Source organism: Podarcis muralis, chromosome 8, assembly GCF_964188315.1.
Source record: "Podarcis muralis chromosome 8, rPodMur119.hap1.1, whole genome shotgun sequence".
Classification (NCBI taxonomy): Eukaryota; Metazoa; Chordata; class Lepidosauria; order Squamata; family Lacertidae; genus Podarcis; species Podarcis muralis.
The window spans coordinates 1779935-1916092 of record NC_135662.1 but is presented as its reverse complement, the minus strand read 5'-3'; the positions used below and the strand labels follow the sequence as shown (position 1 = coordinate 1916092).

The window sequence follows — 136158 nt, the reverse complement described above, 5'->3', positions numbered from 1 at the left end:
GAGCAAAGGGTGACTTTGAAAAAGTGGGCACCCAGCAGGATTCCACAGGTGCCCTTGGGCTCCCTCTCCTGTGTTGGGAACACACTATTAAAAGCAGCCAAACAGCTGGTGCTTTAGGAATAAGAAATTATGTCTGGTTATGACATTACGAGGAACAGTTATGCACCTGCCAATCTGCCTCTCCCTCTCCCATCATTCCAGCTTTGTTCTTCCTCCAAGCCCTCGGGGACTGAGCGCCCGGCATTCCTGCTCCGCCTAGCTTGCTCTAACCCCTAGAGGCCACAACCCTCTTTCCAGCTGCTGGGAATGAAACCCAGCCGTGCTGACACATCTCCTTGCTCTTTCGCCACACCCGTTTTGCGGTCCTAAAGAGGACCCAGGAATGTCGAGGGCCAATTTCCTTGACTTTCAGGAGCATAAACAGCACATTCCTTGGCCACCCAGGGGCATGTCCCTCCGGCTGAAGTATCCAGACAGGCAGCACAGAAGGAATAGGTAGGGTGTGAGAGAGTCAGTGCTGCCTAGTGGTTAGAGTGCTGGACTAGGACCCCGGAGAGACTGGGGTTCGACTCCCCACTTGACCATGAAGCTCACTGGGTGACCTCAGGCCAGTCGCTGCCTCTCAGGTTAGCCTACTTCACAGGGTTGTCGTGGACTTTACGTTGTTCTCCTGCTTCTCACAACAACCCTGTGAGGTAGCCTAGCCTGAGAGGCAGTGACTGGCTCAGGGATTTACCTGGTAGAAATCACAGGTGCGTGTCTTCACCTGCCTCCCTCTCCGGGGATATCAACACAGACTTCTGTGTCTCCTTAAAGACTCACGTGTTTTATCACTGCATAAGCTTTCCTGGACGGATGCTTGAAGTCTTATCCTGAGTTTCAGATATATTCGCTTTGGGAAGAGGGCATTGGGAGCAGGCAGGGAATGAAAAGCAGATAAGAGATAGAGTTAGTTGCGTAATCAACAGGGGCAATACACAAAACATGAGTTGTTGGTTACGCAGACATCCTGGCATTGGAAAGCCAATTAGCACAGGTAGTGTGATTTCTTTTATACATAAAAAAAGACCCTATTGTTCTGATCCATTGCGCAAATGGTAGCACTGAATAGGGATAATTATAGCATTTTTTTCTTAAAAAGCAAGAGTAGCTGAGCTGGTTTGCAGGGCTGGGGAGGGGAATCTCAAAAAGTAAAACCTTCATTAGGGCTCGCCAGAAAGTCAACAAAACGTGGCAAGCTTCTGAGTGCAGCAGAAGTCTTCAAGAAGGTGGTATGATAGACATGTTCAAATATCTGAAGGGCAATAATAATAATAATAATAATAAAATTTTATTTATACCTCGCCCTTCCCGGTTCAGAAAACCGGACTCGGGGCAGCTAACAACAAATTCAAAACACTTAATTGATGCAACAAAAACAACATAAAATACAGTATAAAACGTGAATAACAATAAATTCAGAATTAAAAAATCAATTTAGGGGGGAAATCCATCCACTAAACATTAGATGATCACCAGGGCTAGCTGGCTAAATTAGTCCTATTTGGACCAGCGAGGAGACCAGGGGAGAATTAGTTGTGGGATCCCAGAGCGGGGAATCTTCATAAAAAGGGGAGGGGGAGGAAAGGAAGGGGAATAAAAGTTCAAATTGAAAGCCAGGAGGAATAGCTCTGTCTTACAGGCCCTGCGGAAGGAAGTTAAATCCTGCAGGGTCTCATGGGACAGAGCATTCCACCAGGTCGGAGCCATCACTGAGAAGGCCCTGGCCCTGGTGGAGGACAATCTGACTTCCTTAGGGCCCGGGACTGACACATGGAGGATGGCAGAAAGTTGTTCCAATGGATTCATATGACAAGGAAGGAGATTCCAACTATATAAGGAAGAACTTTCCAACGGCAAGGGCTGTCAGACTTTGTAGTTAGCTCCGTTAGAAGATGGTGGACTCTCCTTCCTTGGAGATTTTTAAACAGAGGCTGGGCGGCCATCTGTCCGGAGTTCTATAGTGGTGATTCCTTCATTGCAGGGGGGGTTGGACTAGATGCCCCTTGCGGGTCCCTTCTAACTTTTTGGAGTATTGTGAGTCAATGGATCGGAACTTGAGTATGTAGAACTTCAGGGAAATTCAACAATTTTGCAGAATCTTCCTGGGTGTTACTCTATATATATATATATATATATATATATATATATATATATATTGAATTACCTGTAGCAATTGTGTTACTGGTTCCACTCCACCCCCTGCGACTCGGTGTCCCTTGAGAGAGAGAAAATGTTTCCCAAGTGCCTCCGCTTTCTGTTTATATTTCAATGTCTATTTTCTTGTTTGATAAAGGCTTGAAGCTAAAATCTTTTCAAAGCCAAGAACTGAATGAGTCAGCATGGTGTAGCGGTTGAGCAGACTAGGAAGACACGAGTTCAGGTTTCACTTCTTCCAGGAACTTGCTGGATGGCCTAAGTCATGCTCCTGAGATTTCTCAATCCCTCCCAACCCTACAGTTCTTTTATTGTCTCAGCTTTCTTGTAAATGTGACTGAGCTTGTTTATTCATTCATTTAGAATCACAGAATCGTAGAGTTGGAAGGGACCCTGAGGGTCATCTAGTCCAACCCCCTGCAATGCAGGGATCTCAGCTAAAGCAGCCATGACAGATGGCCACCCAACCTCTGCTTAAAAACCTCCAGGGAAGGAGTGTCCATCGCCTTCTCAGGGTGTTCATTCCACCGTCGAACAGCTCCTACAGTCAGAAAGTTATCTCTCTTGTAACTTGAAGCCACTGGTTCGAGTCCTACCCTCCAGAGCAAGGGAAAACAAGCTTGCTCCATGCAGCAGCCTTTGAGATATTTGGCTCTCCTAGCATCTTAAAAAGCAGAGACATCACCTTGCCAACAAAGGTCCGTATAGTTCAAGCTATGGTTTTCCCAGTAGTGATGTATGGATGTGAGAGCTGGACCATAAAGAAGGCTGATCGCCGAAGAATTGATGCTTCTGAATTATGGTGCTGGAGGAGACTCTTGAGAGTCCCATGGACTGCAAGAAGATCCAACCTCTCCATTCTGAAGGAAATCAGCCCTGAGTGCTCACTGGAAGGACAGATCCTGAAGCCGAGGCTCCAATACTTTGGCCACCTCATGAGAATAGGAGACTCCCTGGAAAAGACCCTGATGTTGGGAAAGATGGAGGGCGCAAGGAGAAGGGGACGACGGAGGACGAGATGGTGGGACTGTGTTCTCGAAGGTACCAACATGAGTTTGACCAAACTGCAGGAGGCAGTGGAAGACAGAAGTGCCTGGCGTGCTCTGGTCCAGGGGGTCACAAAGAGTCGGACACAACTAAAACGACTAAACAACAACAACATCTCCTCTCAATCTCTTCTTTTCCAGGCTAAACATACCCAGCTCCTTCAACCATTCCTCATAAGGCAGGCACACCCAACCTCCTGCCTTATGGCCTACAACTCCCATGATCCTTAGCTAACAGGACCAGTGGTCAGGGATGATGGGAATTGTAGTCCAAAACACCTGGAGGGCCAAAGGTTGGGGATGCCTGTCATAAGGCTTGGTTTCCAATTCCAGACCTTTTATCATCCTGGTTGCCCTCCTCCGCACACATCCCAGCTTTCTGCGTTTACCGGATAGTTCAGTTGGTAGAGCATGAGACCCTTGATCTCATCTCAGGGTTGTGGGTTTGAACCCCACGTCAAGCAAAAGATTCCTGCTTTGCAGGGGGTTGGAATAAATGACCCTCTTTGTTATGTACTGAGTTGAATAGGATCCAAAAGGCAGCAGTGTGATTGGTCCTAGAACAATAGGATTCAGAATGCAGCAGTGTGATTGGTCCTAGAACAATAGTGTCCAGAATGCAGCAGTGTGATTGGTCCTAGAACAATAGGATCCAGAAGGCAGCAGTCTGATTGGTCCTAGAACAATAGGATCCAGAATGCGGCAGTCTGATTGGTCCTAGAACAACAGGGTCCAGAAGGCAGCATTCTGATTGGTCCTAGAACAATAGGATCCAGAATACAGCAGTGTGATTGGTCCTAGAACAATAGTGTCCAGAATGCAGCAGTCTATGCACTTCCGGGTTAGCGCGATCGGCTAATGGCGGATTCCCTCTGAGCTCCGGAGGGAATCTGCTCGACAGGGGCTGGGTCTTCCCGTGCCGGCGACACAGGGACCCTTAAAAACCACGGGCGCGGATGCCTGTGGACGTGGTGACTCGGCGGGCACCGTTAGCGCCCTCCCGACCCGCGAAGGAGCCTTTTTAAAGGCTACGGAACAGGTGACGGGGAGCGGCGTGGTGCTGTGAGTCCTCTGCTTCCCCTGCTGAGTGAAGCCGCATGCCATTTGTCGGAGAGCGCTGACTTCTTCCTTCTAAAATTCGGACTTAAAATCAAGAACAACAACCCGTGAGTAATTTGGAACTGGACTTAAATTACTTCGTTTATGGATTTGGTACGAGCGGGGGAGGTGAAAAGAGGAAGTCCGTCTCCCCCCCACTGTAAACAGTTTAACAGCAAGGATCTGCCAACTAAGGTTGTGAGAAGAGCTGTCTGTTACTTTGTGTGATTGGATAAAAGATATTAATTCCACGGATTTAAAAAGACTAAGCTATTGTGCTGGAGGGCAAGTGTTTATTGATTTATTGGTTTTGACCTAGTACCACTTTTCTCGAGACCGGGAGTAACCCGTGAAAAGAGCCTGTTGAGGATTTACAGGAAGCTTTTGACAGCTGTCAAATTAGCTGTCAAAGTCCGGAAAAACTGAAAGCTTTAACATTAGCCGGTTATTTTGCTACAAAGTATTGAAAGTAAAGAAAGATTGATACAAACAAAGTTGACTTTTGGGTCGGAAGTGAAAGGAATATTAAGTAACTAGAATCCCTCTAGAGGGGATTCACGGACATTACAAGAATGGAAATAGGTCGGGAAATACGAGCTGAGTTGCAAGAGCTGGTCGTTCTCATGGGAAAGCTGCGAGAGATGTATGAGCAAGGTCATGTTTTGTCTATAAGTCCTACAAAGTCGAAATCAACAGAAAATATAGCTACTGAGATGGAAAAGGGCTTGATGTTCAAAACACCGGCAGCTGGACAAGAAAAGAAACCAAAGATGGAAGAGGAGGAAAAGATACCTGCTAAACAAGAGGAGCAGAAAAGTGGGGCGGCCGAAATGCTACAGAAGACAAATGAGAGCCGAAGATCTATCAAGACAATTTCAAACTCGACCAGAGTGAAAGTTGGACTACTTGGGACATATGAACTTAAGAAACAGAGCTGGAGCTCCACCTCTAAACAACTAGGCCTGGTTGAAAGAATCATCGCCAGTATTGAGAAAGTACCTTTTCGAGTTTGGGTATTTAATATAAGAGATTTCCAAAGAAGCCGTCTGAAAGGGACTGAAAGGGACTTGAGAGCCTCGGACGTAAGGTCACCAGGCTAAAAAGAAAGACTGATGATTTTTGGTTTGGGATTGAAACCGGGGAGGGAAAAGGAGGATTTGGGAGCCCAAAGGGGGCCTGATTCTAACTATGCAGTGTAAAAAAATTTTTTTTTAATGTCATTTATTATTACAAAAATGGGGAATTCGTGGATGGGAACTAGGGACAACCTTAGGAAAAGTATTTTTTCTTGTTTTCTTTCTTTTTTCTTCTTTTCCTTTTATATATGACTAAGGTATACAACTTAAATGTTAAATAATGGTTAAACTGACTATAAAAAAAGTATCAACAATATATGGTTAAGATACTAAGGTTAAAAACTTGCTGAACAAAATATTGGAATTGGAATACAAGAGGGGGAGGCATGGGGAAGTCGAGAAAAGAAGTTACTGAAAAGGAGATTTAAGAGGTGGATTTTTTTTTCTTTTTTGGTTGTGTGTGTTTTCTTTGTTTTTTGTTTTATTCTTTGTACCTTTTTGAAACGATAATAAATATTATTTTAAAAAAAAACAGAATGCAGCAGTCTGATTGGTCCTAGAACAATAAGATTCAGAATGCAGCAGTCTGATTGGTCCTAGAACAATAGGGTCCAGAATGCAGCAGTCTGATTGGTCCACAAGAGCCACCCAATCCAGCTCCAGGTGGAAGTGAATCCACAACCAGATTGGCCTACAGGTCAATCCCGGAATAAGGCAATCGCGTGCAGCCCATTGTGTAAATAATGTTTATAAAGCAGACATTCTGGGGGAACTTCCATTCCTCCTCACCACTATGAGCTGAATAAAGAGCATGAAATCCACTCTCGACTCCGAGTATATTTCACTCGTCATGGTCCCTTCCAACTTACAGTTCTATGATTCTAAAATGTGAGGATTTGGCAAGTACACTGACTTCATTTATATTCCACCTTTCAGCCAAGGGACTCATGGAAGCATTCATTAAATCAGAGAAGGAAGGGACCCAAAAGGTCATCCATTCCAACCCCCTGCAGCCCATTTCTCTTGTCCTCCATTTTATCCTCACAACAACCCTGCAAAGTAGGTTAGGACTAAGAGGTGATGACTGGTCACCATCGCTCACTGGAGATTTGAACCCTGGTCTCCCAGGACCTAGTCTGATGCTCTAACCACTACATCACATTATCTCTCCAGCATGAGAATGTTCTGAAAGTGCTGTGTAACTGCTCAGGTTATAAATAGCTCTTAACTTACAAGCACAACAAAACAGGGTGATGGAACATTAAATACGTGCAGATCTGGCAAAAGCTTTGGGGGATTACTGTAGAACCTCTTTCATCAGGTGCAAAACAAGAAACCACCATGAAAGCAGATTACACCATTATAAATCTGCGAGTCTTTAAGGAGCCACAGGAATCTCTGTAGTTTTTGCTGCTCCCCTGCACACCTTCAAACTTACAGAAGAACCTGCAAGGTTGTTGGTTTTTAATTATCATTTTGACGCAAATTATAACCCTGGAACTTTGCCGCTATGCGCTGATCTCACAGAAATCCTCCCTGACAATCTTGCTGTGTACAAAGAATGTCCTCTTTTCCTCTGTGGTTTAGGTTTGTGATGCTTAATGAGCAGCGATGTGGCCAAGACAAACAGCAAACAGAGATAGACAATCCATTCTGGTTTGGTGGCTGCAATCCTGGCTCCACACCCTTAAAGTTAATAACCGGAGGCTCATTTGGAGCAACAAGTCCTGCTCGCTCCAGGATTAGCCCACTCCTAGGGGCTCAGCTGTGCTAAGGGCTAACCAAGCAAGGCCTTAAGCCCCAGGTGGAAGGAGAATTGTCGTCCCAGCCTCCCTGCTCTGACTCTGTCGAGATGGCAAGGGGAGTCAGTCATAAAAAGCAGAGACATCACCTTGCCAACAAAGGTCCGTATAGTTCAAGCTCTGGTTTTCCCAGTAGTGATGTATGGAAGTGAGAGCTGGACCATAAAGAAGGCTGATTGCCGAAGAATGGATGCTTTTGAATTATGGTGCTGGAGGAGACTCTTGAGAGTCCCATGGACTTCAAGAAGACCAAACCTATCCATTCTTAAGGAAATCAGTCCTGAGCGCTCACTGGAAGGACAGATCCTGAAGCTGAGGATCCAAGACTTCATGAGAAGAGAAGACTCCCGAGAAAAAACCCGTTGTTGGGAAAGATGGAGGGCACAAGGAGAAGGGGACAACAGAGAACGAGATGGTGGGACAGTGTTCTTGAAGCTACCAGCATGAGTTTGACCAAACTGCGGGAGGCAGTGGAAGACAGGAGTGCCTGGCATGCTCTGGTCCAGGGGGTCACGAAGAGTCGGAAACGACTAAACAACAACAACAACAACAACAACAACAACAACCTTTCAATTTGACAGCTCAGGGAAGTTACCTAGCTTTAAAAATAATATAAAATCAACTCCTTTGCCAGTTTCCTCCATTCCAAAGCTATTTTCCCCTTGAAAAAGGACTCCAGGAAGTTCTCAGAGGTGACAATTGCTGAGCTGATTGTTGGCCAGGGAAAGCCTAATGCCATCACCAAACTTGCCAAGGGCCCAGACATGCAAAGGAAGTTCTATTGTACTTTGGGTGGTGGGACTTCAGAGGTGTTTGCCTATGCTAATCTTATACCTGAGTCTTGCCCTGCCATGCCTGCTTATGCTAATATTGTACCAAGGACTTGTCTGGACATGTTTGCCAAGGTTCAACTAGTGTAACCCCTGTCTACCCCTCCCCTTTTGTGACATGTCAGTGATGTAGCAATGATGCTGTACGAACTGTATTCTGGGATATGGTGGGAAAGTTTTAAAAGTCCTTGTCACCCCATCCTCAGGGTTCAAAATTCCTCTTTGAACCTGTTGCGCAATAAACTTTGGTCTACAGCTATTTGCTCCAGTTGGTGGCTGGACTCCATCCTTTATTCTGCAGGGACCCGTGGGCTCAGCCCGATGAGCTGAGTGACTGAGCAGCCTCACACCTAGATTTTTCTGTAACAACACAGAGGAGAGGTCTATCAATGGCCACTAGCCCCCTATGCTCTGCCACCAGAGACAGAGGTTGTATGTTTCTGAATGCCAGTCACTGGAAACGGTTGCCAGACTTTGGCACCGGTTTGGAGTGGACAGCGTTGGGTTTTGGGGCAATAGCTATGACCGTAGGTTTGAACAGCAATTGCTCAGTTTGCGGGACGCTGCGAAATGTGGAGTTTTAACAGTACCAAACAACTGCAACTGTTTGTCACTGGTTTGGAGGGGACCCCAAATTTGAGGAGTTCATAATTAACGTTAAGTACGAACCCCACATTTGATGTATCAATTGATCAGTTTTGTGGGGTGCTGCAAAACACAGGGTTTTCGCAGCAAAATGCTGCAAAAAACCAACAACACCCCACCTGCAAAACTTTGGACTGGGTTTAGAGAGGATCCCAGATTTTGGGGTTCGTAGTTAATTTTCTTGAAATGGCCTCTCTTGTGGTCGAATCACTGCCTCTCAGCCCAACCGACCTCACAGGGTTGTTGTGAGGATTGGAAAGGAGAAGTGTGGACACCAACTTCCTTAGAGGAAGGCAGGATATAAGTCATGAGAGATACTAACCCATTTCCTCAAAAGGATATATTAAAATTTTTGTGAGAGTTCAGAAACCAAAAACTCATTGACCCCCGCCCAATTTAAAAGCTAAATAAAACCAGTATTATTATTTTTCAGCTGCATGTTAAAACCTCTTTCTCTCTCTTCTGCTCTGGGTGGGGTGGGGGAATAATTTCCCCACCCAGAGCAAAATGTTCCGCTGCTGCCATGCCTCTCCTCCTCCTTTCCCCCCTACCTTCGTCACACACCTTTTAAGTTAACTTCAATATTTGCCCACTTTCTTTTCACTTGCTTCTCTGCTCCCATTCATGGAAAGAAACCTGAGCTCTTTCGACATAGGAAGGGCCCCTGGGATTGCGTCACCATGGGTGGGGGGTTCCCCAGAGACTTCACTCCCGCCAGCTTCCGCATAGCTGGGATGCCTCAGGCCATACGGACCCAGAGGAGGAAGAACAGGATGTGTACCTGGGTGTCTGTATGGTGAGTGGACAGATGGCAAAATCTGGGCACCGCTGGGTTCTCGAGGGCAGAGAGAGCCTGCCTAAAGTCTCTCTCCCTCTTTCATAACACTATGGACACACAACGAAACTGAATGCTGGAAGATTCAGGACGGGAGGCGGGGAAATGTAATTTGTTGCGCAGTGCATAGTTACAACTGTGGAACTCACTGCCAAAGGAAGCAGTGATAGCCGTCAACTTGGGATGACTTTAATAGAGAAAAGTGGCTAGAGAAAAGTTTTCCTTCCTTTCTCCTAACTCAAGAACTCATGGACATCCAATGAATTTGAATGCGGGGGACAGTTACCGGTAAACTACACGGCGCTTCGTTAACCTGTGGAACTCCTTCCCACAGGAAACAGCGATGGCCACCAATTTGAATGGCTTAAAAAGGGTTGGACAATTTCACGAACAGTAAGAGCTGTTAACAGTGGAACAGTCTCCCTCTCCTTCCTCAGAGGTTTTTAAGCAGAGGTTGGATGGCCATCTGTCAGGAATGCTTTAGCCGAGATTCCTGCATCACAGGCGGTTGGACTAGATCAGGCACCTGCAAACTCGGCCCTCCAGATGTTTTGGGACTACAATTCGCATCATCCTTGACCACTGGTCCTGTTAGCTAGGGATGATGGGAGTTGTAGTCCCAAAACATCTGGAGGGCCGAGTTTGGGGATGCCTGTTTGGGTCCCTTCCAACTCTAAGATTCGATGAGGAGAGGGCTATTGATTGCTACTAGCCAGGATGACGGGACGCGGGTGGTGCTGTGGGTTAAACCACAGAGCCTAGGACTTGCCGATCAGAAGGTCGGTGGTTTGAATCCCCGTGACAGGGTGAGCTCCCGTTGCTCGGTCCCTGCTCCTGCCAACCTAGCAGTTCAAAAGCATGTCAAAGTGCAAGTAGATAAATAGGTACCGCTCTGGCGGGAAGGTAAACGGCGTTTCCGAGCGCTGCTCTGGTTTGCCAGAAGCGGCTGAGTCCTGCTGGCCACATGACCCGGAAGCTGTACGCCCGCTCCCTTGGCCAATAAAGGGAGATGAGCGCCGCAACCCCAGAGTTGGCCACGACCGGACCTAATGGTCAGGAGTCCCTTTACCTTGACCTTTAGCCAGGATGACAATGTTTTGCCTTCATGGCTGGAGGCAGCAAGGCTTCTGAATCCCAGGTCCTGGAAGCCACAGAAAGGGAAAGGGCTCTTGTATTAAAATCCTGCTCGTTGGTTTCTCACAGATTCTGGTTGGCCACTGTGAGAACAGGATTCAGGTTTCGATGGGCCACTGGCCTGATCCAGTAATCTCTTCTGATGTTATTGCCAGTGTCAAGCATGAAGGTAAAGGTAAAGGGACCCCTGACCATTAGGTCCAGTCGCGGACGACTCTGGGGTTTTGGCGCTCATCTCTCTTTATTGGCCAAGGGAGCCGGCGTACAGCTTCCGGGTCATGTGGCCAGCATGACCAAGCCGCTTCTGGCAAACCAGAGCAGTGCATGGAAACGCCGTATACTTTCCCGTTGGAGCGGTACCTATTTATCTACTTGCACTTTTGATGTGCTTTCGAACTGCTAGGTTGGCAGGAGCAGGGACCGAGCAACGGGAGCTCACCCCATCGCAGGGATTCGAACCACCGACCTTCTGATCGGCAAGTCCTAGGCTCTGTGGTTTAACCCACAGCGCCACCCGCATCCCTGTGAGAACAGGATTCTGGTTTCAATGGGCCACTGGCCTGATCCAGCAATCTCTTCTGATGTTATTGCCAGCATCAAGCATAGGACTGGCTAAATGGCTTTCTTCAGGGATCAGCTCCATGATCAAGATCCCCACAGGGAAACTGTTCCTGATTTGGCTGCATCTCCGCCTGACCTGCAGCTGATGTTACTTACATGGGCCATCAGGTGTAAGGCCAGCAGGTGTGGTTTAGGGGAAGTGACCTTGTTGGCCAAACTGGCCCCCACGCCAAGTCAGATTTGGCCTTTGGGCTGGAGGTTCCTGGCCTCGGACACAGCACAGAGTTAATCTAAAGAATGAACAGGATGCCATCGTGGCCGCTAACTTAGAGGCATCCAAAAGAGGATTAGACAGATTCCCAGAGGATAGGTTTACCTACGAGATCGCCTTGCTCCACATCTGCCCACTCAGCCGCTTCAAATGGTGGAGGAACTGGCCCTTTTACAGCTGCCACATGATATCTGGACGGCATTTGTAAGAACCTCCTCTTTTAGTGAGGCAGCATCTTTGGAACTCCCTGTTTCTTGACCCCAGGTCACCACAGTCTTTCTGCCCCCTGCTAAAAATATTTTTGTTGAGACGAGCCTTCCCAGATGCTTAGCTGGTGCGAGTTTTAATCTGTCCCTGGCCTGCTGTTGCCTTAAGTTTTTTAAAGTTTCACATTACGGTGTATTCATCTGTATTGCTTGAACTTTTTCGTAGACTGCTTTGAGGGGTGTTGTTGTTGTTTGCAATCAAGCAGGGTATAATTTTTACAAAACGATGGAAATCCTAAGGGTGTCAGTGGCTATACTGTCAATGTCACTGTGCCCTCGATTGGCAGCTGTCCTCCTGCCTTGGTTGTGGGTCTTCCAGAGTCCTGGGAGTCCTCTGGGACCGGCTACTCTCCAAAGGAAGGAGCTGGATTCTGCGGTCTCCCTTTGGTCTGATCCAGCAGCAGCTGAGTTCTTCTGACATTCTTAATGGTGACAGAAAGTCCCTGGAAAGCTTGTTTAGAGCTGCTGGGATCAGAGTGCGGATAGGTAAACCGAAGTCTAAGACCTTGTCTTCATGCCAATTTCTCCCCTATCTTGTGTGATATATGATGAGGAAGATTGCAGGTTATATAAGGAGTTTCGGCTTGAATCAGTAGTCTCTGGCTGACCTCCAGAAGTTCTCCTTGGCTGGTGTGAGGTCAAGGAGCAAATTGTCCCTCTTCCTGCAGTGTTCCGGGATATCGCCCTTCTCCAAATTACTGGAAACGATGAAGATGTGGCCCCAGTGTGTGGCAGCCATGAAAAAGGAAAATTCCCATGCTAGGCATAATTAGGAAAGGAACTGAAAATAAAATATCATGATGCCCTTATACAAATCTAGGGTGCAGTTGGAGTACTGTGTACAATTTCATTCGCCTCGCCTCAAAAGGGATATTGCAGAGCTATAAATAAATAAATAAATAAATAAATAAATAAATAAATAAATAAATAAATTCTACCCCGCCCATCTGCCTGGGTTTCCCCAGCCACTCTGGGTGGCTTCCAACAGAACACTAAAATACAATAACCTATTAAACATTAAAAGCTTCCCTAAACAGGGCTGCCTTCAGATGTCTTCTAAAAGTCTGGTAGTTGTTGTTCTCTTTGACATCTGGTGGGAGGGCGTTCCACAGGGCGGGTGCCACTGCCGAGAAGGCCCTCTGCCTGGTCCCCTGTAACTTGGCTTCTTGCAGTGAGGGAACCACCAGAAGGTCCTCAGAACTGGACCTCAGTGTCCGGGTGGAACGATGGGGGTGGAGACACTCCTTCAGAAAAGGAAACGTTCAGAAAATGAGCACGGGGATGGAGTGACTCCCCTCTGAAGAAAGGCTGCAGCATTTGAGACTTTTTAGTTTAGAGAAAAGGCAAGCAAGAGGAAACATGGTAGACATTTATATAATTATGCGCAGCATAGGGAAAGTTGATAAAAAGTTTTTATTCCTTTTTCATAACACAAGAACTCGTGGACATCTAATGAATTTGAGTGCTGGGAAGATTTGGGACAGTTAAATTACATTGTAACTCATTAACCTGTGGAACACCCTCCCACAGGAAGCAGTCATGACTGCCAACTTGAATGGCTTTAAAAGAGGATGAGGCAAATTCATGGAGGAGGAGAGAGCTACTGATGGCTACCTACGGGACCGCCTCTCCCGGTATGCCCCACGGAGGACCTTAAGGTCCACAAATGACAACATTTTGGAGGTCCCAGGTCGCAAGGTGGTTAGATTGGTTTCAACTAGGGCCAGGGCCTTTTCGGTACTGGCCCCAACTTGGTGGAACGCTCTGTCCCAAGAGACTAGGGCCCTGTGGGACTTGACATCTTTCCGCAGGGCCTGCAAGACAGAGCTGTTCCGCCTGGCCTTTGGTTTGGACTCAGTCTGACCCTTATGTTTCCCTCCCCTTATGGTTTTGATCTATGGGCTACTATTAAAATGAGGCTGCATTTTAAATTGCATTTTAATCTGTATTTTAAATTGGGGTTTTTTTTTCGTATTATGTTTTTGCTGTAATTTTACTGGTGTTAGCCGCTCTGAACCCGGCTCTGGCCAGGGAGGGCAGGGTATAAATAAATAATAACAACTTATTACAGTGGTACCTCGGGTTACATATGCTTCAGGTTACAGACTCCGCTAACCTAGAAATAGTACCTCGGGTTAAGAACTTTGCTTCAGGATGAGAACAGAAATCGTGCTCCGGCGGGGCGGCGGCAGCAGGAGGCCCCATTAGCTAAAGTGGTGCTTCAGGTTAAGAACAGTTTCAGGTTAAGTACGGACCTCCGGAATGAATTAAGTACTTAACCCGAGGTACCACTTGAGAGTCCCATGGACTGCAAGAAGATCAAACGCATCCATTCTTAAGGAAATCAGCCCTGAGTGCTCACTGGAAGGACAGATCGTGAAGCTGAGGCTCCAGTACTTTGGACATCTCATGAGAAGAGAAGACTCCCTGGAGAAGACCCTGATGCTGGGAAAGATGGAGGGCACAAGGAGAAGGGGACGACAGAGGACGAGATGGTTGGATAGTGTTTCCGAGGTTACCAGCATGAGTTTGACCAAACTGCGGGAGGTAGTGGAGGACAGAGGTGCTCTGGTCCATGGGGTCACGAAGAGTCGGACACGACTAAACGACTAAACAACAACAACAACCACTGTATTATTATTATTATTATTATTATTATTATTATTATTAGCCAGGACGGCTCTGCTCTGCCTCCACAGCTGGGGGGCAGCAATGCTTCTGAATCCCAGTTGCTGGAGACCCCAGGAGGGGAGAATTGTTTTGAGTCCTGCTTGCAGGTTTCTCTTTGGGGGATCTGGTCAGCCCCTGTGAGAACAGGATGCTGAACGAGATGGACCACTGGCCTGATCCAGTAGCCTCTTCTGATGTTCTTACAAATCTCTTGAGAGGTTTCTGGTATCTCAGATAAGGAATTCTCAGCAGCGATTCTTGCTAAATCTTTCTCCTGCCTAAAACTTCCATGCCATTCATTTAAAGTACATGGCTTCCCCAAAAGAATCCTGGGAACTTTAGTTTATCCCTCGCAGAGCTACAGCTCCCGACACCCTTAACAACCTATAGTTCACGGTCCGGTACACGGGCGATCGAAGTCCAGGCAGGGGACATTGGGACCAGGGGCAAGATGGCGGGGTGGGAGCAGGAACGGGGGTCCAGAAGCCAGGAGTCAGGAGCCAAGAGTCCGAGGGTCAGAGAGCCGGGAGTCACGAAGCCAGGGGTCCGAGGATCAAGAAGCAGGGAGTCAAGAAGCCGAGGTTCAAGGATCAGGAAGCAAGAAGCCAAACGCAGCAAGGCAGGGAACATGTTGCTGTGGCAAAGAGCCAAAGGGAAATGCTGACCTTATATCCCTTCCCGGCTCTTGCCACCAGGTGCTGTGAGTTACCAATCAGCCTCACCTGTGAGGTTGCACCTTGCCTCTTTAGAACAAACTTAGGAAGGCCCCAGTCCTGCAGAGTCCTATTGGTCACAGGGCCTGGCTCCTGCGCACACAGCTGACACTATAGCTGCCGGGGTTCTTTGGGGGAAGCAATGTGCCTTAAATATAGGGTGCGGCTGTGGTGCCAGTCCTCAAGCGTAGATGTGGCCTGAAGGAATGGCCCCCTGTTGACCGTTCATTCTTCTCCATGCAATCTTCTTTTCCATCCATCCATTAATGCCGGCAGCCCAGCTGATTAATTGCACAGACCATCCATCACCAGGACATGTTGTTACCTCCCTGGGCTCAGCTAGGTCTGGCCTGGGTGGCAACGGGCACATGCGCCGCAGCACAGAAACACAACTCAAAGCTGCTGCCGCCACCGCCAGAAGCAGCCAGAACATTTCCCCCTTGGTGCCCACGGTCTCCAGATTACACCGTGAGATGAAGCCAACGGCTTCGGCAGCGTTGGGGAGTGGATGTGGGAGTCCTAGAGACAGTGACTTGTACTTGCGGGAAGTTTCGGGACAGATAAAAGGAAGCATTTCTTTCAGCAGCACATGTTTAAACAGACAAAAGGAAGGCCTTTGTCCCACTGCGCCCAGTTAACCTGTGGAACTCCTTCCCACAGGATGCCGGGATGGCCTCTAACCTAGATGGCTTTAAAAGCGGATGAGACAAATTCATGGAGGAGGAGAGGGCTACTGAAGGCTCCTAGCCAGGATGGTTGTGCTCTGTCTCCAAAGTTGGAAGTAGCAAGGCTTCTGAATATCAGTTGCTGGAAGCTGCAGGAGGGAAGAGGGCTCGTGTTCAAATCTTGCTTGTGGGTTTCCAGTCGCCCACTGTGAGAACAGGGTACTGGCCTGATCCAGCAGGCTCTTCTTTGCCCTGACGTGCTTCCTGCACCTTATTGCCTCTCTCCTTTTCCAGGTGGGAGCCCTTTGCCTGCCCCCCATTATCAGCTGTTGACGCCAGACTTCTGCAAGAAGCGTCGATAACACACCTCGTAAATGCAGTCATGGGGCTCAAACTTTACCAGCTGGTGGAGTTCAGCTGGCAGTCACCTGGGTGCAAAGATACCTGAAGGGTGGAATAAACAAACGGCACGGTTTGAGGGTCAGCGGGTACCTAGTGCACGAAGTTCAGCCTCTCTGAGCAGATTAGATGCACAGCAGCCCAGTGTTAAAAATCATCTATCCTTTCAGGGAGCATTCCTGCCCTCTTTCTCCAACCACAAAGCCCAGTAGGGCTTTTCAGTAGCACCACATCTGTGCAACAGCCAGGGGAGAAGGCAGAATTGGCACACAGAGATCTCTTGGCTACTGCTGGCAGATTCCACTTCTGTCCACTGATGGAAGGCCGAGAGACACCTGCAGGTCAATGCCAACTCCCACCCAGCCATCCAGCCCAAAACAAAGAAGGTTGGCTTAGTTTGCTGGTTAATTAAGTCTGCTGGTTAATTAATTAATTTCAACAGGGGCAAATGCTTATGCAGGAATAACCAGATGCTTCTTTGGCGATCACTCGTAGCCAAGTAAGATTATCTTCCATAAACACGGTTTTAACAATGAGTCTGTAAATGACTGTGGAGGCCAATTCTGGATCCACACCTCCTTCCACAGTGGGAACATTGTTTTCCGGGTGGGAGTTGATCATGGTGTGTATTTGCCAAGCGTGCCTTCCTCTTAGCACATTTCTCCCTTGCGTCCTGAATTCGAGTGTCTTCAAAGCCCATGACACCTTTGGTAAAGGCTGTTCTCCAACTGGAGCGCTCACAGGCTAGTGTTTCCCAGTTGTCAGTGTTTATACTACATTTTTAAAAGATTTGTCTTGAGACAGTCTTTAAACCTCTTTTGTGGACCACCAGCATTACGCTTTCCATTTTTAAGTTCAGAATAGAGCAGTTGCTTTGGAAGACTATAATCAGGCATCCGCACAATGTGACCAGTCCAACGAAGTTGATGTTGAAGAATCATTACTTCAGCACTGGTGATATTTGCTTTTTCCAGTACACTGGCATTAGTTTGCCTGTCTTCCCAAGTGATGTGTAAAAATTTTTGGAGACACCGTTGATGGACTCTTTGGAGGAGTTGGAGATGGTGATTTTAAGTGGTCCATGTTTCACAAGCATACAGTAAGGTTGGTAGTACAATAGATTTGTAAACAAGCATTTTGGTTTCCCTGTGAATGTCCCGGTCCTCAAACACTCTGCATTTCAATCGGGAGAAAGCCGCACTCGCAGAGTTCAGGCGATGCTGGATTTCGGCATCCATGTTGGCCCTTGTGGAAAGATACCGTAATTGCCTAGGTAGGAGAAGTGACTGATATTTTCCAACGTTACACCACTGAGTTGGATTTGTGGATCCTGCCTTGGCAGTAGTACATGTGAAAAGGATCTAGGCATCTTGGTGGACCACAAGCTAAACATGAGTCAAGAGTGTGATGCAGTGTGATGCTATTCTAGGCTGCATCAACAGAAGTGTCCAGATCAAAGGAAGTAATTGTACTGCTCTATTCTGCCTTGGTCAGACCACAGCTGGAATACTGTGTCCAGTTCTGGGTGTCACAATTTAAGAAAGATGTTGTGCAAAGGAACGTGTGCAAAGGAGGGTGACCAAAATGTCCAAGGGTCCGGAAACCAAGCCTTATGAGGAATGCTTGAGGGACATAGCTGTCAACTTTCAGATTTGAAAATAAGGGATCAGCAGCCTCGAAAATAAGGGATCAGCAGCCTCACCTGTCCTGGGGACAGTCTACGGGATAACTAACAATCCGGGATAGCAGTGGGAAGCAGCGGAAAACGGCACTGGAATAAGGGAATTTCCCGCAAAAAAAGGGAAGGTTGTCAGCTATGTTGAGGGAGTTGGGCATAGAGAAGAAGATACTGAGAGGTGATATACATTCATCCACAATTGTTTTATCCATGGGTAGGCAAACTAAGGCCCGGGGGCCGGATCCGGCCCAATCGCCTTCTAAATCCGGCCCGCGGATGGTTAAGGAATCAGAGTGTTTTTACATATGTAGAATGCGTGCTTTTATTTAAAATGCATCTCTGGGTTATTTGTGGGGCATAGGAATTCATTCATCCCCCCCAAAATATAGTCTGCCCCCCCCCAGGTCTGCAGAACAGTGGACTGGCCCCCTGCTGAATAAGTTTGCTGACCCCTGTATTATCTGTATGCCTGCCTTTCCATAGTTCAAACCATGTTCACGGTGTCTTGCGAAATGAACAAAATTACTATTTCCAAACATAACAAAAGCTGTCATGAACAATAAATAAAACATCAAGAAGTATACATGAAAGTAAATCATAAGCTCCAAAATAAAGATACAAATAAGTAATTTGTATTACTTATCCCCCGCAAACAATACTCCAGCCCAAGCAGCCTCAGCTTCTGCAGCTGGAGTCAATCAGGGACCCATTCTTCCAGCCCAAGTGGGAAATGATTGTGCTGCCTGCATGCTGAGTAGAGCCCATGGCTCTTTTAACATGCTCTTGAGAGACCAGAGCAGCTCTGCTTTCTGAGATTTCCAAATGCAAGGCAACTCCGGGCCTATATAAGTCCTAAAGAGCACCTGCACCATCTGGTGGTCACTACCTGATGTGACCACTTCGGTCGGTTTGACTAGTATTGTATTCAGAATACAGTGGTGCCCCGCAAGACAAAAAACTCGCTAGACGAAAGGGTTTTCCGTTTTTTGAGTCGTTCCGCAAGACGAATTTCCCTATGGGCTTGCTTCGCAAGACGAAACGTCTTGCGAGTTCTTGCGAGTTTGTTTCCTTTTTCTTAAAGCCGCTAAGCCGTTAATAGCCGCTAAGCCGCTAATAGCCGTGCTTCGCAAGACGAAAAAACCGCAAGACGAAGAGACTCGCGGAACGGATTAATTTCGTCTTGCAAGGCACCACTGTAGCAGTTAAAATCGAAGCAGTTAATACATTTCTGGATAGCAATGAGCAGGTCTGCTACAACGTCTGAAGCCAGAGCTCCACATTCAAAGATGCATCACACTTGCCACGTTTTGTTTCTGCTTTTCTTCTTCAGAAGAGATTTCCTCCAAAGGACCGAATCTCAAGTTCTCAGTGCAAACGCCTTACATTTTTCAACAGGTTGCCATACTTACTGCCAGGCATTGTTGATGGGAAGCTTGGCTTCTATTTTCCACCCTGTGATAAACTGCAAGAGAAAAAAGAAAGTCATCACTTGGTGCAGCTGATGCTATTAACAGGCTTACAACTAACTCCCGCTGAACAGTGAAGAGAGTGTAATAAACAAAAATCTGCCCTTATTCCCTTAAGGGGGACACAAGAGCCCTTATAGAGTCCTTTGTAGGTTCTCCATCAGTAGGAGAAAATAACAGAGGCCAACCAGAGAATATTGAGAAGCAAAGCAGCCAGTAAGCCTGATCTTTATTGGACTGTTGCAACAGGGTGCTCCCCTCACACGCAGAAGGAGGAGGAGGACCCCGAACCAAGGTGTGCCCACCCTTATATTGATATTTTAAATTGCCTTCCCTGATGCTCAAGACAACCCCCCCAAACATCATACCTACATCACAGAAAAGGCGGTCTACAACAGAAATATGAGTGCGTTATTTATCTCCTGTCTGGCAAGGTACCTGTTTGTGCTCACTTGATTGGATACCCTGGGGAGCCTGGCCAGTCTTTTGTAATGATAAATACTTCGTTCCTGAGCCAGGTCAGAGGCTCACCCTATTCATACACAGACATACCCTTAAGACAGGATTTGTGAACAAAAAGACAATAGGGCGGCTTTTCCATTTTCCGTCGACCTTGCAGAGAAATATTTGAGGTCAATTTGGGAGGGACAAAATGGTTTCAGGACTTTGTCTGTGGGGTTTCAGACATGTGGTTTATATATGCCGTTATGAACATTTATCATATATATATATATATATATATATATATATATATATATATATATGCTTTCGTAGATTTTCACGGGTACAGGAATGCAGGTTTTGGTGTCCTCGGGTATCTTCCCGTGTAAAAGTTGGGGTGTCTAGGCGACATTTCGACGAGGTCTCACTCGTCATCTTCAGGCTGGTGCTTTCGGCTTCTTGTTACTGGAACAGAGCAGGATCTCAGTGTTTGAGTTCCTATAAATACTGTAGAGGAGGTATGGTGTATAGCCTCCAATGTTCTAGGCAGAGAGGAAGTTCCCAGGCTAGTGTGCCTTTTCTTCTTTTGTTCCTTAATTGCTTGAGGGATATCTTGAGTGATTTCTTGAGTGATATCCTGAGTACCACTTAGGTGGGTCATTAGGTGTGGATTAGTTGCTAAAGCCTTTGTGTCTTGACCTCTTGAACTTTGTGAAGAGTTTTTCTGAGAAGATGGGTGTACTACATTTAGTTGTGCTCTGGCTTGGCTTCGTGTATAGGGGCGAGCTGTGGTTTTGTGGCCTGTGCCAGCCAGATCTGTGTAGGGATTGCAGGGGGGTGCAGCATCCGGAGGTGCCACCATGGTTTGGCTACTGGTGCCACCATGGTTTGGCACCATGGTTTGGCTACTAGTCGAAGCTAGCCTAACCAAAATCAACCCAGATGAAGCCAATAAAATCAGACTTGAAGTCACCAACATCCTCTGCTCCAGCAAACCACCCAGAAGCAATTTACACAAAGAAGAACAGAAAGCACTCACCAACCTGAGGAAAGACAACAACATAATCATTCTCCCAGCAGACAAAGGTAATGCCACTGTTGTGATGAACACATCGGACTACCAAGCAAAACTATCAAATCTACTCCAAGACCCTACCTACCAACCTATAAAAACAGATCCCACCACCTACCTGGAAAAAACCACCAAATCCAAAATAAAAGCCTCTCCTATCAGTGAAGAAATCCAGCTAAGAATCATCCCCAGAGAAAAATCATCCAGATGCCCCAAACTCTACGGCCTCCCCAAGATACACAAAGAAGGAACACCACTCAGACCAATAGTCAGCTCCATAGGCTCACCTCTACAAAATCTCGCTAAATTTCTCGCCAAGCAACTCCAGCCCTATGCAGAATCCATCTCTTCACACGTTCCAAACTCCTTCCAGTTCATAGAAACAATAAAGAAGCAAAACCTACATCCCAATGACCTACTTGTGAGCTTCGATGTTGTATCTCTCTTCACACAAGTGCCCATTAATGAAGCCTTGACAGCCATTCAAAACAAATACAATCCCCCCGAATACATCTTGGACCTGACCAACCACTGCCTAACCAACACGTACTTCATCCACAATGGACAAAGATACAAACAGATAGAAGGAGCACCTATGGGATCACCCCTCTCACCGGTCATCGCAAACCTGTACATGGAACACTTTGAAACCAATGCTTTAGACAAGTCAGAACACAAACCCAAACTTTGGCTCAGATATGTTGACGACACCTTTGTAATTTGGCCACACGGGAAGGAAAAACTGGACAGCTTCCTCACACATCTCAACAGCCTACACCCCAAAATACAATTCACTATGGAAATAGAAACCAACAACCAACTTCCCTTTCTTGACGTCCTAATCTACAAAAAACCTGATGGCTCCCTAGGACACACTATCTACCGAAAAAAACACACACCAACCGCTACTTACATGCACAATCACACCACCACCCTGCACAAATAAACTCCGTAGCCAAGACTCTCATCTCCAGAACCAAACGCCTGGCTGACAAAGACCACTTGACAACTGAGTTACAGAATCTCTCAAATGTGTTAATTGCCAATGGATACCAGCAAAACAGGGTTACGAAGCTAATCCAAAAAGAAACACCCCCCAAAAACCAAGACACAGAAGAAAACAATGGCATGGCCCTCCTTCCTTATATCAAGGGCACTACAGATAAAATTAGCAAAATCCTCCATAAACACAATATCAAAACAGCCTTTTGCGCCAACCAAAAAATAGCCAATATCCTCAGAAACCCCAAGGATAAAATCCAGTTGGAAAACCAAGGGGTCTATGAAATACCCTGCAAAGTCTGCCCAGCCACGTACATTGGACAAACAAACAGACGAATAAATGCACGTATCGCAGAACACAAGAATGCCGTCAAAAAAGAAGAAAAAACTTCCTCTCTCTTCCAACACATGAAAGAAACAGGACACGAAATTAATTTTGCAGATTCCAAATTGCTCTCTAACATGGAACATCACCACAAGAGAATAATCATGGAAGCCATCGAGATAGAGAAACACCCTCACAACATGAACAAGCGTGACGACACATCCCGCTTGCCAGACATCTGGAAATTAGCCCTCCCCACAAAAACTGACACCAGATCCAGAGGCACACAGAACGCCATCACCAATCAACCACACCAGACCCAAACCCAGACCCTCTCCACAGATAAATTACAGACACCATCCAGTAGCCAAACCATGGTGGCACCTCCGGATGCTGCACCCCCCTGCAATCCCTACACAGATCTGGCTGGCACAGGCCACAAAACCACAGCTCGCCCCTATACACGAAGCCAAGCCAGAGCACAACTAAGTGCAGGTACAGCCATCTTCTCAGAAAAACTCTTCACAAAGTTCAAGAGGTCAAGACACAAAGGCTTTAGCAACTAATCCATACCTAATGACCCACCTAAGTGGTACTCAGGATATCACTCAAGAAATCACTCAAGATATCCCTCAAGCAATTAAGGAACAAAAGAAGAAAAGGCACACTAGCCTGGGAACTGCCTCTCTGACCACACCTCCTCGACAGTATTTATAGGAACTCAAACACTGAGATCCTGCTCTGTTCCAGTAACAAGAAACCGAAAGCACCAGCCTGAAGATGACGAGTGAGACCTCGTCGAAACGTCGCCTAGACACCCCAACTTTTACACGGGAAGACACCCGAGGACACCAAAACCTGCATTCCTATACCCGTGAAAATCTACGAAAGCAAATATATATATATATATATATAAAATGACAATAATTTTTTTATTTCAAGAGAATAAGATCCCATTGAAGACAGCAGCATGGAGCTAAGCGGTCAGCACCCAGAGACAACCCACCCAGCCCCTAATCCTGTTCACAAGCAGTGCCAGGTTTACATATAAGCAAAACAACCTATAGCTTAGGGCCCCGTTCTCTTGGGGGCGCCCCAAAAAATTCACTATTAATATACTTCTTCTTGATTGTATTTCAGTTCCACAATTACTTTGATAAAATACATATTTTGTGATGTGCAAATGGCTTGAGATACCTATTAGGTCCATAAATGACCATATAGATGATGGACTCAAGGGCATCCTGATCAAATTTGCAGATGACACCAAACTGGGAGGGGTGGCTAACACCCCAGAGGACAGGATCACACTTCAAAACGACCTTGACAGATTAGAGAACTGGGCCAAAACAAACAAGATGAACTTTAACAGGGAGAAATGTAAAGTATTGCACTTGGGCAAAAAAAATGAGAGGCACAAATACAAGATGGGGGACACCTGGCTTGAGAGCAGTACATGTGAAAAGGATCTAGGAGTCTTGGTTGACCACAAACTTGACATGAGCCAACGGTGTGACGCGGCAGCTAAAAAAGCCAATGCAATTCTGGGCCTCATCAATAGGAGTATAGCATCTAGATCAAGGGAAGTAATAGTGCCACTGTATTCTGCTCTGGTCAGACCTCACCTGGAGTACTGTGTCCAGTTCTGGGCCCCACAGTTCAAGAAGGACACTGACAAACTGGAACGTGTCCAGAGGAGGGCAACCAAAATGGTCAAAGGCCTGGAAACGATGCCTTATGAGGAACGGCTAAGGGAGCTGGGCATGTTTAGCCTGGAGAAGAGGAGGTGAAGGGGTGATATGATAGCCATGTTCAAATATATAAAAGGATGTCACATAGAGGAGGGAGAAAGGCTGTTTTCTGCTGCTCCAGAGAAGCGGACACGGAGCAATGGATCCAAACTACAAGAAAGAAGATTCCACCTAAACATTAGGAAGAACTTCCTGACAGTAAGAGCTGTTCGACAGTGGAATTTGCTGCCAAGGAGTGTGGTGGAGTCTCCTTCTTTGGAGGTCTTTAAGCAGAGGCTTGACAACCATATGTCAGGAGTGCTCTGATGGTGTTTCCTGCTTGGCAGGGGGTTGGACTCGATGGCCCTTGTGGTCTATTCCAACTCTAGGATTCTATGATTCTATATAGCATCTATTCAACCCAAAAAACAGGGGCAATTTGCTGCTGACGAAGGACAGCTGGACATAGAAAGGGCCCCATTCCCTTCAGGCGCTGAGGACCTCGTCAAACCTCAATCCGGCCCTGCGGCTGGCCTACCTCACAGGCTTGTTGTGAGGGCAGAAATGTGCCTGCGCATGCGTGAGAGCTCCTTGGGCTCTCAACGCGCAAGCAACTAAACTGATAAATACATATGAGGAAAGGAAGAGCGGGCGGGGAGCGAGCGTCGCCGCGGGGTCGGTCTAGATGACCCTGGTCGGCGCCGGAACCCCTTTGCGCGAACGCGGCTCTGAGGCGAGGGACTACAGCGCCCACAATGCACCGCGCGCCGCGGCCGAGCCTCCCGGAGGCCCCGAGAGGCGGGCCAAGATGGCGGCGGCGCCTGCTCTGAGGCGGAGGCCCCGGCGGTGAGTCCTGCCCTGGGGGGGCGGGAGGGGAAGAAATATTAGCCTTATTATCGCTATTATCGTCATTATTATCGCTATTATTGTCATTATTGATTAAATCCCCGCCCCCTCCCTGTGAGGGAGTGCGGGGTCTGGGGTCTTTCCCTCCCCCCAAAAAAGATAGTCCTTTCCCCCCCCCCCATTCGCTTTGGGGTTGAGGGGGGGCACCCCATGGAGCTCAAAGTCCCAAGGCAGGCAGCCCCCCCCCCACCGGGACACGCTTCTCTGCCCGTGTTCACACACACACAAACCAGGGGGTGGACTAGATGTCCCTTGGGGTTCCCTTCCTAGCCCTCCTCCCCCCTCAGTTCCATTATTGTATCCTGTGAGAGGCCCCTTACCGATCAGGGGGGGTTGTGGGCGGGGAACATGTATGAGAGTTTTTCTTTTTTAATAATAATAATAATAAATTTATTATTTATTATTCATACCCCGCCCATCTGGCTGGGCTTCCCCAGCCACTCTGGGCGACTTCCAGTTTTTTTAGATCCAATTTATTAATTTTATAATAACCAAAAAACCCCAAAAAGAAGATCACAATCAAACATTTAAATCATTCGTCTCCATTGACGTCCCTCCACTCCCCCTCCTGGTTCCATTTTTTTATACTTATTCACGCGCGTCCCTCAAATCTTATATTCTTAGCAGTCCAGTTTTAAAGCCTTGTTCATGTTGTCGCAAGAGACCTTGAGAAGTTTCATGTAAAAGCCTGCACCCAAGGCTTGCAAAGTGTGCATTAAACATCTCCCCCCCTTTTTAAAAAAAGAATCAATGTCCTTTTTCTTTCTTGGGTTTCCAGTGATCTAATATGTCCTGCATATAGTTGCTATTAATTTGATTCCGAATTGATTTTAGAATGAATTGGTTTTAGAATGTATTTCGATTAATAGATTGTGATTTTATGTTAATTGTGTTGCTTTTACTGTTAGCTGCTCTGAGCCCGGCTTTGGCTGGGGAGGGCGGGATATAAATAAAATTTTATTATTATATTATTATTATAGTTCATTAATTTGTTTTGCCAATCTTCTTTTTCTTCTCTGTGAGAGTTTTTCTGATGGGGGGGGAGTGTTGAGTTTTTGTATCTGAGCCCCCCTTCCTCCTTCCCCCTATCAGCCTTTCTCTCCCCTCCACCCAGTTGGAGTGTAAACCTGCTCGCCAGTAGAACCATTGCCTCCCACCTCCCAAAATGGGGTTCCTGTTTCTTCCCAGGAAGTGTTTCTTGGCGGTTTCTAAGCCATCTGCCCTGGAGGCTTTCATTGAGATTCCTGCGAAGATGCTAGAATATTTAGAACTTGCGAAAATGACTGGGAGAATAAGAGGAGACTCAAATCAGGGAGTCAGTAAAGATAGGACAATATTCAAAGAATATCTTCAAAAGTACAGTCGAACCTCCCTCTGGTTACGTAAACTTCGGGATGCACGCGTGGCAAACCTGGAAGTATTTTGCCAGGTTTCGCCATGAGTGCGTGCATGCACAGAAGCAGTCTACGCATGCGCAGATGTGGTCCTCAGGTTGTGGAAACCTCGGGATCCGATCGGACCCCCGGAATGGATCCTGTCCGCAACTGGAGGTACCACTGTACTGTGATAATGCAAAGCTCCTGACAAATTTTGATTGAATCTTGAAATATAAGGAAATTACAAAAGTCAAAATTTTCCTGATAAGTAATGGGAAAAGAATAATGAAGTGCGTATAGAACAATAAGATGTAATAAGTGCAATGAGGTGAATCAAAAGTTACAGTGTGTGTTATGCTAAATGTGTAATGTTGTTAGTTTATGGTCTGTTTAGGTTTGGGGGTTTTTTTGGTCTATATTCGATGTAAATTGTTTTGCAAAAAAGAAAAAGAAAAGAGAGAGAGAGATTCCTGCATTGCAGGGGGTTGGGATGGATGACCCCGCGGGGTCCCTTCCGACTCCACGATTCCGTGCTTCTGCCAGCATCTGCTTGCTTTGTTTCGGTTTTAAAAGCTCCCTTGCCGCCTAACGGTTAAAAACTCCCAAGTGGCGAAGTTGGGGCACCCCTTGTCCCCCCAGGGTCTCTGCAGAGGGAAGTGTGCGCAAAGAAGGAATGCTCCAACTTCTTCTTGCCCCCCAATTCCTGCTCTCTTGTGGCAACTCAAGAGCCTGGGGCTGCCACCCTCCTCTGCTGTTAGAATGGCAGAGTTGGAAGGAAAGGGCCCCCTGAGGGCCATCTAGCCCAACCCCCTGAAGTGCAGGCAAAATATCCCTGGCAGATGACCATCCAATTTCTGCTTAAAAACACCTCGCTGCTTTCCAAAAACACAGGCTTCTGTGTCTACACTGAAGGGGTGTTTTGATATTGCTAAGGGAACCTGGTGAGCAAAACCCAGTATGGCAGAACGCCCTTGGTTGTAGGCAATGGCCTTAGTAAGGCGGGGCAAAAATCACATCTGGCTTTTCAGGATATTGCCAGAGAGAACAGCTGGCCGTGAATTACAAGAAAACCAAAGTCACGGTTTTCTCAAGAAACTATAGGGTCCCTGCATGGCGTGTGTACAACCAACTAATTGAGCAGGTCAAAGTTTTAAAATATCCTGGCCTTATTTTCCAGTCTACGGGGTCACGGGGAGCACACCAGAAATGTGCAAAAGAAAAAGCGTCCCAAAGCGCCAAAATTCTGACATGCTTTTTCCGCACAAAAGGTGGTAAACACACACCGTCAGTCCTGGAAGTGTTCCAAGCTGAACCCCTAGCACAGCTATGATATGGGGCCCAGGTTTGGACAGGCACTCACCTTGGATCTTGATTCAAAACCCTAAAATGTGTTTTTTATAATTGACTTTTTATTTCTATTCTTTGTATATCATATTGTTGTTTTATTGCTATGGCTGATGCAAAGAAAGATTCATTCAATCGCATCTCGACCAGTCTCCCACCCCTGCTCTTCCTTAAGATTTGCCAGCCTCACAAGAACTTCGTGACTTTGGCTACCTCAGCCAGCCTCGAGTTCTTGCATATCTGTGTATGAGATGGCGCCCATTTCACAGATGGCACAGTAACCTCTTCTGTTCTCTGCGTTGAATTGATTCAGACCTTGTCTTTAGGCACTAGTGAGTGAGTGGAGGGGCAGAGGGCTTCTTCTTCCATCCTCTGCGCCCCATATGGAAGCCTAAAGGGGTGCCTTCAAACAGAAGCCCCAACCTCTACACTCAGAGTAGGGCTGGTAGAGGGGCGGCTGGGCTCTCCATCCCTCCTGTGATAATCTCCCAGCTCACTAGTAACTTTGCAGACTTTTTTGTAAAGTTTTTTCATTTCATTTTATAATGTATCTCTTCCTTTTTGGCCATCCCTCGTAGCCAAGTAAGATTGTCTTCCATAAACACGGTTTTAACAATGAGTCTGTAAGTGACTGTGGAGGCCAACACGTCCTTCTACAGTGGGGACATTGGTTTCCGGGCAGGAGTTGATCACGGTGTGGATTTGCCAAGCGTGCCTTCCTCTCAGCACGTTTCTCCCTTGTGTCCTGAGTTCGAGTGTCTTCAAAGCCTGTGACACCTTTGGTAAAGGCTGTTCTCCAACTGGAGCGCTCGCAGCCCAGTGTTTCCCAGTTGTTGGCGTTTATACTACATTTTTTTAACGGAGAGAACAATTGTAACTGCAGACGGAAATTAAAAGAAGAAAAGCAAAACTCTGCAATAGGCATGCAGAATGAGTACAATTCATCTTCATTTCATTTCTATACAGCTTTATACTTTATAGAAAAAATCTCAACATGGTTTACAGCCCATTAAATCATCAAATCAAACAACCCAGAATAAAACAAATTCAGGCTTCGAGGAAAACCTTGCAGATCCTTTTCTAAGTGACATTTTGCTTTCCCCTTATTTATTTACCTGCCTCATTTATATAGTTGCCCCATAGCAGAAGTACTCTAGGAAGCCAGTGTTAAAATAATGAAGTCCAAGTAAAGACTATCAAAGTTATCAGATTATGAATATTTGTGGCCATATTGTCAAGGCTGCTGAATGGCTGAGTAAAAGCCCATCCCCTTACCTCTCTTTAGCTACCGTACTTGGATTGTTGGTGAGAGACAGCTGAGAGGCAACTAAATACCTTTATTCAGCCTTATGGAACAATTTCCTATTGTTGCTTCACTATAGAACTCTTCTCAGCCAAGACGGTTTCTTTAGGTCCTAAGGAACAGGTATTTATTGCCTATAGTCCACAATACGCTCTCAGCTTTTTAAAAAAGTGCAGCTGCCAGTATCAGTGTATCCTGGTGGAGTTTAACAGCGCATGATGTTGCTCAGGGTTTTTCTCTGGAGACTGTTCTACGATTGAAGTGACCCCAAGGGACCCCTCACCTCTGGTGCATCGCCAGGCAAGTGCTGTCGCTGCGTGTTTGTACAAGCCTGCCAAAGTGTACAAATAGGTTTTCCGCATTAAGTTTTCCGCATTATGTTATCAGTAATACACTTTTCTAAAACATTTGGGGGTCCTTTAATTGACCAAAATGGCATTTATCTCATTTCAAGGCTGTGCAACTGTTGATTGGTTGCCCAGATCCCTCGAAATGTGATCTTCATTTCTAGAATCATTTGAAATGTTCTGCCCTGAGCACAGGTAGCTCTTTAGAGGTTAAAATAGTTCTAAATTGTCGTGGTTTTTTCAACCTTCTAAACTGGAAAAATGCTCCGGGGTTTGTTGGCACTGTAATCACAGCAGAGGCAAATGACAGTTTTGCCGTGTTGCGAATGAGGCTGGCTCTAGGGCTGTGCCCTTGGCTGCATAATTCTGTGCCGTCCTTCCTCTCTGAGGAACGGCGCACTAAGATGCTGTTTGTCCTGCCAAGGTGGGTCTCTCTCTCTCTCTCTCTCTCTCTCTCTCTCTCTCTCTCTCTCTCTTTGTATCAGTGACAAGGCGTGGAAGGACAGGGGCTGCTTTGTTCTCCTTGGGGTGATTGTCAGGACTTTGGCACAGCTTTGGGTGACAGTGCGGGTACTTCGTAGCGTTGGCTGGTGGTGATTCTAGGATTTTGTGAGATAAAATGATGGCACGGAGTGACAGTTTCTCTGATGGTGTAGTGGGAAGGTCATTGCAGGATGCGGTTTTTGCCTCTAGAAAAAATTGTGCAAGGCAGGAAGGATTTTAAAAAAAATCTACCTTGAACAGTTCCAGGAAAATATCTTTTGGGAATTTCTAGCTGGGCATTTCAGAACTTTTTTCCACAAAGAAAAGAACATGTGGTTATGGAACAAAGAATAAACCATTCCTTTTTGAGCATAGTGTTGGAAACCTCTGTTACTGAAAAGGATGCAAAGATCCAAACTCAGCTTTGATGAAGAAGCATTAAAGTAAGGTATTTCCCCCCCAAACTATATTATTATTACAAGCTGTCATTAATTTTAACTTTTACAGCTCCCACAATGAATATTTTAAAGATTGCCGTTCTTTTTCTCCCTTTTCTCTATTCACATGATGTCTTGAAAAGAAAATGTATTTTGAGGATTTTCCCCCCTGAAAAGATGGCGTTGGTGCACTGTTTAAATTGGGGCATTTAAACAAAAACACATTTTTTTAATTCAGTGAAGGTTGTGATTAAAAGTCAGATAAGGCAAAAAGAAAACCATAATTGGATGGAAAGCCAGTTAAACGCATGGCTGCTATATAGGTTAAGTCACACAGATTGCTCTGTATTCTACATATGAGGTGATGCAGATGGCATGGCCTTTCCTAAAATAACATAGTTTTGTCTTGTAGCAAGTAGAGTGGAAAGTGTAGTTTTCCAGTCAGCTATCTGTCTGGGTAGATAGCAGATTGCACCTCTGTAATAATGAATATGTAGAGGTCTTTAGACAATTTTAAAACCATATTTCCCCCCCTGCTTGCTGTTAAGACAGTTTTGTAAGCCTGTTATGTAAGGTTACGGTGGCACTGGGATGAATCCTGGCCTCCAGAGTCCCAACTCCAACTGTCCATTAGTCCGTGTGATTTAGATACTCTGGGTACCGTATGATGCATCTGTGCGTTAAGGCAGTGTTTCCCAACCTTTTTTGGGCAAAGGCACACTTGTTTCATGAAAAAAATCTCGAGGCACACCACCATTACAGCCCCGTGACGTCAGCGCGCAGCGTCACGCTGGGAGGGACGCACGAAAGTGTAAGTTTCAATTTTTTCCCCTCCCCCTTGCCTTCCTTCTGTGCCAACCGCCAAAAAGCCAAGAAAAAAGCCAAGACTTTGGGGCAGCAGGTCGACACGGAAGAAGCTCCTACCTAAGGACAGGTGCGACGGCCGTGTCCTCTTCTGCCACACTTGGCAGCCCTGCCTCACGGTCGTGACTCCCACCCTGATTTCTCCCCGCAGGTCGAGCGGCACAGGCAGCCCAATGTGTCCAGCCCAGACACAAGCCCCGCTTCCCCACTCTAGATCCTGAATGCGACCATGTGCTCTGGACTCCCGAGCAGGGTGGGAAAGAGGACTCGCATCTGGTAGCCTCCGGGCACCGCGCCTGCTCGAGGGATGGCATTGCAGGCAAGCTGCCGGCCGCCGCCATCGCCGCCCCCTCATGCGAGTGGACCTGCCCGGAGTGGTGGGTCGGGGGAGGCTCGCTCTCTGTGGGGATGTGGCCCGCACGCGCGGCCCCGCTTCCTCCTGCCCAGGGCTGAGCTCCTTACCCGCAATCTCGGTCTCGTGCACGCGGATCCCACTTATTCTGAAGCTCGCGCCACTAGCCGGGGCTCTCACACCGTGCCAGGGCGAGGCGGCGCGGCCCACTGACGTCATCGCGGCTCGCCGCCGCCCTCGACTTCCCTGTTCCCTCCCCTCCCTCGGGTCGCCGTGGTTACCGAGGACTGCAAGCTGCTCAGGCGAGCGTGGGGCATTAAGTGGGAGAAGGAAAATTAAAATTAAAACTCGCCTGAAGGCCGCCTCTCCGGATACAGTGGTGCCTCGCAAGACGAAATTAATTCGTTCCGCAAGTCTCTTCGTCTTGCGAGTTTTTCGTCTTGCGATGCACGGTTTCCCATAGGAATGCATTGAAAATCAATTAATGCGTTCCTAGGGAAACCGCCTTCAGACCAGGTCCGGGGACAGTCTGTCCCCCGACCTCTTCTGAAGGCTGGGGGGGGGGACAAGGGCTTTTCTTCCCACCCCCCAGCATTTTAAAAAACCCCGGGACAGCGGAGGACTTCTCCGCTGTCCGGGGCAATCTTAAAATGCTAGCGGGCGGCATTTTAAAATCGCCCGGGACAGCGGAGGACTTCTCCGCTGTCCGGGGCGATTTAAAAGCCCCTGGGAAGGCAGGCAGGGGGGACAAAGATTTTCGCCCCCCGCCCGCCTTCAGAAGAGGTCCTGGACCTCTTCTGAAGGCGGGCGGGGTCGAAAGCCTTTGCTCCCCCCTGCCTGCCTTCCCGGGAGGGCGGAGAAAGGCAGCGCTTTTCTCCGCTGTCCCGGACGGCTTTTGAAGGCAGGCTTTTGAAAGCCGCCCGGGACAGTGGAGAAACCCAGCGCGCCCTTGCCGCTGCCCCCCGACTTGGCTGGAAGGCTGGCGGGGGGAGAAGCCTGCTCCTCCCCATCGCCAGCCCTGCAAACTCGGGGGACAGCGGGAGAGGCGCAGCGCGCCATCCCGCTGTCTCCCGACATGGTTTGGAGGCTGGCGGAGGGCTTCCTCCTCCCCCAGCCCCGCAAGCTCCCAGAGCGATGCCAAAGCTGCGCGCAGCTTCGGCATGGCTCTGGGTCCCGTTCTGGGGGAGGGGGAAGCTCGGGCTTCCCCCGCCCCAGCCCCATGCCTGGCGGTGGGGGAATATTTTTTTTCCCCTTTATCCCCCCCCCCGCCAATTTTTCCCGCGGCACACCAGGCAACGTATCGCGGCACACTAGTGTGCCGCGGAACACCGGTTGGGAAACACTGCGTTAAGGGATATGAACTGTTTGCTTCCCTTCTGACTCTTTCATTCAGTTCTTGTCTGTCACTCTGCAGTAAAAAAATAAACATATGTTGGGGTCACCAGAGCAGCAGAATCCGCACAGTTGCTACAGATTCCAACCTTTTGGTTCCAAAACTTCGTATTTAGTTGCTCTGTAAGAAACATTTGTAGACTAAAGGAGGGCAGGTGTAGCTTGAATGCAGATGTAGTTTAAATGCTCCAGAACATGAGTACAGTGGTACCTCGGGTTAAGTACTTAATTCTTTCCGGAGGTCCGTTCTTAACCTGAAACTGTTCTTAACCTGAAGCACCACTTTAGCTAATGGGGCTTTCTGCAGCCGCCGCACCGCCAGAGCACAATTTCTGTTCTCATCCTGAAGCAAAGTTCTTAACCCGAGGTATATTTCTGGGTTAGCAGAGTCTGTAACCTGAAGCGTCTCTAACCTGAAGCGTATATAACCCGAGGTACCACTGTACCTGACGAGGGAGTCTGCTGCATCGTGCCATTGTGGTGGGAAACATGAGCCGCAGGTAGTGGAGCATTTGCCTGGATTTTAGATCATCAGAACAACTGCTTGTAACATGCTCTAGTACAAGCTGCCCTATGGCCTAGATGCTGCTGAGCCATAAAATCCCTAATCTACTTCAGTCCATCTGAGTATCAGTTCTAGGATTCTCAAGCAGAAGCTCCCAGAAATTAACAGCTCAAGTTATTAGCTGTTGCGTGAATATTTAAATCTTTGAAAGGCCAGCAGTAGATGAAACACCACGAAATACTCCCCATCCGGTTTCTTTATGTCTCAGCCTAACTTACTTAACAGGGTTATTGTGAGGATAAAATTATACAATTCAGTGTACGCTGCCCTGTCAAATCCTTGGCAAAAGAGGACACGCATTTGATAATGTTATTTTGCTACTAGTAATAGAACTTGTTGTAAGGCAGGTTTTGTTTAATGCGCCTTGGTGCGTCGTCTGTCCTTCACAGTCTGCTCCGTTTCCACAATGCTCCATCCATCGTGCAAGGCAAGATGTGGCCTGAGAGATACCCAACTGCATTTTCCATTGTTTTTAACCTCTGTCAGAGCAGCAATATTTTAAAAGAAATGTTTGAACTCTGCCTTTATGTTTGGGGCAATCAGCAACAATACATGGTCAAGCTAGCTAACTCATTTTACATATGTTCATGGGGTGTTTTTTTTGGCCTTTGAGGTGTGCCAGTCATTAAGATTGAATTTTGATTATGGTATGGCCGATCACGAAGTCAGAGGCATTAATTAAAGCCATGCTGCTCATAGACAAGACGGCAGAAGTGTACCCACAAAAGCCAGGGAAGCTGTTACATAATTGACACCACCCACAGACATAGTTTCGCTTCCTCTGTTGTGTTCCTTTGCTTCTGTACACGTGCCTTCTTCCCACAGTTGTGCAAAGAGGCATTTATCTTTTCGGTTTTGCCTCAAAGGGCAAAAAAGTCATGAACGTACATAAAATGAGCTAGCTAGCTTGACCATGTGTTGTTGCTGATTGCCCCAAACATAAAGGCAGAGTTAAAACATTTCTTTAAAATACTGCTGCTCTGACAGAGGTTAAAAACAATGGAAAATGCAGGTGGGTATCTCTCAGTCCGTCCATCCCCTGCCTTCTTGAGCTCTGTACAAGATCACATTAAGAAAGGAATGTCAGAGGGGATGCATGTTGATTGTGAGGGATGCAGAAAACATAGAAAACTAAGGCATAATTCACCTCGGAGTTCTGCGCAAACTCCCCTGCGGCTATCGGGAGCTTCAGAAAAGCTGTGGTCGTGCCCTTGCTCAGCTCTTTTCCATTTCACTGGGGCTTATGCAGAGAAGGGAAGCATCCAGTTGAAGCATCCAGTTTCTCTACTTGAAAGCTTCCCCAAGGCAAGATTTAGAAAGGTTTGCACCACTGAACTCTGGTACATATGCAGTTGCTCCAAACCATACACTGAAAGGTAAAGGTAAAGGTAAAGGTACCCCTGCCCATACGGGCCAGTCTTGACAGACTCTGGGGTTGTGCGCCCATCTCACTCAAGAGGCCGGGGGCCAGCGCTGTCCGGAGACACTTCCGGGTCACGTGGCCAGCGTGACAAAGCTGCATCTGGCGAGCCAGCGCAGCACACGGAACGCCATTTACCTTCCCGCTGGTAAGCGGTCCCTATTTATCTACTTGCACCCGGGGGTGCTTTCGAACTGCTAGGTTGGCAGGCGCTGGGACCGAGCAGCGGGAGCGCACCCCGCCGCGGGGATTCGAACCGCCGACCTTTCGATTGGCAAGCCCTAGGCGCTGAGGCTTTTACCCACAGCGCCACCATTAGTAACAAAATTTAATAGTGTTAAGCTTAATAACTAACATTAGAAAGGTAAAGGGACCCCTGACCATTAGGTCCAGTCGTGGCCGACTCTGGGGTTGCGGCGCTCATCTCGCTTTACTGGCCAAGGGAGCCGGCATTTGTCCGCAGACAGCTTCCGGGTCATGTGGCCAGCATGACTAAGCCGCTTCTGGCGCACCAGAGCAGCGCACGGAAATGCCGCTTACCTTCCTGCTGGAGCGGTACCTGTTTCTCTACTTGCACTTTGATGTGCTTTCGAACTGCTAGGTTGGCAGGAGCAGGGACCGAGCAACGGGAGTTCACCCCATCACGGGGATTCGAACCGCCGACCTTCTGATTGGCAAGCCCTAGGCTCTGTGGTTTAACCCACAGCGCCACCTGCATCCCATAACTAACACTATTTGGCCTTATATCTAGGAGTTGGACGGTGGTACCCTAAACATGGGCACTTTCTCTTTTCTAATAGAGTAGAGCCTGTTTAAGACTTCTGCCGCCTGCCCTGTGATCTTGGGCATGTTTACTTGGGGAGAGAATGCTATTAAATCCAGTGGGAGTTGCTCTCATGTAATTGTGTATCAGACTCCGCCTTTCGAAAGGTCTGGAGGCACATGGCACGGCTTCGTTTAGAAGCTGAGCGGATTTGGCCCTGCGCGCAGCCTGAGTGGAAAGACAGCCTGGCAGCCCGAGGGGAGCTGCTCTGAGATCCTCCAAGACAGAAAGGAGCATCAGTGTAAGATCTGAATATTAACTCCTGGATGATCACAGAGGGCCTCTTCTCCAGGTTCCCCATCACCTTGGGGCAGTGGTTAGGTGTCTGGGAAAAGGGCCTTTTTAGCAGTGACACCCCAATTTTGAAATGCTCTCCCAATGGAGGATTTCTCCAGTGCCTACTCTGATGTCTTTCTGGAGCTGGGCAAAGGCTTTTATATTTTCCCAGGTTTTTAGCTCTTGCTAATCTGTTTTGTTTTGGCCTTCATTTTATATCTTCATGCTGCTTTGAAAGATCTGCCTTGTTTCCGAATGTGAATTCTGATTGATGTATTTTATCAAAGTAATTGTGGAACTGAAATACAATTAAGTATATTAATAGTGATTTTTTGGGGGGGCCCCCAAGAGAACGGGGCCCGAAGCTATAGCTTGTTTAGCTTTTATGTAAATCCAACACTGCTTGTGAACAGGACTAGGGGCTGGATGGGTTGTCTCTGGGTGCTGACCGCTTAGCTCCATGTCTTCAATGGGATCTTCTCTCTTCACTGTTCAGCGGGAGTTAGTTGTAAGCCTGTTAATAGCATCAGCTGCACCAAGTGACGACTTTCTTTTTTCTCTTGCAGTTTATCACATGGTGGAAAATAGAAGCCAAGCTTCCCATCAACAATGCCTGGCAGTAAGTATGGCAACCTGTTGAAAAATGTAAGACGCTTGCCCTGAGAATTTGAGATTCGGTCCTTTGGAGGAAATCTCTTCTGAAAAGGAAAAGCAGAAACAAAACCTGGCAAGTGTGATGCATCTTTGAACGTGGAGCTCTGGCTTCAGACGTTGTAGCAGACCTGCTCATTGCTATCCAGAAATTCATTTCTTCGAAATTAACTGCTATTGTGAATACTCCTAGCAGCTAGAGGGCTTGAGTCTTAAGCTGCTAGGCAAATGTAGCAGTCAAAGTGGAACTCCCTCCAGTGCAGAGCCAAAACTGGTATTTAAATACTTAGCAGAAAATAAAATGGACACTTATCTGTAAAATCTGGCTAACTTTTTTTTTTGATCAAGGCATTCATAATAGAGAGGTCAAGAAATAAATATTCCCACAATTGAAACGAAAGCTTGATGAAGGAAATAACGTGTGCAGTTAGTACTGAGGTTCAAAATCACGCAGTCTTTAGATGTGGCTGCTAAAATTAAAACATGCACAGAAATGGGAAATCCATTGTAGTAATTACTGGCCAAGATGAGCAAGTAGCTCAGCTACTTGTATTCTTGTCCTTCTTTATTTTCTTGTATGCCTGGGTATATCTCCCTTTAAAAATAATCTTTAAAAAATCAGTCTTTATCCCTGTTTAAAAAAAAACATTTTAAAATTTCTAAGTTATTCAGAAGCTCTGGTCTAGGGGTAGAAAGGGTTACCTCTCTTTAAAAGACAGACCGTTCATTTTCAAGTGTGGTGCCCCTTTTCAAAAAGTCACCTAGTTCAGTGACTTAGAAACATCAATACTTTTCTATTCAGATATTTCTAAGATGCTTTGTGTGTGAGAAGCCTTGATCCTTCTTGCAGAACTAGTGAAATACAATGGCCTTTGATTTCAATATTTTTTCATACTTTTGTGTGTGCACATGAGTACCACAACCTTTCCTTCTGTAGCTGGCATTGTGTCTTGGCTGTCTTTGACAATGGATTAGAAAGAGAGAGAGAGATCCTTTTAAAGTACGCTTTTCAAGTGTGAACAATGTATTCCTTTTATTGAGTGCAGCAGTTGATCAGCATCACTCAGGCTAGGAAGAGAAGGAGATCTTTCAACATAACAAACAGCAACATGACATTGGCTATACAGCAGATGCAACATTGCAGAAGAAATGTTCTGTACTTCTGGAGCGTTGGCGGGCTGCTAAAGTGAATGTCAAGCTTAAGGCTAATAGCATTTGGAGGTTGCTTGCATGGATGTGGTGAGCTCTTTGCTTTCGCTAAAATTATATAAAAAATGGTCTTGCCTTCCTCCAAATGGAGCCAGGGAGGCTAACAGCAATTTAAACCATTCAAAACCATTCTCTCTCCTTCTCTCTCTCTCTCTCTCTCTCTCTCTCTCTCTCTCTCACACACACACACACACACATATGTGTGTGTCTGTGTGTATAAAAATATATATAATTAAACAATTCATACACTGAGGACAGCTCCAGTTCATAAAGTACCCTCTCTTGATACACTGTACAGCTTGGCACCAAATGCTAGCAAAATTAAATGTGGCTTTAGGCGATGTCACCAATAAGGGAGAGAATCTGATCACAGCTTCATTCCATAAGAAGGGGCCTTAACTGAGAAGGCCCTGCTCGGCACCACCTCCTGGTAAACCTTGACCATTGGTGACACTGAGCAGAGCCTTCCCAGCAGATCTCAAAACCTAGGCTGGGGAACAGTAAGGGAGAACCTCCTTTAAGTACCGAGGTCATATAGGAATTAGTATCCTGGAACCAATACCTTGAATTGGTTCTGGTGGCCAATAGGCAGACAGTGCAGAATTCAGTGTATCAGCATTTTGCACGTATTGCAGCCTCTGGACCATCTTCAAGGGCAGCCCCATGTGTAGTACATTGCAGTAGTCCATTTTTTAAAAAAAGTGTAAGATGAGCATTCAGCCTAGGTCTCTTGGTTCAGGAGTATTGAAAGCCTGTGAATGCAACAAAGCAGTACATTACTGGTCTCGACTACAATAGGTTGTAGTAATAATCATGATGGAACCAGAGGAGGAGAAAGGTTGTTGTTGTTGTTTAGTCGTTTAGTCGTGTCCGACTCTTCGTGACCCCCTGGACCAGAGCACGCCAGGCACTTCTGACTTCCACTGCCTCCTCCGAGAACACTGTCCCACCATCTCGTCCTCTGTCGTCCCCTTCTCCCTGTGCCCTCCATCTTTCCCAACATCAGGGTCTTTTCCAGGGAGTCTTCTCTTCTCATGTGGTGGCCAAAGTCTTGGAGCCTCAGCTTCAGGATCTGTCCTTCCAGTGAGTACTCAGGGCTGATATCCTTAAGAATGGAGAGGTTTGATCTTCTTGCGGTCCATGGGACTCTCAAGAGTCTCCTCCAGCACCAGAATTCAAAAGCATCCATTCTTTGGAGATCAGCCTTCTTTATGGTCCAGCTCTCACTTCCATACATCACTACTGGGAAAACCATAGCATTTACTATACGGACCTTTGTTGGCAAGGTGATGTCTCTGCTTTTTAAGATGCTGTGGCCCCAACTCATGATTCTTGGTGGGTGTCTGAGGCCCGCAGTTCAAAAACATCCCCAAATGCCAGTATATTTTAATCATGTTTTTTACTGGCTGTGCTATTCTGCAAGGCTACTCAGTTGTTACAACTTTTCATAGAGTCATTGTTTTGGAAGAGACCTGGGGGTTTGTCTAGTCCAACTCCCTGCTCAAAGCTAGGTCTGCAATGCAGAATGCAGAATGACCCATGGCTGCCCAGCTTCTGTTTAAATACTGCCAGCAAAGGGGGTTGGACTAGACCCTTGGGTCCATTCGAACTCTACAATTCCATGAATCCTAAGAGCCTCACACTGCCCCATATGGTCCATTCTTCTTCTGCTATATAGGTCTTAGCATTTAAAAGTCTCTCCTAATGTTCAGCCCCCCCATAGTTTTTATTCATTGGTTCTAGGCTTGTTCTCTGGAGCAGCAGAGAGCAAGTCTGCTCCCTTCAGATACCTGAAGGTTTCTATCATGCCATCCCTTAATCTTACGTTCCTCAGGAGAGCAATCTCAGGTATCTGAAAGGTTATCATACAGAAGCTGTTGCAGCAGCAGGCTGCTATCTGGCCCGGAGCGCTATTTGATGCCTGTCCTGCTAGCAGCATTAAACAGCCAGCCCTCTGTACCAATGTGGGTGGCTGGATTACAGTGTGTACCCGTTTGAATGACATATACAGTGGTACCTCAGGTTATTCTGGAGGTCTGTTCTTAACCTGAAGCACCACTTTAGCTAACGGGGCCTCCTGCCACTGCCGCACCACCGGAGCACAATTTCTGTTCTCATCCTGAAGCAAAGTACTTAACCCAAGGTACTATTTCTGGGCTGGCGGAGTCTGTAACCTGAAGTGTATGTAACCTGAAGCGTATGTAACCCAAGGTACCACTGTATTTCTGCACAGAACTGCATTAGCTTTATTTCTGCAAATGTTAATGCGGTTTTTTATGGGTAGTATTTTGAGAGAGTTTGTTTCCTTTCTCCTTTTACCCTACACTTATTCGGCTGTAAATAATAGGCTAAGCTTCTTATTAGGACAATGTCCTTCCAAAGGACAATGGAGAAATGTCCTTTCTCCATTTGTGCGTCTCATTACAAGGTGGCCAGGCTTAGTTACATGCATGTCAGGTGCACTGACCCCGGCCGTGTGGGGCCAGGCGCTCTCTTTCATTTCCAGAGCTTGGCATTGTCGGTGCAATTGGATACGCGGCGTTCTCATGTGCAGGGTCCCTTGGCGCTTCTGTCACGTGCAGGGCTAGCTAGATAAGTGTGTGCTGCCTGTACCTGAATTTGACATTGCCGAGCCTGGGCAGGAGAGAGCCGGGTAAGTGCAGAGGGGCAGCTAAAGAAAGGTGGAACTGCAGAACTGCCAGGAGGGCACAGGATGAAGACGTATGTGGCAGTTCCTGTGGCTGAGCAAGATAAGTCCTATGACTACAATCCTGAATGGGAACCAGGCCCGTGCGTGTGCCTTGGTAGGTGAATTCTTCAGAGCGCCTTCTCTTCCCCTTCCCTCCCTCACCCCTGTTCCGTTATTTTGCTGAGAAGGAGCATTGCTTTCTCTTGAAAGTTTGAAAAACATCTGTATACTTAAACTGTCCTCTTTCTCTTCTTAATATCTTCAATGCATGCAGTTCAGTATTTGAGCAAACCCATGGATTATTTCTAAGTTGAAGGGGGGGGGGGCAGTGTGGAAAGAGATGTTAACATGAGCCTCTTGTTCCAACGTGGAGTAAACTGTGCTGTTGATTTTACTGCAGATAAAATTTCAAGCTGCTTTTTCCTTGTTTCCCTACATATGTCTCCCCAGACACATATTCTCCAGGTATATAAGTCTGTTCTTACTGTGTGGACCAGTTGCTGGCATGTACCATAACTGTATACACTTAACGTTGGCGTTGCTGCCTCCTTGCATGGTAGCATAGTGGTTTTCTTGGTTTGATCGAGTGTAACTGCTGTGTGCTGAAATCTTGGAAATTTGACCAGTTGGAAGCTAATGTTGCTTGCCCCATATTAGACCGAAGGAATTTGCAGAGGGGGAGAGGGAAGGCAACTGCATACAGGAAAGGACAAATGTTCACTTTAAAATTAGCATTTCTGAATTCTTGAGCGGGGTGTTCTAGATCAGGGAACCTCAGTCCAGAGGTGGCCCTCCTAACCTTTCTGACTGGCCCTTGGAATGCTCCCCAGTGCTTTTTCTGGGCTGGTTTGTGTCCTTGAACTCCCACAATGCCTCTCTCTTGCCGGGATGGAGAGGGGTGGGTGAGGGAGCATAGTAGAAACTTGCCTGCAGAATGGAAGTGAAACTTACATGCACTGCTGTGCCCGCTTTCGTCTCCAGCCCTGCCCATCAAAGGCACGTGGCCCCCAAAAGGTTGCTCAGAAAGGAATGTGGCCCTCAGATAGAAAATGGGTTCCCCACCCTTGTGCTAGACCCATGGAAGCAGCTACGTCTCTAGTTTGTTCCAGCTCATACCCCACTCTTTCCCATTTCCGAAAGCAATATTCAACATAGTTTACATAGCCTGCTAGTGTGCAGGAACCAAGCTCCATAACTTAGGGTCTGCCACAGAGAAGGCCCTGGCCTGCCTCCCTGCCAAATCAAACAGACCTTGAGCTTCTTTGATGGATTTTGCAAGCTGAACCTCTGCAGTCAGAAGTGAGCATGACTGAGATCAGTGCAGCCTCTTCTCAAGAATCTCTGCCTTGGGTTGCAGCCGTACTGATCCTAATGAATTGGTGTTCTGCAAGGACAACAAACAGAGTGTCCCTCCACATGTTCTTGGATTACAGCTCCTATCATCTCTCACCGTAATAATAATAATTAATAATAAATATAATAATAATAATAATAATAATAATAATAATAATAATAATAATAATAATAATTTATTTATACCCCGCCCATCTGGCTGAGTTTTCCCAGCCACTCTGGGCGGCTTCCAATCGAGTGTTAAAAACAATACAGCATTAAATATTAAAAACGTCCCTAAACAGGGCTGCCTTCAGATGTCTTTTAAAGATAAGATAGCTGCTTATTTCCTTCACATCTGAAGGGAGGGCGTTTCACAGGGCGGGCGCCACTACCGAGAAGGCCCTCTGTCTGGTTCCCTGTAATCTCGCAGGGAAGGAACCGCCAGAAGGCCCTCGGCGCTGGATCTCAGTATCCGGGCTGAACGATGGTGGTGGAGACGCTCCTTCAGATATACTGGACCGAGGCCATTTAGGGCTTTAAAGGTCAGCACCAACACTTTGAATGGTGCTCGGAAACGTCCTGGGAGCCAATGCAGATCTCTCAGCACCGGTGTAATGTGGTCCCGGCAGCCACTCCCAGTCACCAGTCTAGCTGCCGCATTCTGGATTAATTGCAGTTTCCAGGTCACCTTTAAAGGTAGCCCCACGTAGAGCGTATTGCAGTAGTCCAAGTGGGAGATAACTAGTGTTGGCTGGGGATGATGGGAACTGTAGTCCGCCACCATCAGGAAGGCACCACGCTGGGTACCTCTGCTAGATGCTGCTGCTGCTGGTCAATGTAGCTGCTATGTTTTTGGACTCTATTTGAGAATGTGGCTGTGGCCACTTCCGTGATGAGCTCCTGCACTTCAGAAGTGACCACTGTGCCATTGGTGATCAGTTCGAAGAACGCAGACGTTAGATATTAAAATGCTGTTACCTTGGGACCAAGTGTGTATCTTTGGCTGTTTTCATGCAAGTCCACCCATATATTCAAGAACCTCCACAGTCAGTTCAAGGTATCACAGACTAGAGTCTGGCTCTGTCTCCAGGCTTTGAATGTAGCTTGCCAGGGAAAGTCCCCTTTACAGATGAGTCCTGAGCAGGCTTTACGCAGATGGATTCCAACTTGGGAGAAAGGAGGGATGTGGATATATTAACATAATTAATGATGGCAGACCTGTAGAGTTTAGTAGAGCTTACTCCCAGGTGCTGCAGCCTTAAATTCAATTCAGCTGCTTTTTCTTTGTGCAGATCTTTCCCTTGCATATTCATATAAAAAGAGGAAATGAATATCTTGAATTTTTTCTGCTAGTGATTTGGATACACTTTCTACCCATCTTTCCAAACTGAGTGTGGTTTTGGGAGCATGTGAAACCACTCCTTTGATTTCAAAGGATATCCCCAAATTTCGTGTGTGCTTCAGATCTCTTTGCTGTGCTTTGATTTTGTGTTTTTATCTTCTACTTTTATGCTGTGAACCGCCCATCTACAGAGGAAGGGCAGAACGCAAATTTAATAAAAATAAATTTCAAAAATTCTGTGCACGAGCTAATAACTTCTGTATGTGGGGAGGGGGTGCGCGTGTGTGTGTGCGCACACACACGCTGCTTTTTTTACAGCAGAAACTTGATAATTGAAACATGTACATAATTATGTGTGGGCTTAAAAGTCACCACATCTATAAGCATCTTAAAAGTCCATTGTGTGCCAAGCTGTATCTTGTGATCTAAAACTGGCTTAAAGCTGCACACAAGAAAACAGGCATAGGCAAACTCGGCCCTCCAGATGTTTTGGGACTACAACTCCCATCATCCCTAGCTAACAGGGCCGGTGGTCAGGGATGATGGGAATTGTAGTCTCAAAACATCTGGAGGGCCGAGGTTGCCTATGCCTGATCTAGGATGACTCTGGAGAGGAGCCAGTTTTCACTGCTGCCCTTCATTCAGCTTGTGCATCCAGCTGCTGCTTTCCCCGCTATTAAACCCATTGTTAAAATTCTTGAACACCTACACCTGTGGGACACTTTCTCACAAAAGTGTGCATGTACCTGAACCTGCGAACTGTGGGTGTGGGTGTCATTGCGAATGGAGAGTCCATTCTGAAAAAAAGGGGCTTCACCTCCACAGAGTTTGGTTCTCATTGCAGTTGTTGTTTTTTGCAGGAGTCTGCTGCTGCTGTGCTGCTTTGCGCCCTCGTTACAAGCGCCTGGTAGATAACATATTCCCCGAAGATCCAAAAGTAAGCGAGCCCTTGCAGTCCGTGTTTTAATTTGGGGGTGGGGGGAGGGGTTGTAGGGAGTTTTGAGGTTTTCATGTTCAGGCAATTTTTTTATTTCTAGCTTTTGTTTAAAGATGTTATCTTGGTAAGGTTGGCCAGCTGGCCACTTCTGCATTGTGAAATCACCCAGGTTGTGATGCTAAGTAAGATAGCACTAGTTGTGGGTAGCTGCACACGTCGTATGAGTTTCACACAATATACCATATTTTTCGCTCTATAAGACGCACCAGACCATAAGACGCACCTAGTTTTTGGAAGAGGAAAACAAGAAAAAAAATGTTCTGAATCCCAGAAGCCAGAACAGCAAGAGGGATCGCTGCACAGCTGTTCTGGCTTCTGGGATAGCCGTGCGAAGCCTCTTCAGGGCAGTGGGATGAAGGCTCCCCCTGCCCTGAAGAGGCTTTGCGCGGCTAAGCCAGAAGCCAGAACAACAAGAGGGACCGCTACGCAGCGATCCCTCTTGCTGTTCTGGTTTCTGAGATAGCTGCGCAGCCTGCATTCGCTCCATAAGACACACACACATTTCCCCTTACTTTTTAAGAGGGAAAAAGTGCGTCTTACAGAGCGAAAAATGCGATAGTTTAAAGTGTATGCTTTGCTGAGACTAGCCTCGAAAGTCTCATAAAATCAACTGCAGTAAATATCAGCTTGTACAATACAAACCACTTAAATTTATCTTTAAAGTTGTTTCCTTGAACTCTCTCTCACCTGTGCAGGATGGCCTTGTCAAAGCAGATATGGAGAAACTGACCTTCTATGCCGTCTCTGCTCCTGAGAAGCTTGATCGGATCGGTGCCTATTTAGCAGAGAGGCTGAGCAGAGATGTTGTCAGACACCGCTGTGGGTAAGATTTCTGCTGACACCCACTTCAAATCTTGCCTCTCATTTCCCCCGCCCCGCACCCCCCTGCCAGTACTGGCCTCCTTTCCTGTGGCAAACCCCCCAAGCAAGGAGGCTGTGTGATGTTTGTGCTCACCTTTCTGCATGCAGGTATGTCTTCATTGCCATGGAAGCCCTGGACCAGCTGCTCATGGCTTGCCATTCTCAAAGCATCAAGCCGTTTGTGGAGAGCTTCCTCCACATGGTGGCCAAGCTTCTGGAGTCCGGAGAGCCGAGGCTGCAAGTCCTGGGAACCAACTCGGTGAGTGAACACTCCTTGGGTCCCCCTCTTGGTTCTCCTACTGTCTGGAGTCAGTTTAGTTGCCCTGGCATGGCCTTTGGGGAGCTGCACAGAGGATATGGCTAGGAAGAGGCAGAGAGGAATGCAGTTACTTCCAAACCCCTGGTCATGTGACCAAACTGCATACCTTCTTCCCTGGTTATGATTCTGACTAGCCACATGTCGTCCCTGAGCCTCCCCTGACTGCATACCATGAAATGGATTGTGCCCCTCTTAAAAATGAAGTGGGTGATTACCGGAGACAGAGCCTTTTCTGTGGTGGCTCCTCACTTTTGGCAGATCTCCCCTTCGAGGCCCCCTCATTTAGGCACCAGGCAAAAACATTTCTGTTTCCTGCAACTTTAAAGAACTTCTAACGTAAGCATCCTTTAATTTATAGGTGGATTGCTTTCGCCCTCAGTTTTAATCTGGCTATTTGGTTTCGTTTTGATTTGATTTGTACAGTTTGTATACGTGGTTGTTGTTGCTATTTTCAATGTTCCTTTTGGTTTCCTATTACTACTCTACTACCCAGGGAACATAAATCTGTGCTGAAGGTATGGGATATAAATTTTAAAATATTGGTGGGATATTGGCGGGCTCTTAAGCATAGAAGGGGGAATATGAAACCTCCCAAACATCAGGTGGATTAAGGCAGACCCTGATCAATGACTCCCTTCAGAGACACATGTTAGGAACCTCTGGCCATGGTTCTTGTGGAAGGTGTGAGTTGGCTACTTAGAAAGCCTGCAGGAGATGTGGGTTTCCCTTTGACTAGCCTAGCATTTAGAAGACTGAGAAGAAGACCCTTTTCTTTATGCCCATCTGATGCTCCATTAATATTCTTTGCTTGATTGTCTTTGAGATTTTTCTGTGCCACCTGACTAGAAATCCACTCTCTATATTTCTCCAGCAGATCTGTGCAAGCCTTTAAATAGAAGCTAAGCTTGCCCTTTATTTTCCAAGTGAAAGGTATTCTGTTCCCTCATCATCACTGCTGCATTAGTGATGAGCCCTGAGTGCCTTCTGCTTTTGCACTCCCGCCTGTCCCGCCTGTGATACCGTTTCACGGTAACAGAATCCAGTCTCCAAAGTGTAGAAGTGTATTGCAGCAAGCAAGGAGTAGCTGAAACGGAGTCAAGAAAGTTTTGAGAGTCGGGCCTGGTCCGAGGATAGGGACACCCAACAGCAAAGTAAACAGGACCGAGGTGAGGATAAGGGTCTTGTGAACCCAGGATGGTTCAGCTCAAGTGCTCTATCAGGGATGCTCCAGGTCTGCCTTGGGTTACTTTTACATATTTAAAATATTTACATCCTCTTTCAGTTTCAACAAAATGTACAAGGAGCTTCCAAAACAACACAAAACCCCATTTAAAATCCAATAAAACCAACATACACAGCAGAATAGAGCCTAAAACAGCAAAGGAGCTACAAACAAACCAGTTACATTTCAAGGCAGCTTTTAAAAAATTGACCACACTACTTATTAAAAGCCTGGGCGCACAGAAGTGATTTGCTTCTAAACTGTGCCCAGGGAATGTGTCTGAAGAGGTTACTTCATAGCTAGAGGTGCAACCACAGGAATTGCCCCATTGCTAAGTGCCTGAGCTCCAGAGGTGAGGCAACTAGAGAAGGGTCCCCCCCAAAAGAGAGGAACTACCGTGTAACGTTCCAACATTTGCCCTAGCATACAGTGGTACCTCTGGTTAAGAACTTAATTCATTCTGGAGGTCTGTTCTTAACCTGAAACCGTTCTTAACCTGAAGCACCACTTTAGCTAATGGGGCCTCTTGCTGCAGGAGCACGATTTCTGTTCTCATCCTGAAGCAAAGTTCTTAACCCAAGGTACTATTTCTGGGTTAGCGGAGTCTGTTACCTGAAGCGTATGTAACCTGAAGCCTATGTAACCCAAAGTACCACTGTACTAGATTCAGCAGCAGCAGGCTATCAAGTTACTAACCTGGTGGTTTTTTAGAAAGTGAAGCTTGCGAGATACACTCCCTGTTGCATACTATTTACCAGGTCCTGGAGCGTTTCTAGAGAGTTGTCCTGATGTGGTAAAAATACCAGGTCTCGCCACATTGGAAGAAAGGTTTGCCAGAGGGAAAAGACCTGGGGAATTTTAAAGGCAAGCGGCTGGCTGCCTTGCTCTGTGGGATTAAGATCTGTGCCTTTTGCTGCCGGTGCCCTGAAGGTTTGGGATGTATGAAGAGAAGATTGCCCTCCTGGAAAGCCTTGCACCCGACCTTTTTCCCCACCAAAGAAAGTGGATGATGATGATAGTGTAGGGATAGCTAGTCAGAAATGCTTTAAAAAAAGATGGATGAATAACAGAAATGATTTTGCTGTGTTTCCACCCACTGCATGCAATAAACTACGAATGGTGCTACTTTCTGGATAATTTCAACTATAGTCGGGGATTGCAGCATTTTGGCGCTAGGTGATGCCAACTTTCTGATTGCTTTGAAGCTGTGCTGAATCCTCTCCGTTTCTCCTTCCTCTTCTGCAGTTTGTCAAATTTGCAAACATTGAGGAGGACACGCCTTCCTATCACCGCCGCTATGACTTCTTTGTGTCTCGCTTCAGTGGCATGTGTCACTCCTGCCACAGTGACCCGGAAATACGGGACGAGTAAGTAATAATGTGCGGCGAAGGGATGGGAGCACTTTCCGGTATCTGCTCCCTAAATTACCAGGCTATTGAGAATATCTGCGATGGCAAAGCCCAGCATCTTCCTCCATTCATGCTTTGCCAAGCACCGTCAATGGAGTTTAATTCATATGCCCTTTTCAGAGAGTATTGAGTCTTTCTGCTGAGGCTTGCCGGGGAAGCCTCTGCCAAACCAAAAAGCTCTTGTAGCTTAAACCAAGTACCCAAGAGTCCATGAAGCTCAATGCCCAAATGATAGTCATCTGAGATGGGCTGTTACCCTAGGGGTGGTGGCAAACATAAGTAAATAATAACCTGAGCCACTTTGCTCTGGAAAATGTATTCATCGTGTTTTAATCTCTTTGAGCATTGAACTGTTGGAGAGAACATTCTGCCGGTTGGAAGCAAAAGGGGATGTGAAGAGTGCTGGTGGACTGGGTTGTTGTTGGTTTTTTTGTAAGAACAAATGCTGTTTGATTGTTTAAATGTATATTCATAAATCAGCACTTTAAAGAAGCACAGAAGGTGGCTGGGGCACTAGAAGCAGGGCAGGAAGGATAAAACTGACATAAAAAACTGCTTTCCTTGCCAGGGGCAGGTATGCCCATCATTCGTTGAATGAGTTTAGAGTGAAACTGGGCAAAAGAAAAGAAAGGGTCATGCTGGCTCCTGTCTTTATATGCTTGAGTCTGGACCTTGATGTCCTCCTCATGTGTCTTCATCAAATATATATATGCCTGCATAGAGATATTTGCTCCCTGGTCTCAGTAATCAGATTGGCTAGCCCTGCTGCCTTTGGGCTTAAGCTCTGGGCTTTCCATCTCCCACAGAACTGTAGAGTTGGAAGGGACGCTCAAAAGCTCCCTACTCAAACCCCCTGCAGTGCAGGGTTCACAGCTAAAATGCAGGGATCCTGCAGCTTTCCCTTCTATGAAAACGCCATTGTTTCTTGTGCCAGGATCCGAATTGCTGGGATCAGGGGCATCCAGGGTGTGGTTCGCAAAACCGTAAACGACGAGCTCCGAGCCACCATATGGGAGCCTCAGCATATGGACAAGATTGTTCCCTCGCTGCTTTATAATATGCAGAAGATTGAAGATGTCGACAGGTATGCCCGTCTCTCGGGGGGGGCTTTGCTGGCCCTGAGGAGGTGGAGGAGAGGGGTTGGGTGTGGGCAGGAGGTGCTGTGGCTGCATCATCTGTCATGGCAGTTAAGCACAATGTCCAAGCCTGGCAACCCTGCCCAAGTGTGTGCGTGCCTGTTTTTGCAGCCGGATTGTGCCACCCTCCTCTCCAACAGGAGGCGATAAAGAGGAGAACCCAGCTATGCTGGCTGAGAATTGCTTCAGGGAGCTGCTGGGCCGCGCCACCTATGGGAACATGAATAATGCTGTGAGACCAGTCTTTGCGTAAGCATCTGTTTACTTATATACTTCACTACATTTTTACCCTGCCCTTCCTCCCTAAGGAGCCCAGGGCAGCAATGCTAATGTTAAATGTAAAGTAATAATTTAATGTTAAAGCAATACAGCAACAATCAAAACATATTTGAAAACAATTAAAAGCAACCACATACACCTGCAGCTTGTAATTTCAAGGTTGGCAGGAACAGTATCTTTCAGCCATCAAATGCCTGAGTAAAGAGAAATGTTTTTACCTTTCCCTTGAACGTTAATGATGGGGAGGACAGGAGCACCACACCAGGGAGGAAAAATTCACAAATGAGGAACCACCACCGAGAAGGCCCTGTCATGGGTCAGTGCCAACTGGGCAAAAGCCAATGGCAGCAGCAGCAGCACCAACAGGGTCTCTCCTGCTGATCTTAGGGCCTGAGAGGGTTGTGCTGGAAATCTCCAGAATCCTCTAAGCGTTTCCTGGGGCAGGAAATGCCTTTGAAATAGTTGGCAAAACTCCCTCAAGGCTGGCTGTGGCCGCTGAAAAGTCCTGAGAACACTATGTTTCCCTCAGCTGTTCTGATCTTCCATATTGCTATATAACCAGTGCTTTTTTTTTTTTTTCTCGGGGTACGCATACCCCTAAACATTTTGTGAATCTAATAAGTTTGGCCTCATTGAAGGGCAGTATTTCAGTATGGGTAGGAAAATGAGAGCACCCCTAAACATTTTTTTTTTTTTTTTAGAAAACAAGCACTATATATAACTCTCCGTGTCCCAAGAGCCAAAAGCCAATCCTGAAGATGTACTTATCCAAAAGAACAAAAAGCAGCTTCGTGTAGTGGACAGAGTATGGACTTTGACTGTGTCCAGTCCTCATTCAGGGTGGCTCTGAGCAGGTTGCTTAACCTGCCTTCCTGGATTAATATCAGGATTAAAATAGGATGGCCTTGGACTTCCGGAGGCGGCGCGTTCGGCAATGGCTGCCTTCTCCCGTTAAGGAGAGGGAAGCTCCGTTGAATTTGGGTCGTCCGCTACGGCGAAGCGGAGACCCACTTTGGAGAACCACAGGCGGCAGAAGCCTGTGGGCTTGAGACCCGGCGGGCGCCAGAAAGCACCCCCCAAAACGTTGAAGGGACCCCGTAAGGGGCTCCGGATCGTGGAGGGGGTAGCGGCGCTGTGGGTCGTTTCGCGATCAACGGAGTGAAGCCGCGTTGCTGTTGTCTTTCAGCGCTGACCTTTCTTCCTGAGACCTCCAAAATTGAGCTGCAACCCGTGAGTAATTTGGACTTTACAATTCTGGATTTTACAAATTTTAAGGCTCTTAAGGTTTCTTAAGAGCTGGAATTCGGCTGAAAGCGGAGTGACGATAAACAGGAAGTCCGTCTTCCGCTAACACTGAACTTGAAAGCAAAGTGCAGGAGGAGTGGAGACAAAGAGAGATGTTTTAATTAAATGATCTGGCACCCTATTTAAAGTGCTTTTTGGACTGGAAAAATTTATTAAGCTGCTGATCTGTGGACTTAAAGATATCTTTCTTCTGTTAACCTAGTGGATTATAAATTAAACAAAAATCCCAGGTGCTGGAGCTGCCTGACTGTGCACCAGCTTGCAACTTTGAATACACTAAATTGAGACTTTGAAACATTCTGAGCAGGAACTTGATATTTTGAAACAGTGGCAGTCTGGCACTGCTAGAAACATTGTTTTGCCTTAAGTACACTCTGCTTGAAAAATATTACCTTGTGGAGGCGACTGGACGTGGAATTTGACTTATTAACTTGAATTGGATTAAACTTTCTCCCCAAAGACATATTAAGCTCCCTCTAGAGGATTTGGAACTTACAGCAGTGACTTTGTTTTACTTTCCCTTTCCTGGCCTCTGTTTGACTATTGTATCTGGGACTTCACTTTCTCATGGGAACAACTTGGACTGACCTTGGATTACAGATAACTTTGGAATGAGTGGCGCAAGGAGAAGAGGAAGAACCAAACAAACAACTTTGACTTTATCTGCAGCCTCACAGCGTAGATCATCTGTGCCGGCTTTGCCTTCCACTTTGCCTCCAGACATAGAGGCGGCCTCCCTAATACAGGCAGGGGAGGGTGAGACGGAGGAGCTGCACCTGGAAGATATGGCTTCAGGGACAAGTAGCTCTGTCTTGGAGAAAATCTTCGAGAAATTAGAGGCTTTGGATAAGAAGGCTGACTTGCATACAGCTAAAATTGAACAGAACACAGAAAGTTTGAATAAGCTGACTGGACAAGTTGCACAGAATGTTCAGTCTATTGGAGAATTAAAGGAGGCTGTAGGTGAAAATCGGAAACTGGCTGAAGATACTAGTCAAAGAGTAGAGGAACTTGAGAAGGAAGTAAGACCACTCAGTAAACAAGTTGGAGAACATCAGATTTACTTTTTGATGACAGAATTGCGAAACAGGGAGACCAACTTGAGGATACGCTCGATTCCAGAGGTGGAAGAAGATAATTTTATTGAATTTTTGACTAAAGAATTTGCCAAGTTTTGGAAGTTAGAGGAAAAAGACTTTAAAATAGTATCCGCTTTCAGGCTTGGCAGAGTCAGAAGGATAGAGAAGCCCAGAGACTGTTTGATAACACTGAGATCAAAGGAGGAAAGGGACAAAATTTTGGGCCTGCACTACGAAAAGTCACTTGACATTTTGGGCAAGAGAATTGAAATCTACAAGGATATCCCTAAACAGTTGCTGGACCTAAGATCTAACTACACGGAATTGGCAAGATTGCTAAGAAGCAACGCAATTATATTTAGGTGGGAGTTTCCACAAGGATTATCCTTTACCCACAGAGGGAGAAAGATCAAAATCAAAACAGTGGAAGATAGAGATAAGTTTCTGGGAGCGCACGGAGAAGACCTCCACAAAGGACTTGGACTACCAGCGCCAGAACCTCCAGGGGAGCCCACCCCCTCGGATCCCCAAGGACCGGAGAACAAGGTACCACCCCAGAAAGAATAACCAGATTTATCCAAGATGTCTCTGCAGCTTTTGAGCTGGAACATAAATGGCTGTAACAGCCCTGAAAAAAGGTCTAAAATTTTTCATATTTTAAAAAAGGAACAATTGGACATTATATGCTTACAAGAAACACATGTGATTAGGCTCCACAGAAAGGTGTTAATAAACAAAAGGCTTGGTCAAGAATTTATATCATCGGATACCGTTAAAAAGAGAGGCGTAGTGATCTATGCAAAGGAGAGCCTTTCACCAAAATTTCTCTTTAAAGACGAAAGTGGAAGAATCCTTGCAATAGAAGTACAATATCAAGGAGAAAAAATTTTGATATTAGGAATTTATGCTCCAAATGAAGGGAAATCGGACTTTTACAAGAAGCTGCATGAGACCATGCTGGATTATCTGGACTACAACAACGTCATTATGATGGGGGACATGAATGGGGTTGTATCAACAAATATGGATAAGTCACAGAACCAAAACATTACTAAAGAAGGAAGACTACCTAAGACTTTTTTTGAAATGACTGACAATATGGACTGGATTGACATTTGGAGAGTTAGAAACCCCTTGGGGAGAGAAGGAACATTCTTTTCTGAAGCCCAACTGACCTGGACACGAATCGACCAAATATGGATAACTAGAAGTCTGGCACCTAAGGTGAGGAAGGTGGAAATCTGCCCTAAAACATGCTCCGACCATAACGCTTTGAGAATGGATATGACACTGATCCCAACCGGCTCCTTTAGATGGAAGATGAATGATGGCCTGTTTAGAGACCAAAAAATCGTAAAGAAGGCCCAAAAAACTTTAAAGGACTACTTCGAGATTAATTTGAGTACCACGGTGGAAAAAAGAACTATCTGGGATGCAAGTAAAGCTGTGATGAGAGGGTTCTTGATTCAACAGAATTCTTTAAAGAAAAGATTGCAAAATGAAAAGAAAGACAAAATTCTGGAAAGAATCAAAGAGTTGGAGAAGAAGTTAAGATCTGACCCGAAATCTCAACCGATTCTGAGAGAAATCAAACTCCATCAGGCACAATATTCTAAACTGATAAATCAGGAAATAGAATGGAAGATTAAAACAATGAAACAAAAAACTTTTGAGTCGGCTAATAAATGTGGGAAACTGCTAGCTTGGCAGTTGAAAAGGAGACAAAGACTGAATACAGTAACAAACTTAGAGGTTGAAGGAAGGAACATTCAGAACCCGGGAGAGATCAGAAAGTGCTTCCAGAGGTATTTTAAAAAGTTATACACTCAAGGGCCACAAGATGAAACAGAGATCACACAATTTCTGGAGAAAAATGGATTAGCAAAGCTGTCAGAAGAAAATAGAACAACTTTGAATAGCAAAATAACACGACAAGAGATTGAGCAGGCCATCCAGAGTTTGAAACAGGGCAAATCACCAGGGCCAGATGGACTGACCTCTAACTACTACAAGATATTGAAGGACTATTTGATACAACCATTATTGGAGGTCAGCAATGAAATAATGGAGGGGAAGAAGGCGCCTGAATCGTGGAAAGAAGCATTTATCACATTGATACCAAAGTTGGAAACTGAAAAGACACAACTTAAGAACTACCGTCCCATCTCCCTTTTAAATGTGGATTACAAAATATTTGCAGATGTTTTGGCACGAAGATTTAAGAAAGTTTTAAGTGAGATAATCCATAAAGACCAGGCAGGCTTTCTCCCGGGTAGACACATGTTTGCAAACACAAGGAACATTATAGACATATTGGAACTTTTGCAAACAAACATAAACACTAAAGCAGTTCTAATTTTCATAGACGCGGAGAAGGCCTTTGACAACATATCCTGGAAATTTATGAAGGGGAATTTAAAAGAAATGGGAGTGGGACGGGGGTTTGAGAATGGGATTGAGGCAATATACTCAGAACAAAAGGCTAAACTGATAGTTAACAATGTGGTTACAGAAGGGTTCAAAATTGAAAAAGGTACACGACAAGGCTGCCCGATTTCCCCATTACTGTTTATCTCGGTTCTGGAAGTGCTCCTGAATATGATTAGGGGGGACCGGTTGGTGGAAGGGATCCAGGTCGGAGCGAAACAATATAAACTTAAAGCTTTTGCAGATGACCTAGTCTTGACATTACAGGAGCCGGATTCTAGTATGAAAAGAGTATTACAACTGATTCAAAACTTTGGTCGAGTGGCAGGATTTAAGTTGAATAAGCAAAAAACTAAGGTTTTGGGGAAGAACTTGACAGATACTGAGTTGGAACAGCTTCAGAAAGAGACAGAACTGAACATGGTTAAGAAAGTCAAATACTTGGGGGTAAACATAACAGCAAAAAATCTGAGTCTCTTTAAAGATAACTATGAAAAATGTTGGTCAGAAATTAAGAGAGACTTGGATAGTTGGTCAAGACTAAAACTTTCTTTGTTAGGCCGAATAGCTGCCATCAAGATGAATGTACTGCCAAAAATGTTATTTTTGTTTCAGACACTACAGATTGTAGACAAGACAGAGTGTTTTCGGAAGTGGCAGAAAGATATTTCTAAATTTGTCTGGCAGGGCAAAAAGCCCAGAATTAAATTCAAAATATTAACAGATGCGAAAGAAAGAGGGGGCTTTGCCCTGCCAGACCTAAAGTTGTATTATGAAGCTGCAGCGTTCTGCTGGCTAAAAGATTGGTTACTTCTTGAGGATACGGATGTCTTGGATTTGGAAGGTTTTAATAATGCGTTTGGATGGCATGCTTATTTATGGTATGACAAAGCTAAGATAAATAAGGCCTTTAAGAATCATATTGTCAGAAAATCAGTTTTTAATGTCTGGACAAAATACAAAGACTTATTGGAGAACAAAACTCCGAGGTGGCTGTCACCCCTGGAGGCCAAGGCTCGAAAAAGAGCCAATATGGAGGCCAATTGGCCAAAATATTGGGAGATAATAGAAAAGGACGGGGATAACTGGAAATTGCAGAGTTTAGAAAAGATGAGAGATAAAGTGAGAGACTGGTTACACTATGCTCAGATTAAAGAAGTGTTTAAAAATGACAAAAAGTTAGGATTCCAAGTGGAGAAGTCAAAGTTAGAAACTGAACTGCTAGAACCTAAGACTAAAGTACTTTCAAAAATGTATAACTTGCTGCTGAAATGGAACACACAAGACGAAATGGTAAAATCAACAATGATAAAATGGGCTCAGGACATTGGGCACAATATTATGTTTGAAGATTGGGAAAGGTTGTGGACCTCTGGGCTGAACTTCACTGCATGTAATGCGTTGAAGGAAAATGTGATGAAAATGATGTATAGATGGTACATGACCCCTGTTAAATTAGCTAAAATATACCATTCGTCTGATAGTAAATGTTGGAAATGTAAGGAAAATGAAGGAACATTTTTTCACCTCTGGTGGACCTGCCCTAGAGTGAAGGCCTTTTGGGAGACAATATATAATGAATTAAAAAGGGTGTTTAAATACACCTTTACTAAGAAACCAGAGGCCTTTCTCTTGGGTATCGTCGACCAGAGTGTGTTAAAAAAGGACAGAACATTCTTTATGTATGCAACAACAGCAGCAAGAATATTGATCGCCAAGAACTGGAAAACTCAGAAGCTACCCACTGTGGAAGAATGGCAGATGCAGCTGATGGACTATATGCAGTTAGCCGAGATGACCGGCAGAATCCGAGACCAGGGAGAAGAAAGGATGGAAGAAGACTGGAAGAAATTTAAGATTTACTTACAAAAATATTGTAATTTGGCTGAGTGTTGAACCGGATGTCAGAGTAGAAAACAATTGTCTATCACTAAATTAGACTTAAGGATGAATTATATGCTAATCAAACCAAGACTATGAGCAAAAAGATAATTTGTTGGAAATTAATATAATAATGATGCAAGTGTACGCGGGAGGTGTGGGGGAGTCCTATGCAACAACTGAGAGATGCTAAATTGACAATGATGAATTGTGTTATTTCTGATGTATGTTTTATGTGAAAATCTTAATAAATATATTATAAAAAAAAAAAAAATAAAATAGGATGGCCTTGTGTGTGCAGGATACAATACAATACATAAAATCCCCCCACCTTCAGCTTCAATAAGCAATGCTTTATGTCATGGGTAGGCAAACTAAGCCCCGGGGCCCGGATCCGGCCCAATCACCATCTAAATCCGGCCTGCGGACAGTCCGGGAATCAGCGTGTTTTTACATGAGTAGAATGTGTCCTTTTATTTAAAATGCATCTCTGGGTTATTTGTGGAGCATAGGAATGCGTTCATCTCCCCCCCCCCCCCCAAATATATAGTCCAGCCCTCCCACAAGGTCTAAGGGACAGTGGACCGGCCCCCTGCTGAAAAAGTTTGCTGACCCCTGCTGTATGTGATGGGATGGGATATACAGACCTGCCCGTGCTCCTCATTTGAATGCATCAAGTTTTCCTTGCTCATCATCCTTGCTGGTTGAAATTCCAGCCAGCAAGCCAGATGGTGCAGCGACATTTGGTACAGCCATTTGCTGCTTAATACTCCTTGCATCCGCACAGCGGAGGACGGAGGATGCTCTGGAACAGCCAGTGGCTGTTGCGCTTCCGTGCTTTTCTTGGGCTGAGGACTATGCGGCAGGAGCCCTTTCCTCCTGGATAGAATGGGGAAGCAACAGCAAAGAGAGGGAAGAGGGCGGAGATAATCCCTGGAAGAGAAAGCTTCGTGGTTGAAACAGGAGCCTGCCTTCCAAGTCACCAGCTTTAAAATCCCTGGCATGCAAGTAATGATCTGGAGGTTACTCATCAGCCAGGAGTCTTGACATAGTTTGACATTCAACAATCTTCTTTGCTCACATCAGTTACAAAGGGCAAATAGTTTGTGATTTGCCCCTTCTGATGTGCAGCCTCGATCCTTTCTTGGTCACTTTGTAGGAATATTTTGAAGGGGGAACCTGCAGTTTACATAATCATGCACCCCTCAAAGCTCTTACACTAAGCACATGTTTTGTATTTGGACATCTGTACAAAAATGCACCTGGAGAACCATCCCTAAAAGTTCACCCCTCATTCCAGAACGCCCCAATTCCTTTAAATGCAGTGGTTGCTTATTCAGCTGCTTCTTCTCAGAGTAATGTGACAGCCAAACTAGGATTTGACATCCGAACAAGCCCATTGTTAAATGTTGAAATTGCTACAGGTGCTTAATCATGGTTTGTTTTTAACAGACATTTAGACCATCACAGACTGTGGGACCCCAATGAATTTGCTGTCCACTGCTTCAAAATCATCATGTACTCCATACAGGTATGTTTACCCTGTTCCTATTTCATAGTCAATCAACAATAACCCATTAAGACCCATTAAGACAAAGGAGGAAGTTAGGGCTGGAACCAGCAGACACCCCTCTGGATGTTTGCAGGGTCAGGCTTCTGCAACATTGGAGGGTCCATCATAATCATTTCAGGGGTGTTCATGCTGGAGAATTTATCATTAGCTTCTGGCTACGGCCGTTTAACTCTCTTCTCTCAAGTTCCTGAGATATATTTTTTGTAGTGTTGTTGAAGGTAATATGTCTTGAGTATCTTTTCCTGGTGTGGCAGGTTGAAAAATCGTTTCTGTTCTAGCAGGGTTTTCTGTTGACTGTTTTTCCTGTCCCTCCGTCTGTATGTTTAGTTTTTATTTAACAGGATTTATATACCCCTTAATCTTCAAAATCTCTAAGCAGTTTACATAGTATTAGTTGTTGTTTAGTCATTTAGTCGTGTCCGCCTCTTCGTGACCCCCTGGACCAGATCACGCCAGGCACTCCTGTCTTCCACTGCCTCCCGCAGTTTGGTCAAACTCATGCTGGTAGCTTCGAGAACACTGTCCAACCATCTCATCCTCTTTCGTCCCCTTCTCCTTGTGTCCTCCATCTTTCCCAACATAGTATTTAAAATACATAAATTACACACCCGCACACTTCCCCTGCCCTCTCTGCTTTTTAGTGTGCTAGATATATCTGTTTTATAGGTTGATTGTGAGCTACTCTAAGTGCCTCATACTGGGGTGGAGAGCTGGGATAAAATGTATTAAATATAGACAAAACTGAACTCACTATAGGTGCCAGGTTCTAGGGAAATACTGTTCAAAAACAGAAGGATAGATGAAAACATCCTAAAGATATTTGTTCCCTGCTGGACTGGAAATTAGTAGAGTTTGCTGTGAGGAGGAACTCCTTCCATCTGTTTTGAAATTCAAGCTCCCTTTACTGTGAAATTTAATTTTGTTCTTTCTGTTACATCAAATTCGTCTTCAAAACCCACAGCGCCTTTTCTGGACCGCCAATGAATATTTTGTGTACCCTCCCCCCTTTGTGCTCTTTATTCTTCAAACTCTGCCATCTCTCACTTTTATTCAGACGCCTCTTTAGAGTGTAATACAGCCTGGCTTATCCACTGGGTTCTCTGAAGGACCCAACTCCGGTGGTGTGCGAATGTGCCTTGGTATTATCACTTAGAACGGCCAACTCTGGAGCCATAGCTGTAATTCTGAAGGGCTATAACGAGCTTTTGCTGTTTCCTTCCCCTTCCCAGGCGCAGTATTCTCATCATGTGATACAGGAAATCCTGGGGCACCTTGACTGCTGCAAACGAGACTCTCCCCGAGTTCGAGCCGGTATCATCCAGGTCCTTTTGGAGGCTGTGGCCATTGCTGCTAAAGGATCCATTGGTGAGACCAGCTAATTCAAGATGGCTTAAAAACCTGGGAGTTTTTGGAAGGGCTAGTTGGTTATGGAAATGTGGAATAGATAGTGCCATGTCTAATTCTGGTTTCCTTCCTCATATATCTACTTCCCCCCCGGTAGAAGAACAGTAGATTATTGGAGTTACTGTTTTTTTCCCTTGTTTTTATTATGTATTTTGTGTTTTTGACTTGTATTTTAATGCTGTCCACTGCCCTGATAATATGGATGAAGGATGGCATACCACCACCACTACTACTACTACTATTATTATTACTATTATTAATTTTATTATTTTATTTTATTTTTATTATTTTGTTATATTAAAAATCATATGCTCAGAATCTCCTTTTGACAGCCTTGGGGCATGTGTGCTAAAGTTAATTTATCCCTTTCAAAGAGCTGTGACCGGAAGTAGCTCCAGTAAACAGAGGTGTGACCCAGCGTGCAAGGACTAATTACTGCTAATTGGTCTGCAGATAAAATGCAGGATCTGTAGGCGCAGACAGAGAGAGAGAGAGAGAAGGCAAGTGGAAGTAGACCTGGCAGGAAGCCTCAGGCTCTCAGAGCAAAGACAGGAGTCCTAGTGCAATCGTGAAGCAGGAGGGACGAGTGGTCTTTGGGGAAGAGGGTGAGCGAATGCCAGGATATTTGTGTGTGCAATAAATGGAGTCTCAGGAAGGGAGTCCTTGCGATGGAGCCTGGTGTCAAACTCACCGCGTGGAAGACGTGGGGGCTGCGGGATACCCAGATGGTAAGGATGCCCGTGTTGCAGAAGAGGCACCCTGTGGATTCTCCTGGTTGTCTTTCCGTTGTTGACTTCTACACGTTGTTTTTTTCTCCAGTTGGCGGGTGTTTTTAATTCGGCTTTTTCCAAAACGGAAACTTGACGTGACAGATTGCTGGTTTGTTGGTCTTCTTTCGACTCTGGTCCTCGCTTGTTGCGACAAACTGCTTTTGTTATTTGATTTTTTTGTTGCTCTGGAGTCTGAACTTAATGAGGAGTAAGAGGAGCAGAGTGTCCTCGTCCTAAAGCCCTGGAACCTCTTGGCCAGACATCATGTTTCGCTCCACATGTGGACGCTGGCATCTTTATCATGGAATTTGTACTTTGAAACATGCATCGGGCGGATTTAGGGATGTGCAAGCGGTGCGCACATGCTGGGCACTGAGCCAAGTGCGCAGAATTTTGGGAAGGGGACGCGAGGCTCTGCCAGGGTCCTAAACTCCTCCCACCTCCTCCCCAAACCTTGTTAGTGCTTTCCCAGCTTTTGGGGAGGAGATGAGAGATCTCTAGGACCTCGTCAGAGCCTCGTGCCTCTTTCCCAAAGCCCCTGCAACTTGTTTACCTCGATTTGAGAGGGCGGGGGGGGGGGCGCTTGGCGGGAGAGAAGGAGTCAGATTTTGGCCTAGCACAGGACACCACATTACCCAAGTCTGCTGCTGCATGCATGCATTTTAGAAACCCTCACCAAATCTGAAGGCAGTTCCTCCTGGCAGTTGAGTTCACCTCATAGCCCCATCATAAAAGGTAAAGGGGACCCCTGACCATTAGGTCCAGTCGTGGCCGACTCTGGGGTTGCGGCGCTCATCTCACTTTACTGGCCGAGGGAGCCGGCGTACAGCTTCTGGATCATGTGGCCATCATGACTAAGCCGCTTCTGGCGAACCAGAGCAGCGCACGGAAATTCCGTTTACCTTCCCGCCGGAGTGGTACCTATTGATCTACTTGCACTTTGACGTGCTTTGGAACTGTAGGTTGGCAGGAGCAGGGACCGAGCAACAGGAGCTCACCCCATCGTGGGGATCCGAACCACCGACTGTCTGATCAGCAAGTCCTAGGCTCTGTGGTTTAACCCACAACACCACCCGCGTCCCTTTATAGCCCCATCATAGCTCAGTGGTAAAGAGGGGGGACTCTGGGTTTGCATGCAGAAGGTCCCAGGTTGAATCTTCAGCGGCATTTCCAGTTGCAAAAAGATTAGGAGAGCAGGGGGAAACACACACTTTCAGGCCACCTCTCAACCCCCCCATCTCAAAGCAAGAGCCTGGACTAGGCTGGCCAACACTGAGCTGTGTAGATAAGGAGCCTGGCCTGGTCTACAGCAGAGGGAAATGTGTTTGATGGCACCTTGAGGCTGGATACTGTTAGTGCTCCCCGATCACAACTGTTGGCATCCTGGCCCAGTTAAGAAGAGAGCGCTGGCCTCGCACATGAAGCGGAACGCTGTGGGTATACAGGCGTCCGTAGAGGGGCTCCCAGACACCTGTTAGAACATGATAAAGGGTATTTTTCAAATACTGCTGCAGACAAGATTTTATACTGATCATGGATGCTTTCATTGAGATTCCTGCATTGCAGGAATCTAGTCCAACGGGGTTGGACTATAGGACCTTCAGGGTCCCTTCCAACTCTATGATTCTATACTCTGATAGCAAACTGTATTTTTAAATTTTTTAGAGCACAATGGGGCTTTTTCGTCCCTGCGGCCCTAAAATTATACAAGGCCAAAACGTTGGCACAGCTCCTGTATGGATCCTTTCTGGGCCCGCCTTCCTGTGCTTTCTCCCCCTTTGAGAGAGTTCAATCCAAACTCCTTAGAGCTCTCCTACAAGTCCCCAGATGTGTTTCAAACGCATGGGTTAGACTAGAAATGGGGATGATGAGAGTGGAGGCTTCTATCTGCCTAACATCAATCTATAAATGGCTGACATTGAATCGCTCCCCCGAGGAATAGCCCCACTGATCCTCTGCGACCAGTTCCAATCAGGCTGGCAGACAGCAGTCCTGAACACCCTTCAGAAACTGGGTTTTGCCCCTGAAGCCCTTCTAAGTCTAAGACACCGAGAGACAACAGGACTGCTCAAGGTGCCCCAACTATAAAATTGGAGAAATTGAGAGATATATAGCGCACTGGCATCATATCTCTTCTTTCTCATATCCAAAAATGCTAGAAGGGCCTTTACACTCACCAGAAGCTCAGCTCTGCCCTCGCCAATCCTGGAAGGAGCCTTTTAAAAAGTCCCATATGCTCAGAGACTTTAAGCCTGTTCATTGGGGAGATAGGAAGCCCAGAGCACTTGTTCTTTAGATGTCCCTTTTATGAAGAGGCACGTAGTAAGACCATTGATCCCCTACTGGTGAGGCTCACTGACCTCCCGGAAAAGCAAAAATCCGACCTTTTCCTGTTAGGCAAAGGTCAGAAGACGACCCGGATGGTCGCCAGATTACAGATCTGTAGGCGCAGACCATCTCCCGACTCAAACTAGTTCGTTAAGAAAACCCCCAAACTCTGTTCCATGGGTGAGTCTGGGTCATTTCTCTGTGGTAGCTTATCTTAAAAGTTTTAAGTGTCTATACGCTTATTGCATTTATAAATTTTAAATTTATTGTTGTACATTGTTTTAAATGTTTGTTTTCCTTCTGGGATTGTACCCCCAAGTGTGTTTTATAAGCTGGTGTCCGACCATAATAAATTATTTATCTACCTACTCTGATAGGGAAGCTGCACATAGATATTGATGTCAGGAAAAACATCAAAACATTTATCTGATGTTTGGGAGCCTGTCATACAGTTCTTATATTTCACTGCAAGCGACCAAGAGTGGGCAGGGTATCATCGTCATCATCATATTCTGTATATGGACTTTATGTATTTCTCAGTTTTTATTATATTATTTGTGGTTATTTTATTGTTAACTGCCCTTGGATATTTGGATAATAACTAAATAGCCTTTGCTTCTGACTTCCAGTTTTGTGAAACCTCCCTGTCCTTGAAAAACGAGATTCCGGCTGATGTGTTTGTCGTCTTTTGCGCAGGCCCAACTGTCCTCGAGGTGTTTAACACGCTGCTGAAGCACCTGAGCTTGAGCGTGGATTTTGAACTGGGCCAAGACTCTGATGGCAAAGGCAGCCTCAACAGCCGCACGAAGGAGAGCGATGAGAAGATTGTCCAGAATGCCATCATTCAAACTATTGGTGAGTCAGTCAGATATTCCCCCTTAGGTGGGTGTATGCTAGCAAAAAATTGAAATCCTGTGTTGCATTTTATTTGGGGGGGGGGGGGACTTCATGATGGACCTGAGCTTTTGAACCCAGGTCCTCACCACAAGGACTGTAGCTACAACACCAGCCACCACACTGGTTTCATCTTGCAAAGTGCTCAGAAGGACTTTCTTCCAAGATGGGACGCAGTTCAGTGCTTCTGTTCTGTTTCGAGAAATTGGGTCATTTCACCGTGGGAATAACAGACATTTGTGGGATTCAGAATAAACCTAGCCTTTCTAAGAGACCTCTCAGAAGAAAACCACAAGGGGAGCTGGCCTGGTCTGGGTGATCTTTCTCAGCTTATTAAACCAGCTCCTCTCCTCCTCCCCAGCTGTGTGCTGGCTTCAACGCTTCATTTCTGGGGTTTTTAAGCCAGAGCTGCCTGTTACATCCAAACCAGGAAACTCAGGCCTAATGACTGTCTTAATGTCAAGATTAACTAACATTTAAAGCAGAATTTCTCAGTTTGGACATCAGGGAACACTGGAAGGAAGTGCTCTGAAGCCCACATGGGAGGGGAGAAATGCTTGGGCCAGACTCTCATTCCCAGCTTCATAAATTGGGGGAGATTGTCCAAACCAGACAGTGACTCAGATTTGTTAACACAAGGCAGCCGTTATTTCAGAAGATCTGGTGGGAGGAAGACGGTGATGTGGACCCAATTTAATCCTTGAATTCTCAGGCCTTCTCTGTTTTATGAACAGATGGCCCAGCGTTGCCTCATCCTTCCCTTTTCCGTTCCGTAGGTTTCTTTGGCAGCAACCTCCCAGATTACCAGCGCTCCGAAATAATGATGTTCGTTATGGGGAAGGTCCCTGTGTTTGGGTCAGCATCTCAGACTGTGGACACCAGCCAGTTGGGGTTTGTACTTTCCCTCTTGCCTGTTCCAGAACTCTGGTGGCAGAGCTGATGCTCTTAAAACTGTGGCCTGCCTTTTGCGCTTCCTGCTGTCTTTGCAATTCCACTGGCTTTGAGGGAAGATGATCCCTTGGCGAACCCTTAGGGATACGGTTAGCTATAAATAAAAAACAATTAAGCATCTGCAATTGATCGTTTTCCCCAGTATGCACATACTAAGTATTCAGGTGTGGGAATGAGGATTACGGTTGATCCAAAGCCCTCCCAGGAAAAAATAATTCTGAAAGCAGGGAGAGAGGTGGCACTGCGTAGCCGACAGGTCTGGGAGCTCCAGACTCAAGGGGTGGCTGCCTGCAGAAAGAGAATGTGTGAGATTGCTTAAGAGAGGAGGTGATCTGAGGGTGACAGAATCGGATGAGCATGTCTCACAAGCCCATGAGGTCTTAGTTCACTGAGGATTGTCTCTGGTCCTGCCTTTCCCTACAGGCTTCCTGCAGAATTGCCCCAAGAACCAGAACAGTCTTGCAGGAATGGTGAAGGAGGTCTTAGGGAGTTTGCAAGATGCATGCCTATAAGCCATTCTTGCCCTTACTTGTTGCCTCTGGTCATTTTCTGACTCCTTCCCACGGCATGTGTCAGCAGCAGCCCTGAGTTTGCACATGTGACTTATCAGTTGGTCCGTGTGTATCTCAGAGCTAGTATGGCAGGAATGGTCCTTCAGGGCGTTCTGTCACTCCAGGTATCAGTGGGCAGGAAGTGCTTGCCAGTAATGAATCATAGCAAGAGATTAAAAATGGGATATTACACCTGCCGTAATGAACTTAGCTGGAATGTAAGCAGAAGGCGTCTGTGACATGCCTCTCCTCTCTTGGAGGACTCCTGGAATGCCATCTGGCAGGGAATTACAAAAAACGTTGCTGCTCGCAATGTTCTTTGCCAGTCTGCTCTGTACGCATCTGGGTGTGGTGCACGTTGCTTGAGAGATGGGTCTGGTAGGGTGTTTGCCACAGAGCGATGGGGACTTGCCCAAACTAAGTAGTTGGCAGTTGTTCTGCCTGGAAACAACATCAGAGGTGCAGCTTGCACTCAAAACATGCACAGCTCTAGTGAGTGAACTGGATCACAGAGCCATATTGATCTAAAGTACAGCTCTTTTCTGCTCCCCTGCAGGGATTTGGGAACCAGGAGAATTCAGATCATGTTGCTGCGGTCTTTGCTTATGGTAAGTCTGATAATGGCTCTGCAGAGGAGTATGGTGTGTGTGTGTGTGTGTGTGTGAGAGAGAGAGAGAGAGATGTGTCTGTTTTCAGTGGGACACACAGTCTCTAGGCTTTTGTCATGGAGCAGGATGCATGGATAAGTTAAAATATTTTGATTTCATTTCAGCTGTGGGTGAGAATTTTTATTATTTATCTATTACCTGCCCTCTACCCAGAAGTCCCAGGGTGGGTTGCAGTACCGAAACACAACATTAAAAACAACTTTAAAATGAGGTGGGTCCTAAAAACGGCAGGTGGCGCTGTGGTCTAAACCACTGAGCCTCTTGGGCTTGCCGATCGGAAGGTCGGCGGTTCAAATCTCCGCAACGGGGTGAGCTCCTGTTGCTCGGTCCCAGCTCCTGCCAACCTAGCAGTTTGAAAGCATGTCAAAGTGCAGGTAGATAAATAGGTACCACTCTGGCGGGAAGGTAAATGGCGTTTCTGTGCGCTGCTCTGGTTCGCCAGAGGTGGCTTAGTCATGCTGGCCACATGACCCGGAAAAACTGTCTGCGGACAAACGCTGGCTCCCTCGGCCTGTAAAGTGAGATGAGCGCCGCAACCCCAGAGTCGTCTGTGACTGGACTGGACTGGACTGGACTGAACTGAACTGTCAGGGGTCCTTTACCTTTTTAGGTAAGAAGGAATCTCTCCCACCAACTGACCCACAGCTAAAATCACCCTCTTGTGGGCCATCTTGGGCCCACATGAGGAAGCATGTCCACATGGCCAGTCAGTCACCGAAACGGAGGGCCGGGTCACACAGGGCAGATTTCCAGGTCATGCATGGCGTTGAACAGGTGGCGAGAAGGCACCTGCTAGTTGTGCTCCCATACTCTTCCGCAAGGGCAGCTCCCCTGTGGGCCTTTTGCTCTTGTTGGAGCCCAGATCCCATCAGCCCTGACCGTGGGCCACGCTAGATGGAGCTGTTGGGAATAGGAATCCAAGAACAGTTGCAAGAGTGTCACAGGTTAGCCATCTTCCCTGCTGTTGATTGACGGATTGACGGATTATATTTCTATGCCACTTTTCGTTCACGTGAATCACAAAGCAGCTCGCAAGCAATAAATAACAATAGAAAATCATATCGAATAATTAGCAAACAATCAGTAAAGCAATTGCAATTTATAAAACACTATTAACAAAATAACAACAACAACAAGCCAACAGCGTAATTGCAACAAAAGTCATGCTATGTGTAAACAGCAAAATATGATCCAGCCTTAGGTATCTGGATTCACTGTGCAAACTGCTTAGGTATATATGAACTGCTGCTGCCATTCTGAATATTGTGGATGAGCAAGAACTGCGTCAGTAACACTTGCTGTGTCTTGAACCCCTTGGCAGGTCACCTCGGGGTACAATGCCAAAAGCATCATGACTGTTCTCTCAGCCCCGTTCCTGGATCCCCTGCTGTCCTCTTCGCTCACGGAAGACAGCGAGCTCCGGCAGCTCGTTCTAGAAATACTACACAATCTTATAGACCGGCACGACAACAGAGCAAAGCTCAGAGGAATAAGGTAGGGCAAAAATGCCACTTTGCGTTAAGCAACCTCAGGAAAATGTGGTGATGATCGGCACAGTTGCCTCAAAACTAACCTGTGAAATGCTTTTGCTGTATATAAACTAGGGCTGCAGTATTTTGACAAAAAGGTGCCTCTGAGATTGCAAATCCTACCTTGAGAGTTATTTCCCTGTTTGCATGTATCGTCAGAAGGCAAGTAATTGTCTTTAGAACTTGTTCCTTCTCATATGCAGATGTGTTCAGATTTAATCAATTAATCAGCTGATGCTTACACAGTTAATCAGTTAAGATTTCTTTTAATTAGGTGTTAGACCTAACAGGGGGTTCCCACTGCCTCACTTTCTCTTGTGCTCCTTCCAGAAAAAATATGGAGAGTCACAACAAGAGGGGCATTTCAGGAGTGCTTCCCCAGGGGAACTTGACAGGCAATTGCAATTAATATATTTTCAGCTCCTTGCAAAGACACTTGTTTTTGCTCAGGCTATTGAGCGTTGATACTTCAGCTCTTCTGCTGGAGGATTTTTCAGTTGGCTAACTTTACGGTGATTATGCTTATGATGATGTGATGTTTCTAACTTTTCCAGTAATTGCATGACTACTTTTGTGGTTCTTGTTTTAACTTCTGTGAATTTTTTTTTTTTTTTGAATTATAAGTCACTTTGGGACATTTTTGGTTTAGGGGACATATAATAATAATAATAATGGCAGCAACATAAATGCATGCAATCTCACTAAATGTCATGTTGTATTAGCAATCTGTGTTCTATTCTGTATTGCTTTTGGTAAACATAGTTTCTTCCGTCTTCTTCCTTTGAAGAGGACAAATTCTGCAGTTGTGCCAGAATTTTTCATATAGGTATTTTTTAAAATGAACACTTGAGTATGTGACAAAAGAGAGATGACCAGAGTTGTTCATGACCCACCCTATTCCCATGACTATAATTTGTTTTAAACTGTTTTTAATATTAAAATTTAAATTGCTGTAATCTGGGTCCTTATGGTTCTGAGCGGGTAAGAAATGGAAATAATAAGTTGATGATGATAAATTGTGAATTCTCTGGAATTGAACACAAACTTGGAAAAGATTGGGGGGGGGGAATTATAACTTGCATCTTCCTCTCAGCACACAATGATGATAATATGTTTTTTTGAAATTAAGAATTGTGTATTTGTTCCATATCTAGAATAATACCTGATGTGTCTGATCTGAAGATAAAGCGAGACAAAATTTCACGGCAAGATGTGAGCTTCATGAAGAAGGTAATTGCAAGAAGTAGGAATCTTTTCCTTTGCTGAGTTCCTTCTGCATCCCTTAAAACACGTTGTCGTTCTCCACTGATTTTCTCTTACCTACGAAAAATCCTCTCTACCTGCTGCGTTTCCTGAGATTTCCCTCTCCTTTGCAGCACGGCCAGCAGCTGTACAGGCACGTTTACATGGGCTGCAAAGAAGTCGACAACGTGCATAAGAACTTTGAGCTGCTCTACACGTCTCTTGCTCTGATAACGATTGAACTCGCCAACGAAGAGGTGGTGACCGACCTCATCCGCCTGGCCATTGCCTTGCAGGTATGTGCAGCAGGAAGAGATGATAACAATAATAATAATAATAATAATAATAATAATAATAATAATAATAATAATAATAATAATAATACTACAGTGGTACCTCAGGTTAAATACTTAATTCGTTCCGGAGGTCTGTACTTAACCTGAAACTGTTCTTAACCTGAAGCACCACTCTAGCTAATGGGGCCTCCTGCTGCCGCCGCACCACCGGAGCACGATTTCTATTCTCATCCTGAAGCAAAGTTCTTAACCTGAAGCACTATTTCTGGGTTAGTGGAGTCTGTAACCTGAAGCATATGTAACCTGAAGCGTGTGTAACCTGAGGTACCACTGTAATAATAATTTTAAAAATTTTTAAAAAATACCAGCTGGATGGGCGGGGTACAAATAATAAACCCAGCCAGATGGGCGGGGTACAAATAATTTGTACCCTGCCCATCTGGCTGGGTTTCTCCAGCCACTCTGGGCGGCTTCCAACAAAGATTAAAAATACATTAAAACGTCACACATTAAAAACTTCCCTGAACAAGGCTGCCTTCAGGTGTCTTCTAAAATCCCAGGGGGGTGTACTTTGACTGGAAACACGAGTTGTGCCCGATCCAGAAGTTAGCCTGAAATGTCTTCAAGCAGGTGTGTCGGTGCCTTTCAATGTTCTCCCTCTCCTTCCCCCCCACCTTAAAGGATACTGCCATCCTGAACGAGGATAACCTGCCAATGTCTCACCGCTGCAGCATCATGGCGCTGGTCGCCGCGTACCTCAACTTCCTGAGTCAGATGATCGCAGTGCCTGCTTTCTGCCAGCATATCAGCAAGGTGCGCAGTTGTGCCTTCCTTCCGTCTTCCTACCCTGGGGTGACCAGTTTTTGCATTCTTGGGGGGGCATCTTATTTCTGGGAGAAGGGGCAGCAGAAAATGTGGCTTTTCTTGTTCTTTGGAGTTTTAATTGTGTAAACTTCCCTGGAATTAATCTGAAGGACAGGAAGTATATAGATATTTTGAATGAACGAATATTAATATGCTTGCTGCATAATACAGCTGCCCTTCACAGGTGTCCAAGCTCTGTAAGAGTGTTGGCACCATCAAGTGATGATCACATTGTTGTGGATCACATTCTAGTATGGAGGCTTGCCTGCTCCCTTAGTCTCTTGCAACACTGCAAGACAATTTCCTCCGTTACTGTCAGCAGACACCTCAGCACCTTTCTGTCTTTCTCTTTAGGTTCCCACCTGATCAAACCTCCTTTTAAATCCTTCACAGGGAAGAAAGACCATCAAGCTGTTAAACGTGCAAATTGAAAATTGAACCTTGACAAATTTGCATGTTTGATGATTTTTCTGCCCCCCAAAGGATCATGTTCCTGCTTGTTGATAGTCCTGTAACCCGTGAGTCTTCCACTGCATCCAGCAAAATCAGCTTTTTGTGAACTGTTCATGATCTCCCTGCAGAGAGAAACGGATCTGCCACTTCAGTTCAGTTTTTGTTCCGTTCTGCGGATGGTTTACTTTTATTTTTTGGTACTTTTTAGGTCATTGAAACCAGAACTGTGGAAGCACCGTACTTTTTGCCAGAAACCATATTCAGAGACAAGTGCAGGTAAATGTTGCATGTTTCGTTAGTAATGCAAATTTTGCATTGTGACCAGTGACTTGTGACTTGCAAATTTAATACCTAAAGCAAACATTGAGTCTCCATGTTATTTCAATGTTTCCAATGCCTGAGTGGTATTTCTTCTCTCTTGCTACATTCAGATGAAGTGATAGCTTGAAAAGCATACTTTGACAGTGTGAACTGGTTTAAATTTTGTTGATGACATATTTGTTAAATTTGTTTATGACAATGTTGATTGATTGGAGGGGGAAGGGATGGAATATTGTGGAGAGAGGAATGGGGTTAGTTGGAGGAGGGCATGGCTGGCTGGCTGGCACTCTGAGCGTCCCCCTCCTCCCGCCCCCCTGTGCTGCACATCCCACTTGCGCCTTCTTAACTTCTTGCCTGAACTCCTGCACTTTTGCTCTCGACAGTCTCCCTAAAGCCTTAGACAAGGACGACAAGAACTTGTTTTTCCTGACTCACAAGATTGCGGAATCCTTGGGCGGCAGCGGATACAGCGTGGAGAGGCTCTCTGTGCCTTACGTGCCCCAGGTGACAGGTGAGCGGTTGCGCGGTTCTGATTGTGGCGCTCGCTCGTTCATCGTGCTTGTGTCTCACGTCCGGCTGGTCACCTGCCTCTTCCCGTGAGCATCAAATAGGGGCGCAGGCAGAGCTCCGATTTCTGGAGGAGTAAATGTGGTTTGTTTGTTTTTTTGCTTCTGGAGGTTTTCACAACCTAACGATCACAGAGTGTTGTACAGAGTCATATCTATGGTCCATAAGACTCAGTGTCCCTACACGGACTGGCAGCAGCTCTCCAGGGTTACAGGCAGGTTTCCCCCCCCCCCCCCAACTTTACCCGGAGATGCTCAGAATTGAGCCTGGGACCATCTTCTTCCAGCCCTTCCTTGAAACCTGGTGCAGCTGTCTTATCTTTTCAAAGTGATAGTTAAGAAATATGAAGTTACATCTACTGCAAGGCTGCCATGGACATTCTCCACTTGTGGGATAATGCCATGAGGAGCCAGTGTGGCGCAGAAGTGCCGGACTAGGACCTGGGAGGCCAGGGTTCGAATCCCACTCAGCCGTGAAACTCACTGGGTGGCCTTTGGGGTCAATCACTGCCTCTTAGCCCAACCTACCTCACAGGGTTACCATGAGGATTAAATGAGGAGGGGGAGAGCCATCTACATGCCACCTGAAGCTCATTGGAGGAAAAGGTGGAATAGAAATGCAATAAAACAACAACAACAATAATAAATTTATTATTTATACCATGCCCATCTGGCTGGGTTTCCCCAGCCACTCTGGGTGGCTCCCAACAGAACATTAAAAACACAATAAAAGATCAAACATTAAAAACTTCCCTAAACAGGGCTGCCTTCAGATGTCTTCTAAAAGTCTAAAAGTCAGATAGTTGTTTATTTCCTTGACATCTGATGTTCCACAGGGTGGGAGCCACCACCGAGAAGGCCCTCTGCCTGGTTCCCTGTAACTTTGCTTCTCGCAGGGAGGGAAGCGCCAGAAGGCCCTCGGCGCTGGACCTCAGTGTCCGGGCAGAATGATGGGAGTGGAGACGCTCCTTCAGGTCTACAGGACCGAGGCCGTTTAGGGCTTTCAAGGCCAGCACCAACACTTTGAATTGTGCTCGGAAACGTACCAGGAGCCATGCTGTCAGAATCCTCTCCCCCTCATCCTTCCTTGTTCCAGGGGCCTTTCCTTTCCTCTGTCCTGCACAACTTGTTCCCTTGGATTAGTCATTGCAGGTGCCCAGATTGTGATTTAGATGGGCTGCTTGACGATGGACAAGGGGGTTTGCCTCCCATCTAGGTCAGTGGCGTGAACTTTCCAAGGGGTCCCCTGAGATAGATGGGTGCGAGGTTCTCTTCCGTAGGATGCCATGCAGGCCAGAGCAGTAACTCTTTGGCCTCTTGTGACCACCACCCTTCCTGTCCCAGCCATCCGTCACATCTGTGACTGCCACTCAAATTATTTGAAAACTTGACCCTGAGATGCACCGTAACTGCCACTAAATGGTCACTAAATAAAACTACATGTTAGCTTTGTCAGAATGTAGAAAATGGCGAAGAAGTCAGTAACCTCAATGGGTTGTCTTCAATGTTAGTCCTGCCCAGAGTTGACCCATTGAAATGAATGGATTTAGCTAAAGTAGGTCCATTTATTTTAATGAGTACTCTCAGTAGAACTTAGTTGGCTACTGTCTCAGAAGGGGCCCTTCCTCCTCCTCCACAACGAAATAAAGGCTCTTTCTAAATTTTATTTTGGGTTGTCCATGTCTGCAGATGAAGACCGGCTGTCCCGAAGGAAGAGTATTGTGGATACTGTATCTATTCAAGTGGACATCCTCCCTGGCAATGGCACAGAAGACAAGGTGAGTTTATTCTCTGACAGGTCGTACGATGAGTCTTAAATGAACTTCTCCCTTGACCCTCTCATTTTAGAAAGGGGGCAGAATAATTTTGTGCTGTCCGTGATTTAGAGTCTTGCTCCTGAGGCTATGTTGACAATGCAAATGTTCTGTGGTTGGTGTCATTCTTACATTTAATTTCTTTGACCTCACAACTGTTTGAACAACCCTCTACTTCAGAATTTTAGACCCCTGACAAGTAAAACTCTTGTTCTGGTGATGTCCAGTTTTTAATTTTTAATCTCAGCTGCTCAACTTCCTATTCTCTGTCACCCCCCAACACCCAGAATTGCCACCAAATAATGACTACCTATAAACAAGCTGATCTGTTCCAAATTTTGCACACAGTCACGAGTAAATAAGAACAAAGAATTGCATCCCCCACCCCCAAATGGTTCAGTTGCTTATGTGGTTTAAACAAATATCTGATCTTTTCTCCAGGTTAACACGGAGGAAATTACCTTTGAAGCACTGAAGAAAGCTATAGGTGAGATTGCCCTCAGTTCCCTGTGAAGCTAGCTTTCTCCCTGCACTCCCCTCCAGCAGGCATTGGCCCTTACAGCCTATGATTTGAAATTAAGAAAAGATCTTCGTCCAGCATTTTGTAAGGAAGATTCTCTGATTGCAACAGCCGCCTGCTGCAATTACTTGAGTGCTTTTGGTGTTATCAGAGATTCCTGTCGAATCATGTCAGGCAACGTGAAGGTGTGAAAATATCGTTACACATTTGATACCATAAGGAGACCAAGAATGAGACCAAGGATCTCTCTAGTGCAGCATATTGTGTCCCACAGACCTTAGCCCAGCAGAGATCTCCCCACTCATGTCACCCAGAACCAGCATTCAGAGACATAGTGCCTCTGAGACTGGAGCTAGTATATACTGGCAGCCACCCCATGCTGGGTGAAGAAGTACTTTCTTTTAGAATCATAGAATTATAAGGGACAACCAGGGTCATCTAGGGACGCGGGTGGCGCTGTGGGTGAAACCACAGAGCCTAGGACTTGCCGATAAGAAGGTCAGCGGTTCGAATCCCCGCGACGGAGTGAGCTCCCGTTGCTAAGTCCCTGCTCCTGCCAACCTAGCAGTTCGAAAGCCTGAAGTGCAAGTAGATAAATACAGTGGTGCCCCGCAAGATGAACGCCTCGCAAGACGGAAAACCCGCTAGACGAAAGGGTTTTCCGTTTTGGAGGCGCTTCGCAAAACGAATTTCCCTATGGGCTTGCTTCGGAAGACGAAAAAGTCTTGCGACTTCCTTCAGGGTTTTTTCCCTCCCCCCCCTTTTCCTAAGCCGCTAAGCCGCTTAACAGCTGATTGCTAAAAGCCGCTAAACCGCTAATAGTGCTGGCGGCCCTGACAAGCGCTAATCCGCTAAGCTGTCAATGGGCTTGCTTCGCAAGACGAAAAAACCGCTATAAGAAGAGCCTCGCGGAACGAATTAATTTCGTCTTGCGAGGCACCACTGTAGGTACCGCTCCGGCGGGAAGGTAAAGGGCGTTTCCGTGCGCTGCTCTGGTTCGCCAGAAGCGGCTTAGTCATGCTGGCCACATGACCCGGAAGCTGTAGACCAGCTCCCTTGGCCAATAAAGCGAGATGAGCGCCGCAACCCCAGAGTCAGTCATGACTGGACCTAATGGTCAGGGATCCCTTTACCTTTACCAAGGTCATCTAGTTGAAACCTCTGCAATGCAGGAATCTTTTTGCCCCAACACGGGACTTGAACTCTCAACCCTAGGCTGGAGAGTCTCTCGCTCTACCGACTGAGCTACCAAGGCAGTCATGCCTGTCCTGAACCTTCAGCTTCATTAGGCAACCCTGGTGGGTTTTGTGAAATAAGACAGTATGAAATCGCTTTGGAAAGACCAATATCTTAGATTCTGACTTGGCCCACTTTCATCTCTTATAATAAACCTCTTTACTTAAAACTTTCCTAGTAAATACATGCATGCAAGTGCCTCAAAACCCCAAAATTTATTCAAAGAGTATGAAGTGCGTAGAATGGAATTCCAGGTGTCCCCTGAAGAATCTCTCACAGAATTGAACTTGAGTGACAAAAGCCTTTTGGCAGGTGCTGATAAGCTTACCCCTGAAGGAAGCCTGCACAGTTTGTTGCCCACCCTGTCAAATGCAGCCCATGACTCGCCGCACACTGTGGCCCAGCAAGGGCTTGGCAGAAGCCCTGGTTTTGCAGTCCTAGCCAAGCAGGAGAACGGGAAGGTTCAGGAATCCCTCATGGGCTGTGCTCAGCTGGATTGCTATGTATTTTGTACATATTTTCCTGTTGTGAACCACCTTGAGATCTTTGGATGAAGGGCGGTATAAAGGTAAAGGGACCCCTGACCATTAGGTCCAGTCGTGGGCGACTCTGGGGTTGCGGCGCATCATCTCGCTTTGCTGGCCGAGGGAGCCGGCGTACAGCTTCCGGGTCATGTGGCCAGCATGACTAAGCCGCTTCTGGCAAACCAGAGCAGCGCATGGAAACACTGTTTACCTTCCCGCTGGAGCGGTACCTATTTATCTACTTGCACTTTGACATGTTTTTGAACTGCTAGGTTGGCAGGAGCAAGGACCGAGCAATGGGAGCTCACCCCATCACGGGGATTTGAACCGCCAACCTTCTGATTGGCAAGTCCTAGGCTCTGTGGTTTAACTCACAGTGCCACCCGCGTCCCAAGGAAGGGTGGTTTACAAATTTAATAAACCACAATAATTGCTTGTGTGTTGTGCCAGTCTTGCCTAAAGAGTCTCTGGCAGTTACTCCATTTCTTTCTCCCTTTTTCTTTCCCTTGCCAAAGATAACACTGGTCTTGAAGAGCAAGAGAAGGAGAAGAGGCGCCTGGTGATTGAAAAGTTCCAGAAAGCTCCCTTTGAAGAGATTGCAGCCCAGTGTGAAACCAAGGTGAGCCCAGGGATCGCTGTGTGAGCCGTAAGGAAATCTGTAGAAGAGGAGCAAGAGGATTGTCTTTGAGTACGGCAACCTTATAGGAGTAAAGGGCTTGGAACAGACTTCCTACCTAAAATCTGCTAGATGACCTTGGCTATTACACCAGGTGTCAGGCTTCAGGGAATCTGATCCCTCTCACGGGGGCAGCCACAGCCAAGAAGCAGATAAACAAGAAGAGTTCTTACCAAGTGGTTTATTCAATATTCACAGAGAGAGAAGAAGGAATGTGGTCTCTCTTAGATAATGGCATTGCTCCAAGTAAAGTCCCACCCTCTCAGTCCCTCCTATTCTACGTCATCCCTGTGCCGGCTGGAAACCAAATGGTTTCCAGAGAGGGGTAGGGGATGTTTTATCCCATGTTGATGGCCTTTCAGCTGATTCCCTGGTGACCCGTTGGAATGCGGAGTTAACCAAGGCTATTGACTGTCTGGCTCCAAAGTGCCCTCTCCGATTGCGTGGAGTCCGGGACAGCCCCGTGGGTTTTCCGCGGAGCTGAGGGCGATGAAACAATCGCTGAGACGGCTAGAGCACTGGTGGAAAACTCATTCTGAATCTGACCGAACACGGGTTAGAGCTCAACGTCGAGCCTACCAAGTGGCGACAGCAACGGCGATGAGGATCTTCTTCACTGCCTCTATTGCATCTGCAGAAAACAGCAGCAGGAGAACTCTTTCATTAAGAGTTCATTAATAATAATAATAAATTTATTATTTATACCCTGCCCATCTGGCTGGGTCTCCCCAGCCACTCTGGGCGGCTCCCAACAGAACATTAAAAACACGATAAAAAAAACAAACATTAAAGTCTTTCTGCCTATTGAGCTTTCTGTTCTACTACCCTCAATGCATGCTGGGTCCTTGGGGACGGGTAGGAATACTTTCTAAAGACATTGAGTCTGTCAACTGTCTCTCCCCTGGTTCTTCTTCTTCCTGCTGCTCTCCCAATATTTCCCAGCTTCTCCCCTCTGCAGCCTCGGAACTATGACCTTCTGCAAACCACTGCTCTAAATCTATACTGTCCGCCTCTTTTCTTGGGAAGGTTCAGGCAGAGAGAGCAGCGGCCCCCACCATTCCTCCACAGTCCAGTCCCTGACACCAGGCTTTTCTGTGATGCTGTAAGATCTGGGGGAGGAGGGCTTTGAGAGGTGGCCTGGACCAAAATCCACTCTGCACCATCTCACCTGTCATTGGAACAGGGTGTCTGGTCCCTGCAAGAGAATTTGTGGCCTGCAGTACATGAGGGCAGGGTGGAGCTCTACGCTGGTGTCCTTTCTGGCTGGCTAAACTGGAAGCACCCAGAGGGCAAACTCCCCATTACAAGTTCAGCAAACGCATTGCGAGGCACTCTGGTCCCTACTTGGTCAAGTGCTTGTATGTCTGCCTGAGCTCTTTCTTTCCTGGGCTCTGTGGCCTGGAATGACACAAAACCCCGTTTTCTCCCGAAAGGGAAGCAGATGGTGCAACACTCCTGCACAGAATACTTTCCGATAAATGTCTGTTTTCTCCCTACAGGCAAACCTCCTCCACGACCGGCTTGCTCAGATCTTGGAGCTCACCATTCGGTAAGGGAAATGGCCGGGGCTGGAGATGGGGAAGCGGGTCCTATCCTGGAGACACTGGGGGGTGGTAGTGGTAGTAACCACTCTGTAGTGTTGGCCATAGTGTGGCCAGAGGTGCCAACCTGTCTCTGAGTGGTAAGGAACTAAAGCCACAGGCACACAGCAGCTTACCATAAGTGTTACATAAGCTCTGGTTATCTCCCGCTTGGACTACTGCCATGCGCTCTATGTGGGGCTACCTTTGAAGGTGACCCGGAAACTACAACTAATCCAGAATGCGGCAGCTAGACTGGGGACTGGGAGCGGCCACTGAGACCACATAACACCGGTCTTGAAAGACCTGCATTGGCTCCCAGTACATTTCCGAGCACAATTCAAAGTGTTGGTGCTGACCTTTAAAGCCCTAAACGGCCTCGGCCCAGTATACCTGAAGGACCATCTCCACCCCCATCGTTCTGACCGGACACTGAGGTCCAGCTCTGGGGGTTCCCTCCCTGCGAGAAACCAAGTTACAGGGAACCAGGCAGAGGGCCTTCTCGGTGGTGGTGCCTGCCCTGTGGAACGCCCTCCCATCAGATGTGAAGGAAATAAGCAGCTATCTTATCTTTAAAAGACAACTGAAGGCATCCCTGTTTAGGGATTTAGGGAAGCTTTTGATGTTTGATGCATTACTGTATTTTAATATTTTGTTGAAAGCTACCCAGAGTGTGGCTGGGGTATAAATAATAATAATAATAATAAATAATAATTATTATTAATAATAATAATAATAATAATAATAATAATAATAATAATTATTATTATTATTATTATTATTATTATTATTATTATTATTACTACACTTTCTTGGGTAATCAGTTCCTGCAAGGGAGGGCCTCCATGACTGGGACCCCTGATTTGTCACTAGCTGGCACACGCCAGTGCTGTCCTCCTAGGCAGCTCCTCATGTTACTCTGGTGCCAGGATTGCTGCAGGAGCACTGCGCTGCCAGAGAAATGTGGGAAGCCCAGAACCTCATGATCAAAATCTCGTCCCCATCATGGGAAACTGGGTTAACAAAGGAGTGGCTGCCCCAGCATGCCTTGGGGCTCCTTGCAGTTGAGAATTGCTCCTACCATTATGGACCAGAAAATGATTCTAATGGGTGATATGAATGGGGTAGTCTCCCTGGGTATGGACAGAACCATAAGGAGGACAGATTCAAAAGAAGTGAGACTACCATCCACCTTTTTGTAATGACACTTGTAATGTAGAATTGTTTGTGGTAATATAATACAGTTGTAGCTCTGCTTACGTATCCCTCTGGATACGTAAACTTAGGGATGCGAACACGGCAAAACCAGAAGTATTTTTCCGGGTTTTGCCGTGCGTGTATGTGCAGAAACGCTCTACGCTCTGTGCGCATGCGCAGAAATGCTAAATTGCGCCATGCGCAGAAGTGGTCCTCCAGTTGCAAATTCCTCGGGATGTGGCCAGACCTCCAGAATGGATCCCGTTCACAACCGGAGGTACCACTGTAGATGGATAATGGTAAAAGATGCAGCAAATTTAAACTTAAACATGGAATCCATGGAGGGAGAGAAGGAAGTCCAAAGGTTCAAAAGAACCTTGTATTTTAACGTTTAAAATGGTTATGTTTTATATGTATAAAATTTTATATATATATATATATATATATATATATATATATATATATATATATATATATAAAAATAAAAGAAAATGGCTCCTATAGCGCCAAGCTGACTTGACATGGAAGATTCACACTTTCCATTTACTCTACTAAAACAAAAACCATGACCAGTGAGATTTGCCCCCATCCCTTCTTCTCTCTTTATGATCTTTAGGAAGCAGGCCTGAAACTCATCTGGTTCACTCAGCTTTTGTGTAATGTCTTGAGCTAATTGGGTCCATGTTGGGTTCTTTGGGTCTGTGTCTTGCCACAGTTCCCTTACGGTCCTGTTGTGTTGCTTTGTTGAATTGCTTTATGGATTGCTAGCTGCCTTGAGGATCAGTTTGACAGAAAGGCAGGATAGGCAATTCAAAAATAAATAAGTAAGGCAAGGAGAATATCTCACAAGAGAGCCATTCTCTTGTGGTCACAAGTTGGCTGGGGTGTCCTGAGAAGGCTGTGTTCTCCACTAAACTGATTCTATTTTTTTAATTATTATGATTAGTTGCAAACACATAAATACATCAAATATACATAAATACATACATATACATAAATAAAACTAAAAAGAGAAATAGAGAATAAAAAAAGACAAAAGAAACAGAACAAAATAAAAAACAGAAAAGTAAATAATAAATTTCAAAAAAGAAAAAAATAAATATAAACATTTTCATTTCAACTTCTACATAGGGAGTTCAAGCCATTTTTTAAACAGCTTCGGCTTGGCTCCTTAATTCATATCTTGACTTCCCGCTATCGATGAACGTACTTAGTAAGTCAATTTTCCCCCAGATAACTGTATTCAAATGGTAAATCTTGGGAGAGACAGTCTGACTGACAGTCACTAAGCCGCTTCTGATTGCTGAGACGAGACAAAACGTGCTGTGAGATCTTAACCCTCTTTTAATGTCTCTTTTGCAGCCCTCCTCCCAGCCCCTCTGGGACGCTGACCATCACGGCTGGACACACCCACTATCAATCTGTTCCGGTTTATGAGATGAAGTTTCCAGATCTTTGTGTGTATTAAAGAGTCTTCTGGCCTCTGCTGGGCATTATTTACCATTCAGAGCATGTTGTGTAGAGTTCCAGATGAGCCTTGAGCTCAGCCTTGCCTCTTCCCTCTGTCACATTTTAATAGAGCTTTCAGACATAGCCCTGGACTTGGGGCCGTTGGGCTGGTGCCCACATCACAGGTTTCTTACCCTGGTCATTCTGCTCTTGAAGTTAAATCTCTCCTTTTCAGAGTATTTCACGCTCTCTCTTTTTTCTCTCTTTGGCGTAAAAAATGTTTACAAGTGTAATACGGTCTCTTTTGCCAAATCGTTTTGTGTTTCGGAGAATTTTAGACTAGGAGCTACAGGCTCTGTGGCATCCGCACTGTCTCGATGTCGTAGGATTAACTGGCAAACTCTTTGCTGGCTTGTTTACTCTTCAGCTTCTTTCAGCACAAGAACCTCGGCACCTTAAGCAATGCTGGGTAGACACGTTGCTAGTCGTAATCCCATAATACTAAACCACAGGCCTGGGGGGTGACCCCTTGCCCCTTCTCCAATCACAGCAGCAGATCTGAATGTACCATGCTTCCTTGTGGTTCTTTGCACATGTGATTTTCCCACATCACAAGCCTTGCTGTGGCAAAGAAATGCCTCTTTCTGTACAAGCACCAAAACCTTGAAATATTTTTGATGTCTTAAATGTGTCTGGTTCATGCCCTGTGCTTTTTGGGGGGAAACGTATTTTTCTGTGTTGCTTTTAGAGTTCCTAAACGAGACAATAGATACATAGATATATATATATATTTGGTATATAGCGTAAGAGATTAAGGGCATTTTCAAATGGTAAATAGTTTTTTTTTTTGTTTTTTAACTAATTCTGTTTGAAATTGTAGAAGAGAAGCTGGTTACTCCTTGAAATATTTCTGTAGTATAGTGGTGTAGCCTTTTAGTGATATTTTGTCAACTGAAAGAGAAAAAAAACACGCATGGATGGAGCTTCCTGGAGAGGTTAGAATTTTTATTGCGTGCTTCCCCCCCCTCCCCTCCATGAGAAGTCGTTGCATTTTTAAAATGCACCAACTTCCATCTGCTTCAACTTCATTGCTACGTTTTCCTCCAAGGATAAAAAGTGTGAGACATTTGGCTCCCTTGGCCTGTGTATCCCTGCATGCAGGGAGGAGCACTTAACACCCATCACAAAAGAAACAGGCCAGTTTTTCTTAGGCCCAACTCACAATTTCAGTTTTGTTGAAAAAGCTGAAAGACATCTGCGCTGCCCGATTGCGCCGCTCAGTGTGAAAACACCAGCTTGGGGCTTGGCCAGATCAGCATTTGAGCATAAAATTGTGAGGGTGTGGAGAGAGGTGAGCTTGACAGTGTACCAAACGCTCAGCCTTCTGATTTCGTTTTGCTTTAAATGAAGTAGGAGAGGGCTGGGTCTTCCCTACCAGCTTTTTTAGTTTGTCAACCTTGGGAAGCGCTCGCCGGGCTCAGGCTGGTAACCAAGCCCTTCTTTTCAGTTTGACAGCGCAATCACAGCTCTTAGCGGATGACGAAACAGCCTCTTTGGTACAGCATTCCCCTGTGATTGCAGCTGCTCCGCCCTTCCGCCCTGCTCAGACCACAGGCGCCAGCGCCCCTCATAGCACGTGGTGCCGTTTTCTTGACGCCCTTAGCTTCCACTTTTTGGTTTTGGAAGGTAAGATGTCTTGGCGTCTGATGTCATCAGAGTGGTGTCTTATTTGAAGACGAAAGTTAATCTGGCATCAGTGCGCACACTGAGATCATGCACGCTGCTGCTTTTTTTTCCTATCGTGTGACTGCTTTTGTACAATATATATAAAAATATAAAAATAAAAGAATGCTGTTTGGATTTGCACTCATGCAGTCGGTGGACCGTGGTGCTAAACACACCCAGCCGCTTCTCCTCTCAGCTCTGCATGCAACAGATGCCTTGCACTTCATGTCATATTTGCTTTGAAGCCTCACCTGAGTTGTTTTCACCTGCCTGCCTTTGGTGTGTTGCCTAGTGGGCGTCTGCATTCCCCAAAGCAATCTTGCTCTTGCTCAGCATTTCACAGGGGAGGGGGAGAAGCAAGCAAGGACATTTATCTTTTGAGGCTGGGCTAGCTGCAGATGCAGAACAGCTGCCATGCTGGGTCCAAAATGTTCATTCCACTGTGAATTGTACAGGCCTGGGAAAGCAGTGTCTTAGGCATTGTAGTGCCTTGGTCACTGAGACGGGACGGATGGTTAAGACAACTATCGCTAATTTTGTAACGGTTCCTTTTAAGTCAATGAACTTTGGAGAGTGTAAGACACGAAGGCCATGATGTGCTTGACCAGCCGTGTTTGTGGGAACAGTTTGGCGCTGTTCAGATGTTTGCCACTGCTGGGATTTCTTCGTATTCTACCTTGCGGCTTGGCATTCCAGCAGACGACGTGTAAAAGAATGTTTAGCTTTTCATAGCAATTTAGATTTAAGGCGTAAATGAAAGCTGTTATAATGGAGGAAGGTAAAGAGAACAACCGAATTGTCTATTTTACTGATGCTTGGATATATATTCTGCGCACTCTGTAATGAGCCATTTGACTAAATGTAAGAACACTGTGATAATACTGTGCAATCCACATGTAAGCAATAAAATAAACCAAGTAAGTGCAAGCAAGTCTTTATTTTTCTTTCCCAGGTGTTTAATTGGTTTGTGGATAATTGGGTTCACGTTGGGGTGCAAATATAAGTTCTTTTGCGTGTATCACAAAGTGCAATAAACTTAAGGTAAAGGTACAGGGACCCCTGACCATTAGGTCCAGTCGTGGCCGACTCTGGGGTTGCGGCGCTCATCTCGCTTTATTGGACGAGGGAGCCGGCGTACAGCTTCCGGGTCATGTGGCCAGCATGACTAAGCCGCTTCTGGCGAACCAGAGCAGCGCACGGAAACGCCGTTTACCTTCCCGCCGGAGCGGTACCTATTTATCTACTTGCACTTGATGTGCTTTCGAACTGCTAGGTTGGCAGGAGCAGGGACCGGGAGCTCTCCCCGTCATGGGGATTCGAACCGCCGACCTTCTGATCGGCAAGTTCTAGGCTCTGTGGTTTAACCCACAGCACCGCCCACGTCCCTGTCTTACATGGAGGCAATAAGGTGAAACAACTGCCTGAAAAGCATATGAGACAAAAAAAAACAAAAACAATTCTGGAAAGCTTGGAAGGACTGTAGCTGAGGGGCAGGGAACATAATAATAGCCCTCTCCTCCTCCATGAATTTGCCCAATCTTGTGGGAGGGAGTTCCAGAGTTTAATTCTGTGCTGCGTGAAGGACTTCCTTTTATCTGAAACAAAAAAAATTCCTTCCAGTAGCACCTTATAGAGACCAACTAAGTTTGTTATTGGTATGAGCTTTCATGTGCATGCACATTTCTTCCTTTTATCCATCCTGAATCTTCCAACATTCAGCCTTGTCAGTGTCCGTGAGTTGTGCTGATAGGAGAGAGGGGAACATTTTCTAGTCACTTTCTACATATCAGGCATAGTTTTAAGAACTTCTGTCATGCAGTGCCAAATGCTGCAGCCATTTTTTATGGGGCAGTCATTCCATCCCCTGGAATAGAGGCCAAAAGTTATTGAGCAGCTTTCTCTTTTTTTTGCCCAAAGTTGATGAGTTTTTTGGGCTAATGCCGTTTTTGAGCTATTTGTATGTGTTATAGGAATTCTAAGGTCTCATAAATATAAATCATATGTATGTATTTGCCTTGTAGATTTATGAACATAAGTATATAAACCACATGTCTGAAATAGTACAAGAGAACAAACCTGAAGACATTTTGACTCTTCCAGCCACCTCAAAAATTCTCTGCCGTGAGGAAGGAAAAGCTCCCCATAGTCTTCTTTGCTCACAAATCCTGTCTTAAGGGTGTATTGTGTATGAATAGGGTGAGCCTGTGACCTGGATTCTGGAAGTAAGTATTTAGCATCTCAAAAGGAATGGCCAGGCTGCCCAGGTAAAGCAATCAGTGACCATTATCAGGTATCCTGGAAGACAGGATTTCTGCTGTAGACCGCCTCTTTCAGTGATGTATGTATGATGTTTTGGGGGGTGGTCTTGAGCTACAGGGTGGGCAATTTCAAAAGTATATATAAGGGCTTGTGCACCATTGTTCAGGGCTCTCCTGCGTGTGGTGAGAGGACACTGTTGCAACAGATCAATAAAGATCAGGCTTACTAGCCGCTTTGCTTCTCAATATTCTCTGGCTGGCCTCTGTTATTTTCTCCTACCGATAGGGAACCCTCTTAAGGACTCTATACGGGCTCTGGAATACCCCATAAGCATAGCTGGCAACTTTTCCCTTTTCTTGCAAGGAATCCTATTTGGAATAAGGGAATTTCCCTTTAAAAAAGGGAAACATTGACAGCTATGCCCATATGGGAAAGGGAGTGGTATTTTTCTTATAACATGGAAAATCGATCATATCATTATCCACTTTACCGCCTGCCGACTTCCTTCCCTCCTGCCTCATGGCTTTCAAAATTAGCCTTTATATCATTGCATTTCGTACGTTCCAGTTCTAATTACACTCATTAGAAAATGGCTCAAAATTTAAATAAAAACTGGTAGAAAAATTCTCATTACAAGTCTTCAGACAAGCCTGCTAGTGATGTCCATTGCTTGCAATAATCTTTCAAATGATGTATAAATTTACTCCAGGCCTATTGGAATACTTGAGCACATTTAACAGATTTCCATCCGGGATCCTGTGTGCCCGGGAAAATCCGGACGCATGGCAACCCGCCCCCTGGGTCATTGGGGAGACCCTTTTCCCCCTTGAACCTCTTCCGCCTCTGCATTGCAACATCCCTTTAGAGCGAGGCGTTCAGAACCATACCCCCAAAAGCTGCCCTTGGCATGGAATGGGGGTTGGCGACCCGGGCAGCTTCCTTCCCCGCCATCCCTAATAATAATAATAATAATAATATAAAAATAATAATTTATTATTTATACCCTGCCCATCTGGCTGGGCTTCCCCAGCCACTTTGGGCGGCTTCCAAAAAAATATTAAAATACTGTAATACATCAAACATTAAAAGCTTCCCTAAACAGGGCTGCCTTCAGATGTCTTCTAAAAGTCTGGTAGTTGTTTTTCTCTTTGACATCTGGTGGGAGGGCGTTCTAAAGGGCGGGCGCCACCACCGAGAAGGTCCTCTGCCTGGTTCCCTGTAACTTGGCTTCTTGCAGTGAGGGAACCGCCAGAAGGCCCTCGGCGCTGGACCTCAGCGTCTGGGTAAAACGATGGAGATGGAGACGCTCCTTCAGGTATACAGGACCGAGGCCGTTAAAGGCCTTAAAGGTCAGCACCAACACTTTGAATTGTGCTCGGAAACATACTGGGAGCCAATGTCGGTCTTTCAAGACCGGTGTTATGTGGTCTCGGCGGCTGCTCCCAGTCACCAGTCTAGCTGCCGCATTCTGGATTAATTGCAGTTTCCGGGTCATCTTCAAAGGTAGCCCCACGTAGAGCGCATTGCAGTAGTCCAAGCGGGAGATAGCCAGAGCATGCACCACTCTGGCGAGACAGTCTGCAGGCAGGTAGGGTCTCAGCCTGCGTACCAGATGGAGCTGGTAGACAGCTGCCCTGGACACAGAATTGACCTGCGCCTCCATGGACAGCTGTGAGTCCAAAATGACCCCCAGGCTACGCACCTGGTCCTTCAGGGGCACAGTTGCCCCATTCAGGACCAGGGAGTGCTCCACACCTGCCCGCCCCCTGTCCCCCAAAAATAGTACTTCTGTCTTGTCAGGATTCAACCTCAATCCGTTGGCCGCCATCCATCCTCCAACCGCCTCCAGGCACTCACACAGGACCTTCCCTGGTTCTGATTTGAAAGAGAGGTAGAGCTGGGTATCATATCTCGGTGGAAGAAGACTGGGAAAAGTTTAAAGACTATTTATAGAAATATTGTAAAATCCATGAATGTTAGAAGAATGTTGGAATGAAGTGATATGGCTTCAGCAGAAATGTTATAAGGAATTAAGTATAAATAGATTAATAGAGTATTAAAGGAAAATAAGGTGAAAAGGTGTTAAGATAATTATAGGATAGAAAACAGGGGAAGATGGTAAGGAATTGCTGAAATAATTAATAGAAGTGGAATACAAAAAGGGAGGTGTGAGGAGGCCGTGGAAATATGGGAAAGAATGATAAGATATTGGAAGTTTTTTCTTTTTTCCTTCTTTCTTTTGATGTGTTTTTAATTTGTTTTGTTTTGTTAATTTCTATGTAGTGTTTTTGTATTATAATGTACTGTTTTTTCTTTGTTTTTTCTTTTGTAAGTGTTTAAATTGTTGTAAAAGCAATAAATATTATTATAAAAAAAAGAAGAAGAGCTGGGTATCATATCAATGCTAGAGACGAGCCTCGCCCGCAGCGAACCCGGAATCACCACGTGCGTGCGAGAGCTCTAAAGTCGTAGATCTATAGCCCGAGACGCGCTCTGGGGCCGCCAGGCCTGACGAAACGAGCGCCGAGCCCCGCAGGGGGAAGGGAGCGCGCCGAGCTATCGATCGGAGGCGGGGCGCCATTTTCCCGGAAGTGGGGAAAGAAAGAAAGCAGCCGGAGCCGGGTAAGGCCTTGAGCTTCTGTGGGGGGCAGCCCTTGACGGGGGGGGGGGGCCGAGGTTTGAGAGGGGGGCGCTGGGGGGGGGGCTGGTCCTCGGGGGGCCCTTGTGGGGATGCGGCCCCCGCTCGCCTTCTCCCTCTCTTATTTGGGGAGGGGGGCGCCATTGCTCTCTCAGACCTGGGGCAGCTTCCCCCACCGCCAGGACGCCCCTTGGCTCTCCGTGGGTCCGTCGCCCGTCAGTCAGGATTCCCCCCCCCCTCCATCCCTTCTCTCTCTTCTCTCCTGCCTCCCTCACAGGGTTGTTGTTGGTGCTGCTGGGGGGGGGCAGAGCTGGCCTGACCTGAATCACCTCAAATAATAATAATAATAATAATAATAATAATAATAATAATAATAATAATAATAAAATTTATTTATAGCCCGCCCTCCCTGGCCAGAGCCGGGCTCAGGTAAAATTTCAGTAAAAACATAATGGGGGGATGGGGACCCAATTTAAAATACAATTTAAAATGCAGCCTTCTTTTAAAAGTAGCCCATAGATATAATAATATATAAGATTAATAATAATAATAATAATAATAATAATAATAATAATAATAATAATATATTTATACCCCGCCCATCTGGTTGGGTTTCCCCAGCCACTGTGTTCGGCTTCCAACTGAATATTAAAAACAATACAGCACCACACATTAAAATCTTCCCTAAACAGGGCCGCCTTCAGTTGTCTTTTAAAAGTAAAGTGTTTATTGCCTTGACATCCGTGGACGCCCCCCCCCGCCACCGCCAGGACGCCCCTTGGCTCTCCGTGGGTCCATCATCTGTCCGTCAGTCAATGGGCCAGCCAGAATGCGCTCCCCCCTCCATCCCTTCTCCTCTCTCTTCCCTCCTGCCTGCCTGCCTCCCTCACAGGGTTGTTGTTGTTGCTGCTGCTGCTGCTGGGGGGGGGGGCGGAGTTGTTAACCAAAATACAAATAATGGCAAAAGAAAAAGAAGTTTCAGAATGAAAACGAAATCTCTCAAACAATATCAAATTACTTGCCATTCTTACTAAACCTTTCTAATCGATGTAGTCAAAAAGTCTTCAGGAATGCCAAATGTTTTGTCATGTTTGCTCTCTTCAAATGCAAACTTCCGTTTCACCCAAGATTTTGCTGCAAAGATATTATCAGTCCATCTGTTGGCTTTTATTTATTTATTTATTTATTTATCTGCTTGCTTGCTTGACGGATTTCTTCAACAATATCCGGATCACGTTCTTTGTATTTATCTATTTCTGCCTTTAATTGGTCTCTCTTCTGACTAAGGGCAGTAAGTTCCTTTATGAGTGCTGTGTCTTGGCGCCCAATTTTTGATTTCTCAATGGTTTCTTGTAGGCTTTTTTTTTCTTTTGGCTATATTTTGAGAACTGATTCTGCAGTTCCTCCAGTTTAGGCTTTCTTGCATGAAGAGCTTTACTTGGAAAAGCCCAAAAATAATTTGAAGTCTGAATCCTGTCCATGTCCACCATACAATCATCGACTAAGCTCTGTAAGACCTCCTTCACCGACATAGCAGTGTTTCAAAAAACATTTCCATCATCCGTATTCTCTTCTCTTCAACACTCATTTTCTTTGACATGTCTCTTCTTTCCCTCCCCGGATGGCAGGAATTTGAATTTGAGGGGGGAAAGACGTGGATGCTGCTCCGCCCCCTCCCTCCCTGGAGAGCTGGCCTGGTCTGAATCACCTCAATTAATAATAACAATAATAAATTTTATTTATACCCCACCCTCCCCGGCCAGAGCCTGGCTCAGGGTGGCTAGCACCAGTAAAATTACAGTAAAAACATAATAGGAAAAAACAACAACCCCAATTTAAAATACAGGTTAAAATGCAATTTAAAATGCAGCCTCATTTTAAAAGTAGCCCATAGATATAATAATATATACAAAATAATAATAATAATAATAATAATAATAATAATAATAATTATACCCCACCCATCTGGCTGGGTTTCCCCAGCCACTTGGAATACAAAATCAGCAAATGAACAAATGCGGAGGGAGGTTTAGCTGTGACTTCTTACCTGCTCTTATCTCAGGCACCTTGCGTGTTGGTACTTTGGATCTCAGCTGCGGACCCACGGAGGAAGAATGTTTCATGGAATCCCAGCAGCCCCTGGGATGGGAGGTGAGTCCAGTGCTGCTTTTGAGCTAATTCTGGGGTGGCCAGAGCAAATGCAGGGACTTCTTGGACTTTGAGTTCTTGATATGCAGGGTTGGTTTTTTGTGTGAAGTGTTTTTATATATTTCTTTATAAAAATATGTATCAATCGCCCCTTCACATAAAATATCAAGGCAGTGTACAGCAAAATATGTCAGTGTGATAAAATATTAAATACCATCAATACGAGATACAGTGGACGCTTGGGTTGCGAATGTGATCCGTGCGGGAGGCACGTTTGCAACCCGCAGTGCCGCGTCTGCGCATGTACAGGTTTTGATTCGGCGCTTCTGCACATGCGCAAAGCACGATTTAGCACTTCTGCGCATGTGCAACCGCCGAAACCCGGAAGTAACCCGTTCCGGTATTTCCGGGTTTCGGTGGGTCCGTAACCCAAAAAAACGCAACCTGAAGCGTTTGTAACCCAAGGTATGACTGTAATCTTAAAAGGGACTTGCGCAACCTGAAAGAATTTATAAACCGCTGAATAGGTGTGTTGGCATACGATCTTGAAGAGAAGCCTAAAAATAAATGGCAAGGATGCTGTGTATATAACCTGTGTGCTAGGCATGGTGTCTCCAAACCCCCACTGATCTTGGGCTCCACTTCCAAATTCTTTTGTGTTCTGGCGTAAGGAAAGAGGAGAGGGCAATCTGTGACTGTTAACCACGATGGTTATACAGTGGTACCTCTAGATACGAACGGGATCCGTTCCGGAGCCCCGCTGGCATGTAGAGGTAAACGTAACTAGCGACGGCACGTATGTGCACATGCGCATCGCTTTTTGCCGCTTCTGCATATGCGCGCAACGTCATTTTGAGCGCATGCGCAAGTGGCGAAACCCGCAAGTAACATGCTCTGTTACTTCCGGGTTGCCGAGGAGCGCAACTTGAATGCGCTCAACTCGAAGCGTATTTAACCCGAGGCATGACTGTACTCTGCCTCTAAAGTCAGAGGCAGTTGCTGGAAATCACAGGAGGGCAGAGGCTCAAATCCGACAAGCATCTGGAGAACATTTCTCATGTTCATGGCAGCAGTTTGGGAGCAAAGTTGGTCTCATGTATTTCCGCCTTTTTGTTTTTCAGCCCCAGCGAATAAGCCGGAACTATACGAGGCAAGTGATGCTGTTTCCCTTTGTGGCTTAGTGGCCAGGGACTCCTTTCAAATGAGGCACAGGGAGTGGCCTGGGGAGGGGGAGTTGCAGTATTGCGGGGAATTTCAGGCACTCCCCCAGATTGCAGGACTGCCAGCCAAAGCGCTCCCGATTTGGGCAGGACTCCCCTGGGGAACTACCCTCGCTGCTCCTTACAAGGGCATTTGGGGGCCTCCCATAGCCCAGACTTGAAAGTCCCCGATGCCCCAAATCCTCTTCCGTGTGGTGCAAAGATCTGGTGGATCCAATGTCACTCTCCTTTCCCTTGCAGGAAGTGAAGTTATACAAGAACGCCCGGGAGCGAGAGAAGTGAGTCCTTGCCCCAATTATACCCATCTCTAGTGTGTGTCGTTGCAAAGGGCATGCTCAGTGATGGCTCAGGCCACACCTCTGTTCAACTCCTGCTCTGATTACCCGCTCTGAGTCCCCACAGCTAATTCTCCCCTGGCCTCCTCGCTGGCCCAAGTAGGACCAATTCAGCCAGCTAGCCCTGGGGATTAGGTAAAGGGACCCCTGACCATTAGGTTCAGTAGTGACCAACTCTGGGGTTGCGGCGCTCATCTCGCTTTACTGGCTGAGGGAGCCGGCGTACAGCTTCCGGGTCATGTGGCCAGCAGGACTAAGCCGCTTCTGGCGAACCAGAGCAGCGCACGGAAACGCCGTCTACCTTCCTGCCAGAGCGGTACCTATTTATCTACTTGCACTTTGACGTGCTTTCGAATTGCTAGGTTGGCAGGAGCAGGGACCGAGCACCCTGCCTTGTTTAGTACTCTGAATAAAATAACAACCCAGAAGTCTGTGGTATAAGAGTATAAAAATATTGTTTCCCGACACAGAATCATAGAATAGAATCATAGAATCATAGAGTTGGAATAGACCACAAGTCCACCCCCTGCCAAGCAGGAAACACCATCAGAGCACTCTTGACATATGGTTGTCAAGCCTCTGCTTAAAGACCTCCAAAGAAGGAGACTCCACCACACTCCTTGGCAGCAAATTCCACTGTTGAACAGCTCTTACTGTCAGGAAGTTCTTCCTAAGGTTTAGGTGGAATCTTCTTTCTTGTAGTTTGGATCCATTGCTCCGTGTCCGCTTCTCTGGAGCAGCAGAAAACAACCTTTCTCCCTCCTCTATATGACATCCTTTTATATATTTGAACATGGCTATCATATCACCCCTTAACCTCTTCTTCTCCAGGCTAAACATGCCCAGCTCCCTTAGCCGTTCCTCATAAGGCATCGTTTCAAGGCCTTTGACCATTTTGGTTGCCCTCCTCTGGACACGTTCCAGTTTGTCAGTGTCCTTCTTGAACTGGGGTGCCCAGAACTGGACACAGTACTCCAGACATAAAGTTGCAGACTCGATTCAGGTAGAAAATAGCGGTGAAATAAGGTGGGCAAAATATACAGTGGAACCTCGGAAGTCGAACATAATCATTTCTGGAAGGCCGTTTGACTTCTGAAATTTTCGAACTCCGAGGTGCAGCTTCTGACTGGCTGACAGCTAAGCTGTTTGCAGATCAGAAGCTGCGTCAGATGTTCAAGTTTGAAAACTGGAACACTTTGACATCCGAGAGCTGAAACGTTCCAAAATGGAGGTGTTTGGGAACCAAGGTTTGACTGTACTTCAGAATTGCAAAATACCATATTTTTTGCTCCATAAAACGCACCTAGTTTTGGGAGGAGGAAAACAAGAAAAAAATATTCTGAATCCCAGAAGCCAGAACAGCAAGAGGGATCACTGCGCAGCGAAAGCAGCGATCCCTCTTGCTGTTCTGGCTTCTGGGATAGCTGCGCAGCCTGCATTCGCTCCGTAAGACGCACACACATTTCCCCTTACTTTTTAGGAGGGAAAAAGTGAGTCTTATAGAGCAAAAAATACGGTACATTGTTTAGGTCAAAGATGGGGCTTGTGCTTGGGGGAGCACAGATCCTGCATCCTTTGCCTATGGCTGCACAATGAGAGAGTTTTCCTCCAGTGGGAGGAAGTGACAAGGATTGTTTTCCTATTGTTACCCTTTCCGCCTGGGCAAGCAGAGGATGTGACCTCACACAGAGTGCCCTCTAGGACTTTACAGGGAGCGCCATGTGTCTTAACCCTTTGCTCCCCAGCAACTGTGGAATTTTATATTTTGAGTGCCGTGTCATTTCCCCACAAATGCAGGAGCCCTTGTCTGATGTGAGATGTCCACATGCCCCTATGCCTCCCCCCCATGGCTCCTGGCCTCTGTCAGAGTCTCTTTTCTCAGAGGTAAACAGGTCAGGGTGCAGCTGGACCTTCCCAATTGACTCGTTTAACTTTGCTTCAGGTACGACAACATGGCTGAGCTGTTTGCTGTGGTGAAGACGATGCAGGCTCTGGAAAAAGCCTACATCAAGGACTGTGTCACCCCCAACGAGTGAGTTGACAGGCACCTGGAGGGATCTGAGGCAATGCTACTCTGGGTTCATAGAATTGCCGGGGTGGCAGGGACACAGAGGGCCACCTGATTCAACCCCTGCAATGCAGCTCCCTCAAGAGATCTGTAAAAGGAGAGAAGAGATCTGGGTCAGCATTGCTTAACTCAGGAGTGGGGCAGGGCAGCGTCAGTCATGGGCAGATGTGGAGAAAAAGGGGGCAGAGGTGTGGGCAGCCGATTCCATGTGGCCCCCTGTCCTTCCAGGTACACTGCAGCTTGCTCCCGTCTCCTAGTCCAGTACAAGGCCGCCTTCAAGCAAGTCCAAGGCCCAGAAATCAACTCCATCGATGACTTTTGCCGTAAATTTCGGGTAAGCAGTTGGTGCTGAAGGGCAACGTCTGCATGGGCGGCGTTGAGCGGGGAGTGGTGTCCTCTGGTCCCAGCTGTGCAGCCAGATTCTCATCCCTGGGTGCAAAACCTCTGCTCCTTCACTCCAAAGTGCAGATGAAGCGGCTTTTTCCAGCTCCTTGCAGTCCTTGAGGGGATCGAGACCATGGCTGGGGGAGCCTGAGGGGATCCCTGTGGGAAAGTTGTGGCTGATCTGTGTTTCGCTCCTTTGAGCGTCCCTGTTTCCTCTTTCTCCCGTAGCTCGATTGCCCGCTGGCCATGGAGAGGATCAAGGAAGACCGGCCGATTACCATCAAGGACGACAAGGGCAACCTCAACCGCTGCATTGCGGACATCGTGTCGGTAGGTGGGCAGGGGGAGGGACGACCTGGAGCAGAAGGGCGTCTCTTGGGGGTCCTTCTGCCGGATGCTCCTTGGGCCTGAACTGAAGGTCTTTTCCTTCCTTGCAGCTTTTTATCACAGTGATGGACAAGCTGCGCTTGGAGATCCGGGCAATGGATGAGGTGAGTGAAATGAGAGGGGCGCTTCCACCCAAATAATAATAATAATAATAATAATTTATTATTTATACCCCGCCCACCTGGCTGGGCTTCCCCAACCACTCTGGGCGGCTTCCAAAAGAATATTAAAATACTATAATACATCAAACATTAAAAGCTTCCCGAAACAGGGCTGCCTTCAGATGTCTTCTAAAAGCCTGGTAGTTGTTGTTCTCTTTGACATCTGGTGACAAAGGCGCTGCCCTCCCCAGGCCAAGGTTGGTCTGGGTGATGCTATGAGCACCTTAACATCTTGGAGATCCCGGGCTACAGCGAGGTTAGAGCCAGGGCTTTTTTGCCCGTGGCCCCGATTTGGTGGAACGCTCTGTCTCATGAGACCAGGGCCCTGCGGGACTTGACATCTTTCCGCAGGGCCTGCAAGACAGAGCTGTTCCACCAGGCCTTTGGCCGAGGCACAGTCTGACCCCCCCTCTCCTTCTGTAATCCTTATAGAACTCCAGCCCAGTGGTTGCCATTAATTTGATTTTGAATTGATTTTAGAATGCATTTCAATTAATTGATTGTGATTTTATGTGAACGGTGTCACTTTTATTGTTGTTAGCCGCTCTGAGCCCGGCTTCAGCTGGGGAGGGTGGGATATAAATAAAATTATTATTATTATTATTATTATTATTATCATCATCATCATCATTGATTTGTGCATTTGTTGTGGGGTGTTAGATACTACATGCTTTTCAGCCAAACTACAGGCACAGATTTCGTTGTGAAATGGGCAAGCAGTTGATAGGATCCTGTCTCTAGGTATAATCACAATGACGGTGTCCCCAAAAGCAGCGTATACATCTTATGAAATACATGCTCCCTACCTGTTCACAGGGGGATAAATCTATCAGTGTCTGGCACCATCATCCCCCTGCCTTTGGACACTTGAGATGAGTGTTTTTAGGACCCAGCGTATTTCTGTAATTTTGTTTTAACCCGACCTTGTTTATTTACTTCATTTTGTTTATAAAAATATTTATATACCACTAAATAATAAAAATATACCCAGAGGCGGTTGACAACATTAAAAGGATAAAAACCATGCACAAAAAGTGAGTCCATGTCAGGGGAAAAGCTGGGGTATAAATATATAATGATAATAATGAAGTGGTTTGTTTTTTTTAAGCATCAATAAACCATGGTGGAAGGATGAACTCTTAATTGGCTGCATTGACCTGGCAGAATAGAACAGTTTTCAGGCGTTTAAAAGTTGGCACAGAAGGCACCTTGTGGTGTGGAGGGGAAGAAATTGTCATGATAATAATGATGCGAGGAGGCAGTTTGCAGGATCAGAAGCATTCCTGTCCCTAAGGGATGCTGGATTAGAGAGGTCTTTGGCCTGATCCAGTCGCAGGGCTCTGTCTATATCCTCTCCTTCATTGGATGGCCCTCTCTCAGCAATTCTTCAGTTTAGATTCCTGCATTGTAGTGGGCTCCACTAGATGATTCTGCCATTCTGATTTGATGATTTGAAGCACGTTTTTCACAATTTCACTATATGCTTGGTGTCCAGAGGATCAGCAGCTGCACCTGTCCGCCAAGACACTTCCTTGAGTGCTTTGTGGCTCGGGAGGGATGGCGGGAGGTTGACCAAGGAGGGCTGCCAAGTGACCTTCCCTTTCCTCCTCCTCAGATCCAGCCTGACCTCCGGGAATTGATGGAGACCATGAACCGCATGAGCCACTTGCCCCCGGACTTCGAGGGGCGGCAGAAAGTGAACCAGTGGTGAGCATTTTCCCCATAGAATTAGGAACTCTGTTTCTCTCCTCTTATCCTTTTCGATTATTCTAAAATGAAACTGTTGTCTGGGGGGGTAAAAAAGGTAAAGGGACCCCTGACCATTAGGTCCAGTCATGCCTGACTCTGGGGTTGCGGTGCTCAGCTCGCTTTACTGGCCGAGGGAGCCGGCGTACAGCTTCCAGGTCATGTGGCCAGGATGACTAAGCCGCTTCTGGCGAACCAGAGCAGCGCACGAAAACGCCGTTTACCTTCCCGCAGGAGCGGTACCTATTTATCTACTTGCACTTTGACGTGCTTTCAAACTGCTAGGTTGGCAGGAGCAGGGACTGAACAACGGGAGCTCACCCCGTCGCAGGGATTTGAACTGCCGACCTTCTGATCGGCAAGCCCTAGGCTCTGTGGTTTAACCCACAGCGCCACCCGCGTCCCGCCTGTCTGGTGGGGAGATTGCAGCAAAGAGAGCCAGTGTGGTGTAGTGGTTCAGAGCGGTAGTCTCATAATCTGGGGAACCGGGTTCGCGTCTCCGCTCCTCCACCTGCAGCTGCTGGGTGACCTTGGGCTAGTCACACTTCTTTGAAGTCTCTCAGCCCCACTCACCCCACAGAGTGTTTGTTGTGGGGGAGGAAGGGAAAGGAGAATGTTAGCCGCTTTGAGACTCCTTCGGGTAGTGATAAAGCGGGATATCAAATCCAAATCCAAGGCAGCGCCTCAAAGCTGTAGCTTTTCCATCCTAGGTGGGTTGGCGGAAACGCCCGAGACCTTTCCGTGCGGCTTCCAAACCTCCCCCAGCCTGCGCTCACTTTTCCGCTTGGAACAGGGAAGAGGCCAGAGCCATCTGCCTCTCCTATGGCCCGTCAGAGGCATTTCCCAGGAGAGGCTTCCCTTTCCTCCCCCCGGTATATTGTGGAGTCACGAGGAGGAAGGCAGGATGAGAAGGGAAGAGACAAGATGCCCCTTCTCTCCCTCTTCCTCATTCCGGTCCAGCGCTTGATGCCTCTTGCTCTCATTCCAGGCTGCAAACCCTGAGCGGCATGTCGGCTTCGGACGAACTGGACGACTCTCAAGTGCGGCAGATGCTCTTTGACTTGGAGTCCGCCTACAATGCCTTCAACCGCTTCCTGCACTCGTGAGGAGGACGGGCTTTGGGCCTCGTTGACAGCGGCCACATCATGTGGTTATAGAGCCATTGTGCCAGGAATGAAAATGTACATTCCTCCCATTGTCCCTCTGAATGCGAGGACTCAAGTTTCCCCTCCTTTGGGGGGGGGGGGGAAGAAACTCCCTCTTGTTAATGTTTAAGTTCCACGGCTCTCCTGTTTTCTCACTCATTGCATTGTATAGTATTTGTGTCCACTTCTCTAAGGGGGTGGGGTGGGGAGGGAGTCTAATAATGCACCTGGGAAGGCGGCAACAGCTAACTCTCTTTGCTACCTGAAGGGGGTCAGTGGTGGGGCAGGTAAAGTCTGTGTGGTGCTTGTATTTATTTGAGTGTTGCTTTTGCCTCAGAGAGGCAGACTCTAGCAGTCTGAAGCAAATAAAAAGTCTTTCTACCTTCACAAATGGTGGCCTTATTTCTTTGATTCAGAGGGCTCTTTTTCCACCCAGAGGTGACTCCAAGACGCCTCTAAAAATTGGTACTTATTTCCCTGGTCCCGTATCCCAAATGAGCTTTCAGAAATCAGCAGCTTCTGACTTCTTTCCGTAGGCCGAAGCTCAAAACACACAAAGCTTCCCCACCCCTGTGGCTCCACTGCCTGCCCATTCGAGACCAGCAACAAAGACACAGGACAGACAAGACGAGGGACGACACAGCATCTTTGTGTTGCGAGGCATTCAATAAATATTGGAAATCACATCACAGAACTGCTGGGCAGCGCAAGCGGGGAGAGAGCAGAAGACCCTTGGAGCAGGACAAAGGCAGCCGCTTTTTCCATACCAATATTCCCTTTTCTCAGCCACCACACCAAACTCAGAATATAATTCATAATGGCAGTATTGAGTTGGTCCTATTGGAGCTCTGAACGCACCTGTGTCTAGTCCCACCCTAAGCAGCTCAATGCCAAGCTATCTCCCTTCTTGACATCCCTTGAGAGAGAGGACAGACACCCCTTGCTTTCATCTGGTCCATCGGCGGCCCTGGATCATGCCAGCTTACAGGAGCCCAGGAGCTGTCTTTTAAGTCCACGGCCGCATTGAGCAGCGCAATCCCAGACTGCTGGAGCCTGCAAAGCATTCCAGAGGCGGCTTCATGGGTGAGGCCAACAGCACATGGAGGAGAAGCATCGCGTCCTACAGGCAGTGGCAGAAGAGTTTGTGATGCCGTGTGACTGAGTGGAGGGAGGTGCCCGGCGGGCCACGCCACAGCTCCGCCACGTCCCGCTGGTCACTCCTGCTCAGGTGGCGAGTGCAGAGCTGCAGCTGAGAGACATTCGAGGAGAGCTTTGTCCATGTCACGCTGTCCAGCGGTCCCCTCACGGAGCAGCCTAGGGAAGGAAGGAAGGAGAAGGACTGGAGGAGCCTCCTTGGTCCAGAATGCAGCAGCTAGACAGGTGACTGGGAGTGGCTGCCGAGACCATATAACCCAGTCCTACATGGGCTCCCAGTACATTTCCAGGCACAATTCAAAGTGTTAGTGCTGACCTTGAAAGGCCTAAACGGCCTCGGTCCAGTATACCCGAAGGAGCATCTCCACCCCCATCATTCTGCCCGGACACTGAGGTCCAGCTCCCAGGGCCTTCTGGCAGTTACAGGAAACCAGGGAGAAAGCCTTTTTGGTAGTGGCGCCCGCCCTGTGGAACACCCTCCCATCAGATGTCAAAGAGATAAACAACTATCTGACTTTTAGAAGACATCTGAAGGTAGCCCTGTTTAGGGAAGTTTTTAATATTTGATATTTTAATCGTGTTTTAAATAGTCTGTTGGGAGCCGCCCAAAGTGGCTGGGGAAGCCCAGCCAGATGGGCGGGGTAATAATAATAATAATAATAATAATAATAATAATAATAATAATAATAACAACAACAACAACAACAATAACAATAATAATAATATATTATTTATACCCCAATCAATACAGCATTAAATATTAAAAACTTCCCTAAACAGGGCTGCCTTCAGATGTCTTTTAAAGATAAGATAGCTACTTATTTCCTTCACATCTGGTGGGAGGGCGTTCCACAGGGCGGGTGCCACTGCTGAGAAGGCCCTCTGCCTAGTTCCCTGTAGCTTTGCTTCTCGCAATGAGGGAATCGCCAGAAGGCCCTTGGAGCTGGACCTCAGTGTCCATGCAGAACGATGGAGGTGGAGACGCTCCTTCAGGGATACTGGGCCTTTGAGGCCGTTTAGGGGTTTAAAGGTCAGCACCAACACTTTGAATTGGGATCCGAAATGTACTGGGAGCCAATGCCGATCTCTCAGGATATTATTATTATTACTTTGAAAACTGGGCTCTTAGACTACAACAGTCCAGCCACATCCCACAACTATGGCTGAGGTTCCTGAAGTTTTAGCTTTAGGATGCACTGAGGTGAAGCTCAGATTACTTAGCCTGCCCTTCATCAAAACAAAGACCCTCCTGCTTTTTCCCTGATCACACCCTAGTTTTCCGCACACTAATTCCCTTTAGACAAAATAAATTTTGCTTTTGGTTTATTGGACTGACGTCAAGAGGGGTGCATGAGAAAACCACAGGATTGCGGGCAAAACAACAGACCGAGGCTAATCCAGCTGGGCCACCCAGAATCCACTGCCCTTCAGCAGTTCTGGAGGGGAGGGGCAGTCGGGGCAACCGGTAAAAAACGGCTCCAGCACTCACCAGCCAAGCTGAGGAACTGGAGGCCCCGATTCCTTTCCTCGAGGGCAAGTAGCAGCGTCCGAAGACCAACAATGCCGATTTCAGGATTTGCTGACAAATCCAGCGAGACTAAAGGCAGGCAGGTAGGGAGGTGGCTGGAGAAAAAGAAGAAATGTCAGAATCAGGAATGGATGGATCTGGTTGCATTCTGCTCATCTACGCTGAAAATTACAGAATTGCGGAGTTGGAAGGGACCCCCAAAGCTCATCCAGTCCAATCCCCTGCAAGGCAGGAACCACTTATCTATGAGAAAAAGTGGGAGAGGAGTAGGAAGCCAAACTCTGGAACCTCCAGGGGCCACAGAATCGCAGCTAAGGAATCATAGAATCATAGAGTTGGAAGAGACCCCAAGGGCCATCGAGTCCAACCCCCTGCCAAGCAGGAAACACCATCAGAGCACTCCTGACATATGGTTGTCAAGCCTCTGCTTAAAGACCTCCAAAGACGGAGACTCCACCACACTCCTTGGCAGCAAATTCCACTGTTGAACAGCTCTTACTGTCTTTCTTGTAGTTTGGATCCATTGCTCCGTGTCCGCTTCTCTGGAGCAGCAGAAAACAACCTTTCTCCCTCCTCTATATGACATCCTTTTATATATTTGAACATGGCTATCATATCACCCCTTCACCTCCTCTTCTCCAGGCTAAACATGCCCAGCTCCCTTAGCCGTTCCTCATAAGGCATCGTTTCCAGGCCTTTGACCATTTTGGTTGCCCTCCTCTGGACACGTTCCAGTTTGTCAGTGTCCTTCTTGAACTGGGGTGCCCAGAACTGGACACAGTACTCCAGGTGAGGTCTGACCAGAGCAGAATACAGTGGCACAGTGGAATCTCTTGATAGCCGACCATCCAAGCCATTTAAAACCCACCATCTTCCAAAGTGTCAAACAGCTCTTCCCGTCAGAAACGAGAGCTTCCTCAATTAATCAAAGCATACCTGGGAAATGTTTTGCTCAGAGTACCAAAAATGGAGGTGAGGAGCCCTTTGCCGCTGTCAAGAAGGCCCAGAGATATGGCCAAAGTTGTGGAAGACACCCACCCCCTGCCAAAGGGTTCAAAAAAAGCACAGGACCCACATTCCCTCCACCCACCTAGCCAGCTCTGCAACAGCGTCATCGTTGAGGTGATTCCCAGAGAGAGCCAGGTGGTTGAGAGCACAGCCTTCCTGCACAGAGAAGAACAAAGATTCAGAATGCGGAAAATTAAGGTGTGCGAGTGTCTGGATCTTCTCCAAGACCTAGTCAGGTGGGGAAACTCAGACCGTGTCCCATCGTTTCCTCACACAGCAGAGAAGCCAGGCCAGGGGTCAGCAAACTTTTTCAGCAGGGGGCCGGTCCACTGTCCCTCAGACCTTATCAGGGGCTGGACTATATTTTGAAAAAAATAAATAAATGAACAAATTCCTGTGCCCCACAGATAGCCCAGAGGTGAATTTTAAATAAAAGCACACATTCTACTCAGGTAAAGACACGAGGCAGGCCCCACAAATAACCCAGAGATGCATTTTAAATAAAAGCACACAGTCTACTCATGTAAAAACACCAGGCAGGCCCCACAAATAACCCAGAGATGCATTTTTAAAAGCACACATTCTACTCATGTAAAAACACCAGGCAGGCCCCACAAATAACCCAGAGATGCATTTTAAATAAAAGCACACAGTCTACTCATGTAAAAACATGCTGATTCCTGGACTATCCGTGGGCCGGATTGAGAAGGCGATTGGGCCAGATCCAGCCCCCGGCCTTGGTTTGCCTACCCATGAGCCAGGCCTTCCTCCTCCCCTGTCTTTCACCAGAGCACAACGGGTCAGCTGGCTGGGCTGAAGGCCCGAGGTCCCCCAGGATGCTGCTGGCACCCAATCGACCGTACCTGCGCCAGGTACCTGGCCACGGCGTCCTGCAGAGGCTGCTGGCCCCCTGGCCTGGCGCCCACGGAGCTGATGTAAAGGTGGGTGAGATTCTCGGAGGGCAGGCTCTTCAGGAGCAGCTCAAGGGCAGAGGAGCCCAGGGCGTTGTGGGAGACGGTCAGCCGCCTGAGGTGCACAGCTCCTGAGGGAAGAGAGCGCAGGAGGAGTTGGCAGAAGTCGGGGAAAGCAATACAGGTGGAAGGGACCCGCGCGGCCATCTGGTTCGATGCGCCGTGATGCAGCTGAGCAGTTTGCTTATTTATAGAAGCGTTTCTGTCCTAGCATTTCACAGAATATTCCGACTGCTGTACAATGGTATCGTATTTTTCGCTCCATAAGACGCACCCAGTTTTTAGAGGGGGAAAGCAAAAAAAGCGAGAGCCACTTACATGGCTTCTGTCCCGCTTTGCACAGCTCTCACTTTTCTTGCCCATCCCTCCTCCCACCTCGCTGTAAGAGGAGGAGGAGACACTGGGACAGGTGCTTTGCTTGCTTTACAGCGAGGCGAGAGAAGGGATGGGCAAGCAAAGTGGGACAGAAGCCATGTAAGCAGCTCTCGCTTTGCTTGCTCCTGTCCGTGCCTCCTCCCGCTTTGCTGGGAAGCCAGCAGAACAAGAGTGATAGCTGCGCAGCGCCTCTTCTTCTGCTGGCTTCCCAGCAAAGTGGGATGAGGGACGAAAGGGAGCCCTTACACGGAGCCCCTTCCGTCCCTCGGAGGCAGCCTGTCTGCCCCTTCTACCTGCTGGGGGGAAAGCCAGCAAGAGCCACACACACGCTCCGCGCGGCTCTTTAAAGGGAGAGGCACCCACCTGCATTCGCTCCATAAGACACACACACACATTTCCCCTGACTTTTTAGGAGGAAAACAGTGCGTCTTATGGAGCGAAGAATATGGTAAAACATAAAGCGCTTAAAAAATAAAAATACAGATAAGGTGACCGGCTCATCGAAAATAAAATAAGGGCTGCAAAGGTCTTCAAGCACAAAAAGGCTCTGAGCCACATCTTGTGGGACACCCGTGTGTGTGTGCATCATATTGTTTGGGTAAGTGTAATGTTCAGTTCCCAGCAAATCTGTCTGCCCCTCCATCTCCAATAGTTATTTATTATTTATATTTGCATTTACATCCTACTTTTTTCTCCAAGGTGCTCAAAGCAGCATACGTGATTCCCTGCCCCCACCTCCATTTCACCCTCACAACAACCCTGTGAAGTAGACCAGGGCTAAGAGATCATGAATGCCCCAGGGCCCAGGGTACCAGGTGAGCTTGATGGCCAAGTGGGGATTTGCACCCTGCTCTCCCAAATGTTAACAGTCCCTAGCAGAGAGGAATGGTCAAATTAAGCTGTTGGATTACGCTGAAATTGCAAAACTGACTGGAAGACCCAGGAACCAAGGAGACCTGAACTTCAATGAAGAATGGGGAAATTTTAATTTATCTAGGAGACCACTGTAAACAGATGAAAACACTAGCAGGATTTTTATAACACTTGTAATGTAACAAATATTATGGACAAGACGGAAAGATATAAAATGTGGATTGTGGGGAAATATGCAGTTAAAAAGGTGTACAGTGGGAAGTCCAGAGATTTGTAGAAATCCTCATAGAACTCTAGCCCAATGGTTGCCATTAATTTGATTCTGAATTGATTTTAAAATGAATTGATTTTAGAATGCGGTGTTTACTTTTACTGTTGTTAGCCGCTCTGAGCCCGGCTTCGGCTGGGGAGGGCGGGATATGAATAAAATTATTTTTTTATTATTATCATCATTGTTATCATTATTATTAGTAGTAGTATTATGTAATTTGGATTGTTATGAATTAATATTTGTAAAACCAAATAAAAATTATTATGAAAAGAGTCCAACACTCTTAAGGGCTACATCCTACAGGCCAACAGAATTAACTGTGCAAAGCCAAGGCAGATCAGACTTGCTTAACTCATCCTGATCTCCCTCGTGGTCCCTTCCGACCTGACCGTTCTACGAAATCCAGCTCTACTGGACCTGATCCCTGCTGACAGCCGACGCTCTTTCCTGCTCCTCTTACCTTTCAGGGCATTGGCCAGCAGGAAGCGGTAGTGCTGCAGGAAGGCGGTGGTGAAGCCGCAGGCTTGCAGCCGGAGCGTGCTCAGGACCGGGCAGGCCTGGACCAGGGACGCAAGGGGCTGGGTGCTGCCGTCCCCCAAGGGGTTCAGGCTGAGGTCCAGCTCCTCCAGGTTCTGCAATGACAAGGGGTGTGGGTTTGAGTGAGACGGTGGCAGAGGGAGGGCCAAGCCACTCGCCATCAAATCAAGGGCAGAAAGAGGGAGTCAGAACCCCGAGATGGGATGTCTCACATAGAGCCTGAAAGGTCTGCATGAATCTCAGCTTCCTATTTTTAAAATAGCAACAACAATAGCAATAATAATAATAATAATAATAATAATAATAATAATAATAATAAAGTTGTACCTTGGATCTCAAATGCTCCCGAACAATCAAAACCAGGAAGTGAGTGTTCCCGAAATTTTTTCGGAAGCCGAGTGTCCAGCTTGGCTTCCAATTGGCTGCAGGACACTCCAAGTGGAAGCTGCGCCTTGGAATGCATTCTGTTCGAGAACCAAGGTACAACTGTACTTTTATTATTTCTATGCCCCACATCTGCCTGGGTTGCCCCAGACACTCTGGGCAGCTTCCAGCAAAATAGAAAAACACAACGAGACATCGCACGTTAAAAACTTCCCAATACAGGGCTGCCTTCAGATGTCTTCTAAAAGCCATATATTTGTTTATCTTACCAGGCTTCTAGTCCTCATGGTGCAAGCGTGGCATTTGCACATGGAGACGGCTCCTCTGCTCATCGAGCGAAGATCTGAAGCTTTGTGGAACTCCCAAGCCCGAAAACCTTTGCCCACCCTCTTCCCATCGTCGTTTGGGCTCCATCCTCAGCCACACTTCGACATCTCGCCACCCAAGAACCACAGCCCTTCCAGGTAGGACATGGCACTCTCCCGCTTCCCAGCTCCTCTGCCGCCCCTACCTGGAAAGTGACGGAGCCGGGAAGTCCTGCGGTCAGCTTGCGCAGCCCCTGGGGGCCCAGCCGGTTGGCCGAGAGGTCCAGCGCCTCCAAGCCAGGGATGGTGGCGACGGTGGCCAGCAGCTCTTCCGCCGAGTCATCGCCCAGGCCTGCCCCGGGGAGGCACAGGCGCCGGATGGAGGTCTGCAGCTTGAGGGCACGGAGGAGAGGCGTCAGGTGGAGGCGGCGCAGGGCCATTCCTGGGATGTTGAAGGATGGACCCGATTCCTGGCACTCCAGCAGCTGCAGGAGTAATCGGTGCTCCCCTGCCAGCCGGGGGGAGAGAGAGAGACACACACACAGGGCACCAGGCTTCAGTCAAGGCAAAAGACTCACAAACCAAGCCTTCAGTGTCACTGGGCCAGTCCTGCGGAATTCCCCGCCACTAGAGATTCGGCAGGCCTGCTGAAATCATTTCTATTCTGCCAGGCCTGTGAAGGCAATTCGGAATGCAGCCTTTCACAATGATTAACCGACGTCTGATTTCTTTATGGTTTTAATGTATGGTTCGGAACTGGTCTGTGACCGTAATAATAAAATGCAATTCAATTCAATGTATGGTTTTATGCTTCTATTGCTGTAAGCGGCTTTGATAGGGTTTTTTAAAAAAATGATATAGCAGTATGCAGATATTTTGACAGATGCAGAATAGCTCAGTGGGTAAAGCATGAGACTCTTAATCTGCGGGCCGTGGATTCGAGCCCCATGATGGGCAAAAGATTCCTGCCTTGCAGGGGGTTGGACTAGATGACCCTCGGGGTCCCTTCCAACGCTACAATTTTGTGGAAAAGCCAGCATAGCCGTCACAGCAACTGGCTTACGGAAAAGGGGAAGGTTCCTCTTTGAAACCCCTTTGGGAAGCAGCCCCTTCTCTGAGCCCAACAGGACAGAAGGCGCTGCATCTGAACTGGGTCAGAGCAGCATCAGCAAGATGGCCGCAGCCTCCTGAGGACACCCCCCCCCCCCGGAACCCATCTGCCAAGAGAGGCAAGCTCTGAAGGACGCGGGGGGGGGGGGGGCTCAGCGACACCAGGCCCCTCCGCAGGGGAACTTGCGCTTACCCACAGCCAGGCTCTGGCAGGCCTTGCGGTACCTCTCCACAAGGGGCGGCAGGTCCCAGGACTGCACTTCGGCCAAGACCTGCCGGGGGGGGGGGGGAGAGAGAGAGAGAGAGAGAGAGAGAGAGAGAGAGAGGGAGAGGGAGGGAGAGAGAGAGAGAGAGAGAGAGAGAGAGAGAGAGAGAGAGAGAGAGAGAGGTGTCAGCAGGGGAGGTCAGCTGGGGCCCAAGGAAGGTGGAACTCCAATGGGAACACCTTTCCATATATATATATATATATATATATATATATATATATATATGTGTGTGTGTGTAAAGGGACCCCTGACCGTTAGGTCCAGTCGTGGCAGACTCTGGGGTTGCGGCGCTCATCTCGCTTTACTGACTGAGGGAGCTGGCGTACAGCTTCCGGGTCATGTGGCCAGCAGGACTAAGCCGCTTCTGGCGAACCAGAGCAGCGCATGGAAACGCCGTTTACCTTCCCGCCAGAGCAGTACCTATTTATCTACTTGCACTTTGACGTGCTTTGGAACTGCTAGGTTGGCAGGAGCAGGGACCGAGCAACGGGAGCTCACCCCGTCATTGCGGGGATTCGAACCGCCGACCTTCTGATCGGCAAGTCCTAGGCTGTGTGGTTTAACCCACAGCGCCACCCGTGTCCCCCGTGTATGTATGTGTGTGTGTATATTATTAAATTTTATATTTTACAATTTATAGTGCTCATTTATCCTTAAGGTATCAATGACTTCCCTTCTTCTCTTTCCAACGGTTCATTTTGCATATCATAAATCCCTGCATATTTTTACAAAAACTATACCATTACGTATTCCATTATTACATCCATCAAAACTTATTTACACTGCTGAATGTATCTCAGCGCTGCCAACGTTTTCAGCTGTACACAATTATTTCCCATAATGTTTTCCAAACATTCCATTGTTGTGCCCATAACCTCGGTTTAAGGTGCCATTTAGCTCCTGGCTTTCATATCTCAGTTTCTCAGTGGAGATATTAACCTACAAACACCTCAAAACAGTCCTTAACAAGAGCACAGGAATCTGGCTCCTGCAAAATCCGACCACTGGGCCATGCCCTTCAGTGCTGCCCACACTGACAAGCAGCTGCTCCCCAGAAGTCTCCCCTCGTCCTCCGTGGAAGATTCAACTGAGGACATTGTGGCTGCAAAATGGGTGCTCTGCTCCCCTGTCACCCCCCAGACAGACTCCCCTGCCCGCAGCTGAGGAATGGGGCTTTGGGGAGAAGGGCTGCCCATTCCTCCCTCAGCTGGCAGCGACCGCTCACCTCTTCGTTGCTCTGCAAAACATCCACGATGCAGTCCTGGGGGGCCAGGAGGGCCCCCTCCTTCTTCAGGGTCAGGCGTGGCAGGAGCCCGCAGGTCTGGTAGTAGCGCTGGGAGGCCTGATCCGCCAGCCAGGACACAGGGCGACTCTCGCTGCAAGGAAGGAGGAGAGGGGCTGCAGTAGGAAGACACCCCCCCTCCCTATATTCCTGGGGGGGGGCATGCAGTGGGGGGCTCTGAAAAGCCCCACCTCCGGCAAGGATTCAGTCTCCTGCCACACAGCTCTCACCCAAACAGTGCAGAGGTTAATATTATTTGCGGGTGGTTTGAGGACAGCAGAAATATCCCGCCCACGGCCTCCCCAATGACAGATGTTTCCAGGGCCGGATTTAGGTTTGATGAGGCCCCCGGCTCTTGAAGGTAATGGGGCCCTTTATACCGTATGTCCAGCTGTCCTGTGTCAACAACAAATTGTCACTATTTTTTGTGTTGAATATATGCTATGAATATATGCTAAAGCAGTTGTTGAACTGAAATACAGTCATACCTCGGGTTACAGCTGCTTCAGGTTGCGTTTTTTTGGGTTGCGGACTGCCGAAATCCGGAAGTACTGGAACGGGTTACTTCCGGGTTTCGGAGGTCGCACATGCGCAGAAGTGCTAGATCACGCTTTGCGCATGCGCAGAAGTGCCAAATCGCAACACAGACGCAGGTTGCGGACGCTGCGAGTTGCAAATGTGCATCCCGCACAGATCACGTTCGCAAACCGAGCATCCACTGTACAATTAAGAAAAAGTATATTAATATTATTATTAATTTTTTTCATTTACTTTTTTGGGCGGTCCCCAAGAGAGTGGGGCCCTAAGCTATAGTTTGTTTAGCTTATACGTAAATCTGGCACTGGACGCTTCCCACGGTGCTTATGTGGAGAGTTTTGAAGCTGCCTCCACTAAGACAAGGTCTGGCTTAGACCCAGAGCTCCGATCAGGCAGCTCAGCGATGGAGGAAAGGGCAAAGGGGCCACGGAGCCCCGGTTCTCTCACCTGTGGGACACGGGGATGAGGAAGACGTTGTCTTGCACCCGAACTCGCACCCGGATCGGGGGTGGGAGAGCAGGGAGCTGCGAGAACAGGGGAGGAGAAAGAGGGTGAGGAGGAATGAATTATATTATTACTGTCACAGACCAGTTCCGGCTCACTTACAATATCAGGAAAATCATAAAACACAACCAGAATACATTGAATTGCAACTGGGTATAACAGAGACAATTCAGGTATAGCAGCAGTTAAAAACATATATTAAATCTTGATCACTAAAATATAACCTAAAATTGTCATTTAAAACCCTAATAATTTTGGTAGTACAGCTTGTTCCCGAAGTTTTAGGGCAGTCGCACAGAATTTGGCCACCCTGAGTGTGATCTCTAGATCCTCGTCCTCTACCAGGAGTTTTAGACATTGAAGTTCGGACCCATATGGAGATTTTTGTATAACGGGAGTGATAAATATATTTCCCCGTAGAAACGGCAGCGTAACAAGACATGAGAGACAGTTTCTACCTCCATCAAGGGGCAGACTCATTCCGCGTATTACGGTTTACCCTCGAATCTGCCCTGCAATAAGGCAGATGGCAGCACGTTGAATCTAGCGAGGGTAAACGACCGTCTGGATTTGGGTATTTGTAATTTGGACAAATGATTTGCTGGGATAAATCCTACGAGAAATGCCTGGGTGTGATGGCCTGGGATTCGGACTCAGAGGCTGAACCTGAGGAATCCCAGCCTGCACAGGATTCCCCGCCTCCAGGGCCGGCTGAGCCGGGGCTGGGGCTTGAGCCTGAAGGGTCCTCACCTGTGCTGGATCCTCAGGTGCAGGCACCAGCTGAGTCTGCTCTGGCTCCTGAGGTGAGGGAGGACCCATTGCCTGCAGGTGCTCCACTCTCAGCCCCGTCAGAGGAAGCGGAGGTTGCCTCTGGGTCCGGTAACCCTCCAGCCTCTCCTGAGCTGCAGAGGCTCAGGGCAGAGAGGCGGAGGGAACTAAGTTCCCGCAGGAGGAGTGCTCACCTCCAGGCCAGGAGAGGCGAGTCACCAGAGGATCGGGGCCGCCCTATGCCTCGGGGCAGATAAAAGCCAGCCAGCCCCAGTCACAGGTTGCGGGAGCAACGTTGTTGGTAGCCTGTTCCTGCCTGCACCCTGTTCTGCTCTTCTGGCAGAGTTCCTGACCACACCCGACTCCCTGCCCTGGACCCTGCCTTGTCTTTGACGAACAGACTCCATACTGGACCCTCGACCTCGGACTGGACTCGGACCTCGCCTCTCAGTTAGCCACCGGGACCAGCACACTGGGTTTGGTTCCCCAGACTGGATGGGCCAGGCCTGGTCCTTCTGCCACTACAGGCAACCTCTTCCTCCAGCCAGGAGGGACGTAAGCTGCGCTCCAGCCAGATCCCCTTGTCCAGCCATCTCCAGCTGTTGTTTTGGACAATGGCGTCCATCAGCCCAGCCAACATGGCCACGCAGAGCAGTGGCTGATGGGAGCTGTTGCCCACAACAGCTGGAGGGCGCCAGCTTGGAGAAGGCTGCTGAGCTGCTTCTCCCGGGCACCCGGCGTCTTCCCAATGTTTTTAAACTGTTGGGAACTTCAGTTTCAGGGAAAACTGAAGAACGTAAGAAGAGTTAGCCCTGTTCCCAGTTGCTTGTGGGAAACCCTCAAGCAGGATTTGGGCACCAGGGTTCTCTCCCTTCCTGCAGCTTCTGGCATTTAGAAGCATCCTCTTGTAAAGCCGCCTAGCTTGGAGTCGCTGCTGGCCCTTTTCCGAGCCTTTTCCAACTCCACGATATCCTGTTGAGGCGAGGCAACGAGAACCGTACAAGGTACAGTGGTACCTCTGGATGTGTACGGGATCCGTTCCGGAGCTCTGTTTGCAACATGAGCAGAACACAACCTGCGTCTGCACATGCTGCGATTCGCCGCTTCTGCGTATGACGTCATTTCCAGCATCTGTGCATGCGCGAGCAACGAAACCCGGAAGTAACCCTTTCCGGTACTTCTGGGTCACCGCGGGACGCAACCTGAAAAGATTTAACCTGAAGCAAACGTAACAAGAGGTATGACTCCAAATCCAGCCAGTCCAAAGATCTGTACACAGCGGTACCTTGGGTTGTCGAACAGCTTGGCTCCTGAACAAATTGGCTCCCAAACGCCGCAAACCTGGAAGTGCTCCAGTTTGTGAATGTTTTTTGGAAGCCGAACGTCTGACGCGGTTTCCAGTTCAGTGCAGGAAGCTCCTGCAGCCAATTGGAAGCCAGGCCTTGGTTTTCAAACATTTCCTGGACTCCTGGAATGGATTAAGTTCGACAAGCAAAGTACCACTGTACAGTCATACCTCGGGTTACAGACACTTCAGGTTGTGCATTTTCAGGCTGCGTGCCACGCCGAACCCGGAAGTACCAGAACGGGTTACTTCTGAGTTTCAGCGCTCGCGCATGCGCAGAAACACCAAATCACGGCATGCGCAGACGCGGCGCTGTGGGTTGCGAATGCTGCGGGTTGCGAACGTGCCTCCCGCACGGATCACGTTCGCAACCCAAGCGTACACTGCAATGGCATTATGACAGCGGCAGCTTTATTCTCCATTCTCAAAGGAATGGAATTGGCCTTTTCGCAGCAAATTGCAACTTCTCCCAGCAGCGGAGTCCCTCTGCTCTGCGGTGAACAATGCAGAAAGGAGCAGTTGGGAAGCCAGATTCCGTGTCAGACGCAGGAGCGGCCATAGAGAGGGAAGGAGGATGGGCCCGATCCCAGAGGAGTGCTGGCCTCTCACGGCCCAGGGAAGCCAGCCAGCTTCTCACAGTGCCACTGCAAAATGAGCATGCCAGAAAGGAACCAAGCCAGACCCGCTTCTCTCCCCAACGCTGGAAACTCACATGTGTTGGTGCCGAGGGGGGGCTCTCCCCACGCCCTGGGGTCCCCCCATTGACGTGGCTGCTGCCCCCTGCCCCCTGGAGGATGCTGGCGTCTGCCGCACACTCTGGGTTCTCCGCCGCCACCACGCCGGCCCCTCGGAGTCGTCCCAGCGGAGTCCTGTCGACAATATGGGTGAGGCGACTCTGCCGGACCCTCCTCCTCCTCTTCTTGGTGGCCTCGGGGGGCTGGCGGGGAAAGCCCCCGTCACTCTCGCCCCCCAGGCTCTCCTCCGACTCGGTCCCAGACTCGTTTACTGGGCTGTGGCGGCTCCTTTTGCGGGAGGCGAGATTCTGCCCCAGGTCGTCTTCCAGCCAGTCGTCTCCTACGTACTCCTCTGGGGGGATCAGGGCAGGCCCAGCATAAGACTTGGGGCGTTCAGGGCTGGGCAGGGGACAGGGCTTGGCACTGCCCACCCCGCGAATGGCAGCCCGGTACTCGGCCGGGGCAGCTAGCCTGGCCTCCCCCTCTAGGTCCTGGCCAAAGAGCCGCTGCCTCTTCTTGACCGGCCTCAAGGGACTGATGGCATCGTCCTCCTCGGGCTCCCTCCAGCTCCTCCGGGGACTGGGGGACTTTGGGGCATGATCCAGAGGGCAGGGGGCTTGCGGGGACTCGGATAGCTCTGCGTCAAACAGCTGGCTGGCCGGCGGCTCTTGGGGAGGCTGAGCCTTGGAGCCTGGTGAGGCAAAAGCAAAGGCGTCAAGCTCACAGCCTTCTAAGGGGAAATCTTATGAAAATGTACTATAGATGGTACTTGGCCCCTGTAAAACTAGCAAAAATAAATAAATCATATTATAACAAGTGCTGGAGATGTAAGGAACAGATAGGAACACACTACCGTATGTGGCGGTCCTGTCTAGAGATACAAAGATTTTGGAATATGATTTATGAAGAGATAAAAAGGTAAAGGGACCCCTGACCATTAGGTCCAGTCGCGGATGACTCTGGGGTTGCGGCGCTCATCTCGCTTTATTGGCGCTGTGGGTTAAACCACAGAGCATAAGGCTTGCCGATCAGAAGTTCGGCAGTTCGAATCCCCGCGACGGAGTGAGCTCCCATTGCTTGATCTCTGCTCCTGCCCACCTAGCAGTTCGAAAGCACATCAAAGTGCAAGTAGATCAATAGGAAGGCAAGGAAGGTAAACAGCGTTTCCGTGCGCTGCTCTGGTTCGCCAGAAGCGGCTTAGTCATGTTGGCCACATGACCCGGAAGCTGTACGCCAGCTCCCTCGGCCAATAAAGTGAGATGAGCGGCCAACCCAACCCCAGAGTTGGTCATGACTGGACCTAATGGTCAGGGGTCCCTTTACCTTTACCTATTTTTTTTTAATAATATTTTTAATAATATTTATTACTTTTCCAACCATTTAAACACTACAAAAAAAAAAGAACAATACAATACAACACAAAAACACTACATAACACTAACACATTAAACTAACAAAACAGAACAAAAACAAACAAAAACAGTTTAAAACACCTCAAACATTTTCAATATCTTATCTTTCATTCACTTATTTCAATGACCTACTCACACCTCCCTTTTTGTATTCCACTTCTGTTAATTGTTTCAGCAATTCCTTTCCATCTTCTTCTGTTTTCTATCCTATAATTATCTTAACACATTCTAACCTTTCCCCCCCTTTAATATTCTATTAATCTATTTATACTTAATTCCTTATAACATTTCTACTAAAGCCATATAACTTCATTCCAACATTCTTCTAGCATTCCTTAATTTTACAATATTTCTGTAAATAGTCTTTAAACTTTTTCCAGTCTTCTTCCACCGACTCTTCTCCCTGGTCTCGGATCTTGCCAGTCTTTTCTGCCAATTCCATATAGTCCATCAACTTCATCTGCCATTATCCAACACTTCAGAGTTTTCAAGAAGCAGCCATTCTCTCAGCCAGCAAAAAGCAGCTGGTTCACAACAAAGTTTAAGGTCTGGCAGGGCAAGTCCACCTCCTTCTACCTTTACCTATTATTATTATTATTACTATTATTATTAAGCAAACGGCCCCTTGAGGGTGATCCTTGAGGAGCAGGCCCCACACCCCTTGAGCCCCAGGAACGAAGCGCAGACTCACCTCGCTCTGCCAGGGCTCTCTTGAGCAGCCTCTCCATGGCCTGGCAGCGCTGGCGCGTCTCTCGGTCCAGGTCCCTGCCGTAGAGATGCACCCATGCCTGGAGAGTGCCCAGCGGGGTCAGGCCCTGACAACAGAAACGCAGGGAGGGTTGGCCCCAGCAGAAACTGGAGCCCAGCCAGAAACCTCTCGCCGCCTCTGGGCTGCACCCAAGAGGCCCGGTGGGCCTGCCACCCCCTTCCCTGTAGAGGGAGCAGACCCTGAAGCTGCCAGGATGCCAAGCGGCCAATGCAAGGCCACTGTCCCTAAGCCAAGGGGAAGGGGATCTGTGAGGAGGCAGGGGCCTGTTAGAAACGTGGGTCTGCACACTTCCTCTGGGGTTCCTCCTGGGTCCTTTGCTCAGGTGGCCTCAGTGGCCCTGAGTGCCTTCCATCGGCTTTGGCTGGTGACCCAGCTACACCTCTATCTGGACAGTGATAGCCTAACTACTGTTGTCTATGCTCTGGCGACCTCAAGGTTAGATTACTGCAATGCGTTCTACGTAGGGCTCCCTCTGAAGATGGTTCGGAAACTTCAGCTGGTGCAGAATTCAGTGGAGAAAGATGGTTTGAGCATCTCACACTGATCCTGCTCCGACTGCACTGGCTACCAATTAGTTTCTGGGCCCAATTCAAAGTGCTGGTTTTGACCTATAAAGCCTTAAACGGCTCAGGATCACAATACCTCAAGGACCGCCTCTTTCCATATGAACCTACCCAGACCCTGAGATCATCTTCTGAGGCCCTTCTTTGTGTGCCTCCTCCTTGAGAGGTCAAGAGGGTGGCAACACGAGAGCGGGGCCTTCTCTGCAGTGGCTCCCCGTCTGTGGAATGCTCTCCCCAGGGAAGTTTGCCTGGCGCCTTCATTATACACCTTTAGGCACCAGGCAAAAACATTCCTTTTTAACCAGGCCTTTGGTTGATTTGATCGACATGCTATGCCCTTTTAAAATGTGGGGTTTTTTTTGGGGGGGGGGTTGTTATTGATTGTTGTTTTTGTTCTGATTATATATATTGTGATCTTTTCTGTGAACCACCCTGAGACCTCCGGGTATAGGGTGCTATATAAATTAAATAAATAATAATAATAATAGGCTGTGCACTGCAGGTTAACCCTGTGCCCCCCAACCTACAACTTCGGGGGGGGGCACGAGATTGGGGGGGGCTGGGCTTCAAACAAGACAGTGCATGTATCCTGGATGCAGGAGGTGGCCTTTGGGCCCTCAATACCCTGACCCCCACAAGAATTAGGGTTCCCCTGAAGAGAGCTCCAGCAGGAGACAAGGAAGTGAGGAGGAGGAGGAGGAGGAGGTGGGGGGGAAGGAGGGATGGAAGCAGCTCAGGGAGGCTGCTCAGTAGGCCTTCCTGAGAAGGCAATGCCCACAATTTCAAAACTTGGGATTTGTCAAATGCTGCCCCCTTCCAAAAACTTTGAAGGCAGAAACCACGACACCAGTAGGAAAGGGCTGGAGCCCCACCCCAAACAATACCAGGAAGAGGGGCTGCAGTTCCCTTTGTGCATCGCTGGAAGAGAGGCAGTGTGAACCACATATTTATACAACATCAACCAATAAAGTTTTCTGTGGCTCTTTTAATTGTCTTTTTTTGCCACTTTTCGACCTTTTTGAGGTGACGAATCCCTTTTCTTCTTCTTCTTTTCTTTTTTGTGGTTAATTTTGTTTTACTTACCTTTACTGTATGATTGTATTTTAAACTAATAAAGATTTATTAAGGAAAAAAAGGAAGAGAGGCAGTGTGGCGCAGTGGTTAGTGATGGGTATACAGGCAATGAATAAACTGCCCCGGTGCCTCACCTTGGCATTCCGCAGCACCACGGACGCCCCCCTGTGGATCAGGAGCTCAGCCACGTCAAAGTGGCCGCAGTTGAGGGCGTCGTGCAAGGGGGTGATGCCCTCACACCCAGGGCCCCCCGGGTCGTCAATGGCGGCATTGTGGTCCAGAAGAAAACGCACGATCTCTGGAGGAAGAGGCGAGGGGGGTGGTCACGTCCAGCGCAGCTGTCAAGGGAAAGGTTCCTGGGCGCAGAGCACCCACTTTCCAGCCCCCCAGGAAGCCCCTTCCCCTGTCCCAGCACTTACCCAGATGGCCGTGGTTGCAAGCCTCGTGCAGAGGGGTCCAGCCGCAGTAATCTCGGGGGTTGATAGGGTGACCCTGAGGCAGAGCGGAGAAGCGTACGGATGCTCAGGGGGTCAGAAGTTGGCCGGGGCCTCATCCTTCTCATTGCACCTGCTCCCCGCCTCCCTCTCTCCAAAAGGGGGGGGGGAGCCTCGCATGCCCCATGTGACAAAAAGAGAGGGAAGAAGTTTCTACAGACAAAGGACCTGAACCCCATGGGCCTGAGACAGGATCTGGGGAAAGCTAGTGGCAGGGACCAGATCACAAGAGCTTGCCCTGATTCTGTCCGAAGGCATCCCGATACGATAATCTTTATTGTCATTGTCCCATACAGAACAACGAACTTGAAAAAATCTACACCAGACATTCAAAAACCATCAAGCCTACTAACCCAGCTATCCCAGCCTGGTTAGCCCCCTAAAAACTCTGATACCCCATAATTAAATACAATATACACCCCCAGAGACTACCTTAAAGGTAAAGGGACCCCTGACCATTAGGTCCAGTTGTGACCAACTCTGGGGTTGCAGCGCTCATCTCACTTTATTGGCTGAGGGAGCCGGCGTACAGCTTCTGGGTCATGTGGCCAGCAGGACTAAGCCGCTTCTGGCGAACCAGAGCAGCGCACGGAAACGCCGTTTACCATCCCGCCGGAGCGGTACCTACTTATCTACTTGCACTTTGACGTGCTTTCAAACTGCTAGGTTGGCAGGAGCAGGGACTGAGCACGGGAGCTCACTACCTTACTAAGTTTAAAACCAAAATCACATTTGGATAGAAACTGTTTCTCAGGCGGCTAGTCCTAGTGTTTATAACGCTGTACCTTCTTCCAGAAGGCAGAAGCTGAAAGAGATCATTTCCGGGGTGTGCACTATCCCACACAGCACCACCGCAGTCCCTGCCCGCTTCCCCTTTATTTTAATGTCCAGCCAACCCACCCCAGCGGCTCACCTTCTTCACACAGAACTGCACCTGGCGCAGGTTCCCGTCTATGCAGGCGCGGTGCAGCAAAGTCTCCCCACGCTCGTTCCGCTGGTTCCACTGGGAGGAGGGAGATGCAACAGAGGAATACCTGAAGGAGTAGACCTGAAGGAGCCTCTCCACCCCCATCGTTCTGCCCGGACACTGAGGTCCAGCTCCTGAGGGCCTTCTGGCAGTTCCCTCCCTGCGAGAAGTGAGGTTACAGGGAACCAGGCAGAGGGCTTTCTCGGTGGTGGCGCCCGCCCTGTGGAACACCCTCCCATCAGATATCAAGGAAATAAACAACTATCTGACTTTTAGAAGGCATCTGAAGGCAACCCTGTTCGGGGAAGTTTTTAATGTTTGATGTTTTATCGTGATTTTAATATTCTGTTGGAATCCACCCAGAGTGGCTGGGGAAACCCAGCCAGATGGGAGGGTATTAATAATAATAATAATAATAATAATAATAAGGATTCAGTAACATTCCCCCAACTACCCACCCCAATTTCCAAGACAGTGAAGCCAAAGGGAGAAGATGTACCTCTGACTGTGTTTTTATATTTTGCTGGAAGGCGCAGAATGGCTGGGGCAAGACAGTCAGATGGGCAGGAGACAAGTATTCTAATATTTCCAATAACTGGCTTGCCGACACCAGTCCTCTCGGGAGGATCACCTGCTTAGTTTATTCACTTGCTGACTACAAAGCATTTCTAAGCTTCTTCATATTTAAAAATCTCTAAGCAGCATGCAAAAATGATGAAAGCAGGTACACAGTATCTGGTGAAACAGGATTATAAAAACAAGAATCCCATAACAACAGGCTTCGATCTTAGGGGATCAGGGAAAGGAAAAAGAGGCGTCTTCACAAGACGTCTGAAGCAACTGATGGATGATGCTTCAGGTAAGGCAAGAGGGAAAGGAATCCCACAGGGAAGAGGCAATGGCAAAAAGGTCTGCTTCTAGCTTGCTGCCCTGCAATATTCTGTTTTATGATTATGACTGTTATTTATTACCTGTCCTTCACTGAGGTCCCCAAGTGGGTTACAACAATTTAAAATTATAACACTAAAAACCTTTTTTTTAAAAAAAACAAAACTAACAATTGCAAAAAAATAAAAATACAACCAATAATAGCAGTAGCTTCTAATAAAAAGGAACAGAAGTCTGTGGAATTGCTTATATCATATTTAGATTTCCAGCAACTGACATGCAGAGGCATCGCTGCTTCCAACTCCGGAGGCAGGGCAGAGGCACCTGGCCATTGCCAGCTCTCTCCTCCCCCATGAAATGGTCCAATCCTCTTTTAAAACCCACCCAAGTTGGTGGCCATCCCTGTCTTCTGTGGGAGCGAGTGCCACAGTTCAGCTATGCCTGACCTCCGGGCATCAGACTTAGCTGGCCCCATGGAGCCGAGCGGCCTGGGACCCTAGTATACCTTGTTGAGCCTGCGCCGTCCAGGGACCGTCTTGTTGTAGCCCTCCAGGTCGTCCTCTCCGCCTGGAAGAGAGGGGAGAGTCCCAGAGTCACCGTCCCTGAAGCAAACCATCCCTTCCACCAAGAAATGTACATCCCCAAAGCAATGCTGGTCTCCTGTTTGCCCTAGACAGCCAGGAGACAAAAGGTCCCCTACCCCAGCCTATCATGGCTACCAGCAACAAGTCTATCCATTTCACACACACACACACAACTTTTAACAAGCCAGTCCACTGGCAATGAATTCCACAGGCTGTGAGGTGTGTGCCAAGCACTTCCATCGATTTGCCTTGAGTCCTTCCCCATTCAAGGCATAGGTTTAGGAGAGAATGATTTTTGATTGTACAGTGAACCCTCCAAATACAGTACGAACTTAATTCTTCCTGGGGGTCCGTATTTACCCCAAAAAGTCTGTATCCAGAGGCACCGCTTCTGTGCACATGCGTGGCATAACAGAGTGCTTCTGCGCACGCGACGAAACCCGGAAGCATACACTTCCGGGTTTGCCACATTCGCAACCCAAAATTGTGTTACCCGAAGGTAACATAACCCAAAGGTAAAAGGACCCCTGACCATTAGATCCAGTCGCGGACGACTCTGGGGTTGCGGCGCTCATCTTGCTTTATTGGCCGAGGGAACCGGCGTACAGCTTCCGGGTCATGTGGCCAGCATGACTAAGCCGCTTCTGGCGAACCAGAGCAGCACACAGAAACGCCGTTTACCTTCCCGCTGGAGCGACACCTATTTATCTACTTGCACTTTGACATGCTTTCAAACTGCTAGGTTGGCAGGAGCAGGGACCGAGCAACGGGAGCTCACCCCGTCGCGGGGATTCGAAGCGCTGACCTTCTGATTGGCAAGCCCTAGGCTCTGTGGTTTAACCCACATCACCACCTGCATCCCTAACCCGAGATACCACTGTATGTATAGACTACCCTTCTCTGCAAGGAGCTCCACATGATTCTCTCTCCCGCCCCAGTTTTCTCCTCACGACAACTCTGTGAGGTAGGTTCGGCTGACAGGCAGGGACTGGCCTGATGTCACCCAGTGAGTTGCATGGCTGAGCGGGGATTTGAACCCCAGTCTCATGAGCCGTAGTCCAACACTGTAACCAACGCACGCCATTACCCACTGGTAGCTCCACCCTGAATGCACCCTGACAGAAAGGAACAGTGCTCAGCTGGGGCTCCTTCTCCAGACCCTGTGCTCTGAGGAAGGCAGGCTGGGAGCAGAAACCCAACACACCCGCAACAAACTTCCCCAGGGCTCATCGAGGGAGAGAAATGCAAGCATCACCCATAAGCCTCCTTCTCCCAGTATACCTGAAGGAGCGTCTCCACTCGCATCATTCCCTCCCTGCGAGAAGCCAAGTTACAGGGAACCAGGCAGAGGGCTTTCTCGGTAGTGGCGCCCGCCCTGTGGAACGCCCTCTGACCAGATGTCAAAGAGAACAGCAACTACCAGACTTTTAGAAGACATGCGAAGGCAGCCCTGTTCAGGGAAGTTTTTAACGTGTGACATTTTAATGTACAGTGGCACCTCTGGATGTGAACGGGATCCGTTCCGGAGCCCCGTTCGCATCATGAAGTGAACGCAACCCGCATCTGCGCTGGTTGTGATTCGCCACTTCTGCGCGTGACGTCATTTTGAGTATCTGCGCATGTGGCGAAACCCGGAAGTAACACGTCCCGTTACTTCCAGGTCGCCACGGAGCGCAACCCAAAAATGCTCAACCTTTAACCCGAGGTATGACTGTATTTTTAATCTTTGTTGGAAGCTGCCCAGAGTGGTTAGGTAAACCCAGCCAAATGGGTGGGGTACAAATAATAAATTATTATTATCATTATTCTCCCATAAGCCATGTGGACAACCCCAAGCCTTGCCCCCACTCCCTCCCAGGAAGCGCCCTTTGCTCCCATGATCTCCCCGTCTCTCACCGCTATCGGAGAGCTCCAGGTCGCTCTCTTCCAAGGGCTCACTGCCCTGCGCCTCCTCCTCTTCATCCTCTTCCTCACTGATCTCCCCATTTGAGCGCCAGCCCCGGGAGCCACAGAGGTCCTGCAGCTTGGCTTGCGTGCTCGATGCCTCGGGGCGACCGCACCTCTGCTGGCAGGCGTGGAAGTGCCACAGGACCTGGCGCTGAGAAGCATTTGTTTGGGGTTTAAAAACAAGAGTTTGATCCGGCCTTTTAGTTTTCAGGGTAAGAAGCAATGACAGGCATTCAAATGTTTGTGTCCAGGCTTGCTGATGTTGCTTGAAGTCAACCCATTTCTAACCAGCCCTCATGGACTCTCTTTGAGGCAGTGGAGAGTCAGTCTGGAAACCAAATTTACAGCTGGAAGGGACCCTGAGGGTCATCTAGTCCAACCCCCTGCAATGCAGGAATCTCAGCTCAAGAATCCATCAAATCTCTTCTTTAAAACAGCCAATGTACATCTACCAACCACCAGGGGTGTCCATTCTGCTGTCAAACAGCTGCTACCATCAAAAAGTTCTTCCTAATAGTTAGTCTGAACTTCCTTTATCAAGCTGGCTCTACCATCCGTGTGGCAAACCCTCAGATATTTGAAGATGGCTCTCCTATCTCGTCTCCTTCTCCTCTTTTCTAGGCTAAACATCCCCAGCTCCTTCAACCGTTCCTCATCAGGCTTGGTTTCCAGACCCTTGACCATCTTGGTCTCCCTCCTCTGCACACCTTCCAGCTTATCAACATCCTTCTCAAAATAGGCTGCCCAGAACTGGACACAGGGCTCTACTTTCCCAAGAACAATTGGGAACACACTTTAAGGCTCCCTCCTGTTCGTTGACATATCACATCGGGTGTGAGACAGGAGAAAGCAAGTGAGCGAGGTTTAGGGGGAAATGGTCTCTTAGGTCAAACCGGGACCTAACTAGGCTTGCACACTGAAGGCTCTTGACGAGACCAGAACTAAACACTGAGATTGTTTTCTTCTCATAGGCACCAATGGCCCACTCTGCAGAAAACTGAATTGCTGCTCCCCTGTGGAATACGTTCTGTCACTGTCCTCCCTGCCTATGATTAAATAATAATAATAATTAATATTAATAATTAATAATACTTATTTTATTATTAATAATAAATTATTATTATTATTATTGAATTTGCATACCGCCATTCATCTGTAGATCTCAGGACAGTTCACAACATAAAGATACAACATAAAAAGCACAAAATTTAGATAGCAATGAACAATAAATATTCTCTGGGTAGCTTATAAACAAGAAACCATTTTTTAAAAATAATACAGTATGTCACACTTAAAATAAATGACAAACATTTAAAAAAATTGCCAATTTCCCCCTCTTTACTAGCATAAATGGTTTAAAAGATTAAACTATGCTAGGCCTTAAGACACCCAAGATTAGCTTAAAGTGCAATTAAAAAGCCGGGTAAATACAAGGGTGCTCTTCACCCTTGTAATCTTCTCACTGGAAATAGTTTCTTGTCTTGCTACCACTCCTATAAAGTTTTGCTGACTGGTGTTTTATTTTTGCACAGTGACATCTATTTAAATCCGCCCACAAACCACATTGGAAACATAGGCTAAGCTAAATAAATAAGTATTGCCTCAATTTATGGGGAAACTGTTAAGCTGACCCAGTGCCTCTTGAAACATATGGCTGAACTTCATGTTATGCTGCTACCTTACACAAAGTTGTGATAGGAACGCCACCAGCACTCTCCTGCATTCCCAGGTTTCCGATTGGATGGGGATGCGTGGCAAAATTGTCCTTGCCACGTTGTAGGATATGATAAACTACAGTGGTACCTCGGGTTAAGTACTTAATTCGTTCCGGAGGTCCGTACTTAACCTGAAACTGTTCTTAACCTGAAGCACCACTTTAGCTAATAGGGCCTCCCGCTGCCACCGCGCCGCCACAGCACAATTTCTGTTCTCATCCTGAAGCAAAGTTCTTAACCTGAAGCACTATTTCTGGGTTAGCGGAGTCTGTAACCTGAAGCGTATGTAACCTGAAGCGTATGCAACCCGAGGTACCACTGTACTGGTTTATCACATAGTTGTTGCGTGGATGCTATTACAACTCGGTGTATGAATACTATCTAGCATCCACACTAATACCTTTAGTATTGTGCCGTCATCCAAACCCCACTGCCGGCCTCACCTGCAGCTTGGCGTCACAGGCCTCCTCTGCGTAGGAGAGAGCCGTCTGGAAACATCTCTGCAGCTCTTCATAGCTCTCTTTGGCCTCCTCCTTGGAGACAGCGATGTTCAGCCACGTCTTCCCCTCCTGGCCATGGAAAGAGCAAGCTGAGTTCCAGGAGCCGTCTGGCTTATCCGCCCACCAGTTCAGCAAGTTTATCTATTTATTTTGGAGCATTTGTACCCCGCTCTTCAGCCACAAAGGCTCCCAGAGCAGCTTAAAGTAAAGGTAAAGGGACCCCTGACCATTAGGTCTAGTCGCGGACGACTCTGGGGTTGCGGCGCTCATCTCGCTTTATTGGCCGAGGGAGCCGGCGTACAGCTTCCGGGTCATGTGGCCAGCATGACTAAGCCGCTTCTGGCGAACCAGAGCAGCGCACGGAAACTCTGTTTACCTTCCCGCCAGAGTGGTACCTATTTATCTACTTGCACTTTGACGTGCTTTCGAACTGCAAGGTTGGCAGGAGCAGGGACTGAGCAATGGGAGCTCACCCCGTCGCGGGGATTCGAACTGCCGACCTTCTGATCAGTAAGTCCTAGGCTCTGTGGTGTAACCCACAGCGCACACACCATAAAAACAAATTAGCCCCTACCCACAGGCTTACAATCTTTTTTTAAAAAAACAAAACAAAACCTCACACGACACGCAAGGAGAAAGGGACAGGGAGGGGAGAGGAAAAACGAAAGTCAAAAATTCAGGCGCCAATTTGTAAACAGCTGTTCCTACAATGCCCAGCTGGCACAGATCAGGAGCAGGGAATGTTTGTTTGGCATCCAAGTAGGAGAAGTCCTGAACAGCCTCGCTTGGCCCCATCCTCGCCCTGCTCCTAGCCTGCCCCCCTTACCTCCAGGGGGTTCCCCTTCCGCAGGGCCAGTTCGGCCTGGTAGTGGTTTATGGCCTGGGCATGGTCCTTCAGGTCTCCAAACGTGGCAGCCAAGGAAACGTGGATCACAGCCAGCTCTTGGTCTGGGCGCTTCAGAGACCGAGCGTGGCACAGCTGGGAAGGAAAAAGACAAGCCCAAACTGCCGTGGCAAAGAGGCCCAGGGCACCCCACAGCCCATCGCTGACCTTGAAAGCCCTAAACAGCTTTGGTCCAGTATACCTGAAGAAGCGTCTCCACCCCCATCGTTCTGCCCAGACACTGAGGTCCAGCTCCGAGAGCCTTCTGGCGGTTCTCTCATTGCGAGGTTACAGGGAACCAGACAGAGGGCCTTCTCGGTAGTGGTGCCCGCCCTGTGGAACACCCTCCCTTCAGATGTGAAAGAAATAAGCAGCTATCTTATCTTTAAAAGACATCTGAAGGCAGCCCTTTTAGGCAGGCTTTTAATATTTAATGCTGTGTTGTTTTTAACATTCGATTGGAAGCCGCCCAGAGTGGCTGGGGAAACTCAGCCAGATGGGCGAGGTATAAATAGGTAAAGGTAAAGGGACCCTTGACCATTAGGTCCAGTCATGACCGACTCTGGGGTTGCGGCGCTCATCTCGCTTTATTGGCCAAGGGAGCCGGCGTACAGCTTCTGGGTCATGTGGCCAGCATGACTAAGCCGCTTCTGGCGAACCAGAGCAGCGCACGGAAATGCCCTTTACCTTTCCGCTAGAGGGGTACCTATTTATCTACTTGCACTTTGATGTGCTTTTGAACTGCTAGGTTGGCAGGAGCAAGGACCGAGCAACAGGAGCTCACCCCGTCACGGGGATTCAAACTGCTGACCTTCTGATCGGCAAGTCCTAGGCTCTGTGGTTTAACCCACAGCGCCACCTGCGTCCCATAATAATAATAATTGCAAGCCTGCGCCAGAGCTCTGGGAGCCCTCAAATGCCAAGTCCGTCCATCTGGCACCTCTACAACCCCTCCTCCTCCAGGTCCTCGCCCCAAGGCCACCCTTAGCCCCAGGAGGTGCCTCACCTGCTTCTCGTAGGCCTCCAGAGACCGCCGATAATCCCCCGCCTTGGAGAACAGGTCGCCCAGCTGCTCGCAAAGCCCTAGGGCTTCTCGCAGGCTGCCGGCGGCCTCTGCTTCTTCCAGCTCCTGCTGCAGGCGGCTCACCTTTGTGGCTGCCAGAGAGAGAGAGAGAGAGAGAGAGCCATGAGCTGTGAGGTCATGTGCGCCCGGGTGCCTGGGCCCAAGGGAAGCCCCCAAGGGAGCGGCGTCGCCACTCACCGTAGCGCAGGCTGCGGCAAACGCTCTCCCGCTGCGGCGGCTGCTGGGAGCCCAGGCGATAGGCTTTCTTCAGGGAGCGCTTGGCTGCCACAAAGTCCCCCAGGCTCAGCAGCACCTGTGGGGGAAGACGGAGGGTCAAGCGGGGAAGTGATCAGATGGGATTACTATGAGGAATTATAAAATATGCACCAAGCCATTGTGTCCGCCATGAAAGCGTCGCGTTGTCTGGGTTTGATTCATTGACAATAATTTTTGATCAAATCCCACAAGCCTCTCCATCTGTGGCCATTTTCTCGGCTGTTCATTCTGAAACACAGGCCAGTTGCTGCACCGGGCATCCTCAGTACATAAAGTTAACAGGTTACTTTGATGTAGTTCGTTAATCTTTATTAAGAACTTAAGGGCCAGGAAGAGAGTTCACAAGGAGATGGTAAATACTACCCATCCTTCCTCTCCTGTTTATACTACCCGGGAATAGTATAATCCAGGAATCAGTATAGTCCGTATAGTATATATCAGGTACAGTCCGGGAATCAGCGTGTTTTTACGTGATTAGGATGTGTTCTTTTATTTAAATGCATCTCTGGGTTATTTGTGGGGCATAGGAATTCATTCACTGTTATTATTTTTCAAAATATAGTCCGGCCCCCCACAAGGTCTGAGGGAGAGTGGACCGGCCCCCTGCTGAAAAAGTTTGCTGACTCCTGGCATAAGCAATGTGGCTTCTGCACCAATAATTCACAACCCATGTTAGAAGGGCTGAGGAGAGAAGAGGCTGAGGAGATTCTGTGCTTGCAAGAAAGAAGAAATTGAGGGCATTGCTCTGCTCTAAACAGGTGCCAGGAGCAGACTGGGGACACCTCATCCCACTAACATGAGAATTAATGGAGAATGGATCTGATGCGATTCAACCAGGTCGGAGCATCTCACGCACAGAAGCTCCACACAGCCGCTTCCCCAGGCATCACACGCACCCCCGTCCCCAGGAGCTGGAAAGGCACCTGCCCCACCTCTGCCCCCCTCACCTGGGCAATGCTCGCACAACACTCGCTCTCCATGTACTTTTCCTTCATCTTGCAGGCGCATTCCCGCGCCCTCTCCAGGCAGCGCATGGCCTTCGAGTGCTCCCCCTCCCGCAGGTGGATGTTGCCCAGGTTGAAGTAGGCCCGGTAGAGGTCTTCATGCAGCTGAGTCTGCCTGAAAGAGGAAGAAAAGAAAGCCTTTGACAGCCGCCTGACAGCTGCTTTGGACTACAGCTCCCATCAGGCCCAGGCAGCACAGTCACATGATGCGGGGAGATAGCGAAAGCACAGCACACGTGCCGACGGGGGCAGGTGGGAGATTACCAGCGTGTAGCCAATCAGTTCAACTCCTCTTAGCTAGGAGGAAAGACAGCTTGTGAAATTAGCAGGGCAGATCTTTGGCAGGGAGAATGGACGTCCAATAAATATGCACACAGAGAGGAAAGTTTTCCAATTCAGCATTAGGAACATAAAGAGCCTGCTGGATCAGGCCAAAGTCCCATCTAGTCCAGCATCCTGCTCTCACAGGGGCCAACCGGACGCCTTTGGGAAACCTGCAGGCAAGATTCGAACACAAGAGCCCTCTCCCCTCCTGTGGCCGCCAGCAGCTGGTGCTCAGAAGCAATGCTGCCTCCAACTTTGGAGGCAGAGCCGACTTGATAGTTTTCTCCTCCACAAATTTGCCCATTCCTCTTTTAAAGCCATCCAACCCTCACTGTAAGAGTAAGTTCCATAGTTTAGCTACATGTTGCATGGCTCTGCAAAACGCCCACATGACAGGGCCCTACATTTTTTTGTTTTTGGGGGACAGGAGGCGGGTGGGTGTGGAGGACTCCCTGGTCCTGAATGGGGTAACTGTGCCCCTGAAGGACCAGGTGCGCAGCCTGGGAGTCATTTTGGACTCACAGCTGTCCATGGAGGTGCAGGTCAATTCTGTGTCCATGGCAGCTGCCTACCAGCTCCATCTGGTACGCAGGATGAGACCCTACCTGCCCACAGACTGTCTCTCCAGAGTGGTGCATGCTCTAGTTATCTCCTGCTTGGACTACTACAATGCGCTCTATGTGGGGCTACATTTGAAGGTGAGTCGGAAACTACAACTAATCCAGAATGCGACAGTTAGACTGGTGACTGGGAGCAGCTGCCGGGACCACATAATACCGGTCCAGAGAGATCTGCATTGGCTCCCAGTACGTTTCCAAGCACAATTCAAAGTGTTGGTGCTGACCTTGAAAGCCCTAAATGGCCTCGGTCCAGTATACCTGAAGGAGCATCTCCACCCCCATCGTTCAGCCTGGACACTGAGGTCCAGCGCCGAGGGCCTTCTGGCGGTTCCCTCGCTGCGAGAAGTGAGGGTACAGGGAACCAGGCAGGGGGCCTTCTCGGTGGTGGCGCCCTCCCTTGTGGAACGCCCTCCCACCAGATGTCAAAGAGATAAACAACTACCTGACATTTAGAAGACATCTGAAGGCAGCCCTGTTTAGAGAAGTTTTTAATGTGTGACATTTCAATGTATTTTTAATCTTTGTTGGAAGCTGCCCAGAGTGGCTGGGGAAACTCAGCCAGATGGGTGGGGTACAAATAATAAATTCTATTCTATTCTACATAAAGGTCAGGGGGAGGAGGAGAGCCCTAGAGCCCCACAGGGCACAGCCCAGCCCTTACTCAGAGATGTAGATGCACTTTTTGATGTAGTAGGCATGCTTGGCCGGGTTCTTCAGGCTGTCGTAGACCAAGCCCAGGTTGAGGTAGAGTCGCGCCCTCATCTCGCTGGCCTCCCGCTGTGGCACTTCCCCTGTTAGAAGGAAGGATGCAGCCTGCCATTACCCCCTGCAGGTCACAACCCGCACACAATCCTCCTCCCAGGGGCCGAGAGCGTGGCCCTTCATTCAGCCCACAGCATCTGCTGTTTCAGCATCCGCCAAGGCAACGTGAAGGCCCGGATTCTCAGCAGAGAGAGTCTCAGGATGAGGCTCCCTCTCGGCTCCCTTCCCGCCTCCGCCAGAGGTACCTTCCAGGTGCTCCTCCAACACCTGCAGGCTCTTCATGAAGGCCGCCTCCGCCTCCTGCAGGGCCTCGCTCGAGGGGTCACTTTCCGCCATGAACATGTACGTGCGGCCAATGGTGGCCCAGGCCCTCTGCTGCTCAATGGGGTTGCAGAGGGAGCGGGCCAGATCCAGGTGGCGGCGCTGGTGCTGGAGAGAGGAACACAGAGGGGAGGGTCAAGGGCAGGTCCTCCGGCAGCATCCATCCCCAGTCCCACGAGAGAACTGGAAGGGCCTCAGAATTCTGCTTTTCCTTCTCCTGGTCCAGGCCCCCACCTCCAAAGCAGCAAAGGACCACATTCCCTTCTGGACAACCTTCCGGGGGCCACAGGCTAGGTGGGCAGGGCCAGAGGCCGAAGTGGGTGGAGTCATTCATGCTCATGTTACCTTTGTACTGTAGCTTAATTGCTACACACACTCATGCGTTCCTCTCTATCCTGCATCCAGGAAGCAAGAAGCTCAAAGGAACGAAGCAAAGGGATTGATTTACTGTTGCAATGGTTTATGGCTTATCTATAGCAAGGTCCCTGAGATGAAATACAGATGAGACGTCCTGTGACTGTGGAGCAAAATCATTTGGGGCTTTAATTTTTAAAACTGAACTTCACCTGTAAATCTCAGGGTAATTCACAGTATAAAAACACAAAGTGCGTACATAAGTTTATCTGATTTGTGTCCTTTGTTCGGATCTACAGTAGACGCTCGGGTTGCGAACATGATCCGTGCAGGATGCACGTTCGCAACCCACAGTGTTCGCAAACCACAGCAGCGCATCTGCGCACGTGTGGGTTGCGATTCGGCACTTCTGCACAAGCTCAAAGTGCAATTTAGCGCTTCGGCGCATGCGCGACCGCCGAAACCTGGAAGTAACCCTTTCTGGTACTTCCAGGTTTCAGCGGTCTGTAACCCGAAAAAACGCAACCTGAAGCGTCTGTAACCCGAGGTATGACTGTACAGTCATACCTCGGGTTGAATATGCTTCATGTTGAGTGTGTTCGAGTTGTGCTCCGCGGCAACCCGGAAGTAACGGAGCGTGTTACTTTCGGGTTTTGCTGCTTGCGCATATGCTCCAAATGACGTCACGCGCATGCGCAGAAGCGGCGAAAAGTGACGCGTACATGCGCAGACATGCCGTCACTAGTTATGTTTGCTTCTGGATGCGAACGGGGCTCCGGAATGGTTCCTGTTCGCATCCTGAGGTACCACTATATAGCGTCACTGTGATCAACAGGATTTCAAATTTAGGATACTTTGTAGTTTGTTGAACTGAAAAATCTTTTTAAAAAAACAAACAAAAGCTCATACCAATAACAAACTTAGTTGGGCTCTAAGGTGCTACGGGAAGGAATCTTTGTTTGTTTGTTTCGACTATGGCAGACCAACACGGCTACCTACCTGTAACTTGAAAAATCTTTGGATCAGTTTGATTATAAATAACAGTTTCAAAGCAGTTCTTGAAGTAAGCACCACTTTAAGTGATTTTATTTGTCAAAACCGGGGGGCTTAAAGCGGCGATCTCTGGAAAGAGCTTCCCCCCTCTGGACCCCTGCCCCCTCCAGCCCTCGCACCTTCAGTGCTGCTTCATAACTCTCCAGCTCAGCCAGGCACTCCCCAATTTTCCGGTGGGCCACAGCACAGCCAATGGCATCGTCAACACTCTCCAAGAGACGCAGCTCCTGCCGGTGCTCCTCCAACGCCTCCTCAAAGCGCCCTGCCAGGACAGAAGGGTCAGCGGTGGACATTGGACGGCAGGAAAAGCAAGTGCCAGGAGCATGCTATTGCGCCAGGGGGGGGGGGAGGGAGAAAAACGCATTTCACCAGTGCTTTTCTCCCCTAGGTGCGCCAGAGCAGTTTGGGGGCTTGTTCAGCTGAGCGCCGGGAGTCTTCTGCGCCTCAGCTAAGCAGCTTAAGGGACTACCACCTACCGTATTTTTCGCCCCATAGGGCGCACCTAGTTTTTTTGGGGGAGAAATAAAGAGAAAAAAAATCCCCCCCCCCCAGGCACGGGGCTGGCGCGGGGGAAGCCCGAGCTTCCCCCGACCCCAGCCCCCAGAACAGCCTGCTATCCGCAAGCCTAGGGAGCCGCGCCGGTCTCCCCAGGCTTGCGGAGAGCTGCACGAAGCCCGAGCGCGCTATTCAGCGCGCCCCAGGCTTCGGAATGCAGGCAGCTCTGCGCAACTCTTGGGAGACCAGCGCGAACGCCGGTCTCCCAAGGGTTGCGCAGAGCTTCCTGAAGCCTGGAGAGCGAGAGGGGTCGGTGCGCACCGACCCCTCTCGCTCTCCAGGCTTCAGCGAAAGCCTGCATTCGCCCCATAGGACACACGCACATTTCCCCTTCATTTTTGGAGGGGAAAAAGTGTGTCCTATAGGGCGAAAAATACGGTACTTAAAGTAGCTGTTGAAAGCTATTTTGAAGTCTGGAAGGCTGTACAGGAGGACACTCACCATGACGGGCCAAGATCCCTCCCAGCTGGTTACAGAGGACTGCTTCTTCCTTCAGGTCCCCCTTCCGCTGGGCTTTTTCCTTGTCCTTCTGGAGCTCTGAAGGACAGCAGCAGCAGCAGAAGACCCATTAGTCTCGTCCCCACGGTTAGAAAACATGGATATTTACTGTGTTAATCAAATGCAAGAAGGGCCTTTACACTTGCCAGAAGCTCAGCTCTGCCCTCGCTGGTCCTGGAAGGAGCCTTTAAAAAAGTCCCATATGCTCAGAGACTTAGCGCCTGTTCATTGGGGGAGATAGGAAGCCCAGAGCACTTGTTCTTTAGATGTCCCTTATATGAAGAGGCACGTTGTAAGACCATTGGTCCCCTACTGGTGAGGCTTGCTGACCTCCCGGAAAAGCAAAAATTTGACCTTCTCCTGTTAGGCAAAGATCAGAAGACGACCCGGATGGTCGCCAGATTCTGTATACAGATCTGTAGGTGCAGACCAGCCCCCTGACCCAAACTAGCTTGTTAAGAAAATCCCCAAACTCAGTTCCATGGGTGACTCTGGGTCAGCTCCCTGCGGTAGAGGACGAGATGGTGGGACAGTGTTCTCGAAGCTACCAGCATGAGTTTGACCAAACTTCAGGAGGCAGTGGAAGAAAGGAGGGCCTGGCGTGTTCTGGTCCAGGGGGTCACGAAGAGGCGGACACAACTAAACGACTACAGATAAACCCTTGGTTTACCCCAGGCATAGGCAAACTCGGCCCTCCAGATGTTTTCGGACTACAAGTCCCATGATGCCTAGCTAACAGGACCAGTGGTCAGGGATGATTGGAATTGTAGTCCCAAAACATCTGGAGGGCCAAGTTTGCCTATACCTGGTTTACCCCCTCTGATGGTGGTGAAGGGGGCGGGGGCTAAGGCGGTCTCCCAGACTTAAAAATGAGTTAAATTATGCAAGCTCCAACTTCTTACCCCCCCCCTTCTCCAACCCTCCTCTCCCCCCAAATCCCTCCCCCCCCCCCAGGTAACACTCTCCCTCCCTCAACCCCTCCAGGCAGGGGTGCCCACTTGAATAAAATGGGGGGGTTCTAGTTAAACCCCGCCCCACATAATCAGTCGCATGACGTGGTGCCCCCCCCGACTTAAATGGAAATGCCCATAAACTTGGGGGGGTGTCCTTGAATATTTTATTGGGGGGCGAAGGGCCCCCTGAGTTGGCCCCTCCCCCTCTCCCCTTCAGGCAACTCTCTCCCTCCCCCAACCCCTTCAGGCAGTTGGGGGGGATTCCTGTTAAGCCCTGCCCTGCATAATTGTTCACATGGCAGGGCGCACCCCCATGCCCATCAACTGGGGGGGGTCTCGAATATTTTATGACGGGGGGGGAAGGCCCCCTGAGTTGGCCCCTCTCCCTTCAGGTAACTCCCTCCCTCCCCCCCAGGCAGGGGGGCCAACTTCAATCAAATTGGGGGGGTCCCCTCAGTTAAGCCCCGCCCCGCATAATCGACCACATGACGTGGCGCACACAGCCATGCCTGGGGGGAGTTCCCTAATATTTTATGAGGGAGCGAAGACCCCCCCCCGGGCCCCCTGAGTTGGCCCCTCCCCTCCCCCTTCAGGTAACTCCCTCCCTCCCCCTTCAGGCAGGGGGGCCAACTTGAATAAAATGGGGGTTTTCCCCAGTTAAGCCCCCTCCCCATAATCGACCACATGACGCGGCGCACCCCCCATGCCCATCAACTGAGGAGTCTCGAATATTTTATTGGGGGGCCCAAGACCCCCATGGGCCCCTGAGCTGGTCACTCCCCCTCTCCCCGGGACGCCCCCTCCCCCCTTCAGGTAACTCCCTCCCTCCCCCCACCCCTCCAGGCAGGGGGGTTCCCCTCAGTTAAGCCCCGCCCCGCATAATCGACCACATGACGCGGCGCCCCCCCCCATGCCCATCAACTGGGCAGTCCCGAATATTTTATGAGGGGGGCCAAGACCCCCCTGAGTTGGCCCCTCCCCCTCAACGCCCCCCCTCCCCCACTCACGGCGGATCTCTCGGTCCCGCGCGCCCCCCATGGCCGCCGCCGCCGCCTCCTCTTCTTCCTCGCCTCTCTCTTCCCTTCCGCGCCAAACTCCCGCTCGCCGGAGGGCTCCCCTGATTGGCCGGGCCCTGGCGCGCTCCCATTGGCTGAGCGCCGCCCAACCGCGCGCCGCTTCCTCCTCTTCTTAGCCACGCCCCGAAGAGGCGGGGCCCGCTCAGCTGCTGCTGCTGGCTCCGCCCCCCCGGGATGCTCCTCGGACGCCTGGCTCTCCGGCGGGGCTCCTGCCTGATTTCCAAGAAGGGGGGGTGGGTTTGCTGGTGATGAGGCGGATTGAGGTTGGATGAGGCCCTAAGGCAGGGATCAGCAAACTTTTTCACCAGGGGGCCAATTCACTGTCCCTCAGACCTTATGGGGGGCCGGACTATATTTTTTTGGGGGGGGGAATGAACGAATTCCTATGCCCCACAAATAACCCAGAGATGCATTTTAAATAAAATGACACATTTTACTCATGTAAAAACACGCTGATTCCCGGACCGTATGTCCAGCTGTCCTTTGTCAACAACAAATGGTCGCTGTTTTTGTATTGAATATATGCTATACCAGGCACCCCCAAACTTGGCCCTCCAGATGTTTTGGGACTACAATTCCCATAATCCCTGACCACTGGTCCTGTTAGCTAGGGATGATGGGAGTTGTAGTCCCAAAACCGCTGAAGGGCCAAGTTTGCCTGTGCTATACAGTGGTACCTCAGATTACAGATGCTTCAAGATACAGACTCCACTAACCCAGAAATAATACCTTGGGTTAAGAACTTTGCTTCAGGATGAGCTAAAGTGGTGCTTCAGGTTAAGAACAGTTTCAGGTTAAGAACGGACCTCCAGAACTCCAGTTCTTAACCCGAGGTACCACTGTACAGTAATTTATGGACATAAAGCCATTTGCACATGCAGAATGTAGGCACCCTACCTATACAGAAATGAGCAAACCAGTGATATTTTGGGGAGCAGGCTAGCAGGCGGAGCTCATTACTTACGGTACATCACAGGAGCCTACACAACACAAAACACTGTTGCTGTATGTAGGTTCTATTTTTGCTTTTTATCTTATATTTTGGAAATGTACATTCAGTGTTTGTTTTTTCTTAAAAAAAATTGGGGGCCCCCAAGAGAGTGGGACCCTAAGCTATAGCTAGTTTAGCTTATATGTCAATCCGGCACTGAGCTGCCCTCTGGGACTTGTGGGGAGAAATCTCCATAGCAGGTAAGCAGACTCCAAGCATGGCAGAAGGGCCCAGGGGTTAGATCCTGACATTCTGAATACATCTGAAGGCAGCCCTGTTCAGGGAAGTTTTTAATGTGTGACATTTTAATGTACCGTATTTTCTGCTCTATAAGACTCACCATTTCCCTCCTAAAAAGTAAGGGGAAATGTGTGTGCATCTTATGGAGCAAATGCAGGCTGCGCAGCTATCCCGGAAGCCAGAACAGCAAGAGGGATTGCTGCTTTCACTGCGCAGCGATCCCTCTTGTTGTTCTGGCTTCTGAGATTCAGAATATTTTTTTTCTTGTTTTCCTCCTCCAAAAACTAGGTGCGTCTTATGGTCTGTTGCGTCTTATAGAGCGAAAAATACGGTATTTTTAATCTTTGTTGGAAGCCGCCCAGAGTGGCTGGGGAAACCCAGCCAGATGGGCGGGGTACAAATAATAAATTCTTCTTCTTCTTCTTATCCCCGCCCAACCAGAAAGCACCGGGGAGGGGCAGGACTGGTGAGTAGCCATCTGTTTCTCAGTCTGGTCTACCTTGCAGGGTCGGCATGAAGATGGAACAAGGGATTGATCCGCCTTCCTTGGAATTCCAGCAGGCAGCGGGAAGAGAGATGGAGCACAGCCAAGAAAATACCCTCCCCCTTTATTAACTTTGCTAAAGGTGGAGTTAGATGAGCAGCAAAGGCAGATCCAGCTCTAGTCTGCTCTACAGGGACAGCTGCCCCGCTTCTGCCTTACTCTGCTGCCCTTTTGCAGCTGGACGCCTCTTAAGGGCATGCTGGGACATGTAGTCCTGTGTAGGCACCCCGTGGAGACAGAGTGGTCAGTTTCTTCTATCAAGCACTGCTGAGCAAGCGCAATGGGGCATGCTCAGTGACAGCAACTGAAGCTCTTTGGCTGCCCACACTTGGGATCTGAATGTTGTGCATTCAGTATGGAGAGGGTGAGCGAGAGATGCCACATGTCCTGATGAATCATAGAATCATAGAGTTGGAATAGACCACAAGGGCCATCGAGTCCAACCCCCTGCCAAGCAGGAAACACCATCAGAGCACTCCTGACATATGGTTGTCAAGCCTCTGCTTAAAGAAGGAGACTCCATGACACTCGCCTCCAACAAAAAGCGGACAGTCCTTGTGGAAGCTGCGCAGCGCCACCAACTGCAAAAAGTGCTTCGTATTGATTGTGTTGCAAGGCTTAGGACAAGGAGCGTGGCTTAAGGCTATGGTGTGGGATTCAGAGCAGGGAGATTTGTAGCTGTTTCTGAACCTCTTCTTCACTGGACCAGTGAAGCCCAGGCCACTGGCCCACCCAATATCCTGTTCTCTCAGTTGCCAAGCAGAAAACCTCAAGAAGGATCTAAGCTCAAGAGCCCTCTCCCCTCCTGTGGCTTTCAGATTCAGAAGCATCGCTGCCTCCAGGTGTGGAGGCAGAACCCAGCCATCTTTGTGTTCTTATTTCTATTATGTATTTTGTGTTTTCATATTGCATTTTTGTTATGAACTGCCCTGAGTTCGGCGGACAAAGTATGGTCTACAAATTTAATAAACTGTAATAAATAATAAGAATAATCCTGGTCGGTAGCCACTGACGGCCCTCTACTTCATAAATTTGTCTAATCCTCTTTTATAGCCATCTAGGCTGGTGGCAGGGACGCGGGTGGTGCTGTGGGTTAAACCACAGAGCCTAGGACTTGCCGAACAGAAGGTTGGTGGGTCGAATCCCCGTGACAGGGTGAGCTTCCGTTGCTCGGTCCCTGCTCCTGCCAACCTAGCAGTTCGAAAGCATGTCAAAGTGCAAGTAGATAAATAGGTACCGCTCCAGCGGGAAGGTAAACGGCGTTTCCGTGCTCTGCTCTGGTTCGCCAGAAGCGGCTTAGTCATGCTGGCCACATGACCCAGAAGCTGTACGCCAGCTCCCTTGGCCAATAAACAAGATGAGCGCCGCAACCCCAGAGTTGGCCACGACTGGACCTAATGGTCAGGGGTCCTTTTACCTTTACCTTTAGGCTGGTGGCAACTCAGTATGCTTTGCTGTGGCTGGACTGGATTGCACCCAGGGAGATAATGGAACAATTGCCAGCATTGAACTACATAAACAAAGGTTTCATGGATTGGTATGCCAGGTAGTCAGGGCTGCAAATCAATCACTCAATCCACCTTTATCCATGTTTATTCAGAAGTCCACTGTGCTCAGATTACTCCCACATCAGTGTGCATACAATCACAGCCTGCATTTATCAAGGGCATAAAGCCCCTTTCCTAAGGGAGAATGCTACAGAGGTTGGGGCATTTTGTTTGGAGAAAAGGAGAAGGGAACCTAGGTTAGAAACCTGAACGTATCCACCTGCTTAAAAGCCCTACTGGACTTGGATGGACTAGTGAACAAACGTAGGATTGTGATGCAGAGATGCTAAAATTATGAAGGTTAGGGAATGTTATTAATTTATATTCCACCTTCTTGCCAAAATGGCTTCTCTGCAGAATAGAAAGGGTTGTTCCCTTTCATTCAGTCACTCATGAGCAATTCAAAATAGAGGTTATCCAATGAAACTAACAGGCAACGGGAGCTCACCCCGTTGCGGGGATTCAAACTGTTGACCTTCTGATCAGCAAGCCCAAGAGGCTCAGTGGTTTAACCCACAGCGCCACCCGCGTCCAAGGCCAGGGGATGTACAGACCCTGAATTAATGCAGAATTAATTCCTGCATTGCAGGGGTTGGGCTAGATGACCCCTGGGAGCCCTTCCAACTCTACAGTTATACTTTTCTAAATTTTTTTTTTAAATTTTGTATTTTTCTATCACAACTGTGAGAATTCCTTCCAAACATGCTGCTTTCAGCCACACTTGTAAACTGTCCTGTTATTTGAAAGAATTTCACATGGCAAGAAGGGAAGCTCCTCTATTCTGCTGTCCAGGCCCCAATACTTCCCCATACGTGGGTGACCTTGAAGCATTGAAGTTCATTTTTTACGACACATCTGAGGACAGAAGCTGTCATGCTGCCGCTGACGGTATACAGCAGGTGCATCACCTCCTCTTCTAAAAAGCCAGCATAAAGCAAAGCAGGGAGGGAAGAGTAGAGGGGAAAACATCTGCCGGGCATGTTGAGGACCCCAAGGCCAGCTCCTGGCATAGTGTCACTGCAAGTCCAGGAGTGAGCGGACTCAATCTTCATGTGCTGAAGAGCTGGTATAGCAGCTCTAAGCATTCGTCTCAGTGAAACCTGTGTCGAATGTTACAATATAGTATGTGCAAGATCTTGTCAGCAGGAGATCAAGTGCATCCGTCTGGGGAAGTGTGCATATGCAGAGGAATGCAATAATAATAATAATAATAATAATAATAATAATAATAATAATAAATATAAAAAAATTAACAATTCTTATTCACCCTCAATGTTCAACTCCTGGTGTGATGTTGGCTGGGACAAAACGTCGGCAGCAAAGAGCCAACTTTGTCCCCCCAAAGCACTTTCTCAAAAGGTTATCCTCCTTGCCTTGCTCGCTTCTCCCTCTTTGAAATCTCTGCCCCAAACAATTCGGCCAGTTAGTGACTGGAACAACTCAACTACTGAAGATGAAAAGGAAGGAGTCATTTGCAGTCTATTTACAGTGCCCAGGAGTAGTCTGGGGGATGCGCCTTATTGTTTTTTGTTATTGTTTTCATCACGTATTTTGTGCTTTTGTATTGTCTTTTTAGAGGGACGCGGGTGGCGCTGTGGGTAAAACCTCAGCGCCTAGGACTTGCTGATCGCATGGTTGGCGGTTCGAATCCCCGCGGCGGGGTGAGCTCCCGTCGTTCGGTCCCAGCTCCTACCCACCGAGCAGTTCAAAAGCACCCTTAAGTGCAAGCAGATAAATAGGTACCGCTTTATAGCGGGAAGGTAAACGCCGTGTGCTGCTCTGGTGCCGGTTCGCCGGAGCAGCTTCGTCACGCTGGCCACGTGACCCGGGAGTGTCTGCGGACAGTGCTGGCTCACGGCCTCTTAAAGCGAGATGAGCGCACAACCCTAGTCTGTCAAGACTGGCCTGTACAGGCAGGGGTACCTTTACCTTATTGTCTTTTTATGTTGTGAACCACTCTGAGATCTGCGGATGAAGGGCGGTATATGAATTTAATGAATAGTCTGTAGCTTTGAACGGGGTCACTGCCTTCTACTAAAGTTAAAACAACCTGTCGCTTCATAAAGTTTGGCAAAGCAGCTAACGATTACTTTATTATTTCAGCCAGGACAGTTGCCCAACAGGCTGCACAGGGACGGTTTTTCCTAAGTGGCCACATACAGTGGAATTTCAGACCTGATCACAAGTGGAAGAGCGTTGACACAACCCAAGCCAAAGCCTTGGACCATAGCAGGATCAAGACTTACAGAAGAACTCACATGGACAGTGGGTTGCATGCCAGCCATGGGCACGGCCAGCCCACACCTGCTTGCCCATGCTCCTACAACAGGCATAGGCAAACTCGGCCCTCCAGATGTTCAGGGACTACAACTCCCATCATCCCTAGCTAAGAGGACCAGTGGTCAGGGATGATGGGAGTTGTAGTCCCAAAACATCTGGAGGGCTGAGTTTGCCTATGCCTGGCATACCACATCTCCTGCTGTAGAAGGTTTGCAACTTCCTGGCTAGACTACTGCATCCCTCTCTATATGAAGGCATCCTCCATTATAGAGGGCAGAAACAGGGCATTTGGCAGAGCAGACAACCTTCTTCTTGTATAAATTTTAATAATGAAAATGAAAGAGGGAGGAGTAAAAAGGATGCTGGCTACTTTTGT

General features: G+C 47.9%; 3 protein-coding genes and 1 pseudogene across 5 annotated transcripts; 2 read left to right on the top strand and 2 right to left on the bottom strand.

The window, feature by feature from the left end:
- The first annotated feature begins 24637 nt into the window (after window positions 1–24637).
- On the top strand, window positions 24638–82008 carry LOC114600159 (protein EFR3 homolog A). 2 transcript variants are annotated; one of them, XM_077932673.1, is made up of 25 exons: window positions 24638–24767; window positions 36376–36428; window positions 40809–40823; window positions 43896–43972; window positions 44728–44855; window positions 45002–45152; window positions 47680–47801; window positions 48778–48927; window positions 49091–49228; window positions 57403–57481; window positions 58753–58888; window positions 62722–62880; window positions 63696–63810; window positions 64978–65029; window positions 66411–66583; window positions 67773–67848; window positions 67995–68156; window positions 68838–68969; window positions 69682–69749; window positions 70178–70305; window positions 72050–72138; window positions 72616–72661; window positions 74970–75073; window positions 76630–76679; window positions 79270–82008. In XM_077932673.1, exons 2-25 carry the CDS (start codon window positions 36419–36421, stop codon window positions 79373–79375), a joined length of 2466 nt encoding a protein of 821 aa, XP_077788799.1. In that variant the 5' UTR covers window positions 24638–24767; window positions 36376–36418; the 3' UTR covers window positions 79376–82008. The 2 variants fall into 2 exon arrangements, with proteins under 2 accessions (XP_077788799.1, XP_077788800.1); XM_077932674.1 differs by lacking the exon at window positions 40809–40823.
- Window positions 82009–85815: 3807 nt separating this feature from the next.
- VPS28 (VPS28 subunit of ESCRT-I) lies at window positions 85816–95670 on the top strand. 2 transcript variants are annotated; one of them, XM_077932671.1, is made up of 10 exons: window positions 85816–85962; window positions 88041–88129; window positions 89248–89276; window positions 89587–89624; window positions 91624–91713; window positions 91978–92083; window positions 92362–92463; window positions 92571–92624; window positions 94297–94388; window positions 95416–95670. In XM_077932671.1, the coding sequence occupies exons 2-10, from the start codon at window positions 88093–88095 to the stop codon at window positions 95531–95533; spliced, it is 666 nt and encodes a 221-aa protein (XP_077788797.1). In that variant the 5' UTR covers window positions 85816–85962; window positions 88041–88092; the 3' UTR covers window positions 95534–95670. The 2 variants fall into 2 exon arrangements, with proteins under 2 accessions (XP_077788797.1, XP_077788798.1); XM_077932672.1 differs by having other exon boundaries at window positions 85866–85958; window positions 88037–88129.
- LOC144328655 (meiotic nuclear division protein 1 homolog pseudogene) lies at window positions 86905–87902 on the bottom strand (annotated as a pseudogene).
- A 549-nt stretch (window positions 95671–96219) lies between the features above and the next one.
- TONSL (tonsoku like, DNA repair protein) lies at window positions 96220–130187 on the bottom strand. The gene is made up of 26 exons (XM_077932670.1): window positions 130112–130187; window positions 128095–128190; window positions 127218–127360; window positions 125616–125799; window positions 125270–125399; window positions 123608–123779; window positions 122583–122697; window positions 122328–122476; window positions 121265–121417; window positions 120382–120507; window positions 118173–118374; window positions 116198–116259; window positions 114751–114840; window positions 113763–113835; window positions 113478–113641; window positions 111629–111752; window positions 109504–110216; window positions 106622–106698; window positions 105581–105731; window positions 104283–104361; window positions 103186–103487; window positions 102214–102385; window positions 100127–100305; window positions 99346–99419; window positions 98217–98350; window positions 96220–96886 (listed from the first exon to the last, which is right to left on the bottom strand). Exons 1-26 carry the CDS (start codon window positions 130140–130142, stop codon window positions 96693–96695), a joined length of 4089 nt encoding a protein of 1362 aa, XP_077788796.1. The 5' UTR covers window positions 130143–130187; the 3' UTR covers window positions 96220–96692.
- Window positions 130188–136158: the final 5971 nt, after the last annotated feature.

Coding starts and splice junctions, on each gene's coding strand:
- TONSL (XM_077932670.1), bottom strand. CDS start 130,142: ATGGGGGGCGCGCGGGACCGAGAGATCCGCC. Junction 122,698..123,607: donor GTTGTGCGAGCATTGCCCAG/GTGAGGGGGGCA, acceptor CTTCCCCCACAG/GTGCTGCTGAGCCTGGGGGA. Junction 114,841..116,197: donor GACGGCGCAGGCTCAACAAG/GTATACTAGGGT, acceptor CCCTCCTCCCAG/TGGAACCAGCGGAACGAGCG.
- VPS28 (XM_077932671.1), top strand. CDS start 88,093: ATGTTTCATGGAATCCCAGCAGCCCCTGGGATGGGAG. Junction 89,625..91,623: donor AACGCCCGGGAGCGAGAGAA/GTGAGTCCTTGC, acceptor ACTTTGCTTCAG/GTACGACAACATGGCTGAGC. Junction 92,625..94,296: donor AGATCCGGGCAATGGATGAG/GTGAGTGAAATG, acceptor CCTCCTCCTCAG/ATCCAGCCTGACCTCCGGGA.
- LOC114600159 (XM_077932673.1), top strand. Junction 70,306..72,049: donor TTACGTGCCCCAGGTGACAG/GTGAGCGGTTGC, acceptor CCATGTCTGCAG/ATGAAGACCGGCTGTCCCGA. Junction 72,662..74,969: donor AGCACTGAAGAAAGCTATAG/GTGAGATTGCCC, acceptor CCCTTGCCAAAG/ATAACACTGGTCTTGAAGAG.